This window comes from Phalacrocorax aristotelis, chromosome 5 (assembly GCF_949628215.1).
Source record: "Phalacrocorax aristotelis chromosome 5, bGulAri2.1, whole genome shotgun sequence".
In the NCBI taxonomy this organism is placed as follows: Eukaryota; Metazoa; Chordata; class Aves; order Suliformes; family Phalacrocoracidae; genus Phalacrocorax; species Phalacrocorax aristotelis.
This window is the reverse complement of record NC_134280.1, coordinates 57,177,013-57,294,031: the sequence shown is the minus strand read 5'-3', so window position 1 is coordinate 57,294,031 and position 117,019 is coordinate 57,177,013. Positions and strand designations below refer to the sequence as shown.

Sequence of the window (117,019 nt, the reverse complement as noted above, 5' to 3'; positions counted from 1 at the left end):
GAAATCTAAGCCTGTCCTGACAAATGTGAGCGCTTCTGGCAGTGTTTGTCCATTGTCTGCAATCGCTCTGACAGATCACTGAGCTCAGACAGTGCATCATACATGCTTAAATTATGAACAAATTCCATTGATGTAAGGATAATTTTAAATCCAGGGTATTTGGCGCAACCCTTGGCTTCTAAGCCTGGTCCATGGAAGGATTTACTGATGGGCCTGAAGGGCTCTAAATTAATTCCAGACCACCTCCATATAACCCTGCCTTGGAACTAGCTAGTGAGTATCTAAAAATCTCTGCAGTAGTTGTTAGCATATCACTATATAGTCGACACATCTGCTTTTGATTTTAACAAGTATATATCAAATAAATTTGTGACTACAGATGTCTCATTCACAACAGATTCTGTGGCACCGAAGTATTTCTAAGCTGTGTTTATCACATCATTACATGAAACAGAATAATAATTCTTCAGACAAAGGTATTATCAAATGGAAGATTTCACACTTGGAATAGGGAAATAAAAAAAAAAAGCAAGCCTGAAATCAGAAGACTATCTTTGCATTTGTGTAGATCTTTTCAACTGTGTTGTAATAATTAATAAAACCAGGAAGATATTTTGCAGGTTGGAAACTGAATACATACCTCAGAGTTTTGAAAAGTGACCCGTGATAGACCCCATCAATTTTTTGTTATGCAACTCGAAAAGCATTAAGGCAATACAATTACCAGAAAGCCCTGGGTACCTCCTTGCTTCATAGAGAGCAGTGATTATGAATGTTTTTGTATTTCTTTTTAATATCATGCAAAATCACCTAGTGAAAGTTACAATACAAGCTACTCTCAAACAGAATGCTCTTTTTATCAAATTCTGTATTCTCTCTATTAATTTTATACAACACTCAGCACGTTATTTAGATCAACTTCAGATAAAAATAGTCTTCTTACCACATTACCACAAAACATTAATTTGTTTAGGATCCAGTCCCAAAAACTACTTATACAATGTAAACTGAGGTATGCCTTGATACAGCTTCCTTATCAATAACTGCCAATCTTCACCCAGGGACACGGCTCACCCTTTCATAACGTAGCTTTCTACTGAAATTATATCAATATATATTTCTAATGCAAATCAGACTTCTTAAACATTTCTTCAGAATATATTCAACCTCAGTTTAAAATCCAGTTTCTGAGTTAAAATCTTTACATCATAATCACTGATTTTTTTTCACTGAATTCAGTTTAGCCACAGTTTCACTTAGATCTTGAACACGTTATTGGTACTGTCAAATTTAAATCAAATTAAGAAAGTATATAGAGTTCATTTCTGCTTTTGTGGAAAACTGGTGGGTATCTGTGTGTATCTCCAAATTTTGTATCATAGCATTTGCTTTGTGAATTTAAAGGATTATTCTAGAGAGGGGCTATCACCCTGCAGCAACATATTTCTGAACAGTCTTCTGGGTTTTGGCCCAAATCTGATTAGCCACAAAGAAGGAAAGAAATTCAGAAACATAACAGGAATTGACAGAATAACAACTTTATTATGCACATTTGTATTTTTACAAAAGGTTTTAATAATAATACAGCATTGTGCAACTGTAGCACACAAGTAAAATTACAGTACTTCACTGCTTAGGAGTGGTTTACCTCTCCTTTAAGAGACTTTTGGGCCTTGCTACCAAATTGACCAACTTTCTCTGGTTTGTAGCCAAGGATGACCTCATTATACAATCACTTCTACAAAGTGAAGTAAATGAATTTCATAGAATGTTTCCCAGCTCAGGAAATGCCATTTCTTAAGTTGCACTGCTGCATGTATGCGTATCACCATTTTAAGGTCTTTTCTTTAAATAGCTGATAACAGTTTTAATATATATCTAGCTTTGTACGTGTTGTTCTTACATACTTCTTTCTGAATGCATACCTCTTTCCAAGATTAGCATAAGTTAGAAAGGACCTGTGATGAATATACACAAGCACTTCAAAACTCAAGTACCATTTCTGGCCACTCAAAAAGTGTTCAGAAACAGAGGAAATAATCGTGCTATTCAGATCCTACTTGAAAACTAGTACAAAACGTAGAAAAAAATATTAACACTTCAAGATACAATTACTATAGTATCAACAGAAACAAAGAAGCCACCAGCCTGCAAGTGCAGTGCTGAAACAGCTGTCAAATAGATTGAACTGATAGAGGACTCCAGTGCCATCCAGGAAATGGAGCAAAATTCCAGGCAATGAGGCCAAGGAAAGGAAAATTGGCTTTTCTGTGTATCATATAGCAAATTAAGTCTACTTGGCCAAATAAATTTGCCTTTTATTTGTTCTATTAGTTAGGGTGTTTCTCTGAAGGGAAAAAAAAATTTTCTGGGCATTAAAAATAATTTAAAAAGGACTTAAATAATTAAGTTGAATAGAGAAGTTCACAGAAAAATTGAAATTATATCAGATCTGCCTTATGTTCGTCCTTAGCTATCAGAATGATCATCATTATCCTATTTTATCTTTCAAAACAACTCTGAAGATTAGAAAACATATATGGTTGACATGAATGCATCTGTCTCCTTTAACAGTTGATGACAAAAGAGTCTAGAAGACACTGTGGAGTAAAAACGATGGCATTTCCTATTCACATTCATAGGAAGAATAGGTCTTGGTTAACCACATTATTGTAGAAGAGTCTCCAAAACATTGTCATGGACTTCCTGCTTGTGATATGGATGCTTGAAATAACCTAATCTGTTTTCCAACTCATTCAAGAACCCAGACAGGTTGCTAGCAGAAGCGTCTGACACCTGATATACTATACTCCTGGGGAGGACAGCATACCTCCTTCCGATCTCAAGTCACCCAAGGACAATTTCTAGTCAAGAAAGCAAGCATCTGTTACAAAGACCTGGAAAAACGGGTAACTAGAAGAACATTCTAATAACGTTGCTCAGACTCAGCCATAGAAAGTCTATACTTCAAAAAAAAGGCAAAACTAAAAAAAAACAGTAGAAGAGTAAGCTATTTTCTACTGCTTCTGGTAGTGTTCCAGCTCACAGCCCTTTGTGGTCCGTAATGCTCCTCTGGAATGGATGCTAAAGAATCTCTTCCTTTATAATTGTTGTATTCTCCCTGGAAACACAGAAGCCAAGAAAATTGCCTAAGAAATAAGGAGGGGGTGAAAGCACAGACTGCTGTCCCTGCTGCGTCAAGTGAGGCTTGCAAGATTGTTTTAGATGACATATGACCCTCAATAATTGGAGTGTCAAACTTCTGGCAAAAATCTTTGGGCAGTAATCTGATAAAGGTCACCAGATGGTCAAAGAACTTGTGGATATAGTTGGAGAAGCACACAAGGTAGTTCCAAATGTGGAACTGAAGCGAGGCTGAAGAGTCCAGTCTTTTATGAAGCACAAGTAACTCAGGAGTTTAGAAAAGTAGCCTTGGAAAGTACTTCTGAAGCACTGAGGGGAGGTGAAGATCTAGACCACAGGGAGATCTTTTCCTTATGAACATGATAATATGGCAATAGCCTGTGTTAGGGTGCTCTGGAAAACAGGTTGTGTGATGCTGCAGGTCTGACAGGCTTCTCCAATTGCCACAACGGGAATGGAGCTGACCCACTGCTAAGGTCTTGCTCAGGAATCAGAGGGTCCCAAGTATGGGTTTTGTCTTTGTACAGCTCTCTCCCATCCTGGCTGAAACAGGGTGTTCGACAGGTGTGTTGATCATAAGCTATTTTGATGCTACTTGGTCCTGAAGAACCCACAAACCTAATTAGCAAATACTCCTGAAGTTGGTGCTAATTATCTCTCTCAGTGGGCAAAAAGACAAAGTTGCCCAGGAATATGGGCTAGCAAAGCAATGGGAATGATTATCTGGTATTAAGAAACAATTGCCAAGATCAATGCACCTCTCAAAACCCCAAGCAGAACCTAAATAAAATAAAAACTTTAGCAGTAGCTAAAACTCTCTTAGTTGTAAAAAAACCTGAAGAAGTTTCAAAGTTGGGTGTCAGCTTTCCACACACCACAGGTACTGTAGGAAATTAATCATTTTGATTCAGTAGACATTCAAGAGCAATTGAGTAGAAAGAGCTTGTGCTTATTGTCACATTGACATTATGCTGGGGGTGGATACTTTTTCATACTCCTGCTGCTATCAATAAGATTATCTGACCTATAGTGCTAGGTACAGAGACGCTCTCAGTGTGAACATAAACATAGATCAGCTGATAAACAGAATATTGAATCCTTGCCTAATTCAAACAAAGTATGATTAGCTTACTATTAATCATCAAAGATGCTTTTAAAGAAAGCTAGCCCTTAAGAGAGTCCCATAGCATATCTATATAGGAAAACAGAGAGGGAAAAAGAAGTAAAAAGGTGGGGAAGGAGGAAAAACAGAGGACAAATTTCTTATCAGAAGAATTGGCTTTCAACTCTTGGAACACGTTGTTTGCATTCCGTGTCTAAAGAATTTACATTTGCATTTGTGAACTACATTCAGTGATTAAGTAATTAACAATACATGGAAAGTACCTGATTCTATTCGCTAAGGTTCATGTAAGTTAAATTTCTGCAAATCATGTTGCCATTTAAGATTAACTCTCCAAGTAACTGGGAAAGCACAGCCTGACTTCACAAACATTTTCTAAAACGTCACGTCCATTTATAAAGAATTTATGTATGTTTCAGAGAAAACAAACATACAAAGAGAAAACAAACATACTTGTGCATACTGCTCTGGCAACTGGAACCTTGTTACCTTACACAGAGTAAAATAAACTGTTACATACTCATTTTATGTATGACCTAAGTCAATATATGCCTGTATCTGCTATAAAAACAAAGGCTTTTAGCTAGACCTCTCAAAAGGATGATCCTGTTCATAGATCATTATTGCCTAAAGCCTCAGTATAAAAAAATAGATTCTAAAGCAGCATTCCTGCCTATCATCCCTAAGGCCCTTTTGTTTTGTGAGGCAGTGTACAGAATCAGGCCTCTCAACTCAAGACCTGAAAACTCCTTAGTTATTTTAATTTACATGCCAGATTAATATCTTTTACAGCAATTCAATGTTTTTCTATTCAGAAACATGGTAATTGCACCATTAGATTTGGTACGGAACTATTTGTGTAGGAGACCTGGCTGGGGAGGTAACTAAATAGGATACATCCTAGGATATCAGTTAACGCCATAACTGAGTCTGGAGAATTGTTAACTTTTTTTTCCCTAACATATCAGAAAGCACTGAAAGGTTAACTAAACATTTCCTTAAAACTGGAATGCTGTTCTCCCTCCACCCCTTTCAGAACTTGCATGAAAAATGCATCACGCGTGGGAAGAGGACATGTTAATAATAAAAGCAAAACTAAATTTGTATGTAAAGGATAGGTTCCTCACTTTCAGCATTAAAGAAAGCAAACATGCCAAGTATGTAATATTTTAACAAATAGGGTTATTCGAATAACTTCACAGTAAGCAATCAAGGCCAAAACTGAAGAACATAAAATCTTGTTTAAATCCAAACTTTAACAATACTACTTGACATCTGATGTTCACTTTTTAATATAAAAGTGCCTTGGAATTAACACCAGCAATTTGAATACATGATGTAAGCAACTTCAGTTAAAGTATGTCACTCAGCCTCTTTGGTATTTGGCTAATGGCCTGGTACACAGCTTTTCTGTAATTTTTATATATCAGCTAATGAAAGCAGTGTGTAGTGTTTTAAATCCCAAAGGCTGCATGCATCTAGGAGACCTACATTTGGGAAACTACTACTCTGCAATAAGCCTTACAATAATTAAGTACTAAAACCCAAAGTGGCTAGGAGTCACAAACTTTCAAACCATTATCAAGCACACATTGGTACGAAACAATAATTATTATGAATTTTAGAGTCTTTGCAATTAGCAGCAGTCACAGAGAAACAGATTACAAATCAGCAGATTTTACAAATCAGCAAGTAAGTAAACAATAATAAAGGGTAATACAGGTACATGTTCACTTCATTTACTAATTGTACTGTTTGTTCACTATGCTTTTTTCTCTAGCAATATATTGGCATAATATTCACGTTTAATAAACATTCTAATTCTAGCAAAGAAGACATTTTGAATATAGCAATACAAGTAATGTAGTAAACAGTACTGCAGTTTGTTGTAGGTCAGTGCTAGTGAATACAGTGAAATTTATTATGTGATATCTATTCCTCTTGAAAAAATTAGTTGAATGCTAAGTAAATAAAAACTTCTGTAACTCAGTTCATGGTCAATGTTATGCTAATAGTTATAATAAAATAAGATACACATGCTTCATATAACTTGCAGTTGACATAATATTTTTTCCAAATGTAAATAAAGCCCCATCAAGGTTGAACTAGACAGATTTTCAGGTCTCAAAAAAAATATCAAGATTTTTTTCCGTGCTTCCATAAATGCTCACATAATTTAAACATGCACCACAGGAATCATTATGGAATGGTATAAATGATATTGCAACTACATGATAAATTAGAAATCAGTTAATGATGTAAAATTAAACATAGTTCTTCACTGATACAGTGTTTCAGTTGGTTATATTAAGCATCAGTCACTGCTTACCTAGTTATTACTAATTGAGCATAAGTGCAAAGATATAATGTAAACTTCTGGGCTTCACTTATCAGCTCTGGTAAAATCTATTGCTGCATCCAGTTCGCTCTCTCTCAAGTTTCCTCTCAGGTGTTGTTAGTTCAAACACAAAAACTCCAAAACAACAAAAGAATTCTGTAAAATGTGTGGCTTTTGTTATTGCAGGTCAATTATTATTCTTTCATTGCATGAAAGATCCAACAGGTGCACACGGCTGATTGCTTCTACATCATTAGCCTGTACCCCAGTAAGCTGGACACATTTTAGCTATAAATAAGCACATAAAATTTAATCAACTGAAGTTAATAGACTTCCATTATCTAGATTCAGAATTTGTAAAATTTCCATAGTATACCCTCATTTTTGCTTACGCAGTCAATTCAGACACATTGTTAACAACAGGGGACAGAGGCTTTTTATGACGGACTAGTCTCTGCTGCTCGGGTACGGCCACCAGAGATTAACAGTGTTTTCTAAAAGAACCTATTTATTCTTACATATAAAGAATATCACCTGACAAAAATTAACATCTCGGAAATGTGTAAACATATTTTCACATCCAACTGTTCTTCCTCCTCTTATTGTAACATTGTGCCTAAAGGTAATAAGCACTAGTTTTGAGCACAAAAAATAGCTGAGTTAAATGATCAAGCCACTTATCTGGTACTTGATCTTGTGAAACTGCTGCCTGCTTTACCTACATCGGTTTGCCTTTGACAACTAAATACAATCCCCCAATGTTTGTAAATAACCATGATGTATCATTATATGATACAGAGGAGATAAAAGCAGCAAACCCATAAAGAGTTACAAAAACATTTCAAGTCTAGTTGGTGTGCAGTTTCTGATGTGGTAGAATCAGGCTCTGAGTTGTCTTAAGCCCTAAGTATGCAAAGGGCACTGCTTTCGATAAACTGTGAATTATGAAAGGGAGCAGGAGCTTCAGTGAAGAGGCTAGGAACACGCTGATAAATTACTGCAATTGTATGCAGTATTGATTATGAATGCTGAACGGTCCTATTGCATTGTATGAGGAAGAAAAGTAACTCTAGCTAAATAAGTGGACTTAAATAGGGAAGATTACAGAGACAAATTGTTTGAAATTGGAACACTCTCACTGCATGTCATGACTTCCTGGGCAACACAGAAGGCTCAGGTTATGTATGATGAACAACTTGGTCTTGACAATTGATAAAAATAAAATTAACCTAAGAAATGTTGGTGCCGTGCTTAGGTTTTAGAGGACAGACATAAAACACATACATTTATCATTTTAAAACCAGACAATTTCTGTCTCCTACCACAATTTATTCCTGGCTGCTTTTTTACTCCAATGAATCCTTCTGTGGTTAGAATGACAACATACTTCCACATTAATGAGCTAATTATCTTAATTGCATAATTTTGCTATTTTTTTAATCTCATGTTGAATCTCCAGAATAAATAGTTACTAAGTCACAATTACAGGATTATGTTACATTTATCCTTCTTTTGGGGAGGTGGGGGAACTTACATATCTTGTTCCGGTGATTGACTGTTTTATTAAACCATCATTACTTGGAATGCTAAAACCAAATTAATCTCCAAATATTTTAGAAGTCAAGATAATGATATATAATACTTTATGATAATCTGTGAATGCTTAATATTCCAGATAATATTTTTTTTATTCAAGAGGTAAGACATTGTACATATTTCAACATATTTTCTGTCAAAGCACTATTATTCACAGACTCACAGAATGGTAGGGGTTGGACTGCAGCCTGATACTTTAAGTCAAAGGTTTCAGTTTTATTTAATTATGACCAAAACAAATAGTGACTATGTTAATACTATTAATACTATTTTCTTCTAGGTCCAAGCTTTTACAATACTTCCTAAAAGAAAGCATTAAGTATGATGAACTTAATACATTAAGGCCTATAAGGGTTTCATACACATAACTGAATGAAATAATACAGCCAAACAAAATAGTGGCGATTATACTCAAGCATGTGCTGAAACACAGACCAGACCATGAAGAGGTATAACTCAGCACAATTTCTTTACTGGGTTGTTTTATGCCTGCTGACAATATAATGTAATTTTAGCAATTTAACAGAATTTAAATGAATGGTAATTAACAAGGACCTGTCTTAATGATTTAGGGGCAATAAACTGGGTATCTGAAAGATGTGGAAATGGGAGAAACTGACTGAATGATTCAGCTAACTCCCTCCCCCTGCAATAAATGACCTGACTTGGTCCGATTTTCATCTTTTTCAGAACATATTTCTACATCTGATGCTCATGTGTTAAGACAGACTTCTCTGAAAAACCAAACCAGCTCCCTAGTTACATATAATCTTTAGCACTATTAATGAGCAGAGTCCATAAAATGCCTCCATTTCAATTCAAGGCAGAAATTTCAATTAGCAAGTTAAGGACTGATTTGCCACCAAAATATTAATTAGTATGTATTCTTAAGTTTAATGCTATTTCACTGAAAGTGTAGATTTTATAATAAAACATGATTCAGCATAAAGTAAACTTTTTATAGAGAGATGCTACATACAAAGTCAGTCATCGGTTTTGTGTTTTCTTATTAATCTTCGGTTTTGCTTATACCATAGTATGACAAATTGTACTTGAATAACCAGCTTTGAAAAAGTAAAATCTGGCAAAAATTTCTCATTTGACAATCCCTGTACTTTTAATGTCAAAAAATTAAACTACCCCACTATTCTCCAAATAAGCTCATGTAAAAAAATCCTTACCAGATATAATTATACAGTTCTATAATACCTCAAAGCCAGAATTTTGACAGCTATTTGTTGAAATTCATAGCCCATTATCTTTATTTTTATTAGGAAATAAGCATCTGAATTCATGGTACCTGGGGGAAAAATTCAGCCAAAGACATCCTCATCTGTTTAAACGGGTAATTTCTGAATGACTTATCTTTTTTTTAAATTTATCCATTTATATATTGCATAAAAATGATGTTTCAAAAAGTTCATTCAAAAAGAACACAATTCCATTAAAACTTTCCATAAAGCTAACATGAAGTGTTAGACTATCAATGTTATTTGAAAGAATACGCAGATTATATGTGGCCTGACTTGAAATCACGTCAACATCAATAAATTCTGCTTGTAAAACATTACAAATCATTGTCTATTGACAATTTCACCTTGAAAGTGAGTGCTAGGGTATAATCAAACTATATTTCAGCTGTAGAGGTGCACATCATTATATGCTTATCTGCAGATGCACATGTTGGTCCATTTCAGAAGAGTCCAAATCTGTTCATACGAGGAGGCTGATCACTTAGATCTAAAAAATACAGTAGTAGAAGCATCGGGATATAGTACCAGAAGTCAGCATGCTGCTGCTTCTCTTCATAAAAACAAAATACAGGCACCAGAAAAAACCTGAGAGATCAGATAAGGATTTGTGTCCTAGTTTCTAAAGAGTTAGTGTTTAATTAGGTTGATAAAATATTTCAGCTACTCACTGATTGTTCCTCAAAGTTTGTTGCTGCTGAGCTACAGCTTGGATCATTGCACCGGTATCTTCCTTCACCAGAAACGGGAAATCTTGTCTAACAAAGGCATATCATAGCAGCTCCATCCTTCTAGTTCTATCACCTGAACTTTTTAAACTGACAAGCGCTATATCCACTAGAGTCATCTTATCATACAAGGAACAACTATTTTTCCACTAGTCCTTTCCCATTTTCTTTGCCATGTGCCTGTTTTTGACAAATTAAACTAAAAGGATGTAATTTGTAGTAACTTGGTCTTTGCTGCCACATGATGAACACCAAAATGTTGTGACTTACTTTTGAAACTGTCTGCTTTGTTTAATGTGGAATGCAACTGGATCTCTCTTTCCCACCCTTAGACATCACAAATACATTAACAACACCTTATTGCAAGTATACTGACATCATGCACAGGGAACACACTTGCACAAGCTTCTTTTACCTGTATTTAATTCCCTTAGTAACAACATCCCGGTAACCTTCAGTTGCTTGTTTCCGTTACGTCTGGTTGCCTATGAACCACTGCAGATGTCTCTAGGCCTTTAGCGTGGAAGACATACAAACATCTTGGCAGTTGATATCATAGCCTGCTTTTAAAGGGTAGTACATTACACACAGATAAATATTCTCCAAACATTCATTCATGTCTGGTTAAGACTTGATTTCCCTAAGTGAGCCACACTTGCATGGGTTTTCTGGAGGTGTAATATTTCTTTTGTTGGTTTTTGTTTTTTTTTTTTTTTAATTTCTCCTAACTGATTATGGCTGTAATAATGCCATTTCTTTATTCAAGTATCTGATGTAAAGCTGATAACAAAGCTGAGGTACACACAGTTACTGCCTGCATCATCTTAACTGTCTTTATATTAATTTACAAACTAATTTCTCAAACTGTAGTATTCAAAGAAAAAATAATGAAAATCATGGTATTTGGACATCAACTTCCTCATGGATATGAATAAAAGAAAAGCAGCAAATGCAGTAACTTATTAACTCAGAGCTCCAACACACATCCTCTGCTCCCACCTTTTTTTTTTTTTTAATTATGCTCTACACGATACCTGCAGTCAGGTAATAGAATATTTTTTCCCTGAACAAGGCATCAATTTACCCATTCTTCAGTTCTACACAAGATTTTCTACAAAGTGATCCCAGATTATGATTAGAAAGCCAAGCTATTTAAACAACATAGTCGGTTTAAATTTCTTGTTTCCAATTTCAAATGATACTTTGTTTAAAGAACGTGATTACATCAAAGTCCATTATTAAAAATGAATCTCAAATAGAACAGATGCATTTTAGCCAGTTGAGAAAGCTGTTAGCCATATCTGAGACAATTTTGTCACAGAAATATACAAGAAGGAGAATCTAGAAAGCACTGATGTGTCTCATAATTTCCTGAAATATTACCCTGTGAAAGTTTCCAAGTTAGGCACCATATTGTTAATCTCTTTCCCCATGTAAAAAGGGAAAGGATTACAGCAGGGCACAATTACATACAATAATAATTAGATCTGATTATTATTACTTTAATGAATACAGAATGGAAGGCTTGAAGAGAAACTTTAATTAGAATTTGATTAACCCTTCTGTGCTGATACAAGAGAAAGCACAAAATGGTTTTCTGAAGCTAAGAGCTGGGCAACTGTGTCCAAAGTTATTAAACAGATGCAAAAGTTGTCCACATGGTGAGAAATGGATTGAACTGCGGAACTAAATTAGGAGGGAATAATCAAATGTTTGTATTTGATATGTCTGAAGAAAAGGAGACAACAAAGCTACTTTGAGGTGAAAACCACAGCAATTTTGAACAGAGCTGATCCCTGTGCATACCAAGATCATAGGGCACACAATAGCCAGAGCACTGGCAAAAAAAACCCACACACAAAAAAAACCAAACAAAAAAACACTGGGCAGCACAAACAGAAGGGAATGATGAAGACTTAGAAATATTTAAGTGGATGTGGTAAGATTTAGACATGTTCTGGATGTGTGGGTCAAAGGAGAGAAACAGGCCAAAGAAGATGCCAAGATTACAGCCTTGAGTGAAGAGAGTCACGGTTATATTCTCTGTTCTTTCTAATTATTCTTTTTGGAACAGAGAAGAGACAACGGAAACAATAACTCAGTATTTTGATATACTATAGCCCAATTTTTATATAGAAACTTACCAAATAGCAACTGAAGACATTTGTTTGTATGTCGAGGCCACAGTATCAATAGCCACTGTTAAATAGGGGTGTTCTATCATACGGTACCTTAAGAATCAACCGTAATCACAAAACTACCTATCTTCTTTTGTTAGTAAAACTGGAAGAAGATAAAAAAATTACATTACCCTGAAATTAATTTCTTCATTCCAATTTAAATGAAACACTTCATATGTTTCTCCATTTAAGGAATAGTAAATGAAAAGGTATTTCTTTATTCTAAAAATTATTCTGTCACAAGAAGAAATTTAGTTAACACTATTCTAATTTATGATAGATGCTAAACTACTCAAACCAAGTTTTCTTTATACTGAAATTGTTCATGATTAGAGTGTAAACTCCTCAGGACAAGGGCCTGGAATATGCTGGGGCGAGTACTGTTAGGCAACAGAGATGCTACTATTAGAGAACAACTATATTCCCATTACACGTTTGAATGAATTGTGTATACATTCCTTCAGGGTGTTTTTGCACAGACATGCCACTGGAATAAAAGCTAATTAGTACATGATAAACGATCTGAAAACAAATAAATAGTAAGGTGGTGAAGTATGTTGTTGATACGAAGTTACCAAGGGTAGTAAAAATATTGTTGGCTGAGAGAATCTGCAAACAGCCTCACAATCCTGAGTGCACAGACAGGTGAAATTTAATATAGATAACCATAATGTAAGCACAGAAAAAAATCCTGTCCTTACCTATAAAACTATCTAGTGGATCTAGATGTTAACAGTCAGAAAATAGTTCCTGGGATCTACATAGTTAATGCTATGAAAATGTTTGTTCAATGTTCAACAAAACAACATTCAACAATGCTCAGTTTATCTGCTTCTACTTCCCTAACAAAGCAAAACAAATAGGTGACAAGAAATTTAAGGAAAGAAGTGGATAATCACATGAAAACCATTATTCTGACTGCTCTTGTGTCTTGTATACTGTGTGTAACTCCTGGCCTCCTCATCTCCAAAAGCATAGTGCTCAAAAAAAAAAAAAAGATATTAATAGTAACGTGAAAAAAAATCGAATAGACTAAAACTCTTCAGCTTGGAAAATACAAGACTGAGGAAAAATATAAAATCATGAGGTGAAGAGAGAAGGTGACTAGAGAGCAACTGGTCATTGTTTCTACCAAAATGAGAAGAATATCAACTAAGATAGGAAACTCTATAAAAAACCAAAACCACAATGCATAGTCAAATTGTTTTGAGCAGGACTTCTTCCTGTAGTACACTGCGGATGCCAAAAGCCAACGTGGACTTAAAAAAAATGACTGGGCAAATTTGTGGAATAAAAATCTACTAAGAACTATTAAAAATAAGACACCACTTCCGATTCAGAAAGTGCTAAAGCCACAGATGGCTGCATTCAGGGTATTAAGGGATCATATGATGTCCCACCTCTCTGTACTCTTCCTCAGGCACTTTCTAGTATCCACTGCTACAGACATATATAGTCAAATATGATGTTTTAATGAAGACTACAATATCTAATTATTTCTAGAATGCATTTATTTATAGCTGAATCCAAGGGAATAAAAAAATAAAAGCTATGCATAATAGCAAGATACATCTCAGCCTTGAAAACATTTACATATACACTTGATTGTGGTCCAAATTCTAGCATTAACATATGAATAGAAGTAAATGTAACAATATAATCTCCAAAGGAACTTCAGATTTTCTCTTTTGCAAACTTTTTAACATGGTTTCTGTACCATTGTACTGGTACTAAGCGTACCAAGTCAGGACAGAACTTCCACTTCTTTTTTGGGAAAGAGTGTAGGAGTACTTCTAACAGAGGAAGGTGTATGATGCTATTAAAATTCCATCAGTTTGATCTGCTTTTCGAAAACCAAATCATTACGTATTTCCATCTTCTTATATAGAGAAGTTACTTTATCACTGTATATTGTATTTTCTGTCAGTAATCATGCTGGACAACTTCTGCGTATTGTTAATTTTTAGGCCGCTATCCTGCAGCAGCACTTCCTACTACACCACAGCTTCCCCAAAGCAACTGCTACTCGAGTGCTGTTCAAATGCAGCAAATCACAAAGGCACCAAGTCATTTTACGAATTCCTTGTTTCAATAAGCAAGCAAAAAGTGCAGTCACCGACTTACCCGATCTGATTTCTAAGCCAATTTAAGTAAGGCAGTATAACATTACATGGAAAGATGTCTCAAGGGGCATCTGCAGAGTTATAATTTCAGAAGCACTAAGCAGTTAACTCTTCCAGAAACAAACAAACAGAATGAATGAGCAGACATTACTCGAAATTCCTTTAACTGCCTATTTTCACTTACAGCAGTCTAAACACTTGTAACAGTCAGATCCAAAATGATTATTTTGATCCATTCCAAAGGGATTAGCTGTGCAAATAAACAAACCTCGTCGAGCAATGGAGTCTAATCTGTAACTCAGTTAAAGACTGGGAAAAAAGTGTAGAAAATTCTCTAATCCATACTTACTTTTCAGGTGTTAGAAAAAAAAAAGGAAAAAGAGAGGGACAGTCCTTAAAGGGAAAAAACTTCGATACTCTTTCTGTGCTCTAAAGGCCGTACGAGCAACTTTTCCGTGGTATCTCAAACCAAAAGGACATGATAAAAAAGCAAGTTAGAGCAGCCGAGCGTTTCTGTCCCTAAATCGCCGGACCGGACGTCCCTCCCCGCCGCCGCGGCGCGGTACCGAGGGCGGTGCGCGGCCGCCGGGGCTGGCTGGGCCGGGCCCGCTCCGTTCCCCCGTGGGCAGCCGGCCACCCCGCGGGACACGCACACCTTTGTAGGAAGATCTGTTTAACACAGACGGAAGGCGCGTTCTCCTGCGGGCCGGGCGCCGCGGGATTCCTCCGCTGACCTGCGGCGGGAGCCGCTGCGGGGCCGGAGTCCTGCCGGCCGCCACAGGGCAGGGCGAGGCGAGGCGAGGCGAGGCGGGGCGGGGCAGGGCGGCCGCCGAGCGCGGAGCGGCGGGAAGGAACTGGCGGCTCGCGCCGGCCGCGGAGCAGGAGCGCGCCTCCCGCCCCCGCTACCGTGCTGGCCGTTAGCGCGTGGCAGTTATCGCGCAACCGCTCCCGGGGCGCGTGCCGCCGCAGGGGCTTCCGCGCGCGCCGTGTGCAGCGGCGTGAGGGAAGGCGGGCGGAAAGGCGGGCGGGGGCTGCTCCTCGCCGCACTCCCACCCCCGCCGGGGCCTCGCCAGCCGCCGCCGCTGCTGCCGGCGGGCGCTGGGAGGCGACAGCGAGCCCCTGCCGCTGGATCCGTTCGGGGAAAGCGAACGAGCGAGCGAGACTTTTACCTTTTCTCTCTTTTCCCACCATGCTGCGGACGCCGCTGCCCGCGGAGGAGAAGCGGCGGCTCAGCCCGGCGCCGTTCTCCTGAGGACATGAGGGAGGCGCGGCCGAGCCCGAACTAGCGCGACCCGCGCCTCTTCTCTGTCCTCCCCCTCCTGCGTCCCCGACCACCATGAGGGAAGAGAGAGAAGCCACCGCCGCGGCCGCCTCCCACCTCGGACCCAGCAAAGCCCCGCAGCACTTCCAGCAGCCGGACGGCGGCGGGGCGGCCGCCCCCCTGGCGCTCCCCGGCGGCGGCAGCAGCAGCCCGGAGAGCCTACGGAACGGCTACGTGAAGAGCTGCGCGACCACCCTGCGGCAGGACCCGCCGAAGAGCTTCCTCTCTCTGCTGCTGTTCCCTACCGCCGCCGCCGCCTCCCGGGCTCTGCTCAGCCTGGGCGCCTTGGCTGCCGCCGTCCTCTCGCTCCTGGCCTTGCACGGCCCGGGCAGCGCCGGGGACCAGCAGGACGGGAGCAGCTGGCGGAGCCCTCGGCCGCAGCACGCCTTGCTGTGCTTGTCCCACTGCCTCAGCCCTCTCTTCAGCATCGCCTGTGCCTTCTTCTTCCTCACCTGCTACCTGGCCGGCGGCAGGCGCGGGGAGCACGGCGGCGGCACGACCCGCTGGTGGCTGCTGGCGCTTCCCGTGTGCTGCTACTTGGGGGACTTCGTGGCGCTGCAGTGGCTGCTGCCCGCGGAGGGGCACGAAGAGGAGCCTGGGCCCCTCGCCGAGCCGCAGATGGTCCTAGGCAGACTCCTGACAGTGCTGGGATCGGTGGCCACGCTGACTCTGCTACAGAGCTCCCTGAAGTTGCGCCGGAGCGTCCTCGTCTTGGTCTTCTCCAGCCTGTTGTGGCTGATGTCGCTCACCAGCCTTCACTCGCTCCCCCCAGCCCTCAGACCGCTGTTGGCCGGCTCGGTCGGGGTGGCAGGCTGCCTCTTGGCACTCTGTGGTGGCGAGCGCGGCTTCTTCTCGGCTCAGAGCCGAGGAGCACACCACCAGCATCATCACCACCCACGGCTCCCCAGCGTGGAGGAAAAAGTGCCTGTGATCAGACCCAGGAGGAGATCTAGCTGCGTATCCTTAGGGGAAACTTCGGCCAGCTACTATGGGAGCTGCAAAATGTTTAGGAGACCCTCGTTGCCTTGCATTTCCAGAGAGCAGGTAGGTTTCTCCGAAACTGGAGGGAGAAACTTTCTGAGGAATGAGCGCCGCTCGCTTTTCCTAACCGCTGTGTATGTCTGTGCTGGATGTCTGCTGTCAAACTCCGGATAGAGGAATGGAGGAAAATGTTAGTCCCTTAGCGGGTTTCTCAACTCGGTCCTACAGAATCGATATAATCCTTTGTGTCTGTATAGAAGCTAAACCATAATAATATATTTGCTATAGGACCGAAGGCTCGCTCGCTTTTCATACGATCTTAAAACGTAGTTCTTACTGATTAAAACAACCCCAAACCAAACATCTTCAGCTACCGGCTACCTTGTTGTTTTGATTGTTTCTTTTCCAAAGCCCACCACCTCCTTCGCTTCTGGCAGACTTCACGAGAGAGAGAAATCACAGCTTTCTAGCTGCCTGGCACTTCTGGTTCTTCCCGCTTTCTGTCGACAAAATGATTGCCAAGTGCTAAAGGAATATCAGGTTTTGAGGGATATTATTTATCAAATGTTAGCGTTGTTTGAGTGGCAGCTGTCCTTCTGCCTTGCAGATTACTGTCTCTTCTTTCTCCCTCTCACCCTGTCTTCCTCGCTCCACGTAAGTTAACATTAAGTTTGGGTTGATGGGATTTAAGAAACTTCTTTTTACTGAAGAGAGAGCTGTTCAGTAGAGTCTGGAGAGATGCCCGAAACGCTCAGCTTTCTTGAATGGAACTCTGTTGGTTTCTACCTCCCGGAAAACTTTTCAATGAGTCTTGTTTTTTGTAGCGCAAACCCCCGTGGTGGTGGTGAGCTTGTTTTTATTTGGGAACTTGCACGTGAACTGCAGGAACATCGAGTTGTGTTGCCGGTGCAACTGGCCCGAGGCTGCTGCAAGCGGATTATCAGCCCGTTATAGGAGGGAGAGTAAGGGGAGTGTATTTAACAAACGTGCAGGTGAACAGTTTCTGGGACGTGATTGTTACTGCAGAATTCCCCATCTACCACTGTTGTGGCTGAAATTCATGGATACTAAAGGAAATTTTGCTTTGACGTGTATTCCGTAATGCGCTTCTTGTGATTGACTGTGAAATAGGTCTGAGGAAATACGAGGTCAACCTGAAAAGGTGGAGTAGTTTTCGAACATTTCTTTCCCTGCATTTGCACAATAGAATAATACAGCGGTAATTGTTTTTGCATGAAAGGTTAAAATGCAAGTGTGCTGTAACGAGCTTCAGAAATAACTCATTCAGTAAGTTTCAAATTATCTAATGCATATTATGAAAGAAACATTAAAATATTATACTAGCAGTTAAGATATGTAGGGACTATTGTATGCTACTTTACTTTCTCTGCTCCCTTCTGGAGAGTAAGGAACTCACTCTCTGTCACATTTGTCTGCAGTACAAAAACTTCAGAAAATGTGGTTTCATTAACCTTTCTGGACGATAGAAGATATTTGTTCTTGTGCAAGTTACTAAATGCTTCCTTTGATATTCAGCTCACTTTCTACGGGCATGTGTATATTTCAAGTTAAGGCACTTATTATTCTTTAACATCATAAATGTCAACCATAACTAAATACATAGAATTTATTGGCAGTACTTAAATCATACGTGTTCATAATAAAATGTTACTGTTTGGTAGACTTCCAGAATTTGATATCTTTATCACTAGAAGCGAACAGAAACAACAGAGAGATCTGAAGTTCTTTATTTTGCTAATAGTCTATTATGCTTTACAATAAATAGTTGTGCTTTATTAAGCACAGTCTAAATGGGATTTGTAGATATATGTTCTGTGCAATATTTTATATGTAATTTTTTAAGCATAACACAGGTTAAATCCTCTGATCTGTCTGACTTGAGAGAGATCAGACATCGAGAGCTGATAAAACGTGAATTGTTTGGGGGGGGGGAGAAGTAAGCCCATAATGTGTTATTTTATTTGAATAAACACTACAGGGTTTTTACGTTGCTTCCTTGAAACAGAAGGAATGCGTGCACTTAATGCTTTTCAGAGAACATTTATTATGTGAATTTTCTTTAAGGACTGATTGCATGTTTTGCAGATCTTTATAAAATACTACAATGATTCTTTTCCAATATTAATATTTTAAGAGTGAGTTTAATGAGCATTGTTAGGAAGATCAGTGGAGTACAAGGAATGTGCTGCAAGTCCACCATGACAGGAATACTTTGATGAATGAGAGCTGAGTTGCTCTTATGATTCTGTTAGATCTATTTTGTATGATTGTTACGAACTTCTTGTACGTAGAGGTCTGTACGAACCTCTGCAAGCAGGGCCACGTAAGAACAAAAAAGGCTGATGTTCTGAATCATAGAATAGCAGCTTAGAAGGGACCTCAAGGGTCATCTGGTCCAACCTGTCTTGGCAAAAGGATGGTCTAGCCAAGATGGCCCAGCAACCTGTCCAGCTCAGTCTTAAGTGTCCAGTGTTGGGCAATCCACCACTTCCCAGGTGAGATTATTCCAATGGCTGATAGTTCTCATTGTGAAAAATTTTCATTTTGTGTAGATTTTAGTTACTCTTTGAGGAAAATAGGGAATGCTAGTATTGACCTTAAGTTTTCAGTTACTTGTTGATTTGAAATTATGCCCGACTCTAGTTAAATACATGAGAAAATAATTATCATGAGTGACTGTTTTTTTATTAAGCCAACAATTTTAAGGGGTCTGTGTGCGGGGGGGGACAGGTATGTGGAATCAGTAGTGTGCGCACACTGGAATTGGATGGAGCTATCGCTGTTTTCTAGGGTAGAAGTGGAAAGAGGCCCTGTGAGCACAATCTTGTAAATGCTTTCTAATGTGAGCAATCCTTATGACAAATATTCAGATTATTGCATTCTGTACTTGAACAGGTATGGCAACTCTAACGCTGCAAGGATGATAAAATTAGATCACCTTTATTCTTACCTTGTATATGAGTATCTATGCTTCCTTTAGCTATCAAAGTCTACAAATCCATTCTGTGTGTGGCTTTTCTCCAGTACATACAGCTAGCAATGTAGTTTGAGGTGGGAGAAGAGTCTTGAATAAATTATATCTTAAGATTTTTATGTGAGTGTAGTTAAATGCCATTATCAAAATATATAAATATGCCTAGAAGGAAGCAATATGACTAAAATTAAGGCTAAAAATTATCCAAATACAGTGTCTTTTCTGAGGTCTACTATATTAACACTTCTGCTCACAGAAATTTGTATGATTTTAGCAGTAAACAGGCTTTTTGTTTTCTTACGTCAGAATTCATCTTGGACCTAGAGATGAATTGCTTATTAGCAGTATGACTGCAGTATTGATTTGTATTACAAATTTTATGTAGATGATGTTTTGATTGCATGTATTAATCAGCTGCTAATCTGTTAGCTGTACCTACTGCTGCTGGTGTCAAAGGGTTTGTCTTCATTGACTGTTGCATGCTTTGCACTTAAATTTTTTGTGTGTGTGTGTGAAAGCCAAATCAGAATTGGAAGTATAAAAGGTGCTTGTCAGTATTTCAGGTCTTGTAAACACCCTGTGTCCTGAAAAATATTGTAGTAAAACACTTCTTTTCTTTAACATGTTGGTGAACATGTATATGAGAGTAAATAACTGTGTGTAGGAACTCATACATAGGAACTTCTCAGAATCCAGAAAGAATGTGATTTCTAAAATTCATATTTTTCCTGGAGTAAAGAATAGGCCTTCCTAATTGAATGTACAGGATATGTGGCCAAAACAGTCTGCAAACAGAGCTGATACTTTTCCTGGTTACCTGACTAGGTTCAAACATGTAGGAAGGCTGGGATATTTCCTGGATAAAGACTGCTTTCATGTTTCATTCTGTTAATTACAGGAAGAACTGTCTTGTGGTTAGGTTGTTGGGTTGACTGCCACCTCTCCCCAGTTTCTCTTCCAAACTATCTCATACCTTTGATGCATTACCTTAGGAAGATCAGGACTCAATTTCAAGAGTCTAAAATATTTATGAAACCTGAAATTAATGCAGTTCTGTATTTGCTTAGACAATTTATATCTGTGTATGTTACCTATATAAGAAATTATATTTTGTGCTCAGAGTATAAACTTTCTAGTGCAGATGCTCTCTTACTATGTATTTTACAGTGTCTTAAAACTGCTAAATTCAGGTATTGTTTGCAGCCTAGAAACAGGTGAGCTTTTACCTGTTGATTGCAGCCAATAGCATAAAAGGTAACTCCTCTTGCTATCTATGTAATGAACTAGCTCTTTGTAATGTTAAGTTTTCCCCTAACGATTACAATGACTGTTACCACAAGTGTACCTACAGGTCAAGATTTGTTTCTGTTGTTAACAGAATCTTCGTACCTCTTGGATTTTTATTGTTTGTCTTGTTGGGGAAAATCAAGGTAGAAATGTGGGTGTGTTGAGCTGTGAATGTAATCAGTTATAATGGGATGCGACTGAGTGTAGGGAATATGCAAAGAGGAGGATTACATGGTGAAAGCAACAGTCTTGGAAAACTGTTTTTGCAACAGTATTTTGGATGAGTAGGGCTCTTGTTTCTGTCTGGTTCTCTCTGACCTTGACAAGATGTTTTGTGCTGGATGAAATGTAAAATGAGAAGACTCTTGGTAAAAATTGCATCCTTTTTTCTCTTTCTCTTTTTTTTTTTCATCCTGAAGTTAAATTCTTGAAGTATGGTACTGCAAAGAAAGGATGATTTGAGCATTGTCTGCCCATAAAGACCTGTAGAGAGGTCAGAATTTAAGACGGTATCTGCTGGCAAAGTGACCACCAGGACCGTACAGTGGTTCCCAGAGAATGACAAAGAATGCTATTAGGGAGACTGAGTGCCCTTAAGAACTCTGTTAGCTAAGTTTACCTGAGCTGGTTTTTAGATATCCAAGACTTGGTGGCAGTTCATGTTCTGGGCAGGAAAAGTATGCTAAAAGCAGGGAAACATATCTTCAAGTTGTCAGTGTAGCGAAGGGGGTTGACTGTTTCTGCAGGTGTGGTTTCCCAGAAAGAAAACGTAAATGGAGAAGGGAAGGAGATCAAAGACAACTGCTGTGGAAATGCTGGAGAAATTTGGAGGAAGGTGAAGATGGCATATTACAGGAGTGACCAGAGCACCAGTAGAAAAGAAATGGAGGAAGCTGGGAGAGAATGTTCCAAGAACTGTGTGGTTGTGTCAAAGAAAACTGACAGAATAAATTGGGTAAGATACTAAGTTTCAGCTTTGTGTAGGAATACATTTTAAACTTAAAATGAAAGTTGTAGAGATGAGGAACAAAAGGTTCGCAGGAGAGTCTCTAGGATGGCAAAGAGGACACACTGTGGTTTGTGAACAGGATATTCTGTGAGATTAAATATGAAAGGGAAGAGAATTACAAGGAGTCAGGTATATTTTCCTGAGGAAAAGACTCATCTTTTGACATAGTGAGTGTATGTGTATGCCTGACAGTGCCATCCTAATAGTTGACCTTGACCAGCTGAACTGATTTAATACTATGGCCTTAGGAGTTTCAAAGATATCAAATTCCAGCAAGTTTTATGAAAAAACGTGAGTGGGAAGTGAAGAGACCCTGTGGAATATGCCCTGACACAGGGCAAGTCTGCAGTGTGAGCTGAACTCTAAGAATCCACGTGAGTGTGTCTCATGTCATGAGTGAATGCCAGAACTGGGGGCCAGGAATTCTGTTCTAACCTGGGCCTTATTTGACTTTTGATAGGAAAGTGGTATTTTAAAAAAAGCTTTTTTCCTCAAGTTTTGTTTTTTTCAGATACCTAAAAATGAAAACTTCACGCAGCCTTACCATTATTGAAACAAACCACTGAACAAAGCCAACTGTAACTATCAGGTCAGGCGTTCAGAAACGAGTTCCTGAAGATGGAAAAGAGTAAATCTTGTACTTTTGTACAAAGATAAGGATTACAGGCAGGGAAACTGGGAGATGTAATCTGTTCTATCATTGATGCAAAAACTTGTGGTGGAAAACAGATGAGAATCTTCTTTCTGCCAAATGAGAAGGGAGGGCAGACCACAGGAGGCTATGGCCGTAGAATATTTTGTTGGAATCTCACCCATTTTTCCAGGACAAAACTATGTGGAGAAAGAGCTGAAAGAATAGTTTAAGATGAGTAAAGGGGAGTAAAAGGAAATGTTGAATTTCAACATGACTTCAGTGGGTGAAAACAATGCTTAGCAAGATGGAATGACACAACAGAATAAACTGCGGGAAAAAAATAATGGGACTTTGCAACTCAACAGCAGGAATTAAAATTTAAGGTAAAAGTGAGGACTTGGATTGATCAGGGCAGACTGTGTAGTATATGAGTGAATGTTAGTGAAGTGTGAAAAGGATCAATAACTTTAAGGAGCCAGTGGAAGTAAAAGAGTACTAGAGCCTTCCAAACAGACAGGAACCATGGATGCTGATAAATGGATGCTGAAAAAAGTTCACAGGGTAGCAAGTGAACTGACAGATGATGGTATTTGAGAAGGGGAAGTGTGGCAGAAACAGATTGGAGAGATCTGTCTTTAAGGAAGACCAGTTAAGTGAATGGCCTTATCTGTGTTTGACAAAATGAAGTGTTCTAGGAACTTGAGAAGGCATAACAATGAATGATGGCTGAAATAAAATCTTAGTTTCTGGAGCAGTTTTATATTTGAAAATGGATCATACAGCTTTGGGAAAGGACATAAGTCATATGAATACAGGCAGCTGGTGACCAGAAGTAAGTTTTGATGTGTTGGGCCATCCCTACTTTTTCATAGCTTTTATGTATAGTATTTTCCTTTGAAACAATTGCTAGTTTACTGGGAGAGGGACAGAATAGGGCATGGATATCCAAGTAATTTTATTATAGCCCTCTATCTGTTTGATAGCAGCACTGGTTTTCGTAAGTATTGAACTATCCAGAACTACTCATAACTACCAGTGCTAACCTCACTTTGTACAGGAGGTGTGGAAGCAACTGACGCATTTCCAATAAAAGGACTGATTGAATAGTAATCCTGACAAGTTTTGTTACCCAGTACTGAGCTGCCAGCCTTATTGTTCCTTTATGCAAGCCCAAATACCTTTACTAAGTTAGAGGCATACTTGCAGCAAATGTTCCATTGTTGTTCATGTGATAAATAAAAGTTTGTTTTATGGAATGTTAAAATTATCTTTTTCCTATCTAATTTACTATTTTTAAACTAATCAAGATACTATAGAAAATGTACCATGTGAAGCTGTATTTGGGTACTTTGGATTTGGTTTTGGGAGATCTTCCCTCTTTTATGAGGAACATTCCAGGCTTTTTGGTATGAATTAGCAATATAGGTACATTGGTTTAGCTATATCCATGCTGGTAATAGTAGTTGAGAAATATACATGGGGTTTAATTTGGGGTGAGTCCTTTCAATATGCCCAGAGCAGCCAGTGCTGCTCCCCTGCCCCAGAAGAACCGTACCACTGTTAGATGGTGATACAGCAAGCCTGTGTCACACCTGCCTGTTTATATCTATTGTTAGTACAATTTTATCAGCAAAGTTCATAAAACAGAACCAAATCTTCTGAAAGTGTGTGAAACTTAAGGTTTGCAGAGGGAATTTTTATCAGTTTTATTCAAATAACAGCTTAACTATGACTCCTGTATAGGCACTACAGTAAGTGTCTCTTTTAACCTTCATTATTGGTCATGTTACATTTTCTTTTTGATTAGATTAAACCCCTTTAACAGGATAGGAGCTAAACTAAAGGCTAAAAAAGGCACTCTTACAGAAGGATCACCACATTTTTAGCATGATTTTTGTTCCAGTGTAACCTAAAATTAAAGGCCTGTATTTACATTTAGCGTCTTTTTTTTTTCCCCTCTCCTTAGAGCCAGTTTAATATTACAGATTCAATCATCATTTATTTATGTTCTTTTTGTAAATTTTTAAATTTTATTTTCTCTTAAGCACTCTTGTGTGATACCTGTTTGCCACTTCAGGAGTGTTGTTTTGTTCCTTCTGTCTGGCAGATTCTCTCAAAGGAACTCTAAATTTCTGGGTACCCTAAGTTACTAATATAGGACAAGTAGGTTTTTTGTTTTCTTTAAGAGCAGGTGTCAGTGAGTTTTTCTAGTACTTCTGGCTCTCCAGAACAGTTTCTTTTGTTTCACGCAAATTGCGATACACCTGCTGTTTTTCAACATTTGATGACTGATAAACACTAATCCTCAGATATCAAATTATTCTTCTGTGTGTGAGATGTATGGTAGCCAAAGAACCATAACTCTGTGTGTGCTTTACAGAAGTGGATGGCCTCTTAGCTGGGCTTGTGACTTTGGAAAGGATAGATATAAACAGACTTTTTGTGAGTTTTCTCTGAGGCAGGGATTGATCTCTGTATAGGATGTCATTAGTAGTTAATAAAATTCAGTATCATGCATGTAGTTTAATGTTGCTAACTTTAAAAAGAAAGGAATGTCTTTGAGAGAAGTCTTAAATGATTGCTGTCTTGATTAATGTCCACGCTAGTCTTCATTTCATTTGGTTTGCCACCAAGACAGTGGTGTAATGTGTAAATGCATGCACAGGCTCTTTGATACCCACTCTTGCAATTCCATAGTGTCCTACACATTCTCAGTCCCTTAGAATTATCCTCATTACATAGTATGAGATTAAATTTCAGTTAATTTAAACTGCATTTGTATAGATACAAGCAGTTATAGTCTTATGTGTGGGTAGTAAGGGAGGGAAATTTATGTTGAAACCTGAAGGTATGATTAGCAGACTGAAAAAGTTTAGGTCCTGCTGTGCCTGTGAAATGCCATCTGCTCTGGCACTGCCCTGAAGGAATTGGCTCAGACTGGAAGAAGTAAAAGTACATTAGCACAGTTTTCCTCTTGACTAGACGCATCTGTGAGAAGTAGGCTTAATTTTGCTCAGGGGAGGATGAAGGTTGATCTGGGTTATGCTGTTTCCATTGAGACTGTCCATACAAGTGCACTGAAATGCAGATGTACCTACTGTGTATTGCTGCTTATAGATGGAGTAAACACACACATACATTAATGATGACAGGGGCTTGGTTCTTCTTAACATGTTGGTATAGGATAAAGCAGTATATTTCATATCTTAACTAGCAAATGCAAACAAGCTTGTGTTGTCATGTTTAACTAGGCATCCTCTAGTCTCTTTTTAATAGTAAAAAGCTGCGGAATGTTATGTAGCATCTTTCCAATGATTAAAGAAATGTAGTATGTCTATCTGAAGTTAAAATGAGTGCTTACCATGATGTAAATAACAGCTTTGTGCTGTTATGGCAAAGTGCAGTTGAAGGTATTTTGATTATCTGTAGTATTCTGAGTATCTGTTAGCTTTTTTTAATGTAGTTATAGAAATACATTTATTAGAATCTGTATCAGAGCCTCTTGCTACCTCTTATTCACCATCGCAGAATGTTTCCATACCATGGTAATACTGAAAATCTTTTTTTTAATTTCTGTTTGAAGTTTCTGGTTGAGCAAGTCTGATTAAGAAAGGCGTGTTTGGAATAGCTTTTGTGTTAATAACCAGTCTTTTTTGTCATTGCTTTTAATTAATTTATTTTTCATAACTGGAAACCTGCTTGGTAGATGCCAAAGAATTTTTAGAGAATCTTGAAAATAATAGGTTTGCAAGTGATTTTCTATGATGTCAAGATGAAAATAAGAAAGCGGGAGTAGATGAGCAGAGGCAGATGCTGGCTATTGCTTTTAAGGGTGGCCTGTTTTCAACCCCTCTGAGACAGTGGCTGTCTCATCAGAGACATCTGCAGAATGTTCTGAAGAAAAAAACCAGTACTTCAGTCTGTGTTTGGAGGATAACAATTTTTTTATGAAGAGTAAAAATCAAAACTAGTTAAAAGACCTTAAGCTGCAAACAGTCTTGTTGAAACTGAGTAGAACCCTGTGCTTACATGTGAAATTTATGTAACCCATTATTAAGATTGTTAAGGATAAAATTTCAGGACAACTTCATTTAGAAACTGCTGTTATATCCGTAAATATGAAATTGATACCTTGTTCAGGAAAGCATCTTACAACTTTAGAAAAGAATCAAACTGTGTTTCATATAATAGAGATGTCATTTCAGGGTCAACTGCAGAATTCAATACAGCTTTAATAAAGGACCTGTAAAGGTATATAGTTAGTCTTATGTAATTTTTTCTTGTATGAGGCTAGTTGCCTTAACACTTATTCTAGTAAGAAGCTCCCTAGAGATAGCAGAGCACTTAAGCTTTGAAGTGGAAAAGAACATGTGTTTTACAGCATGTAAGGATTCAGACTATAGTCCTTATTTGTTTAAAAATTCACTGGGTTTAATGTCATTTATAACTTTAGCTCTCTAGTAGCAAGTGTTAACAATCTTGAATACATTCTTAAAGCTATGTTCCTTTCACCTATCTGGTGTTGGACAGGATTGGTGTGCTGTTAGAAGGCACATCTTTAATTATTTGGGCCTTGAAAATACAAGAAAAATAATATCCCAGGAGATTAATATTCAATAGTAAATTGCTTACTTGTTTTGTCTTTTTTGAAATGTAATTTTTCTTTCTCCTTCCCTGTCCTTACCTGTTCTTATTTTTACAATAATTTTAACACCCCTTCCTACCAGTGTGTTCTTTGTCTTTCTACACGTTACAAGATCAGTAATGTAATTTAGTCCAAAATTACAAGTATCTTTCAGCAAAGACATAAAAATGTTCTGACTGAAAACATTTTACTTCTTTAGAAACCTAGCAATCAAATTGTTGTTTAGAAAAATGTGTGGAACATTTGGTAACATGTAGTTTATAAGATAGAAGAATTAAACATTTCTTTGCATTACAGCATAAAAATATTTCTAGAATCCCTTACTTCAGTGCCATGTAAAAGTCCATTATTGAAAAATTATACATAGGTAGACGGCATGTGCAAAGGTGTGTACATTTATTTTTGACATACAGACCGTATCCTTTACCTTGATACTATACAATATTGTGAAGTTCTTTGTTTTCTTCATTTTGTGCTTTTAGTTCTGCAAGTTAGATGTAGGGTGCTTACTCACCTGCTTCATCCTCCATAAGTGTAACTGCAAATTTATTTGTAAGATTTGAGCTCTTAATAGGTAGGCTTTTATAGTTAGGAACTTACTCTTTGCTGCCCAAAGAGAATCTGTACGTCTTTGATAGTTTCAAAGCTGAAAACAATCCTCTGTTTATTTCCTGGACAGAGGGGACAAAGGTTTTCTAGGTGTTGGGTGTTTTGTGGTTTGTGGTTTTTTGGGTTTTTTTGGGGAAGACTGAGCCTTTAGCCATTTTGTTCATGTTTTGCCTAACTCTCTCCTATTGTAAGCAAGTGAGGAGGGAGAAGTAGGAGTAGTATTGGCTCAAGTGCTGTAGTTGTAGCAAGAGTAGCTGGCTGACTAATGACAATAGGGAATGAACCGTACCTCAAAAAAACCCCAAACACTAAACATCTTACCCCCTTCATTTCTCATCCAAAATGGAGGAAGAATTAGAGGATTTGTATTTGTCAATGTACCTTCCTGCAATGTTTGAGAGCTATAAGAAAGCTTTGCCTGATCTTTAGAATACTGACATTCATATACAAATTTAATGGAGGTATTTCATTCTGATTACAGCTTGGGTTGTAACAGGGTCAGTAAGAGAAGAGGAGTATTTTATGTCCTGATGTCTTGATCTTTATTTGCCTCCACAGGGCAAACAAATTTAACTGGACTTTTGCAGAACTTTTTTTTTTAAGGAAATTTTGGACTTTATTTCCAATTTCTGAGTAATAGTTTGGCTCAGTGTGTCTGTTAGATTCCCAGCTGTGTCCCAGGTCTGTCTTTTCCCATTAGCTCTGCTTCACTTTTTGAGATGTTCTGCAGTGGTACCCCTGCAGATTTCAGGAAAAGGGGTGAGCCAAGAAAAGCCATAGTCAAAAAGAACAGTGGGTTTCCTGCATCTGCCTTGTCATGAGCGTCATTTGGGAGGTTATCTAGCTTGGTGGACAGAACTGTATTTTTCCTTCTTGTGTCCTAGTCAGTGTATAGCAGGAGACAGAGCTGGAAAAACACTGTATATTGTGATGGTGGATTCTGTAGTTGGTCAGTTGTTATAAAGCACATAATTATTCTGAGTATTGCAAAAGGACTAAATCATTAGTATTTGGATAGACTTGCAAGCCTCTATGCAAAATGGTTTTATTATATACCAATTACATAACCAAAATGGTTATGTCATTTGGTGCCTATGTTCATAGTTAGATATGAGTACTTTTTAGTGTACCCGGCAGAACTTTTGTATGTGGTTCTAATCCAGGCATTTAAAAACTCATTTTATCAAAGACGTCCTCAGCAACCATTTTAAGCTTTAGTTTTGGAGAACCTGTCTGAACCTTGAATCCCATAACCTAAAGCTGTCACGTGGCTCATGATTTTTCTCATGACTCCCTGAGTTGCAGTGAGAATCTTTTGTATCCCAGCATAACCCTGCCACAATAGTTTTGCTAGTCGTGCTAGTTTGCTTCCCTCCTCTACAGGGATATTTGGGTTCCTCAACATGCCTTGTGTTATCACAGGTTTTCTGCCTATCGTTGCCTCTTCATCCCTGAAAATTCTTGGTCTCTTTCTGGAATTTCCATAATCGCATACCAGACTACTTCCTTTATTTTTTTTTCTCAGCCAGCTTTCCATTTAACTGAGGAAAATTGTCCATTGGTGAAGAAAACATTTCTTTCTTTTTTATTCTGCCTTCATACCTACTATGTGGGTACCGCAACATCAGAACAGAGGAATGCAGGTGTATGGGAAGAAGCTAAGTGATGCAGAGGAACACTATGCTAATAGAGTAAAAAGCCTGCTGATGGAAACTCCTGCATTTAGAGAAAAACATCACTGAGATGCTAACAAGCAGCTAACTGCTGGCTGATCCAGAACATGGATCATATTTTGTAAACATGGTAGCCCTTTTTTCTTTATTTTCTAGATAAGTATAGTTGCCAGTGTATACCTGCATACTGTTCTTCAGAGTTTCATTTCAGGCTGCTTCTTTTCTCTGGGCTTTTTGGCCTAACCATTCTTTTTTTGTGTTTTCTGATATGGATAAGTTATGATACAAGATTTGAGTAAGAAGGCCTCCCAAGGAACTGGAGAATCCATGGTGTATTTGAAAGCATGAGACTTCCAGTTCCTGGAAAATCAGGACTAGTTCAGATCTCCTTTTCAAGCAGTTCTAGCTTGATATGAACCTGGTGTCCTGAGCGAGTAAGCTTTTGTGAAAGAAATAGTGAAAAGTCCCTAACATCTCCTCTTTCCCTGCACCTTCATGTTTTCGATACCTAGTTCTCTTTAGTGGTCAGGAAGCTGCTGTGACAGGTTGTTCTGGCTGGCTGTCATCTGTCTATTTCAGAATGCTTTAGGGGATTTCCCACTTAAAATTGCACTGAGTAGATGAGTCAGTGAAGGTGGGAGATTTTTTTCACCAGTAAATTTCATGTGCACTTTGCTTTTGCTGAAGCACTGCCCAGAATTTTTAACCAAAAAATATTACTTTTATCTCTTTGCTTTCTTTGTGCCCCACAACTATCCTATAGTACAGAAAAACAGTTGTGTTTTACACCGGATAAGCACCGATGCCAGCACATAAAAGCTCTGTGCTGGGAATAGTTTGTTTCATGTTTGTTCATGTCCTGAAATGACCAAATTCACATTTGAAAATACACCCTAAAATTATCCAATTTTTTTCGGTGCAATATATTGTCAGAAAGGCCAATCTTTGCATTTCTTTGATTAATGTGTTTGATTTTATTTAATTTGCTCTAGAAACACAGTTCCCCTGAAAGATAGCTCACTGATGAGATCCATGCTCTTTACATTTTTTTTTTTTACATCAAAATGTGATTTTTGTTTTTCTTGGTATATACAGTAACTATTTTGTGGTATACTTTTAAAACATGTTTCCTCCTTTTATATGAATACACATCTATTTGAAGTGAATGACAAGTAGTTTGATAGATCCTCTTGATGTATCTGATTTACTTTGGGTGTAGTATAAAATCAGGAAAATTCTGGACCTATAAAGTTAAAATCAGGTACAGATAATTTGATGTTTTATGTGAAATCTGCAGGTGACTAATTTTTTTAAAACTTAATTTGTGGCAGAAACTTTCAGTGGTGAAAATACAAATTAAGAGATATCCATTACATGTTGGGTGTTTTATTTTAGCTTTCTTTCTCATTATTTGCTTCTCAATTAAAAAAATGCAGTGTAGACAGCTACTGCAAAGGTGTGAGAATATTAAAAATGCATTGCTGTAAGAGCTAATCTATAGGTACGATAGGCTAACTGTAAATACGTTAGTCAAGGGTTAAGCTCACTGTGTTTCACTGGCTTCTGAGTGAAACAGGATGCAGTGACTACATTGTCAGACTGCTGGTGTGAGTGCAAACAGATGAGGAAATGCTGGATCAGGCACTTCAGCAACTTGGGCTGTTACCTAGGAAACTGTTTGCGTCATACTTGCCAGCAGTTAGCTTACAGTTCTTTTATTTTTGATAATGTTGCAAGCTGAACTTGACTGTTACAAAGGAAAAGACCAGCCTCATCTCAAACTGTTTGGTTGTGACTGAGACTATGGCACTCATGAGAATTTGCAAAGTGCTATTTGAGATAAATTGAAAAATTATTTAAACTCTCCAGCCTACTTCTCCAAAGAACATTGTAGCTGTGCTTGATTCTGAAAGATGGACAATCAAATTTTTGTGATCTCTATGAAACTGATCTTTCCTAGTTACCAAAATTAAGTATTGTGCAAGTTTCACCAGTGTTCCGGATATCACCAGCTTTTCTATCAATTATACTGAAGTATTCTTGTGTTACATACGAAAACATAGTTTTGAAAATTATTATTACCTGAAGTTTAACCTCTAAAGCAAGGGATTCTTTTTCTAAATACTTTTTTCCTGTGTTGACTGAATTCACTAACTTCCAGTGGTTACCTGGCCACTAATATAAACCAGTTAGTGTTGAAAGCAGGGTGTGTTTTATCTCAGAAAACCATCATGTCCTCTGCATTCTACTTAAAAACAGTAAACAAATTCACAGTAAATTATTTAATATGGATGTATGTTAGTAGTATGGGTATTGCCTTATGGCAAGCTATGGCTAGTTTTTTTTTTTTTTTAGGGAAAAATCATGCAGTGACCAACAGATTAAAGTGTTTGTTACTGTGTTTTTACTTTTTTTTTTTACATAGGCAAACACACAAATAAACCTAGATTTTAACAAACTAGTATTATAGTACATAGTTAAAGGCTAAACTTTTTAAAATGTTGAGGTTAATATAGAATATACTTGTGTTCCTGTGTTTGTGTGAAGCTTAAAGAGTTAATATATTTTAAGTGTTTGAATACTAGGATTTTCAAATTATTTTGGAAGAATTCTTCCATATAAACCCCCTGCATTTTCTTCCTTCTTAAAAGGATAACTTTGACAGATCATCAGTTAGAGCTGTGTTAGTATCTGAAGTCTATGCTCGAAGCTCTTCGCAGAAAAAAACCCACCCAACCAAACCTCCCTAACTCCCTCCAAGAAACACCCCAAACAAAACCCCACCCAACAACAACAACAAAAAAACCAAACCCCAACTCCAGACGTGACCTTCCCCCCCACCCCACCCTGAACCCTTGAATGCAAGGTTTAGAAAGATTGAGTATCTCTGTTTCTGCACATTTACGACAGGTTAACTTGGCTTTAAGAGTCTGGCAGACCATATTTTAGGGCAGTTTTCACACTGTAGGAAAGTGTTACCTGTGGTCAGCTGATCACCGGGGTTGCATTCCAAACAGTGATCGCTGTCTACCTGGCCTGGGTTCTGCATATGGGATTGTCTTTATTTTATTGAAAAACAAACAAACAAAAAACGTGCTTGGGTGGAGGTGGCTAAAGCACTGAGATGCCATTCTAAAGGAAGAGCAACTGTTTTGCTGCTAGTTGAAAATTGTTTGACTGACTTGTCCAACCTCACTAACACATGTTGTTGTATGTGGCCTCTGCTTGGTGTGTGCTTTATTTGGTATGTATTCATATTAGCTCAACTGCAAGTTATGAAGTCAATGAGTTTTGGGATTTAAATCTGTATGATTAATAAACAGCTAATATAAATGTTAACAAAGCAAGATCTGGAAATCTCAATTTTTGAATTGTGAATCCTTAGTCATCTGTATCCCTTCAATCCCGGAGAGCAAAATGGAGGTTATGGTGTCATTAGATCATCATTGGGTTCCATGAGTGTGTGTCCAGTAACTTTGCCATTTATTTAGGGCAATGCCTGGAGGTTATGCAGTACATCAAACATATTGAATATTTTGTTTTATCCTCATTTAGTATTTTAGCCCTGTAAGCCTTCAATGAAGGAGCTAGGAGTTACATGATCACATACTTATTTTTCTGCATAACTTTTAATATTGTTCAATTATCTGAATTAATGTTCATTCAGCGCTTGTTAGCTATTTTTCAAAGTGCTTTTATGAACTGACAACATTCAGTTGTTGTTTCTGGAATATCATATTCTCAGCCAGACCATTTGGTATACACGCATGTTTCAAAAGATAAGTCTGTAATAACAGATGAAACTGCAGCTTAGTAGGATGCTACTTGGCTATTTAATCTTCCAGGCATTACAGTAAGGGACTGCATTTTTTTTCAGCAAAGTCTGTGAAGTTTTTTACGGTTCCTGGGGAAACATTTGGTATATATCTGCCGTAGTCTCCCGACGTAAGTCAGCTTGTCTAATACTGTATGTTCTGTAGGTGCTATGAAAGAGAAAAAGGATTAAGGTCTCTTCCATCTTCTTCTGATTGTGATTCTTACTGAGGAAAATAAATCAGTAAAATGCTATTTGAAATTTATGCTATGAAGTATTTTATAGAAAATTCCACTGAAAACATCAAGAAAGTGATTGACAGTCCATTGTTTCTTTATGGCTGTTGCTAAAATGGCTAGCAGTCAGATCACCTTGCATGGGTGGTTTTGTGCATCAAGAATATGTTCATGCTTTTCTGAGCAACGCAAAGGGTTTTCTCTTTATTTTGTTTTCTCATCGTATGGTTATGTTCCTAAATGATCATTAGGATCACCCAAGATGGGCAGGGTTTTAAAAAACATTATTAGTAATATTATTATTCCCATTGTCTAATATGAATAACATTTTTCCAGGTCTTTTTGTTTTCAAACCATCTATGCCAGTAATGCTTTTTTTGTTTCCATGTAATCATTGAGAGCAAAAGAGGAAATGATGTAGGCTTACTTCTGTTTACTAGCCCCTTTCTCTCTGATAGTAAGATCTCCCTCTTTCCTCTGAATAGGAAGTTTCTCTACAGCTCCACCCTAGGACATCACAACTTCAGCCCGCAGTAAACCTGTCATTTGGCTTGTTTGTAATTCCCCCTAGCACTTATCCTCTGCAAATCCAAAACAGAGGCATGCTTTAGCTGTCTCTGAATTTTCCTGGAATATCACAAGTTTTCCTTTACTGTTTTGTGATTTTTCACTGTTCATTTATTTTCTGTGTCCAAGTAACTTGTTTCCAGTTTCTTTGGTGTCGGCTTTCAATGTGTTTGGTATCCACATAGTATCTGATCCTTAACTAATCAATAGAATGTAACAGTTCCTTAAAATCTTGTGGAGAGCTTGTTTCTCCTTTTCATTGCCTTAGATGACAGTTGCAGGTGATTCTTCTCAGTCTTCATATCTCACTACAGTTTTCTTCTGGAATTAGTAATTTCATAAACATTTCTGACCTAAAATATTGTACTCTCTATACTGTAGCTATTTAGAGGAAATGTTTTTGCTAAGATGCACATTAGAGGCTGAGACTTCAATGGCTTTTAAGGTCAAATGATACAGTGATGCTTTTCTATACCTTTTTTATTTTTTTTTTTTAATTTTGGAATGCTGAACTTCTGTATTTGTCTCTGATATCTTCTATTATTTTTCTTTTCCCAGCCTTCCTCATTGTTCCTTCACATTTTGTTGGGGTTTGGTTTGGGGTTTTTTTTGCCTCTTTTTTTTTTCTTGCTGATAATACCAGCAGCAGAACTAACTAAAATGTGTGATGCAGCAGCAGCTTTTGTTGGCTGGGAGGTACAATTGCAATGCAAGTCTTAAAATTTTGAGTTCTGGAGTCAGAGCATGATAATTTTCTGATGCTATGAACTATGTCCAATTTAGATTAATTTTTATGTAATCGCAAAAAAATGATTTTTTTTTTTTTGCCCTTTGGACATATACTTTTTAATCTGAACACGTACTCAAATGTTCCAATTCCTTGATGCTTTGTGGCGCTTCCACTGAAAGGAGTCATCCTTCCTAGCACTGTCTGCTCGTTCGTGCCCTGGCACCATCCCCCTTTGTGCTGACACAAGCATTCATGAGACTACACAGTGAACTAAATTGGGGAACTAATCTATGTTAAAACTAATCAGTTCTTTTTGTAGTTCCTTGCCACGTGTCTGCATGAATGCTGTTGCTGCATGAGAGGGAGTGACAGAGGGATGGGAATGAGCAGCTGAGGGAGGGCAGGACTGCTCCTTTATTGTGGCAAATGCCAAGTTGTGCTGATTTAACAGAACTAATGGCACTGCAATGTAAAGAATGGATGTGTTAGAACTTCCCAGTAAATCAGTCAAAATAGCATCCCATCACATGCAAAAGCCTCTATGTTTCTCCATGTCTTGAGTGAACTTTATATTCTGCATTTGTCTACTTGAAGTAAAAGGAACAGAATGCTTCAACATTGGATAGCTGAAATATGGCAAACAGGTACTTAAAATCTGAGATATTAAGCAATTGCCATCAGGTGTGATACCACACTTGCAACATGTAACATTATACACAAAATTTTAACAAACACCTTGAACGGAAAGGTGCAATTTAGATATTTAAGTTAGACTTGTATGGTAAATGGGGCAGAAAGTTCTTTTGAAAAAACAATTTAAGATTGTGTGGTAACAGACAGAATTGTACCGCATTCATATATGAGAACAGAATGAACTGGTAAAGGACACATGTGAATCAGATTCTTCCTAATTCCTGAGTGTTTGGCAGTCATTGAAAACAGTGCTTTAATAATGTTGTGATCATGTGAAAATTCTTCATTATTTTCAGAGTGAAATAAGACAAGCACATAAAACTGTAGCAACACTTTCATGAGTCAACCTATGAGTCTTGGATTCTCGTCAATCCATCATGCTTCTATCTACAGGACTAAATATGTAATATAGTAGTGGAGAAAAGCTATTACCTTAGAATGTAGAAGTGGAAGTCCTCTCATGCTGAGTCAGGAAGTATGTCTGTCCCTCGTTGATGCTTCTAGTTATTTTGATGATTTTTCTGCCCACTTTTGTGGGTACCTGAATTTTCTGATAAAAAAAGTTGGTAAAGTAAGGAAGCTTCAGTCCAGCTCTTTGCAGTAGCCCTGCTTGGCTCTTAATTTCCATGTTGCCAAAAAGTCACACATGTGACAAAAAAAAGTTATAAAAATGAGTTTCTTATTATTAATTCAAACCCAGACTGAACTTCATCGGACAAATAGGTCCAATGACTTTGCTTCTGCCATCTTCAGAGTTCTGTCAGGTTTACAGTTTTCTATAATATGGAATTGTGCAATCCAATCATGTATCACTTCTTTCTTTAATAATAACTCTTAGTCTGTGGTTTGTTCATTTTATAGAGGTCTTTGCTTATATATGCTGTCCATCATCCCAGTAGAATCACAGGTGTAAAAGGCATTAGCCACAATAATTTTTTTGTGGAATGGGTTGGGAGTGGAGAAATGGAAGCAGGTGCACCACATACCTCGTTTCAGCTTTTGAATAAATTCATCTGTTCAGGAGTATGCACAAATGACTTCAGGTGTCTGTTTCTGTTGTGTACTTTTTGAGTTGTCTTCTACTGTATGCTGGAGGTTTGTGATCAAAGAGGAAATCTTGTGAAAACACCTACAGTCCTGCTGTTTTGAGTTTTAAGCTCTACTCCTTTATGAAATCTGAAATATTAGATCTTGCATTGTGCAACTAATATTGCTTTCCTAATACGTGGACATTTTCTCACCACCCAGTAAGTTTGTTTGTTTTAAATGATGTTCAGGAAGATAAAGCAGAAATTGGTCCGTGATTAAGCTCACACTTTTTACACCAAAGCATTAACAAAAATGTTGATTATATAGATGCTTGACAAAGATCAAACTCAAACTCAGGAGAAGTGAGAGGGAAGTGAAAGGAATGATAAACTGGAGAGGAACCTTTAATCACATAAAGAAGAAACAAGACTTATAGAAGTATAAAGCTTGTAAGTAAGGCCTGTTGTCAAGCTGAATTCACTCAATAATTTGTTTGATCTTCCATAGCAATTATTCCTAGCCAGAAGATGGAGTTAGAACACTTTTTCTTTTTTTGATTGCATCAGAATAAGAATTTAGCAATTCCTAGGGCTTTATCTATTTGCTAGTGATTGTACAAGTTAATCTGTTCTAGACAATGCTGTGTGAAATATGAAGGACATGCAGGGTCCTCTGTTACTGGAATTCCCAGAATATGGTCTGTAAGATCTTTAATAAGAATAGCTAGTTGGCAGAAACACTGAAGAGCTAAAACAGTACAAAGACTTTTCAACTGAAAACACTATTAGAACTATATTGTAAGAAATGATTGAGGGGAATTATTCATTGACTGAGACAGTTTGGCAAGCACTTTTGAAGAGCGTAAGAGTGGCCCTTAGCAGTCATCCACTACAATGACTGCAGAAAGGTATAATGACCCTACATCTTAAGAGAAGGGGTACAGTGACTACTGTTTGTAATGGCTTGAAAACAGCTATATCTAATGCTGGTAATGGTACAGCTGAGACAATTTGCAGCATACTGTGAAACCTACTCAGGGAATTGGGTGAACATGTGTGGGTATTTTGTGTTGAATTCCATTCTGCCATTAATCTTTTTGATTAATGGAATATTTGGAAAAGTAGCCCACAAGGCTTAAATATTTTGCCAAAACTCCTTGTTGCGGCTGATGAACTGTCAAAACTTGAATGTTCTGTGAAATTTAGCCAATGTTTTCTGTAAATGGTCAATGCTGACAGGGATATAACAAAGGCCAGACTAGGCAATTCTAATCCTATTTCCCTGCCTTATTTTCTATGCTACACTATGTGGGGACCTCCAGTCAAAAAGTTATCTTTCTTATATGTTAAAGGCTTTGTTCTCGATGCAAATGTACTGTGTGCTGTTTTAATTCATCAGTTAGCTTGGTCACAGTCCTGTATGGGTTGAGGAAAATTAAAGGTTACCCTTTCATCTATTGGTCAGAAACATGCATCAAACAAATTATTTCAGAACCTCTTAAGTGTTTGATTGTATTGGTATTTAATATAGCTTGACCCACAATAAGATTACAGGTTTTGTTGCTGTGTTAAAATGCTAAAAAAACTGTAATACATTTGCTTTTATTAGATTTCATTATATAAAATAGAGCTTTATTCTCTCTTTTCTTGGAATACTTACAAAGCAAAGGATTCTTATTTTGCCAAAATGCTTAAAGATAGTTCTTTTGGAAGATAATATTTTTTCAGAAAATTTCAACAAAGTATTCAAAATATTTCAAATGTTCAGTATGAAAACTAGGAATATTGAGATTAGCATGAATAGTGTTTAGTAATCTGTGGATTTTTTGTTGTTCGTTCCATAACTTCTTGTGTTTTGTGTAGCTTTGGTTTTATTTGATTCAAGGATTGCTGCATTCTGCTGTGCTGGTTACTTAGTAATGATTGTTAGAACATTTACTTCAAAGTTGTTTTTTTTTTTAAAAAAAAGACAAAAAACCAAATCCATGTACCCCCAAATTCTAAAATTTTGTAAAAATAAAAGTATAATTCTTAATATTAGCAAAATGATTGTTTTTCCCACCCCATTTTGAGATCTGTGTATTCAATGATTGACTTGTTACGATGCGTCTAAACATTGTAAAGCGCCCTGTACGTTCACACTGAAATCTCATAACTTCAAAGCAGCTATACAACGTCTTTTTATTAGCAAAATTATTGTCAATGTCAAAATATAATCTAAAACCATTGAAATTTAATTATAGCTTTTGCATTTTGTCATTTAAAACATGTTGCTTAGTATTCTGACTAGTTTCATAACCTATATGAACTGTACAGTATGCTTTTGTTTAAGCAGTTGTAGTCATTTTTAGTAACCATTTATACACACTGAGAAACTGCATTTTCTAGTTTGCAAAGTAGTAACTCATTTTCTGTGTCCTGAGGCAATTAATTAAAACTGTTTAAGTGTGATAGTGAGAGTTAACATTGTTTAAACATAAGTGTGAGTCAGTCTTCTGGTGTTCGTAAGAACAAGTTTCCACATCACTTTTTTTTAAGCACCAGTGTGATTTTTTTTTTCATTGAAGAGTAAATCAATTGATTTGTTCCATTCTGCAAATGAATCAGCATTTCTTAACCAATTCAGTTTTGTGAACTCCAAGTTTCCTTTAAACAACATTTTTCATCATTAAAGCTGTAGTCCTGAACTTGCACTACTTGAAATCATAGCCCTTACAAGAAGATAAAGCATCTTTTAGCTATGTAAATGTATCCCTCAAGTTTGTTATGAGACAAAAAGTGTTTAAGAAATAATCTCCTGTATTCTATTTTATCTTGCTGTTAAATACTAATAAAAGACACTGTCCTGTACTGTCAAATGCCTGGACTTCATGAGGAAATTTTTTTCCCTTACCACAGATATTTGTTTTCTAGGTCATCTCTGAAGTGGCTATTCTGACCTTCTTTTTGGGTGTATTAAGTTAATTTATTGGCAATATAACCCTCTATTACATGATGACTTTAAGATCTTGTAAATGTGTACAAATTGTATATGCATGTGCATGTACATGTGATGTGTGCACACATCAGAGAGTTTAATTCAAGTACCTTTTTGTCATGTGATCATCCATCCCTAGTATCTCTGAATTCATTGCTTATTTCAGTTAAATCTGACAGAGGATAATCATCTTGAATAATAAATTTTCTTTAAATTTAATGAAAATCAGTAGCCAGCAAGAGAAGAGAGCCTATTAGCACCCTCGCTACAAAAAAGACTCAAGAAGCCACAAAAGACAGGTGGAATGAGTACTCTAAATACGGGAAAATGGGGCATTTAGAGCTTGCCGGGTAATCTAGTCATAAGACAGAAGTTCCAAGGATTTCATTATTTGTGCTCTTCACAGAGCTACTTACCCCTTTTCCTGAAAAAGTGTGTTTGCTGTTCTGATGTTGAGGTTTTTATTCAAGTTTTGGGAAGATGGTCTTCTATGTAGTGAAACGTGACAGTGTATTTTCTGTCATGTTATGGGACTTAATTTACTGTTCCTCAGTCTTTACCAGTTATAGAAACAAGCTGTCCAGTGATGACAGCTCCAAGATAAATGAAATGCTGTCTCATTTATTGGCTGATTTCGTGCCGTTGTTGCAGTAGACTATAACTCTCTTGTTTGTAACAGACTACTAGATGGGAATGGCAATGGCCATTCTTTGAAGTAGGCACTCGAACAGGTTTTGACTTAGCATGAACCATGCTTCACTGCCACTGCTGGGATGTGAAAGCAAGTTGCCTTGCTGGTATTTTATTTCGTGTTGTAGATATTCAGAAGAATAGGTCACAGTCTATTCTTGTGGAGACCTAAATAGCAAAAGGGACAGCAGATAAAAGGATGTAGCAAAGCAGCTTGCTTTTCAGGGAAAAGATGAATGTTCATAGAATTTCTTTGCTCAGAATGACCAGAAAGCCTGAAGTTTTATTACCTTTGATTCCCACTCATTTTCCTCACAGTCTTTTCTCCAAGTTATTTATTCCCCTCTAAGAAAAGTAACTTATGTGTGATGAAGTATGTTTCTCATTGTATCTCCAAGTTCACGTTTTGTTCGCAGATAAGATGGTTTGTATGTTTATAATTTATTATATTGTTTATATGCATGTGTTGTCTATTTCAGCAGTGAGGTGATTGTTTTGGGTTGGTTTTTTTTTGGGGGGTGAGGGTTGGTTTGTTTGGCTTTTTTTTAATATTGACAAGCTAACATTTATGAAGGAGAGGGTGAAGAAGGAAAAAAGACCCTTAAAATGTGGCTGTTTCCAAGACCAGTTATTAGAACAACATCAAAATTGATCTCCCAGTAAGTCTTACGTCTTTATGGGATACAAAGCCTGGCATTGTAGGAGCATAATTCTAATTAGAATTCTGCAAGTGTGTGCTTAATGCATTGGCAGCATTTTTGGTAACAACTGGACATTTGCTCCTGGGTCTTTGCCTTCTATCACAAGTTATATTTAAAACATTATCCAGGTGGCTTCTGAATGTCTCTGTATGGGAGGTTTACCAGCAGTAAGCCTTGGACAACAGTGTCTCCTGTTGTTGGTGCTGTTCATTGAAGCATGGCTGAACTGTGTTCTAGCCCCTCAAAAATTCTCAAAGTATGGTGGTTTGAACAGCTAGTTGTTCCCTTTGGCACCTTGATTGTTTCCAGATACAGCAGCAGAAAAATGCTTTGTTTCCCAAGGGTATTAGAAAACTGTCAACTCAGTTCTCAGCTGTCATGGTGGGAGGTGTGATGGGAAGTAAATTCAGAATCCTGGAAAAGTTGACTTAAAGTCCATATACAGGAATATAAATCAGAAAGCAAGCTGAAGCAATTTCTGAACTATAACAGAATCGACAAGGAAGGCTTTGCTGAGTTTAGTAGAGCCCATTTTTTCTTCAGATCTCTCTGCTTGACTTCCAGATAAACTACTTAGACCTTTGGCTGGTGTTGGAATGTTTCAGTTTGGGATCAAATAGCTATTCTTGGCCCAGATTACTTCTGGACATTGTCCAGAGACAATATTCTTTAGGGATGCATTGAAATAACAGAAACAGCTTTCTCCCACTCTCAGTAGCAGACCAAAAATATACTATGAGATGAATGAAACAATGCATTATCTGCTTCAGATAAAATTGATGTTACCTGTTCCTTTTCCTTGTCTTGGTTTTAGAGAATTTGGGGGTGAATTGTGTAAAACTGTTTGCATGTCAGGAAGCTAATATTTTTAAAAAGATGGTTATCCCTGTTTCTGTCTTTTATATAGTTTTTCCACTTTGCATATGGATGGTGGGTTTCTTTTGGTGAGGCGAAGGGGGAATGTTCCTGATTTCGATCACTTCCATCTGATATAGCATATGTTCCAGTTAGCTTTCCCAAATTTATAGTGATTCTTATGTTAGCTTAAAAAGAGAGGCAGATTATGTTCTCTTTCCATGCAGGTTTTTGATTGGAGATGTGTACAGCAAAAAACTGATAAATGTGTGCACAGCTTCTTGTGTCTGAGTAACTCATTAAAGTTCAGGGATTGAGAGTGGCTGCTGAACGTCAGGTTTTGTATTGGAAATATATCAAAAGAATATGAAAATAAGTGTTCTCATTTTTGTAATATTGACTCATATTATTCAGTTTTCTTCTCTGCAGTGTCCTTTATTTGGCCATTCTAGTTTTAGCTTCTTCCTTTGTGTTTCCTCTGAGCCAGCAGGAGGAATGTGAGCACACGACGTACAGAGTCTCTCTGTTACGATGTCTAACATTACAGTGCATTCCTGTTAGGCACAGCTCTGATGAGAAAACTGCTTAATTTCCATAGCCTGAAGCTGAAGAATGCCTACTAGAGCTGTAATACATAAATCTAGCACTTAACATTTTTTGAACTTGTGCAAACTACGCATTTTTTTAATTCTTCAACAGATTTCCAAAAAGTGTAACAAGTGGTTAGAAGCTTTGTTATATGTTGTCATAGAAAGGAAAGCATCAGACTGCTCAAAATTTGAGGTTTATTTGTAAATTACTCTGGACCAATAAATAAACCAATAAATAAATACATACAGTTTTCACACCCATTCTTTCTAAATTAGAATTCTGTAACTGTAAAATTAAGTTTGTTTGGGAAACTGTCACAAACACCTTTGCAGCTGTATAGTTTTGAGTTTTTTATTCTTGAGAGTCTTCAGAAAAACTTTTGTATTGAGTGATTTAAAGTATAGCACTTCTAAGTTATTTAAATCCTAGACTTTCCAAACATTTGACTATTTAGATAGAAAATAGTGTTGGGATGATTATTTCTACTGGTGCAGGTTGCTTTGTGAGTTCTTTTGTTTTCCTGCTGTGAGAACAACAGGGCTTTGTCCCTGTAAACAGTTACCCAATGAAGTTGTTACTGGATTTGAATTTTTGTTTACAGATTAAACAGAAGTGAAAGAAGCTCAAAGCTTGCATTCCAAAACTGATGACTTTTTTGGTGGTGGTTTGTTTTGGTTTTGTTTTTTTTTTGGGGGGGGGGGGAGAGGGGGCGGCGGCGGGAAGGGAAGGGGGAGAGGAAATCGTACAATTTCAAATATAGAAAAATAAATCTATTACTCTTGGTATTCACTGCAAGATACTTAAGCAGATAAACATTCTTTGAAAACCCCATAAAGTTTTAGAAAAGATCTTTTTTATAGTTTTTGTTTATAAACTTGTATCTCTTTTCCTAAAGCTATGGTAAGCCCTGCATACTGTCATTCTTTTTCAGTTGTAAACATAGTTTCGGTACTACCACTTTTGCACCAAACGCTGTTCCTAAGCGACTGCTGACGTCAGTTGGTGCAGCACAAGAAGGTTTGTGTGTTTATCTGCTGTGGGCAGACTCTTAGAAAAGACGAAAGTATGTAACTAGATTAGGCCAAAGAGATTGCTGCTTTAAGTAAGCATACATACTGTTTGCAATGTCATACTTCATTTTTTTCTGTATTTTATTTTGATTAGCAGTTGTATCTTCTGTTGCATATGCCACAGTATCTAGCTTGCAGGAGATGATATGGAGGGGTATATATTCTCTTTGCTCTTGCTTTAAAGGGATAGCCTTTTTTTCTTCTTTTCTATAGCATGGTTAGAATAAGAATTTAAAAGGACTATGTGTTGTAGCATAAAACTTCCACATACCTGATCTCAAGGTTAGAAATAGGACTGTTAGAAATGAAAACAGGCGTGCAATTTCCAGTTTAAGGGAAACATATTTACTTCGAGATTTTTGGCCAGAGACTATACATTTGGAAAAACTGGAATGATACTCTTGGAATATTTTACTGCTGCATGCCTTTGTGTCAGAGTTGGAGTGGAGCTGGCTTAATGACCTTTGTGATTTTTTTTTTTTTGTGTCCATGGTTATACTTGCAGTACACACACGCATAATAAAAATTACCTGTAGCAAAAACATGTATTTGCTTGAAAATCTTTTTATGAAAGTAAAGGAAGTGGTAGCAGGACTGCAGTCATGGTAGGCCAAAGAGTGAAGCTAAAATATAAATAAGCATAAATAAAAGCTGACAACAATTGCTCCAAATTAACTTAGATTAAAATTACAGAATATGCCTGCGGGACGTAAGGAGACATTAGCAAGCATAAAGGTGAAAAGGTCAACCTAAATAAGGTCCACTATGAATGTGGCTGTTGTGATCGCCTTACTGGTCTTGAAGTCCACATCAATCCTTTTATGTTCCCTGTACTGTTACACTGTGCTATCTAGTCTGTCCCTGAAAACTTACGCGGATGGAGACTGCACAGCCTCTCTGGGCATGCTGGTTCACCTTGTCCCGCTGCTTCACCTTGTCCCGCTGCTTCACCTTGTCCCGCTGCTTCACCTTGTCCCGCTGCTTCACCTTGTCCCGCTGCTTCACCTTGTCCCGCTGCTTCACCTTGTCCCGCTGCTTCACCTTGTCCCGCTGCTTACATGTCCTCATAGTGAGAATTTTTTCCTTATGTCTAGTCTGAACTTCTCTTGTTTCAATGTTGCCTCTCATCTTCCCATTATGCACTGCTGGGTATAGCCTGTCTTTGTTGTCTTGATGGCCTCTTATGAGACAGTTGCAGGCTGCTGTTAGGTCCCCCCAAAAGCCATTGCTTCTCCAGACTGGACGAGCCCAGCTCCCCCAGCTTCTCCTCACAGTGTAGGTTCTCCAGACCTGTAGTCTGTCATCTTGGTGGTCCTCTGCTGAACTTGCTCCATTTTATTGATGTCTTTTTTTGTACTGGGGAGCCCAAAACTGGATGTACTGTTCTAGATATGGTCTCACGAGAGTTGAGCAGAGGGCGCAATCATTTGTCTTGGTCTAATGGCTGTGTTCTGTGAATACAGACCAGCATACTGTTGGCCGCCTTTGCCGCATGGGCACACTGCAGGCTCATGTTTAGCCCTTCATCCTTTTCAGAAGAGCAGCGCTCAGCCTGTATTGTTGCAGGGGACTCTTCCTTCCCAGGTGCAGATCTTCATGTATGTTGCTGTTGAATTTCACTCATTTCTCCAGCTTGTCTGAGTCCCTCTGGATGGGAGCCCTGCCCCTGCACATATTGCCTGGTTCCCCCAGTTTGGTATCACCTGTAAGCATGTATTATAAACTTACAATTTTCAGAAGAACATAGTGGGGTTTAGTTCAGGTTAATAAAAGTTAGCAGCTGCAGGTGCTATTACTCATTTGCCCTTACTGCTTCTTCGTCTAGGTGTTTAGTGAATTTTCATTGCCTTTATCCATATTTTCTTGTTATAAGACTCTTCACCAGCTTTCAATAGCAAAGGTAGAGTTAGGAAATGGCATTTAATTCAGTAAACTGTTCTTAAACAAGTGGTGAAGTTACTAATGAGTTTCATTAGTATAAAAGCATAAAAATGTCTCAGATTAAAAGTTCATTTAGCTTAATATTCTGTCTCTAATCTCTGATCTTTGTCTAAGGTCAAGTTTAACATCTGTTCTTATCAGTTAAATATCTTTTACATCCTTGACTTGAAGATGTCATATTAAACAGATTTCTGGGACTAGAAGATGGGTTAGAACTTTTTCTATCCTGTGCATCTGCCTGTTATTGCAGTGTCTCCAGAAGCAGCACACCAAGGGAAAAATCAATAAAACCAGTAATTGTAAGTTGCTGCTTATCATTTTCCTGTCCATTACAAGGGCTAATGTACAATTAAATGCATTAAAGATCATGGGGGGGGCGGCGGGGGGAAGAAAGTAGCCATAATCAGAGGCTGATGGAAGGATAAAAATACAACATATGATACTTCTCCCACCCCTCGCCCCCCAAATTCCACCTGTTTCCAGCTCAGGGGACTTCCTAACATGGTTTAGCTATTTAGTTACAAGTGCCTGTTCAGTCTCCCCTTCAACTTATGGGCACTTCCTCCTTTGCCCAGTTTTCCCTTGACCTTACTTCTTGCATCCTAAACTTCCTTTGATAAGGCAGGTTACTTACTACCTGTTAGAGAAGAACTGCCTCTTTCTGTTTTGGACCTGGCTTGCCCTAGCTCTTTCTAATGGCTTCTGGTTCTTGTGCTGAAAAAAGTAGTCTGCTGAGTTTAACTTTCTACTGACCAGTTCCTCGAGCAAAATTTGCAACAATCATGAGTTCAGTGTAGCAATATATATGACATCTAGCAGTGACAGTAACTAATTTGTTTGAAAATTATTTTAAGGTGGTTTTAGAAACCAGCTTGGTATGTCAAAGTTTGTGACTTTGTCGTGGTTTAACCCCAGCCACCAAGCACTGTGCAGCTGCTTGCTCACTCCCTGCCTGGTGGGATGGGGAGGAGAATTGGAAAAGTGGGAAAACTTGTGGGTTGAGATAAGAAGAGTTTAATAATGGAAATAAAGTAGAATAGTAGTAGTAGTAGCAGCAATAATAATAATATACAAAGCAAGTGATACATGATACAATTGCTCACCACCCATCAACCAATGCCCAGCCTGTCCCGAAGCAGTGATCAGTGCCCCCCAGCCAACTCCCCTCAGCTTATATACTGAGCATGTCATCACATGGTATGGAATATTGCTTTGGCCAGTTTGGATCAGCTGTCCTGGCTGTGCTTCCTCCCAGCTCGCTGTGCACCTGGCAGAGCATGGGAAGCTGGAAAGTCCTTGACTAGTGTAAGCACTACATAGCAACAACTAAAACATCAGTGTGTTACCAACATTATTCTCATACTAAATCCAAAACACAGGACTATAGCAGCTACTAGGAGGAAAATTAACTTCATCCCAGCTGAAACCAGGGCACTTTGTATATCATTGGACTGAATATATTGCAGCAAAATATATAGTTCTGCTGTTTCCTGGAGGCTGATAACTATTTGCTGTTAGGATTTTTTTGTCGCAGGATGATGCTACTCAAAGTCCTGCCCAATGATAGCAGCTGTTCCTGTGCAAAACATCAGGAGACAAATGAATAGCAGAAAAATCTGCTCACTGAGAAATGATACCATACTATTACATTAATTTCCTTTTACAGGTGAAAGTTGTTGGTTCTGTATTGTGTGAGATCAGTTGGAATTACTATGACTGTCTTTACATACTTGCAGAGACATGGCCGCACCTTGGACATATGGTTTGGGTTTTTACAAGTGTTTTTCTGCAGGTTCCGCTCTTGTTCACAGAGAGCAAACTTTGTATTTTTTTGTAAATAAATGGATTATTCACAAAATTATCCTTTCAGTATTGCTGATTTCAGAAGGCAGCCACAGCAGAGATCCCAAAATACAGTTTTATAGAAGGAAAAAAGGTCACTCTTTCCTTGTTAGGTCATATGTTAACAGTAAAAATAATAATAGTAAAATATTTTTATTAAAAATAACTCATTCTTCATGACTTATGATCTTGTAACAATCCTATTTCAAATTTTAAAAGCTGTTGCTCTGGGATACTATACAAAATACATTGAATTTCTATAATGATTTTTTTTTAAAAGGAGCCTGTTTAATTTGTTAAACAGTTTAATTCAAGGAGAGATAGTAATTGTTTAAGGGTATAAAATATTAAAATGACATTTTCAAGAACACCTGTGGGTTAACCATAATTATCTTAAATTGAGACAAAGCAACAGGCTTTTATTGTATTTCCTAATTGCAGCAAATCTATAGGAACCATTCTAGTCTCAGGTTTCTTAGTTACCATCCTGTATGTTCTGTCAGTTTGTGTAACTGTAACTGTGCTCTGATCCAAAATCTTTTCTCTGTAAATTTATAATAGACAAACTGAGAAGCTTTCCTCTCTAGACTTGTAAGAAATGCCCATGCTGGTTCTTTATAACCTTATAACTTTATAAGTTATTTGCGGGATTATTTTTAGTAGTCTAGGGTTACTTTTCAGCAAGTTACATTTTCAGTGCAGTATCGTAATATAGTAAAGCTACATTATTTTATTGTCTAGCCTTTCTTTGTAGGTTTTCAATATATCTTAAACTGGCAAACACAATTATAATATTCTGAAACAGTGTAGAGTCAACAGAACTTTTCAGAACTCTTTTGCTCATTTACATAGGAAAATTAAGTTTTAATAAGGAAACGGAATAAATTGGGAAGATGTGTGATGTTAGTATGAGATGCTGGAAATGCAATAATCTTTCACTGATGATTGGCTAACAGTAAAAATTTGTTGGTTTACTCACTGTTTATACAAAGATTATGAAAATATAAATTTGATCTTACTTTGATCCTGTAAATTTCTTCTTCCTACTTTTCACTTGACTTTTGCTTTTATTCCAGATACAAAGTTAAACAAGTATAAAGCTCACATCTCCAGAAATATCCTGGAAGGCTAGGAGATTTCAACAGATATAACTTGTTTTTTGTTAGCATGTGTTTTACAGCAATTAATAGGTTGGCTGATAAGGTGCATTTATGAAATTATAAATCAAATGTATTTGTACAGAAGTGGTGAAGATGCTTTTTGCCTCTGTAGCCCAGAATAAGCACTTCTTTGACGGATAGTTCATATATGGCTGCCAAAAAAAGGAAAGGTTTGTAGATAACTAGGCATGATGTCTGACAGAATTAGTTTCAACTTAAATATACTAATGCCTAATGTAGTCTTTGGGGGCAATTTGGACACATAGGCTTTATTTTGTGGGTTCGTTTAGATTTGTTCTTTTTTGGAGACAACCACTTTAATGCATTGTTCCTAGAGTGGATTCACAGCTTATTTTGTGAAATATTAGTTGTTATCCTTCTGCTCTTGGTGGCTTTGCCTCATTGCCTTATTCCAGAAACTGACCATTCTTTTTGGGCAAATAATTGGCTCTCTTACATGTTGTAAAGCAATGGTCCCCAAACTACTTGGGATGGCTGATGGTTACCATTCCACTTGGGGTTACAGCAGTTGCAAGGGGAATTCCATCCCTGATGTAAAAACTTAGCTGCTTCTTAATATTTGGAGTTCTAACCCTAGCAGAAATGAGTCTTGAAATGGAAATTATCACAACAAGGGAAATAAAACTGGCAACTACTCCTTTTGGTGTAAAGGTAATATGGGGATACAGGATGACATTCTTTCATAGAAAACCTCTACTGTTGACATATTATGACTCTATGACCTCTTAAGGTTCCTTTCAAACAGAATTATCCTAGAAGACTATGTACCTGTTGGTGTGAAATTTTATGTAGACATAGCTAACTAGGTACTGCTGAGGGCATGTTTGCAGTAGCACATAATTCTTCTCAGGCTGTGAATCCTGGGAAGGGAGCTGAGCAAATATTTAAGTACTGAGTCAATGTCGAACTCCAGCCACTGTGGTTACTGAGCTAGTACTACCCAAGTTTTATAGCGTGTCATTCTCTAGGAGTTTTCTAACATGCTCCTTGCTAGCTTGTATGAATCAGCTAGAAACATCTCAGCACCTTTGACTACTACTCATAACTCTTCTGTCATTGTAGAAATAGGCTATACAACTTTATATGTCCTATCTTTCTTTTCTTGGGATTTAAACTTGCAAAAAACTAGACATCCTCATGACTTCAACCAGTACCTCAAACAGTCTGTTAGGTTACTCTGTTAATGTAAACTTATCAACATATATTAAATCTATGTTTCAAAAGGTGGTGGGAGTCCAGACTAAATGTTTAGTGTCCTGAAGCATTCATTTTAGATGACTGTAATATGTTCTCACTGTATAGCACAGCAGTCATAGCAAGTGTGTTCAAATCGTATTATGCCTTTAAATATCATTGAAACCTGAAAAATCCTGCTAATGTAAGTCTTAAGTTGCACAGATGTTTAACTTAACATTTTGGTTAAATCTTGTGAATTTGGGGGGAAAATGTTCATAATCTTTAACAGTATGTTGCAATGCTGTCTGGCTGCAGCATTATTTGGCTTCAGTGACAGTGACTGAGCTCTTCAAAAATTAAAACCTCTTGTTGATATTTTTAATTTAGTTTGCTTGTTCCCACACTGGTATGAAAACTTTGCTGATTTTGGATGCTGCTGTTTAATGCTGCTGAAGTAATTCAAGGTAGAATGAGCTTTGAAGTACATTTTGCTTAAAAGCATAAGTCTGTCTCTTCCTTTAAAGAAGCGTGTTCTGTATGGGAAAATTATCAGAAATTTGCACCTCTTAAACTGGAGAAAGAAGTGATACCATACCATTCTTGTCCTTCATTAGATTACATCAGCAAAGTATGTAATGTATAATGAATGAATTACATACATGATTCACATTAGAAATTTTAAACTGTTTTACTCTAAGCACAAAATCTATTTTAAAATTCTCGGTTTGTAAAGCATATCAAATTTTGTTGTCTTTCATAAACAGATTACAGGTAGGTCTTGAACACACTGATCTTTCGTTTAACTGCTAGTATTTGAGCTAAAGTAATAATTCTGAAATCTCTCTGTAGACCTGTTCCTGAAGAAGGATTTGATGCATGTTTACCCAATTAATTAGAGACCCTTGGGTTCTTTTGTGAGTGAAGGACCATGCAGCAGAGGAACCTTAGAATAGGAAAGGTGCTGGATCACTCGACAAGCTAAGATTTCAGTACTTACAGGTTAGCATCTGGTAAGGCCCTGCTAGATGTTACTCTCCTCCATTAGACTGGTGTGCTACAGTGTCTTTTGAGACTGATTTTGAAGCTTGTTAATGGCTTCATTAACTATTATAAGGGTTGAAGCAGCTGTTTGATGGACTAGACCACTAAGAAAAAGAAATCATTACTAAACATTCTGTAACAGAAATATGTGCTTCTAAGGTCTGAGAGAATTCCTTGTTGCATCAGTGGTATACTGGATTTACATTACAGGAGTTTAAAAATAAGCTAGTCCCTTACACCAGGCTTTATCAAGAAAGTTAGAAATTAATAGTGGTATTATGGGTAGAAATAACACAGCAGAAAAGTTTGCAAAAACACTCTTACCAGTCTGAACAAAAGAAAGAACAATATTGCTGTTTTTTACAAGTTGCCATCTGTGTTTAAGATTAGTGAAAAATCTCACAAGTCTAATCTAGATAACTGTAAATTGTTGGATACTGAGTGAGTTGGAGTTGATATTTATTTTAACTGCTAGTTAAAGAATGAGTTATGTATCATGACAGTAAAAAAAAAGATCTTGGAAGCTAGAATTAATATCTTTTCATGAAGCTTACTGTGCAGTGTCAATACTGTCAAGAGTTATTACCGAATATTGAAGTAGATGGCTTATGTGAGTTAAAACAATAAAAGTTTTGTGCAGATAATGTGAATTTGTCTTCAGCTGAGTGTACATACGACTAATTATGGAAACTCTTGCAGGCACTTGTCAGATCCTCTGCTGTCAGCTAAGAAATCAGATAAATACCTAAGAATTTTTTTTTAGTTTCAACAAGAATTTTTTTCTCCCTTTAGAGATCTTGCCTTTTGTGACACCTTAAGAAATGTAAAACTGCATTAGTGAAATAAATCTTTGTGTAGGTAACTTAGATTTTGCATGAGGGTGGGGTGCTCAGATTAAATCTTTAGATACCATCCATGATTGTTTATTGAAGCGGCCAATCAGAGAAACCAGAAAAAGAAAAGCAACCGTTAACTTCTTCCTGAGGAATATTTAGGATCTGCTTCAAAACAGCAGAGTGCATCTTTGTAATGGCGATTGCAATGTCAGCGATCATTCAGAATTCATATTGGGGCAATGGAAACCAAAAGATCCATTACACTTGTGCTCAGAAAAGTTATTAAAATAAACAGGTGAAGTAAATAAAGTAGAATCCCTGCAGGTGGCATAGAGACTATCTAAAGACCTCATACTGGAAACTTGAGGCAAATGCATGCCATTTATTGAAACAAGATATAAAAAGAAAGATGCCATGATTAAACAGGATGGTAAAAAAGTCTCATAGGAAAAAGTAAGCGTTCTTGAAAAAAGTTGACCTTGTATCTAGAACAGACAGGTTAAATATAATAGTCCAAGGCGTATAAAAAATAATCTGAAGAGCAACTTGTAGAAAATATTAACAAATATTAATAATATTTGTACAAATGCATGAAAACCTTGACGCCTCCCAGAATGCCTGTAGGATAGGTAGTTTCTCAGAAATAGCAGGAGGGTCCATATAAGATGAGGCCACAGCAGGAAAAAAAAGATTCTTTTTGATAACGTTTGCTGTGGGAGACCCTGGAGAAAATTCCTATGATGGAAGTTTATAGGCAACGGTTCAGAGGGTTTAAGTCAAATTTAAGTGTTGTAAAAGGAAAACCAGCAAAATATCAGGACCAGATAATGCATACCCAAGGTCTTCAAGAAACTTGAGGATGAAACAACCAAATTGCTGAATGTAATGTGCGGCTTTTTACTTAACATTACTTAGGTCCCAGCTGACTGCAAGTGGGCTGATGTCATGTCATTTTATGAAAGTTCCCAGGAGAGCTCTAAAGAACTGTTGGCCAATAATCATGACTTTCATAGCAGGCAAGTCAGTAGAAATCATAACAAACATTAACATGACTCATTTCAGAGAAAGATGATGTTTTGGGAAAGAGTCAACGCTACCTTTGTTAGTGAGTCTTGCATCAAACATAATTACGAGAATTTTTTTAAGGAACCAGCAAGTTTGTAGATAATAAAGATCCATCTGATACAGTCTGCTTGGATTTATAAAAGGCAAGATTGGAAAAGGGAAGAGAAAGAGGTAACAGGACTAATCAAAGCTGTTGGAAATCCTTTCATACAAGACACTATGAGGGCTGCTGTGGGGAAAGTTAACTCCATCCCAGCCAGACTCAATACAATGGGCTGTGACTGCAGCATGGAAGAAGATAGCTATAGGGAGGATATGACTGTGGACTGTGATATGAATGGCAGGGAAAGCCATAAGAGGCTAGGGGTATCAGATGTTTGACCCTGCTTGACATGGTGTGTATTTTAAGTGATGAAATTTCTTTAGGTAAGATGTTGCAGATGCCAGAAGTTTAAGGAAGAAACTTGTTGAGAGCTTTTAAATGCAGTGACTTTGAGGAAGCACATGAGCTGCAGAATGCTGGATACTGGGAAGGTTCAGTAGAACAGATTTTTTATATCTCTGTAGGAATCTTCTGTTGACTTGTCGAAGACAGGATACTATGATAGTGTTAGGTCTGATCCAGTGCAGCTAGTTTATATTCATGTTTAAACCAGTAGGGCAATGTTTGTTACTTCTTTTGTAATTTAAGTGGGCATTCTTGATTGCAGTTGCATACAGAAGAGGAGAGAAGAAAGCACAGGTAAATTAACAGTTTTAAAGTCATAATCTGTTGGTTTAGGGTTTTTTAATTTAATCAGAGATTTTGATGTTAATAAACATAATTATGGTTTTTGAATATGCATGAATGAAAATACCAGTAGCCAAATTCCCAGTGTCAACCTACCTTATTTTAACATAATTATAAAGAATCTTTTGGTTTGTATCCCTAACGATTAATAACTAACTTTTGTCTCAGAGAAAACTTGAATACAAAAGTAGCCTATGCAGTTATCTGTTATTGTAAAATTGCTTTAGAATTCCATTAATACTTTTACAAAATATTATTCTGTAGATCCAAATTCTAGGTCTAATGTTTAATCTTGCCAAATGTTCCCCCCTCAATAGTTAGTCATGTTTTTTCCTTTGTCTTCATTGGTTTACAATCTCTGCATTACCTGAACCATGAAGAACTTTTAGGGAAAAATGAGTTACCTTCTTCCAGTTAAGAGTTCTCCAAAATTTATTCTGAATATTTATACTGTTTGTGCACTTTCCATTTTGTCACCTGAATTACCAGTTATTAGGAGTTTGAGGAACTGGAAGAATCTGATTGACTGGAATGCCAAAGGCAGGGGAAACCGGTATATGGGACAGCAAGTGTTGATGCAAAAGAGTTGCTTTTATCTGGTTTATTTTGTTAACATGAATTCATGGGGCCCCTCTTGAGGAACTCAAATTACAAGTACGTAGAGCTTATTTTTTTATAATGCTATAGGTCATGAAAATGTAAAACCTGGACTGGATATAGAAATATTTGAGTAGAAATTTGTATGGTTTAATTTTTAGCTCTGCACATAGGAGGAAAACGTATGTTACGTTAGATATAGGGTTCTGAAGTGAAGTCAAACTTTTGTTAAGCCTGTCTAGCCAAAACTGATTAGTAAATTGATTTCTGAAATATAATCTAACTTGTCTTTGCCTCCCTTTTCTGAAATGAAAATTATTAACTTGGCACATAGGCTAAACTTCCCTTATTTGTTCTTTCCTTTTTCTTTCATTGGTTTAAGACCAATGTTGTCTCAAACTCCTCTGTTGTAGGACAAGACTGGAAATTGAAGAGAAATTACTTTTATGGCAAGGATGTGTGTATTGTTATCTTTGTGAAAATCTGCTCTCAGATCAGCTATATTTTTTATAATTGTATTTTGCATATGCTCAGTAAAACTTCTTGTATCTTTATAGTATAATACCTGAAGATTCCACCATAATGTGTATGATCCTGTCTGAAGCGGGCTTGGCCCATAGATTTAGCTCTGAGCTTGGGCTATTCGCCAGAACTGAACAGGAGGATGGCTTCTTCTGTGCTTTGTCTCCCTCTTGCCTTGTCTTGCCTGATTTGATTGCAGTACAGATAAGAACTGGATGTGGATGTGGAGAAGAAAATAAGTTAAAATGTTTTGGTAAGCAGAAGGGAGAAGTTAGGGCTGAAGGAGAGGACGTGCAAATGGTGGTTTAAACTTGAATGAGAATAGGAAAATTTTACGTCTGCTGTAATGACATTGACATGCTAGTCAAGGAGGTTATGATGAGAAGCTTGATTGAGAAGGAGGTTATGATGAGAAGTAACATAGCTGGAGATACCTGAAGAATGAAACTAGAATGAGGAGGTAAGGGATGGGTCTGTAAATCTTGTATTCCAGAGAACAAATAGAAGTTTGTGCCTGCTGAGGAACATTGCAATCAGGAGTCTGAATGACACCATCTCCCTCTGGTGCAAGCGAGCACCTGAGAAAGGCTCTTAGTGCTTTTTAATACTCATCTGAATAAAAGACACTAACCTGACTTCTACCATTGCTTTCTCCAATGGGACAAATCTTCTGGTGGCTTGTCACTCCATCAGTGTGATGACATATGATGGAATCTGGGAGTTTTGGTTTGCCTCCTTGCAGAACAATTAGGCAGTAGCAATAAAAAAAGCTAAAATGGGCTGTGTTTCTGAAGGAATTTAAAAAATAAATAAATCTGGAAATAAAAGTGCCTATGATTTTGCAAGTTCCATACACCTCTCCTGTCCTCTCCATCCCACAAATCCTGAGATTTGTGGTGCATCGCAGTGAATAATGAGAGATTTTTTTTTTGTTTCTTGCTGTGATTCACAGTTCTCCATGTCCCAAATAAGTGAGAATGAGTCAGAGGTCAGAAGAAAAGAAGAGGTGGACTTAGGCTTGAGGCAGTTGAACATTACATTGGAGAACTGAGGTTTATTCTGACTTTGTCATTGAAATTTATTTGTGTATGTGAGGTCCTTGGTTGGTCACTACAATCTAAATTCTCCCAAATGGTTACAAATTGTTTGTGTGTTCTTTGGTTTGTTCTTCCCTACCCCCACTCCCCACTCCTGAGACTACAGATTGGATTTGCAGTAATGGTAACCACTCTTTGCTGTAGCCAAAGACTATCAACCATACTTCGAACGCCTAAAATCTATGTAAGTGGTGAAATAAACTAAACATTGTTAGACATCCACAATTAGCAAGATACTTTTCAATTTTTTCATCTGAGTTACTAATCAGTAAAGTACTCCAATATTTTTACAAGCATTTCATAACTAATTTTGTAAGAATGTTTGTGAATATTTAGATGTTATCGTGGTAAGCACTATACCAAAGCCAAAGGAAGTAAAAGAAAAACGTTGAGTGGTTTTCAACTGCATTCAGCAAGTATGGGGCCATACACTGAACAAGAAAGAAGCAGAGTACTGTGCTCTTTCTGTGGACCTGATCTGTTGTCTTTCAAGTGTGGCAGCTCACACTTGCTATATTCCTTGTTAACAGACAAAATTTCTGTCTCTTTTAGCCATCTGTAAGTCCCTTAAAACTAAGTAGTCTTATAATTTTGACGAGTGTGTTTGCTTCTTTTTCTATTTATATACACATTAGCATTATATTTTCTAAACAAAATTATTGCATCAAACTTGAAGCTACCTCATGAGTGAGAATTTCAGAGATACATTTTCTGTGTTGAATTTTGAAAAAAGCTTTCCATTCGCTTGAATAAGTGATGATGAAGTACTCACATGCATCAACAAAAGGAATTTCACAGCTAATTAATTGCTCTACTGCAATAGAACAAGTTCTGTCAGTCATGAATTGAAATTTTTGTTTATAATACATCAGCACGTGGCAGTGGTACTGTGATCCTAAAACATTAACCACAGTATTTTTAATATCTAGAACACTGTGAGTGCCACTTATACACTATACAACTCTATTACAAATATATATGTAATTATAAATTACTGATGGCGGATTTTTATATATTTCAATTCAAATATTGGAGTTTCATGCACAATAAAGCACTGTGATGCTTTTAAGAAACTTGCATTTATGCTTTGCAGTTTTGCTTAAAATGTTACAATGCTAATAGCCCTCAATTCACTTCCATTGTAGGTGATTATGATGAAGGCTTTCCTTTTCCCGCAATCATTTATCTTTTCTCCGGGTACAGGCTGGATGTGTGCAGAGAAAATAATCAGTGTAGATAATTAGAGGTATGCCATAAAATCTATAGTTGATAAGACTTTTTAAGAGTTATGCCTTGTTTTGTTTCAGGGTTGAAAGTATGATGAGAAAGGATCATTTTGTGGTTGTAATAGCTGAGTGACAAAGAATCTTTGTCTGATACAGTGTTGTTATGCTGATAACTGGTCTATTTCAATTGTCTTTCTGTCTTGGTCTGTCTTTAAAATATTTATCATAATGCTCTCATCTGTCTTGGAAAAGAGGGAGAAGGTGTTTTTTAACAATGTTATAGAAAGCTCATTGGAAAATTAGGGTTCACAGTTTGGAGGGTTTACAGTAAAGAACGTATGAGGTCACAATAAATGCATGGAATAGAAAGAAACACTGAATTGTTTCCTTACTTGAAATGGTCTAAGTTAACCTTTTATCCCATAATCATTTAGACATGGGGGTGGTATGTTACTATGGCTTGGCTAGTTTATGATACATCAGCTGTTCTGCAGTAATTGCCAATGGATTTGCTTTTATTTCCAGTGAAGTAATACATGCCCAGTGTGTTTTCTCTGAGGGGTGATAACTTGAAGTATTTTGTTTTTTAAAAACAGTAACAGGCTTCAGATGGAGTAGCTGAAAAGTAGCAGCTTGCACCACACTAATTGCCTAATGGATGGGTCTGAGAGGGCCTAATGGTTAGAAAAACATCCCACTTCACTGGGGTAGATTCAACTCTATGTGAAACTGCAGCAATTCTCATATCTTGAGTAATGCATTATCAACCTATTTTTAACAGTTGAGAAACCAGGTAATTCACATTTCCTGGAATTAAGAGGCATATATATTGAGAGCTTTGGATTTATCATATTTCTTCAAAAGATTATAATAATTTTAGTGCCTTTATTACTTTATTAATAAATTCCAAGTGTTTACTTTCTTTACAATACTACAAAGAAATTTGGGCTACCACTTGCACAGCACGTGTAAGAATGTTAAATGGGTTGATGTAATTTATTACAATATTAATATTAGGAATCTTGGCATTCATCTTCGGTTGAGTACAGGTTCAGTTGACATAATTTCTATCCCCTTGATTTGACCCAATAGTTTCCTGCTGACTGACAGTTTTAAACTGATGATAAAAGTCTCTTGAGCTGTTTTTTTCTTCTGAATATTTCACCATTTTACATATATTCTGAAGATTGAGGTTAAAATTGCTGAAGCGTAACAAATATCTAGTTGGAGAGTGGTCTACAGTGCTGTGGCAGGCAATTTCTGTCCTTTACTCCAGTGGCAACCAAGTTTTTCTAAATTGTGAGTGAAAAACAGTCTCCCAGCCTTTTACTGCCTACATTGGTGTAAAGGTGCTGTTCAGAGTGATAGATTTTTATCTGTTCACTGTGCACTATGCTGATTTCTCAGCAGTTTAACTTCTTTTCCTTTCCCACCAGCTTGCAGCAATTTGGTTTAAGCATTTGCATGTTAGTAGTATAAAAAAAGTCAAATTTGCATCTTTTACCACTAGTAATCGTTTTCTATACAGACTGATGCTGCAGTAATGAACCAGTTATGAGAGGGCAAGTCATAAATATAAATAGTCCCATTTTACAAGTATTTTGCCAAGGTCAGTGGGAGAGAGGAGGCAGGTCAGAAGTTAGCTCCTTAGTCACAATCACATCTGGAGCTGAAACAAACTCTGTCTTTGTCTGTAGAAATTTGGCAGTGTTTTAGCATTGCCAGAGTTTAGATGCTAAAATCTGGGACAATGACAGAGAACTAAACTGTGCATACATAGATTAACTGTGCATGGAAATTACAATTTATCTGCATAATAACCGCTTTTTCTGGATGCCCGTAGCCTTGATTTCTGCATGTTTGGAAAAACAACTGTTACAACAGAAAGACAGGAAAAGCCATACTCTATATGCTTTTCATAAGGCATTGGATTTGACCACTAGAACATAACATCTTAATTAAACAGGACATCTGGCAATCCTATGAGATTCAGTCTGCATTTTTCCCTCATCACAGAAGAAATATTACTGCATCAGCAGAAGAATTCTTTGGATACAGTGATTATTGTTCAAGATAGCACTACTGGCACTAGGTTTTGACCTCTAAACTTGTTTCTGCTTGGCAGCAGCTTTTGGTATTGTTCAAGTGCAGACTGGTGTCTTCTCAAAGAAAAAATATTTTTGTTTTCTCTTATCTGTCAATCTGTCCACTTAAGTAGTCTCTGTCATCATAATATTATAAAATGTGACTCACAAATTGCCTGAGTGGAGGAAAAAAAGAACGTCTGCAAGTTCCAGAAAAGGGTGGTGCTTATGTGATTCTTTTTGCAGTTTTTCAGTTTAATACTGGATTTTAAGGAAACTGTCTGGGGAACATAAGCTCTTCAGCGGAAGAAGGCATTAGTAGTGCTTTCTTAGAATTAGTAACTCAAGAGGACAAAAAGTTTACATTATTGCCACAAAGAACACCACAGCCAAGGGACATGGTGGTGGGCACTTTCTAGAAAGCATTTTCCAGCCAAAATAGTCTCTTTTTTTTAAGGTATACAGCGGTTCTTTTTTTTCCATATTCAACATGTCAAACTGATGGAGAACATAGACTTTTCCTATAATTACTGACCAATCTTGTTGCTTCACTGAACAAATATTTTATATAATGACTGACAAATATATAATCAGTCTAGAATAATGCCGTAAAGAGGAATCCCTGAATATGTGCTTGAGGAGTGAGATCATTGGCCCTTAGCTATCAGCTGATGAATAAACCATGTGTCCTCATGCCCCCTGAAACATTCCCACAGGTTTGAAGCACTGTTTGGATATGAGACTTACCACTTTCCAAATTCAAGGCCTTCTATGTTACAGTTCAGCATAAAGCTGTGGTGCTGTATAGATTTGGGAAACTTCAAGTACTTTTAAATTACCTAATGGCCGTGGTGATATAAGTCTGAAATGACAGAGTTGTAAAAGGTTTTAAATGTGTTTAGTTTTTTTCTGCTGCAACAGATGAGGAGTGGTTCATAATCTGCTGTTATCTGAGCTGGAGTGAAGGCAGGAGCAGCACTAGCTTCCTGTGGTCTTCATCTGCCCAGTGCTGTGGCCTTAGCACATTACTGATCAGTCCAGAGAGAGCATTAAGCTACTTGAGTTATTTGATTTCTGGTATCTCAGGTAGCTTGTCAGAATGATAGCTTGAAAATAGGATGCATCCTTAGACCTTTAGAAGTTTCAAATGATAATGCTATTTGAATTTAGTGTTCAATAGTTGCATATAAGGTTATGACCAGCATGGATGTTGCAGCATGGCACTAGCCTCAGTGATATCAGATGCTCTGACGGTTTTGAAGCAGGAAAGCTTTTCAGGAACTTCTTTGGGAAGGGCATTATGAGCCTGCTTCCAAAAAGGTTCATTCAATGATGAGAAAGCCATAGTGTGATCCATGTGGACCTAATAACTATAAGCTGTCAAGTGATTTTTTTAAAGAACTGTTTTGGATCAATGCAACAAATAGTGGAAGAGGACTGGTGGAAGGAGGTATTGGAATTTTTAATTAAAATTTAAAAAATGATGACGGAGAAATCAGCCTGTAGGCTTCTTCTGTATATTTTCATACCGCTGGAAATTTCTATTAGTTGCATGCTTTGTGTTTTAAAAGTGAGTATTTATACTCCCTTTTTTTATTTCAAAATGTAATGCTTGGTATAGAAAAGCAAACAAGGCAAAAAGCTACTATTCAAGCAATATGTGTGTCCATAAATACACACGCACACGCACACACCCCCCACACCCCCCAGTGGTGTGACCTCTTAAGTGGTGTGTCACTATCCTCCCCAGAAGATCATAAATAAGAAATCAATTTCTATCCTAATTCTAAAGTTATTCAACATGATTGGGTATGGATATACAAGCAAATTATTATAACTTTTCCACAAAATATGATGAAGGGAAAAAATATTGGAACTTGCTCAAAATTTTAAAAATCTGTTTGATCTCATCTGGGATTACAGACTTGTCTGCACCAATCTCAGTTGTGCAATTCATAGAAGCACATAGTGTTTTGAGGTTGGGAAGGACCTCTGGGGGTTGCTTGCTACAACTCCGCTGCTCAGGCAAGGCCACCTAGCACCAGCTGCCTGGGACCGTGTTGAGATAGCAAAGGATGGCCTGAATCGAATGTAGCTTTTTGTCTGGGAAAAATAATAATAGGAAAGCTATTCTTGTTGTGGATTTTTCTGTAATAGGCTAAAGATTTTATTCTGTTCATTATTTCATACGAAGCTCAAACATAATATAGCTAGAAAAACTAGCAGAATTACTAAATATTTTCAATCTTCATTTTAAGTATTAATAATTTGTTGGTGGTGGTCTATTCTAGGAAGGTTGTGCAATTCAAAATGTACAAAAGAGATGTAGATTTATAAAAATATATTGGCTTTTACATTGGAAAACTAACTGATAAAATTTATTCAACAGGTTTTTATTGAAATGTGGTAGCGAGGCTTAAAATGTGTCATTGTAGAATAAAGTTCATTTCTGTTGCAATACTTTTGACCTTCCTCAGTTTGTAGCACTTTGATTTTCCTGCAGATATCTTTGCCATTGTTTTAACGTCTTTAAACACACAAGTTCTCATCAGGTGGGAGGGGGGTAAAATATAAAAATAAAAAAAAGGAGCTTGGCATTATAGATATTGGAAACATTGGAACAAAATATTGGAAAATAATTCTTTAGTCATTTTATAGACTGAAGTTGTAATATTACATGTGACTTGTAACTCTCTTCACTTTTCAAGTTAAACTTGATCCTTGCTCAAATGGACTTTGTAACAAACTGAAATCCTACTCTTTTTACAAATTATACAAACCACATTTATACTGTATAAAAATACATTTTCTTTCCTTATTATACAAAATGATTATTTATGGGTTTAAACTGCTCATAAAAATCAGAAGTACTGTGAAGTGGAATGGAAAATTTCATAGCTGTGCCCTGGCATAGCTGACCAAAAATGCTTATATGGCCCTTCAAGCACTTGTAGTATGTTAGTGTCTGACAAATGGCTTCTTGTTCATTAGACAGTCTAGAATGGTCACTCCTCAGCTTATACTTTACGATTGTATTACTGCCGTTACTTAGTTAAGTAAATGGCAGGCCTCACTATATGCATTTCTGTCCTGTCAGGTTCACTTGCCTTTCCTGTATAAACATGTGTTTAGGAGGTTTTTCTAAAGTCAGTTATTAGCTGGGTAAACCTTGTGTCATAAAAGTTTGTAAACTTATTGTCAGTGTAAATATTTTTTAAAGGTTTTGATTGGTTTTGTTTCATTACTTAAAGGTGGCAAATGTATTTGTAAGTATAGACAGTGCACCTTGTATCAAAACATATTAAGGCTTACAAAGCTAAATTTAGGATGGTACAAGTAACAAAACTGTACTATGGCTGAGGTCAGAGATTGTCCCTATCTGAATCTGAGGGGTAACTGCAGGGCCTCAGCATTTCTGTGGGATATGGGAATAGAAAGATAGTGCAGTGGCAGGAGAGAGACTGCAGCTCCTCCACATCCCTTAAATATTCCTGGGGAGGTTGCGTGACACTTTATCATGTCATTCACAGTTTTGACATTCCAGGTTCATGCAATAGATAGACTGAAGTGGTTATATTTCATTTTCTAGAAATTAATGGAGCAGAAAGAACAATTCCTGTAAGAAACTGTAAGAACGAATTCTGTAGAGGAAGAGATATGTTTAGTCAGTAAATAATACTGGAGGTATAGTACGTATTTTAGCTCAGTTTTCAAAGGGAGTGAAGCTTATTTGATGCAGGACAGTGTTTTTGCTGTCTGTATTTGCCTGTACATCTGTCCCCTCTTGCCTGCTAGTTTTTGAACCTTGTTGCATAATTAAAAAAAAAATTGATAGAGGTGTAGTTACTTTACTGATGACCCAGTTCCTGTAAGCTTGGGGATTGTAGGTATTAAGGATTGCATTGTAAGTTGCTGTGTGAGCTCTACTACTTGATAGAGATTACCTGTGGGAGAAAGACCTCACAAACATTTTAAGTGCATGGCAATTTCTATTTCAATTTTTGGTGTATTTTTTGACCGTTCCCTTTTGCTTTTTTACCATACAATATTTCATTAAATGAATTTTGGGGTATTCGTATTGAATTTTTGGTTTTAGCTTTCTCACTTTAATAGTGAGCCCTTTCCGAAAATTTGCTTAAATTATGAGGAGCAGAGTTCCTTTCTGTAAATCTTTAACTACGTCGCAGGTAATCAAGTGGGAGTTTCCCCTCTGCCACGTTCTCCTGAGGTCTCTAAAGATGTGGAGTTCTTTATGGTTCTGTCTTTCTCCAGCTGCTCTGTGTCTGTTCTAACCGTGTCTTGTTGAACCAGGTAGCTTGTTTGAGTAGGTGTATGACTCTTATGTACCTCTTTGAAGTTGTTTACGTTGTTGGAATTAAAGTTTACCAAACTAATTTTGATCTTATGATTTCTAATACACTACTTTATTAAATGTAGTTATAATGAGTATTTTTTAAATTTTGCTACAATTGCAAAAAAATTACTAGGCTTTGTGAATAATTTCATCCGTTTTGGGGGAGGAGGGAAAAAGTAAGAAGGTAGAGAGATGACTGATTTAGGCATGTCCTCAGTTTTTCTAGTTTTGAAACCAGGATGTAACTTTCATACGCTTATTTGGGGAAGTAATGTTGGGGTAGAGCTTGTAACAGGTCTTCATTTTACAATATCTTCTACTGTAATGATGGCTTCCAAGCAGTGATACTGTAGTAATATTTCGATAAACAACTATTCCTGCTATGTTAGTAAACAAAACAGAAAACCACCACCAAATATGGCATATTTACATGTTTAATAATGCTTCTGGTTTAATTTTTCTATTATGCATGTGGATTAGTGTGTGTTCTCTTTATAAACCTGGAGGTAGTCTTCTAAAACACATCTTCCAGTTAATCTGTCAAAATAACGTGGACAAATGTTTTTAGCTCTAACATAGTCTGACTTTTTCCTGGTGAAGAGAAGGCGCCCCAGAGATTGAAACATGTGCAGACCTTTATTTTAATGTATTTTGACAATTAGTGAAAACTTGCTGTGAACAAAAGAGCATTGGAAAAACTGTTTTGATATGATACAACTGTCAAAACTTACTCAAATTTGCTTAGCTTGAATCTTGCTTGCAACATGCCAAAAAAATAACCCTGGCTGCTTTTCAGTTCATGGCTGGAGAGGATTTCTTTTATGTTCTTAAATGATTAGTTTTTCTAACAACAAAATATATGGAACTCAGGTGGTAGTATCCGAAAGAAGACAACAGAAATAATGTTTGTCTGAACTCCCTCACATATCACATAGTAGGGAAAATAGCATCACTTGCGTAAATAATTATTGACTCCCTTTTCTTGAATAAGCACCTTCTGCTTTTGAATGAAAGGTAGTGTTGCGTAAGTCTTGGGACTTAAGCAGTTATTTAAGATATCTTCCTGCAATTTAAATATTGTCATTTGGTTTCATATTTTTAAAAAAGCTTGCTAGCTTTTAGGTGAAATTTAATCTCCCACTTTATCTTGTGTAAAAGCTGCTAAGAAGGAAAGATCAGGTGGTGCTGCAGCATCCATACACTGTAGTTGAATGCTGCAAGTTCCTTCAGGCTCTCTCAGCCCTGTCTGAGCCCCAAGATTCAAAAATGCTTGCATAATTGGGTACTGTTTTGTGACTTATTAATTGCTCTCTTGGGTATATAGTTGCATGTGAGCCAGATTGGCTATTTTCCCAGCTTGCATCACTGGCAGCTGTTTTGCTTGAGGCAGATGGCTTGTAAGAGAAGCACCCATAAATTAGGGCATTGCTACTTTTTTCAAACGGTTCTATGGGAGAGAACCTGATGAGATGATGTTTTAAAGTGGGTTTTGTACACCCTGCTAAACTTTCTAAGTGTCTGAATAGCAGATTTTAGTTATCTCTATTTTTAAAAAAATTTTAGACACTACATTGCAGTCAGCATGAAAATGTTAAGTTGTATTAAAAACCATTGGTGATGTTTTCTATATGAAAGAAGTTCCTGAAAAAAAGAATTCCTATCAGAAAGAGCCATAATACCCTTTATATAATGAGAGTAAGAGCATTTTTAAGGGCAGCGGCTAGAGAGGAAATGAAATAACATATGATAGGAAAACTTCAATGGTCCACTCAAGTGTTTTAGACATATTTGTGTGTAACATTTTTCTTCTGGACTTCGTGCTCACAGTTCCCATGTAGAAGTGTAATAGCTAGACTTCTAGAAATCTAATTCTAAAGAGTAATGTGAGACTTGTGCAATTTCCTTCTCGGTAAGAAATCTATTATCATGCTTCTCCATCCCTGTGTTCATTCTGTAGGTGTACACGTACTGCGGCTTTGGAGACTGGAAAATTTCTTGCATCAACAGGATTCATGGACACACATGAACAGAAACCTTGCCTTTCTATGTGTCTCCACACCAGCATAAACAAAAAAATCTCATCCTAGAATTGTCATTTCTTAAAACTACATAGCAATTTTAAGCCAGAGCAGGTTACTACTTCTGTTGGCTGTTTATGCTTTTGTTCTTCTACTGCTGCATTTTGTTGCAGCAGATTTCTTTTGGTCTTTTCTAGTTTGTGCCTCAAAGATTCTTCTTTACTGTTGACCATGCCTGCCATCCTCCAGTGGGTTTTAAGAACCACCTTTACTATAGAGACTGCTTCTGAAATTAATGTCTCTGTGTACATCTTTGCAATAAGGCATGCGTTTGAGCAATGTGATATTGATATTTGATTTCGACTCATACTCTAGGAAATAAAGGATTATTAGAGGAAACATCAATACTTCCTTCCAGTGAATTGCTAAGCTTTCTTGCTCTGGTGGAAAGTTGGGAAGGTTTCTAAATCTAACTCAGGCCTGATTAGGACATGCTATAAAGGAGGGAAAAATAGGCTTTGAAAAAGAATTAGTCTCTGACCAAATTTAGCTCAGAGAAAATAGTTTTTCATTCTTCCCTAGGAAAACAGTCCCCTTGAGTTGAGCTGTGTCATAGCTTTGGATCTGCAATATTGGTCCAAGCTGCCTTTGTAGGTGGACTACTGTTAAATCTGTGTTTCATTGCTGCCTTGTCTTACTGTGAAGAAGTACCTGGGAGCAGCCCTGCTTACAAACTGGCCACAGAACCACAGTCTGTCTGTCTTTATCATGCTGTTATTTATAAATCACTTTTTAATTGTTAAAACATTTAAATAGTTTAGCTTCTGTGGTTATGACAGATGTCTGTTGATTCTCTCCCACCCCCAATATTTTTAATTTTCTTGAAATACCAGATTTGTTAATTTTACTGCTGAGAGGAAATGCAACAGTGGTCTTCCTGCTCTGTTAAACTTGCTATATAATTCCTCTTTGTATGTGCAAAAGATACTGTAGGTATGTGCATGTCCTTTTCAAGGAGAGAAGGAAGTTGGAATCTGAAGATAGGTATGAACTATCTCTTGCTGTAAGTGTTCAAATCAGAATTATTTTTTAAAATAACATTAATTTTGGGAGGATGCGTTTTCTGTGCTCCCGCATAGTCCTTAGAGGTGAGGTGATTTAGACCGCTCCTAGTTAGGCTGCATATAGCATAATCTAGAGCAAATCCTTCAAACATTTATTCACACATACTCTAAACTAAAATTAGCTTCTGTGAAAAGACCCAGACATTCTCATAAAAAACAGGTTCTAGAGTAAACCACTTAGTAGTTATGGGATGGGTGCAGATATTACTACAGTCTGTTCTGTCCTGTGTAAGAAAAGAATAAAAATAGTCCTTTGGGCCTAATACTTTGTAACTTTGTGTGTATCCTGTTTTATCTTCTGCTGTTAGAGCTTAACTTGGCTGCTCTTACTTCTTCAGTGTTAAAAGATACTTTCAGCAGCCAGTGGCATAACTGAAGCAGAGGAAACACAGGCAACTGCCATCACAGAGCTCCAAAGAAAGAAGAGTGTTCTCCCTGTTTGTGTTAACCTGGAGTTAGTAATAGGTCTTTAACGAGTGCTACCATTTCTGACTGATACCTGCATAGCTGTCTTCACTGACCAAGAAAGCATCACTGCACAGGTAGACCTAGAAAGATTCAAATCATAATGCTTTGAAGGAGAGAGGGGGTTGAAATAAAGACAAACTCTTGTGTGGATATTTTTTTCCCTTGTAAAAATGTGAAAGGAAAAAAAGGAACAGCAAAGGCTGTTGGCAGTTATCAGGTGAGTTGGGTTTGTTTATTGTTTTCTTGGTTTTGGTTTGTTGGTTTTTGTGTGTGTTGTGTGTGTGTTTTGTTTGTTTGTTTTTGTTTTAAGTCTGTCTTCCTCAAAATTTGAGAAATTTTTGGTTGGTTGGCTTGTTTGGTTTCCCTGCTACCTACTTCCTGCTGACTGATCTCGGTCAGAATCCCTCGTAATATGTATGGCAATTAGCCTATGTCTTGCTGATCTAATTGCCCTTATAGGCCAGCTGGCTGTCCTTGGCAAAAACAAATTCAAAAAAGGTAGGCAGTTGAACAGACAGATTGAAAAGGGAGGATTTTAAAAAAAAAAAAAGGCAAAAAAGGTAAGACAGAAGAAATCGTTCCTTCTTTCCATATATTTCAGACAAGGTTCTGTCAAACTTTTTTGCATTTCTGAGTTTGTGGCTGCATGACTTTAATCTTTTGTTTTGAAACATTTGATCTGTAAAGTATCTTTATTTTCAATAGCATCAATGACATTAACTTACATGTCAGTGATTTTCTTTCCAATTCCATTAGCATAAATAGAACATTTTCTATATAAAATTTGTTTATCTCTGTCTTAAATACAGATTATTTGCTATAATATAGTTGAAGAGACAAATATTCTGTATCTACTTACCACTACTTTTCAGAGCATATTGGTTATTTTGGTTATCCTTACTTCAAAACATTCCAACTTGAATATGAGAATTGAAGTAGTTTAATCTGCTATTTGCAGCTGGGCAAAGAAAATGCTGTAGTGATAGACATGAAGAAATCTAGCATGGTTCAAAAGAATAAATACCCTTCACTTGAAGATTTGCTATTCTCCACTTTCCTGATCATAAGACCATCTTTATTTAAGAGGACATGTAAACTTATGTTTAAAAGCTGTTCTTTCAGGTTATTTGATGCTGTACAGTGCAGTGTGCTCAGATGATCATCAGCCATCACCATCCAATTAAAAAATAAGCAATTATGCAGATAGAGGAGATCATGAACCTTTGTATGACAAGCTGAGCAGACTGGAAAATGCATATAAAGTATTAAATAATCCTTTTGAAAGAAAATAGGAAGTTAAGAAATGGTAATTTAGAATCACACCAGAATATTAGTCCGTCTGTATTTCAATTTTCCCCTCCCTCAAGCTGCTGCTCATCTAGTTTCTCTCCAAGCAGTTATAGTTAAATTATTGGAGGATAGAGAATGGGGAAGGAACTGAACTTGTTTACATTTAGGACTGTATTTAGTAATAAACACCTTTTACTTTAACATTTCAAATACAGCTTCTGAAGGTCACTAGCTAGTTTTAAGGAAAGTGCTAATCTCCTCAAGAATTCTTACACATCTTTTCTGAATTTGGGTTGCTTTAAGCTATTTGGTGATAAAATGTTCAGTTTAGAGGCATATACCTTTTGCTTTTTAAAGCAGCTACAGTTACGGTTGTGACAGTGCCTGTCATCTTCAAATTAGGCTTACAATTCACTCTGATCTTCAAAAAGTAGGTTCTAGTTGGATGTGCTGATAATAGATTAATCAGTGTTAAGTATAATTGTAAGCAAGTTCTCAGCTTTATTGGCTTGCTATCTGCAGCTTGGTCAATTTTGTGTTTATTTTAGTATTTGATGTTGCCTTCTGTTACTTGCAGATCTGTGCTGCTGGAAGTGTTCCTTACTTGTCAGTATGGAACCTTCCCAGTTGTTTTTAGTTACCAGCCTGGTAGTCACATTTTGAAAGTGTAAAAAGAAACAAAGTTGAGATACATTAAATGAAAATGCAAAAGTTCTGTAGCTTACGTTTTCAGCAGTTTTTCTGAGTATTATGCAAGATGATGTTTTAGTGTGTTTATTAATTTATTTTGTTGTGTTACTTAGTTTGCCGATGCTCTAGTATGACAGAGGTGATGGTACTGTTAGTGCAATATGTTTTAAGAAACTTTCATGATGCGATTAGATATGTTACCCATTTCTGTAGAGCTTGTGTGTATATACATATATATGTATAAACATGTATATACACATACATACATATATATGTATATAAAAATATAAAAACTCTGAAAAGGAAGTGTAATAGAGGTTTTCCAAGCTCTTTGGTCCATCTTGTATTTTAAGTTTTGAAGAAGGTACATACTGAGTTATTGGTGGAGGAGGGCTAGATCATTAGTGTCAATTATGCTGCGAAATGAACAAAAGGATTAAGTCATATTTGAGCTGTAATATAAACAATTCTGATGGACAGTATATTTTATTAACTATATTTCTTTTAAAGGGAACAACTGGGTCATGTGGAACTCTCTGGAGGGAGTAGAGTAGGGGACTGCTGCTGCCCTTGGGAACATGTTGGGTGTGGGGAAGAGGAAAAACTTCCACACTACAAGAGTGGAGGAAGAATGAGGTTTACAGAAAGGAGCTGAAGACCTGTAGTTCAAAGACAGAGATGGATGAGAGGAGCAACTCTGTAACCAGGCCTCAGAGGGAAACTTTACAAGGATACAAAAGGATAGTACAGCTTGCTGCAACTAGGAAAATTGCTAAAAAGGGTGCCTTTTCTTAATTACTCATTTTACATTAATTGGAGATTATATCAAATGGGTCCACCCAGCCTATGTTTTTTATCTTTAATAACAGCCAGTAGTAGCATTTGTTTCAGAAGTGGGTTTTTTCCCCTCTGGCGTTTTGTCAAATTGCAGTTTGGGCCATCTTTAGCTAGAGACTATGTCTGGGCTGTGGTGGGTAGCCATGGACTGAGCAGTCTCTGTGAACTTTTTTTAACATCTTTGGTTACATTTTGTTTCTACAAAAACCTGCAGCAATGATTGCAATAATTTAATTATGTAGTGTGTGAGAAATACCTCCTTTGGCTTGTTTTAAGCCTACTGCCAGATGATCTAATTACATGGTCCTCATTCATGTGCCTGTGGACAGTACTGACTAACCATTCTGTATTTAGTGTCTTCATAACATTGATAACTATAAAACATTGTTACAGCCCTCTGTTTTCCTCACACTTGAGGGATCCCAGTCTGTATAGTTCCTCACAGTAGAAGCTGCTCCATATCTTTGATTTCTCCTATTAGCCTGTCTTTTTTTTTTTTTATTATTTCTTCTATACTTCTATATCCACATGCAGCACTTAGACTGGGGGTGTAGCATGGATTTATGCAGTGACACTGTTTTTTCTCTATTGTTTGATGTGCCTTTTCTAATATTTCTTTTAACATCATTGAGAATTGAACTGATGCAAATGACTTCAAGATCTATTTTCTGGTGGCTATTGATGTAATATGAGCCCAGCTTTCTACATAAATAGTTTAAAAATTTTTTGTTGTTGTTCTCAGCATTAACTCATTAGTTAGTACTGAATCTCAGCAATATCTTACTGCCTATTTGCTTACTATATTAAGATCTTTTCATGCTTTTTCACAGTCAACTCTATTTCTGACTATCCTCAGGAATTTTGTCTCATCAGTGCATGTTGACACTTCAGACTTCTGTTGCCTTTTCAGTTCATTTTGAGTGGGTTGATTAAGATAGATCCCAGCTTGATTCTTTGAGGAAGTCGCTATCGGCATTTTTTTCTTTTTGTGAACTTTCTACTCTTACTCTTTACTTTGTGTTTTAACAAATCGCTAATGCAGAGGAGAGCCATCCCTTTCTTCCCATGTTAATGTGATTTCTTCAGGAGTATTAAGGGGAGAGTGGGTCAAACTTTTTTGTGGTTTTGGGGTTGGTTTTTTTTTTTTTTTGCTTTAAATCAAAGTCCACAGATTTGCTTTTACTGGTGTGTGAAGTCTTTTTCAAAGAGTACAGTAGATTCGTTGGGCATGGTATCTGTGTATGAAAATCCTACTGATTTTTCTCAATGTTTCGTTTAAATGGTGCATCTATACATTGATTTTGTGGGGCTTCTCCCCCCCCCTCCCCCCCAATTTTTGTCCACTTCCTCTGACAGTTTCCCCATATTATTCTGAATCCCTTTAAAAGCTGATGTTATAGCTGCCAGTTTCTAGTTCTGTGGTACAAGACACAACTTGTGATTGGCTATACCACATTGTACAGATTTTACTCCTTTGAAGGTTACTGTAATAAAATCTTATCTTTCATGTGCTGGATCAGGCATGATTAAATATTTGATTATTTATTTTGGCTAGTCTTTGTCCTAGTTTAGTTTGTATGTGCTTTACAAGGTTATTTGATTAATATATACATTTTGAATGTCATAAGTTAACTGATACATTAAAAATACTCAGAGAAAAAAATTCTAATTGCTACCTTTCAGTGCAGTGTTTGTAATTAAATGCTGTAGAAGATATTTGTTATATGTATACATTTTAGAATGAAACTTATAATTCCTGTAATGGAAACACCTTTTGCATTTCAAGCATAAGGTATATAGTGGAACAGGCTGCCCAGGGAGGCTGTGGAGTCTCCTTCCCTGCAGACTTTCAAAACCTGCCTGGATGCGTTCCTGTGCCCCCTGCTCCGGGTGTGCCTGCTCAAGCACAAGATGATGGACAAGATGATCTCTAGAGGTCCCTTCCAACCCCTACCATTCTGTGATTCTGGATAGCTTTCAGGTTAAAAAAAACAACAACAAAAAAAAACCAACGATACAACTCTTTGCCTTTTTCATAAAGATTATGAGGGGTTGTTTTTTTTGATGGAATAGCCAATTGCAGTAGTCTGATAGGTGATGTAAAAGCTTTTCTGCTTGCCTTCTTGGGACAGTATTTTTCTAGTCAGATATTGCGAGGAACCTTAGCACCCCATAGTTTATCTGTGGCTAGTGTTCATTTTAAATTCTAGGTATTCTCCCCTTTTCTGCTTTTAAAAAAAATCAAAATGTATGCAAGTTCTGGGAGATGCTAGCTGAGAGTTGAATTTGTGGATAAGAACATAGAACTAGTCACAGATCAGTGTGTACTACTTTTTGTTAGGTTCATGTCTTTAAGAACTATTTTGAAAACATAGTCTGAAAGAGACCTCATAGCAAGCACATTAAAGGCTATTAGCAAAAGGCTGAGAAATGAAAAAATTAGTGGCGTTCCCCAAGGATAAGTTACTTTGCATGCATTTATAATACTTGATAGATTTATTAGGCATGCTACACTGCAATTTTATTGTAAATAATACTTGTCCCAAATGGCAAATGATATTTGAACTGCCAATGTTGTTCTGTGTAGGCATTTATGTAACTTTCACTATTGTCCTAGTTTGGCTAAAAATGTCTTGCAGTTTAAAAGAACATCCCAATACTTTTCTGCTTGTATAGAAAAGGCTGGCAAGCCATTTTTGCTATCTTACAATCACTGGAAGATAGTTGACCCTTCTTGACCTCCTTTTTTCATATTAGTTTCTCCATCTGAGTCATGCTACTAAAATGAAGAAAAAAGTCTGGGTTAAGTCTGGGTATTCTTAAGATCCTCAACCTGATATATCACAAGATTTTATTTTATTTTTTTGGGGGTGGTGGGTGGTATATCGATTTCATTCATCAAAATCGTAGGAAAACCTATCATAGAAACAAAAGTCAGTAGGTTACTTAGAATAAGGAACAAATCAACTTCACTATTTTTCACAATTCTCTTATGTGCTAGAATTTCCTGTGCCTGTAATCAGAAGCCTTTGCTGTTGTACGTAACTGTAACTTGTGCTCTATGAACAGGGTAGCAATGTCGCTTAGAGAGTAAGTCAAAACACTGGAATGAAAACAGGCTTTTGGATATGATTTTCCATTACCTTTGTGTGTAGTAGGTTATATTGTTATGCCTTTAAGTGTGGGAGACTTCTGGTAGTCTGAACAGCAGAATTTGTGAAAAGGCCAATGAAGAAAAGAACTTTAGTTTTGGAGATGTTGATGGTGATGATTTTCCTTCCCTGGAAGCATACCTCTAGTTACCATATTAGCAGAGTGTGAAATTTAGCTTTACACCTACATAAAGTGAATCAATTTCAGGAGGAAGTGCTATTAAATATTCTAAAAAACATAGCGTTTCACAACAACTTCTAGAGTTCTAGGGTGTTGGGGATTCTTTTTCCCTCTTTTAACTGAAATCTGAGCTTGTTCATCCCTCAATCTTTTCATAGAGAACTTTTTCACAACAAGATTAGTAACTGGTAACAACTACCAGAGGTGTCTGACTACGTACTCTCTTCCCAGATGGATGAGTTTACCATGAGGCGAGGCAGACCGGTGTATGTGGCCCTCCTGGTACTGCTAGCGGTGATTGCTTTGTTCACTTTGCATATGCAAGATAAGCACAACATAACCAGCTATCTACGCAAGAGTTGCCATTTGGGGGACAAAGTGGATCTCCCCAAGTAGTTTTATTTAATCTAGTCATCATCTAATGTTACAACAAGTAGGAAGGCATCATTGATCTTTCTTTCTCATTTAGAACTGTGTCACAACATTACTACATGGAAAAAAATTTTCTGTGTTCTTCCAAATCTGCTGCTGTTTGAGTTTTTTCTCAGCTGCTTACAAAGTTGCCAACTAAAGTACTACTTAACATGAATACATTAGAGAAAAGTAAATTGGCACTTTCTGTAGAGTGGGGTAATTTGAATTCCCTTCTCCTTTTCTGTTCTGACAGCAATCTGTATTGCATTCTTCAGATTTTCAATATTTTTCCCCCAAGAGATCTAATCTTGCATTTCCTAGCACTTCAACCAGAAACTTGTCCATTAAGGTTTTTTTTTTAATACAGATTTAACTTTTGCTAACACGATTGCTCTTGTAATCAGACATAATTATACTCTCTCATCTGTTTTTTAAATTATTGCTTTTAATACTTTAGCTTGAGCAACTGAGAATTTAGTTAGTTCAATACCTGTGTATAACTTCCAGCCCCGGCACTGCAGCAATATTTACTTTCCCTTATGGCATAATATCTGCTTTGGCTTCTTGACCATTTTCTTTCAGCTTACTCCCCTAACTTCAGTCCCTGTAATGTTTCTTTTTTGGGTCATCATCAACTTATTGAAAGAAAACAACACTGATTTGTGTAAAGCTTGTACCTGGTGGCAATTTTGTAAATAAAAATCCTGAAGACAACAATTAATGCAATAAAAAAGTGATGGTGTTTAGTGAATTAGAGGTTTTGTCACTCTGCAGGTGCTGTGTCTCTGAATGAACTAGCCTGGGGGATCTGCAAATACAGCCTCATAGTCTGAAAAAAATTGTCTCTTGTGCCTGAGGTTAGCTAGAGAACAACCATGCTTTTACAAATAACGAGTAGTTTAGTGGGTAGACTGCATGAAAATGTTGCTGATTGTTTGCTCCCTCACTGTATGAATTCAGCGTTGACAGATTCAGAATGAAAGGGAACTTTGCATAATCGGTATTTAACTTGTGAAATGCCTTTGTGTATGATGTTGGATCTGTCAGAAGTTTACGTGGATTCTGAAAAGATCGAAGAAATGCAAAGGTGAAAGATCTATCGACCTTTGTAATATACAAAGGTATACAACATATGGCTCCTTGAGCTGTCTTGCTGAGGCTGAAAGAATATTCTGAGAATTAGCACTGCTTACTTAAGAATATTCTATCTTGAGGTGGCTGCTGTTGTCAGTGGCAAGATACTTGACTACATGTCCATTTGGTCTAATCACATTTGACGTGAACCGTTCTCACATTCATGTTAGCTTTTGGCTGAGGGAGTTGTCCAGCTTAATTTTATGCTGCTTATTTTAGAGGGCAGAGAGGAGAAATGTAAGTATTTTTATGAGCTTTTAAAGAGAAAGTTGTGACAAAACCCTTTGTGAAAAAATCAGTATCTCCTTTTTTCATCTCAGTGCTGGGAAAAAAACTTGTGGGAATATGAAATAGTTTCTCTTTGTTTGCTGAAAACAAAAAGATCTGAGATTCATTCTTATATCTCTAGTGTAATAGGTAGAAAAAAGCCACTTGATTAAAAAAATTAAGTCAACAGAGTGGGAAATCAGTTCATCTCTAATAAGTGTTTTTAGTGCGTTAAGAATATATCAGCATACAGTAAAATGCTTCAGCGTAAGATTTGTGCACATCCTTCTATTGCAGAAAGATAAAATGTAAGATTGCTCTCTCTGTTCCAACGCAATGCATTCACAGTGTGTCAACACTGCAGTAAAGGCTTTTACTATGCATAATTGTAAAATAATGCCAATAGGTAATTGTGAAAAGCATGTTTTGAGAGCAGTTTCCAATTTTGCTTGTTGTAAAATAAACATGACACTAAAAAAATGTTTTTAGGTTTTGAATGACAGAAAAAGAAGTACAGAATGCCAGAGCACCGAAGCAACTGTATAGGATCAGAGCAGTAATCCACCTAGCTCTATTTCTTTTCTTTGATGGTGATCAGAACCACATGCTCTAAAGAAAAATGCTTATAATGGGCAATTAAAGGATTTGCACATAGCAGTCTTTTTTCCTCTGCTCTCCCTCCCCCAGTTGCCATAAATTACTGGTTGGCCTTTACTCTGACGTGCAAGTCTGACAAAACCTAGAAGGAACAGGAAATGACCTAAGTGTGGTTTTAGCTGTTTTTTTCATTACCTATGTAAGAAGAGGGAAAAAAAAACCCACCTACTTTCCCTTGATAGACAAAACACCTTTTAGAACCTTTTTGAAACATCTGAAGATCTTAAATATTAAAAGGAACATTGGAGTAAATGTACCAAGTGGTAAGAAAACTGAAAACTTTCTACAGCAGACGAAGTAGAAGCTGACCTGCTACTCCTGGTTACAAAAGCAGAAGTAGCATGTCTTTCAAAAAACAAAACAAACAAATGAAACAAACATATAGAGAAGATACAAAAACCCAACCAAACAAAAAATATTCTTCCGCTTGCAGGGAGTAAGAATAAGCCTGCTGAAGGCTTACTTGAAACTTCAGCATAAGAGTGGAGCATTTTTGCTCTGGTTTTCTATCTGTGCTGAGGGCAAAGTTACTGAAAACAGTAACTAAACATGTGAAGGCTCTATAGTGACTTGTTGAAGTTTACTTAGGTGCAGCTCTTGTCAAAGATTTACGTTTACAGGGCAGATCAGAACACTGTGGAGTCTGGTGAAAACATTAGAGTGGCCGAACATGTGTATGTTCCAGTGTTGTTCTTATGTGTCCAGGCAAATATGTTGCAGGTATTACTTAATGTATAGAATAGTATTTATTAAAGCAATTAAGTAGAAAGAAGCCTCTTTCCATTGAAGGAATATTTTGGACTTCTTAAAAAGTGAAGATAATGCCTTTATGAAAGAGTTCAGCGGAGTCAATGACAGAGTCTTGGATAGGGGATGTGACTGTTTCCTTCAGTACATGTATTCAAACCTCAGAACCATGAAAGCACACTCTGTTGAAAGATTGTGGCTATCTGCAGACTTCACAACCTATTAGCTATTTTACAACCTTGGATAAATAAATTTTGTAGAGTCAGGAGTGGTAAGTATTAGGATTCCAAAAGTATCCTAGGTTTTTTCCTGACCCGTTTATTTTCCTGGGAAGGTTTAGTGGGTGGAGAAGTATCATCATGACTGTAAATGCCTGAAGTATCATACTGAATGCTTTTCCAAGTGCTGTATTTTGTCTTGATCATAATAATCTACTGAAGTGGCTGTTGGTTCGGCCTGCAAGATTTCACAACAGAACATTGTCTGTATTATCTAAATGATGCTACCTCTAGTTTGACAGAGTCTTTCTTTGGTTGCATCACCTTTAGTGTCATACTGAATACAGGTTAACTACTTAATAACATACCATTTTTCAAAATCTACCTTTTCTACACAGAGAGGGAAAAAGTCCTAATAAATAATTAAATAAAACCCTCAAGACTTCTAGGTTGTATACTGCTGTGTTTGTTTTTGTACCATTAAATTACATGGGTTTAAAAAGCTAATTGATTGTAAGTGGTTACAAAAGACTAATTTAGAAATAAAAGCAATGAACCTAGCATCAGTCTTGTTTGAAAGGCAGTCATGAAAAGAAATGGATATGTAATGTAACCTTTTTCATATTTTACAATAAATTAGTTCCTCATCTGGTTGTAGAATTTTGCTTTTGAATGAGGTGATTTTTTACAGCGCTGATTTCTGAATCAAGTTGCTATGGTGTTGGTTTCATTGTTTAGTTAATTCTATGCTTGGTTGCTATGGAAATACTTATTTACGGAGCTAATGCCTAATGGTGTCAAACAGATGCTACTAGCAACTAGGAATCTTTTATATTTGATCAATGAAAGACTCAGTCAGAAGTAGAAACTCATTTTTGTACTCACTTTTACTCCATTAAAATTTTGGAGTATGGAATGTGAATGGGTGGTGTCAAATAGGACAAGTTTTCTTTTCTTAATAAGCATTAAAGCACATGCTGAATCTCCTGAATAGTTTCATCATTGAAAGTAAAACTTCCCACTTACCTAGTTTAGGCAATCAAACAATCATAACATTGGGCATGGCCTTAGATGGTGTGCACATTTCAGCTTAGGGTATGGAGCATACGTATTAGTTATATGTTAGTTTTAAAATTGATTTTTAGATATCTAAACTCTGAAACTTCTTTTTTTGTGTAGCTGTGTATTAAATCTCTCTGTAAGTATGAATATTGTCCTTACTATAACTGCACAAACAAGCAATTCTTGAGTAGCTAAGATGATACGATTTTGTATTTTGTAAGTTAAATTGTTCTGAAAATGTCATTACACAGTTATCGATCCAAATATAGTTTGAGTTGAGTATTAGAGTTTTGTTTTGTTTTCAAGTTTAGAAATGCTTAGTGTACTGTTATAGTAATTTTAGTGGTTTATGACTTGAGAAAAGTAAACCTGTAGGCTTTTATTGTGCTTAAGCCTTTAGAAGTTTAAAATACTCCTCAAACATGGCTTTAGCCAATGGAGCTGTAGCACTCGTGCAAAGATTCAAAAGAACTCCACCCTCCATGGCATCAGCTTGTTTCTGAAAGGCATCTGTTACAGGCCCTGGAAACACTGGCTGCCCCATGATAGGAAAGATAGCTTTTTATATAGAAAAATCATTAAAAACAAAACACAAGTCCCTGAAGGTCTGATGGTTTTCATTGTCTGTCTCCTACTTCTCATCTGTTTTTAGTTTATTTAGACTATAAGCTTCTCAGAGGAGCACTTTTTTCCTTTTTTGTTGTGAAAATTAATACTGCTTCTTCCTGCTGCTGTATTAGGGAAGGTCTTTATTACTGATACCTTGTGACTTTTGTAACAAATGTTTCTGATGTTGCTAACAATGTGTGCTTTACAAAAGTGCCGTCCTTAAATTTTGGTAATTCTTGGTTTGATATTCTGTTGAATCAGGGCCTCTTTGCCCCCTCCTCCCCCTCCCCCCCAAGTGAACAGGTGGATTAAAAATAGTGTCAGATAAGTTGATTCTCAAATTCTTGTGTTCAAATTGCATGGAAATTCCTCTGGAGTATATGGAAATACTGTTTTCATTGTTTGAGAAAATATAAATAAAGGATAACATCTCATGCCTACTGTCAATTTTCTTGCATATTTCCAGTAAGTGATATGTATTTAAAATCTCCTTAGATTTGACTAAGCATCCATAGAACTGAACATAATATTCATTCTTCAGAGTAGCAACTCTGTGGAGAATTTGTTGAGCTTTAACAACTTTTTTAGCCTTTTAAAAAAAAATTTATCTCCAGTGCTGTAAATTTCCTGTGTTGACACCCGTAGCCTGTTCTGGGCAACATGTTTCAGTTTGACTTAAACCCATCACTGGCTGATGGCAGCTAAATCAGAAAAGGTCACTTGTACTCAGAGGGTTTTGTAAGCTGGCTTGTCGTCTTTTAAGTGTGTTGAAATTTATTTCCTAGGCTAAATAGATTCAATTATTATAGTTAAACAGAATACAGTTCCTGACTGTTAAAGAACAAGGCATAGTTCTGTTTTATGCATGGGGTTTGCTTTTTTTTTTTATTAACTGTCCTTCAAAACCCTGATCAGCTTGACAGGCAGCTATATAAAACCAGGGAAGTGTGGTCATTGCTCTTTGGATGGACTGGGAGACTCTGAGGTTAGAGTCAGGCTGGTATGAGAACTTCTCTGCAAGCTGATGGGTAATTTGGTATACATGGTTATGGGGGGAGGGCTATGCATTTCTCACCTTTCAGAAGTTCATCTGCAATATCAGAGCCCACTTGTAGTTTTATTTTCAGAGGACCTCTCAGATGTGCGATTGCTGTGATGTTGACACTGACAACAGATGCACAAAAGCCAAAGTGTGTGAGTTGCTACGCAGGAGTTTAAGTTGTAGCTTGGAACTTTTGTGACTCAAGTCCCTCCTAGATCAGGTGTTTCTTGTTGGAGGTGAGGAAGAATGTTATGTGCAATGGATTACAAAATCTTAGTATTACAGAGTACAGATCTTTCTGCAACAAGTCTTATGGTTGCAAAATCAAAAATTGCTGAGGCTCTGCCTAAGCCTATTTTGAGGTCTCTTGATCTGTTCCCATTGTCAAAATAAACTGTATCCTTTTTACTCCTGTTGTAATGTTAATCCAACTCTGGGAATACTTTGTAACTTTTGTTGATACCCACAGTAAATAATTAACTCTCTGCCAAACTCTCAACAAAAATAATGACAAAAATCCTGCTTTTTTAGTATTCCAGATTTTACTTGCAAGACCTGGGGTTAGGCTAATTAAACTAAGTCTGGTAGGTAGTGAGAAACAAGGTACAGTTTCCTTTCGGTTAGTTTCTGAACAGAATGGTAAAGAGTAAATTCTTCTTTAAACAGAGAAGTGTTTGTGAAGAAGCAGCATTTTTCAGCTGTTAACCTTCAAAACTGTCACCCCCCCTTGTCCCTCAAACCATTTCAATTCTGCTGAAGATCTGTTTAAGGAGTATGCTGCTGGTTTCTGATCCTTTCTCCCGAAATCGTTTTTGTGGGGTAGGCTTTCTGGATTTGAGTGCCATCTTGTGGTGTGTTGTAAGCATCTAAGAAAAGGTAATAACCCCCCTTTCGCTATTAACCTGTAAGCATTTGATTACTATGGAGATGTACCAAGATGTATTTACCATGGAAAAAATATTCATTGTATAGTGGTCTACATTTTTTCCATTGTGCTTAGTAGAAGAGATTGCTACTTTGTGCCTAAAATTTCCATCAGCTCCTTTTAATTACTTCAATGTGTGGCACATGGAATGAGCCCTGAAAATTTTACAGCTAATGTAGTCTGTGATAGCCTGCTAGTGTGTTAATATACTACACCTGTCTTCTCTCAGGAGATATGACTTCTAATTAATGGTGATATATAGTGAATGAAAAAAAAAAAACAAACCCAACCCTGTTGGCAACGTACAGGTAAACTTAAGTTCTGTTTGTTTCAAAAGTGGTTTAGTTTCTTTGCTGTAAAATTGGTGTCAGTGGAGAAGCTTAGATCTTCTGGTTTCAATGACAACAGAAAATTTTCCATCATAGAATCCAAGCTATGAAATTTTTCATTTAATTAAAATTGTGTATAAAGTGGTACGCTGCCATTTAAAATATCAGACCTTTATTTGCATTAGAATTAAATTTTGCCTGAGCTGTGCACATTATTTTGCCTTGAGTATACTGGGTATTGGACGCAAGATATAACAGTAATACTTTCCATTGAATATTATCTGCCTCTGCAACTTTGAGCCTATTTCTTTACTGTAGCAGAGATAAAGCGAAAAGAGGAAGGTTTTGAACTTTTTTAGTCATATAGTTTGAACCCGCAAGTTATAACAGTACATCTATGTGAGCATGCACGTGTGTACATACATGTATGCAAAAGCTCCCAAAGGCTTAAAGGATGAATAAACGAGGTTGCATCAGTAAAAGTAGTTGTGCAGTTAAAGGTTTGGTACAGGAATGTTTTGGAGTTAGCAAGAGCATAGGTATTTTGTTAAGATCTCATTTACAACAAATAAATAAAACTAGCTAACATACCACATATTTAAAAGAAAAATAAAATGTGTAGAAGAGCTGGGGGAAGGGAAATCTCTTTTGTGTCCCCTAATGGAGGCTGCAAGATTGCAAGCAAGCTGATGCAACTTCGTGGACCATTAGTATCAAAGGTTGCTAATACAACTAACAAAATCCATGTGGACATCTGACCTTTGTTGCTGGTTGAGTCAAAAGTCAATGAAGCAGATTAATGCAGTCTCTGTCCGAGCTTAGGAGGACAGAATGAAACCAAAAGATTTACTTGTGTTTGATGCAGTAAATAAATGTCCATCTGGAAGGAGAAACCTGAGAATGAAGGAAAAAACCAAAGCCCCAACCTCTCCAGATGGACAATTTATTCTAGTTTGTTATGGAAGAAAACCCCTTCATCTTTACAATGATAGTGCTAAAACCAAATGTATCATGCAAAATGGGTATGGCCAGATAACAATGAGGAGATGGTAGCTAGACTAATAACTTAAAAAAAAAAAAAAATTCAAACTCTTCAATTCTTACATCTTGATTTAGATCTGCTTGCTTTACACGGTATGACTTTCTGATATAGCATAACTTACTCCCAGTTGAATTGCATACTTAATGATAGATCTCTTCACTTTTCATAGCAAGTGGATGTCATAATTCCTAATTTTAAATATGGTTTAATTGTATCTCTGTAAAGATAACACAAGAGAAAAAGAGCCTTTAAGTGCTGCCCCAGCCTGGGTACTGCTGACATGTCTGTGTTTCTTTATCGACACTTTCTGCACCTTCTGCTGGACAATTGCCAGCCTGGAACATTGTATTTTCTTCCTGAAAGAGCGGTTAGTCTTAGAGGAACAAACCTATAAAAATAAGTAGAAAAACTTACAGGACTGCAGGATATGACCTACCAAGTGGGGTATTGGCACTTTATTTGTGCTCTGTAGCTACGGAAAAGAAGAAAAAAATGGTTATCTTTATATTTGTTTACTTTGTGAATGCATGTTGTGCAAATGAATTAATTTATTAGAGAATAATTAGAACCTGTCAAGAAGTCACGAGGACTGAACACTTTCGAAGCAAAACAGACATCTGAATTTCATTTCTTGTGTGTTGTTTTTATTTTTTTGTCAGTATAGAAGAAAAATTAAGTGAGTGCCATTGACGTACTTGAAGCTGATGGTATCTTCAGATTATGTTGCTGACGTTCTTCTGTGGGTTTGGTGGGTTTTGTGAAGTTATTCAGAACACGTAGATTTGTAACCATATTCAAGCAAAACCTAACAAAACCTCCTGAAGAAAATGCCTTTAAAATTACAGATTTTTTTAACCTGAGATATTGGGGAGCTTTTTGTCTTTTTTAAAAGAAATTATGTTAATGTGGTGCTTTCTGCGCTGTAGTTACAAAATTGCTACTGTTTGAATGCTTCCAGAAAGAAAAAAGTTATATATTGGAGGTTTTAGGATAGATTTGCTTTTATAAGTTGAGGTGAATAGAAGCAGGAAAGCACTGTCACCACCTAATCCAGTGTACATGTTAAATGATTTATAAACAATCTAGAAATATTGAAATAAGACCATGTAATTATTCTGTCATTAAGATATCTCTGTTCCATGCAATTTCTTCAAACTTTTCTTTTACTGGGGTAGCATTAACTGAGAAAATGGTCTAAGTTACGTATAAAAACACAAAGGGAGAAGCATTTTATATTACATCACATCATCAGGATTTAATCCATTGTTGTTTTTCAGCATTATTGTATCACCTATTACTCTTCTTTTTCTCTACAGATGATACTTTGGGATTGGGATTTAAAGCAATGGTACAAGCCCTATTACCAGGTCAGTGTATTATGAATCTAATTATTCTTTTGGGATATGCGATTGAGTACTCAGTTCATTGTAAACTGACAGATTTCAATTTTTCAGTGGATGTTTTATTTACCTAAGTTGCCCTAGTACATTCTAACTCCGTGTAGCAGAGGCTTGATATTTAGCAGTTCGGAGCAAATGGGCAGGGATCTCCTTTCTGTGGTGTAAATGAGAACAGTCCCAAACCTAAGATGGGAGCAGTTTTTTTGAAATTTCCATTAGCATAAGGTTAGGGAGTGATTCCCCAGCCATGTCACCAAACCCAGGTGTACCAGGTTCTCACCTTTTTTTCTTGACTGCTTGTTTCTCCCCCCCTCTCTCATATCACCAGCTAGTGCTGTTCCTGTTCAGAGAATTATGCCAAATAAAAACTAATCACTTTTTTGACCAAATTGTTAGGATTTGTTTCAGTAGAATCACGGTTAATGAAAGTAATGAAACTGTGGAAATTGCACCTCTGTAAGGGGCTTATAACAGTTTGGCCGTGAAAATTTCTGTTGATATTATTGGAAGAGAGAGAATCACAGAATGGTAGGGGTTGGAAAGGACCTCTGGAGACCATCTTGTCCAACCCCCCTGCTTGAGCAGGCACACCTAGAGCAGGGGGCACAGGAACATGTCGACATGGGTTTTGAATGATTCTGAGACAGAGTAATGAAAAATTGAGATAAAAAATTGGCACCAGACCTTTATTTTTCAACACATAAAAATAAACTGAAAGCTAATGTTGAATTCTGAAGTATTTTTTATTATGTGAAAAAAACCTGCAAAAAATGGAGTCTGAATATGTCTATATGTGTATATTTTCTTTAAAAGAAAAATCCATTGCATTGATTTTTTATTTATTTTTTAAATATGCAATGGATAAGATGCTTGTTTAAAACATAGAATACTGTGAAATGTTTTCACATGTTAATAGTTTGCAACATTTTCATCTATTCTAGAATGCTGGCAGTGGAAACGGAGTTGATCTTCCAGTACTAAATGAGGCTCGGAGCATGCTCACAGAACTCCTGACTGACCCATCCCTTCCACCACACGTGATTTCTTCCCTTCGAAGCATTAATAGTTTGATTGGTGCATTCTCAGGCACGTGCAGGCCAAAGGCTAGTCCATTCACACCATTTCCTGGTTTCTTCCCGTGTCCAGAAATAGAGGATCCTGCTGAAAAAGGAGATCGAAAGCTGCTCAAGGTCATCTGACTTTAATTTTCATTCATGTGTGTTGCAATTTTTGAAGAAATTATCAAGGAAAATTCAACTGGAAAGTGTTCCTGTGTGAATCGTAGCTTCTTTACTGAGTGCATGTGAACTACATTTAAGGTTAAAAGAGAGCAGCTGTGAAAACACATTGAATGAAATGTAGATAGGTACCAAAATGCAAATTGAAGTGGTTGATGTATAGACAGGTAAAAGCGCTGGTCTGCACTCTGAACACATGACTCCTTGAAATAAACACAGGATTAAAAAAAACCAAAACCTAAAAGCAAATCTAAATTGAAGATGTTATATTCTCATGATATGGTACGAACAGGGCTGTTCTTGATTCTCCCACGTTCTTGATCTAACAGTTGCTGTCATTGTGGCTTTTTCATTGGCAATTTTTTTTTCCAAAAAATTTACTCTTCTGATCATCAAACTAGCTATCAGACAGCAGCAAATCAGCTATTTAAAAGCAAAAATATCTCTTCTTTCTGTGCAGCACATAACGCTATTGGACCAGTGTGTAAATCTATTGGCACTTCTCCATTATCTAGGGTAAATAATGAAAGCGAGAGTGTAGTTGCTATATGACATGTTAAGGAATGTGGTAGAAAAACATTCAAATACAGAAACTCAGCTGCAGTGCACCAGAGCTAATAATTCTAGGGTAGCACGGTACTGGCAGCTTGAGGCTGTTTATTGTAGAGGCTGGTCTGGGACATCCCTGCCTTGTAGTTGCTTCCATTTCCAGGCAGTGGGCAGCTTGGCCCAAACTGATCAACTTGTTGGCTTAGTATTTTGGAGCCAGATAAGCTCCCTCAAGCCAGATTCAGCCTGTGAAATGTCCGTAGGGAACCATTGTCAAGACAAATGCTTTTGGGGGAAAGCTCAGTGTCTACAGATTACTCTGTTGAACATCCTGCAGAATCATCACAGTATGAAATTCCTTGGAATGTCACATGGATATCTGCAGAAATCAGTTGGGTAGGGATCATAGTCATTCAGCACGTTTTTCTTTGTGGATTTTTTATTTTAAATGGCTGAGGATTGTTATACCAATGTGAAAAACATAATCTATGTGAATGTGAAAATGTAACTCATTATTTTTAAAATTTCTATATAGCTAGTCAGAATTGTTTGAAATGAAAAATAAGTCATTGTTCAACACTGGTTATAAAGATTATGTGAGATTGAAACATTATGGTTCTTCACAGCTATTATCTTTTCCTCCATCCTAAGAGTAACTCTTCCTTTAAGTTGGCATATTAATTTACCTGGTGGATAAAATAGTGCTTGTCACTATCATTCACTGAAGGTTTGACTTTGGTATATGTTTAGGGGTAAGCCAAAAAGATCTACCCCTATGTATGTTACTGTAAGAAATGAAAAGGTTTCTCTTTGTTTCAAAAGTGAGGCAAGTCAGCACAAACTCCAGATTATGACACACCAAAGAAAATAATAAGAAAGTATTTTTTTAAAAATGGGACCTTCCAGATTATATTGAAAGGTTCCCATTCTCTCTTTCCCTGACTTGGAATATGAAAGGTCTCCTCCATATTTCAAACAAATTGTTTTCTTTGCTGGGATTATGTACATCTCTATTCCTCTTCCCTGACTGGCTTCCAAAGTGCTTTCAGTTATTTTTTTGATTTCTGATGGGGAACTGCCTGTTCTTTTTGGTAGGAAAAAAAGAGAAAACAAGGAAAAGAAAGAAACTGAAACTGGCCTTAGGATAGCAATAACTGGTTATTTACTACTATTACTCTGAATTTCTCGGTAGTCACCATCTTAGAAAGCATAAACTGCCCAGTTGGTGCTATTCACTGATCAGTCTCTTTAAGTTCCTAAGAAAGAAAAAGGAAATCTTAGTTAGACAAAAAACATCTTAGTGCCACTAAGAAACAGAAAGAATTTTCACTTCCATCATGACAGAACTGTCCCCAGGTTTCCTAGTGTATGACACTAAACTGCTTGCCAGGTTGGTTGATTTCTGGTGTTCTCAACAGTCATGATTTTAACAGTTTGCACACTTCAGGCAAGTAAAAGTTGTCTAGGCATGCACTTGAGTATCCACATCCCTTGTCACCTGGCCTTGTCATTGCTTTTAACTGGAAGTCTTTTCATAATAACTTGATGCCTGGCACAGTCTAAATTTTGTTTCCAGAACAGCTTTTCCCCTTTGTATAGTGATTACCAGTGACTTTGCTAGCATACAGTGATCAGAAGCTCCTTAGTCCTTTGCCCATGTTTTGTTTATTCTCTGCTTCTTTATCTAGTAGGGAAAAGTTCTGGAGATTTGTCCTATTCCCAGTATTCCTTTTTTCTTAGAGTAGCCAGGAAGAAGTAATTCAGTGCAGGTGCTGGGGCCTTTTTTCCATATTGTGCTAACATGCACTTGTTTCAGGGAGTGGACCTTTCTCCTCCAATGTTGGGGATTTTTCAGCTGTGCTCCCCATGTAGTAGAGAGCATGAAGGTTAGATCGATGTGGTCCACTGACAGAGAAGTCCACCCTAGCCTGAGAGCGCTACCACTCTATGATAGCACACAGAATACACTCCTCTGGTTCTCTTTCTGGTAGGGCTGGTTAAGGACTGTGGCATGCTACTGTGGTCCATAAGGTGGTCTTATTCTGCCTGTCCAGTTCCACCTTTCTGGCTATGACCACAGCTTTGCAGCAAAGCAGAGTCAGGGTACATTCTATGTCAATGACTCAAAGCAGCCTGATTTTTCAGGGTAAGAGGCTGTATTCTTTTGTGTCAACACTGTTTCATTTTTTTTAAAAATATGTAGTAGCTTTTTTAATTAAGTATGACCTTTGACCACCTGATGAAGCTTCAAATTGCAAAGTCATTATTTGTGCCAGACTTTTGAAGTGGTAGTATCCAAGGGTCACCTGTCCTCACACATAACCCTGCAGACCTTACTCAATACTGCAAATATTGCTATGGATTTTTTGTGTTAAACATTTTTTCCTGGCATTCTTTTTGCTTTGCAAGGTCTGATTACACACAACTGTATTATGCAGAAGAATCATCTCCCTGACACCCCCACCCCCATTGAATGGCCAAATCTAGGGTTGAATTAACAAGTAGATTGTGGACTGAATGCAGTCAGAGAGTAGTTGTTGTTGTTGTTATTTTTTATTATTATTATTATTCCTTTAACATACAACGTATAGGTTATCTATGCAATGGATGCAGATATGCCAGAGCTGGCTTTGCAGTTTCAGTTCAGTGATCCTATCTGTTCTATTGGTTGCTATTTAAACATTAATATAATTTTCCAAGGGTGTTTCAGTTAGGCAGAGCTAATAAATCCTGAGTTATTTCCATACAGGACTGTTTGAGTGCCATTGCCCTGTTTTGCAGAGGGTTTTATGCTCAAGTACAACAGTGATTGCCAGTGTTAGGCCTGCAGTGTGCCTAAACTAACACAGCTTCCAGGCTGGGAGTGGTAGAGGTGCCCAGGAAGCTTGCTGGATTCTGTGGGGCTGGTATGGAAGCAGAGACGGAGCCTTGATGGACCAGAACTGAGCCTGTGCATTGTGCATCACCCTTCCCAAAAGTTCCACAGTGCTCACGCTGTCAATATTTAGCATCTGAATTATCGAAACCTCAGGCTACCCTGAGAGCTGGAGAGCTGACTGCGTAGTTGTATGATTGGGCTGTGTAGAAAAAGAATATGTGATCCTACAGCAACTGACTATCTTTAGATCTCAATTTTTAAAGTTCTGAAGAGTAATTGTTGGACCACATGGATTGCAGAGTACAAGTGTCTTGCCATGTTTTAGTTTGGGGAAAGAAAAAAAGATACACAAAAAAAAATATTCCTAGAATGCAAAGTAATTTGATTGCATCTTTTTTATTTTCTTGAGTGATAAGTCTGAATGTAAGATACCATGCTTACTGTTTGACTATAAAAATTAACAATAAAGATTCTTCACAAACAATAAATAGATTTTTAATGTCTGTTTTTAATTATATATACTTTAACCATGGTTAAATTACTCAACAGGGATTAAATAGCAGGAATAGCTTGCCAACACCACAGCTGAGACGAACTTCAGGAGTTCCTGGCATTCAGTCTATAGAATCAACATCTTCAAGATGGGAACGGAGTAACAGCAAGAGATCTCATCAGGAATGTAACACATTAAGGTAAGCACTTAACCACATTTCAAGGGCAATAATAAATGTAGCCTTTCTAAAGTGTTCATGTCTGTAACGTTGGAACTTGGCAGTGGAAGTATTTAATGTAAAATCTTGTGAATTAAGTCTCCAAATTCTGCCAGCATAAACTGGAAAAATGTTTCAAGTTAATTGTACACTATACCTTGTAACTGATCTCAAGTAGAAATCAGGTCATTCTGAGGTGGAATGGCATGCGCTGTCATAATAAGTAGGTCTGCGTATCAGTTTTAGTAGGAAATGAAAAAAAAGTCAAACATACACGATTGCAAAACAAAAGTTAGGTTAACCTCTAAACCTTTACTGACTTCCTCCTTCTCCTATTTACTTAAAAGATGTATCACTTTCCAACTTCCACATAACCCCAAATTTGTTTTCTAATTAAAAAGATTATATAACTTTCTTGTATTTGGTAGCCACTGTTGTGTATATTGCAACTTTTATTATTCCTGCAGTCATAAAGCAAGCAGTAACGTAGATGAAGAAAGTCACCTCTTCTCTACTTGTTAGCCAGTATGGTGCAAACAAAGGTTTTATTTCCAGAATTAAGATTACACTTTGAGGATTTTTTTCTTTCTGTTTAATGTTGTATCTAAGTGAAACTTCACACATTTAGTTTTATTTAAATGTGTAAACGTGTATGGCTTTGCTCAATATCTTGTAAGAAAAGTACAACAGATGTTTGAAATTGTGTTGCAGCTTAAATCCATAAAAATGTGTCTGGTTTTACTTTCTCTCCCCCCCCCAATATTTGGTGTCTCTTAAGACATTAATAGGTCATAAGGAAAGTATAACAGATGCAGTTTTTTAAAGTTAATATGAGTTATGCTGATAACTCTGATAACTGATAATTACTAGTAGTGGGTAAAAGTTTATATACACGTCCAAGAATTTATTTATCAATATTATACTTAATTTTAAAGTGAACTATTTAAATAATTTGGCCCTTGTCAGGGGCTTTTCCCCCTTGAATAAAATGTGCTTTTCAAGTTTTTCCATAGTAAAACTTAATTGTGGTTTGTGTATAAAATATAATTGAAGATGCCAGTAGTAGCAGCAGCAGTTTAAATCATCATGAAAATACTATCTTTAGTTATCAGTATTTGAAAGAATCTCCCCAGTTATATCCACTGGAAATAACCGGAGACCAGAGAAATGGCTTTAAACTTACAAACTATGGGACTTCCGTTTGAGGCCCAGCAATTCTGGTGCAGACACAGTTTATGTTTACAGAGGCTTTCCTTACACTCCTACTGACCAAAGAACCTACTCAAGCTCACCCAATTAAACATAGCAATACAGAAAACATCCTCACCCATACTCCATCACTTTTAAATTCTCTCTTGTCCCTGATGACTAGCACTTCTGGTTACTTACGTTCCCCTGCCCTACTCCTGTCCACCCCCATACAGCCCTAGAATATGTGTTCCATTTGTGTGGTTTTGTTTCCTGCCCTCCAGAGTTCTTCCTAACACTTGCACTGTCCTTGTCTCCTTGCATCTACCAGTGATCATTCTTACCAAGCCTTTAACCTCTAACAAACACATAATCATCTCAAAATCCCCTATGGGTGTCTACCTTACGGACAAGGTTAGATGAAATAGATGAACTGGCATAGCTGTTCCTACAGCCAAAAGAGGCAGTCCTGCATTCCTAGAGCACTTTGTGCCATTGGCTGTGGATCTCGAGTTGGCCCCTTGAGTGAACAACTGAATGAACAGCAATACAAAGGCAGTTTTTCTTGCTCTGGGGAGCTGATTCAGCCCAATGAATGTTAGACTAGAAGCAAGGAGGAGCAAGCTAAGAGTAAAAAGGGAGAGCAGCAAACTGTTCACTAGAAGGAAAGCTTATTAAGAATAATTATTTTTTTTTACATACAATGACTGCTGTCAACGGAATTCTGGCTCAGTTGAGAAAGATATTACATAGTGGTACAATAAATTAATATTGCTAAAATACTGGATTCAATGTCTTAGAATTTTTTTCTATCCATCTGGACAGTGTTCAAAAACAACCCTTGAGAGCTGCTGTTTTATTTGCATGCAAATTCTTGATTTGATTTCTCATTCAAAAACAAGTTTATGATGAACTGACCTTGCTTAATATATAGTCTTCCTACACTAAATACTCTTGCAGCATTTTTATGTGCTTTAAAAGAATACATGTAAGCTGTGATAGCTAAACAGTGTACAAATAGTGAATAGTTCAATCTATCCCAGTTGTTAACCCAAACACGTTTTAAAGTTGACTAATGTGTCAGCATCAGACTTCAGAAGAGTAAATCTTTGTTTATACTTTAACTCATTTTTTATATTTATAGTTATATATTTAAACAAATGATGGGAGATCAAATGTTATTTCTGTATTTTACTTTTGTTTAAAATCTGATTAAACACGATTAAATCTGGTCTGGTAAATACTGTGTTTTCCCATATTGAAATGAAAGAATTAGTTTTAGATAAACTGCTTTCACTTTACAATACATGTATACAGTTATTTTTAATTGCATATCACGTTTTTGTTTGCTAAAGGGTATACACAATTGGAATTTGGGTGCAATTTCAAGCCTAGAACAGCAGATGGCAGAATTCAACAATCGAGTTTAACAATTTAGCTACTGACATACAATAAGACTGTCAGAAACACCTTTAGGTTTAAGATTATAATAAATTATTAATTAATAAATATGCAGAGTTAATTTTAAAAGCAAGCTGTGTAAGATTGTCGTGTTATTTCCAGAGTAACCAATCTTTTAAATGTTCTCAGATATATTAGAAAATAGCCTGCTTTGTTAAAACATTTAAGAAAAGTAAATACCATGTTAGAAAGTAAAAACCTATGGCATGTGGTCTGAATATACTTATTGTGTCATTTCAGGACTGCATAAAGTTTTCTGTTGCTTTCACCCAGTACCCAGCAGTTTTTATTCCGTATAATTGACATATATTGTCTAGCTGATCTTGAATTTGACTTCTTTCTGGTAGTCTCTTTTTGTTGAATGGTAGTGGACCTGTATCAGAACAGCCTGGCCATTTCATAAGCATTTTATTTAATGAAAATGAAAGACAAGGTAGGAAAGAAAGAAAAAACCATTCTTACCGTTTTATTTTCAGCCAAGGATCTCATTCAAACGGGTCTTTTGGTGTGAACTTGCTGACAATACCAAAACAAAGATCATCATCTGTGACATTGACTCATCATGTAGGTCCCCGACGAGCAGGTAAGATCATACAATTTATATGGCTTAGTGACAGGATGTCAAGGTAATAGTTAGTACATCATGTATTATGATTGGGTTTTTTTCATGTAAATGTAGTACTAAAATAACATCAGCATGTTGCATATATTGAAAAAATATTTTATTCTTATCCTGCTCCTAAGAATACGTAAAATTACAGTCAATATCAACTTTGTAGAAATCTCAGCTATTCATGTACTGCTATGTTGCTGCAAAATGTTACACTGTTTGGTATGGTTGGTACCCGTTGAAAATGGCAATGTTTGCATACATTAATAAGGGACTTTTCTTAGTAATCATGCTTTTTGTAACGGAACAGTGTCACTTAGATGTTTCTAAACACCTGATAGCCATCTGAGATGAATATTTAAACAAACTTTGGAAGGAGTTGGAGTAGATTTTATTCTAATGTTGTCAGTGTAATAATCTAGCAGATACTGTAGCAGTGCTGAAATAATGTGTATATCAGTATTTCAGAGATCATAACTGGTCTGATTGCCCATATTAAGTGAAAACTTCTTTTGACATTTCTGCTTATCGGTTTTAGCATAATTTAAAAATAACAACCTGTGTAATAATTTTGTTTTATAAAGGTTTAAATATGCATGTTGGATTGAGAGAGATTAAGTCACTTTCTTTAAAAAAAAAAAACAAAAAACCAAAATAAAACCCAAAACTCACTGGTTTTTTCTGTATTAGTTACTGATAGTTTTGTTGTTTCCCTTGCACACAAAGAAACATGCAAACTCAGGCCAGATCTGCATGTAAACACATTGTTATACATTCTCAATGGTTCTGTCTTCATAAAAAGCTGAGTGCCTTCTGCACTTTTCTACTCTGAATCTTGTGGAAAATACGGAGAACAATGATATGCAATAAAACCTGCTGAATGTGTACATGTAAAAAGGATGAAATTGAGTAACCAACATTAGAGTATTAATCTGGTTTAGTTCTGGAAGGGAGTTTACAAATTGCTTCTCAGCTTTCCAGATCTTTCTTTGCACAGCAGTGAAGTGACATTTGCTTTCTAAAACTTCTGTCTCTGCACCTAGCAATGTGGACTTTGAAAAATCTTGTCTTTTACTGCAACAAAAAGTAATTATATACTACTATTAGGGTGTGTGAGTCAGGTCAGTGTAGTCTATGACACTGTTGGAAGGTATATAATCTATGCATTCCTTATTTAAGGGCAATACTGTATATTCCCTTAGTAATTTGTTATCAGGCACTGTAGAGTCATAAAACTTATGATGGAGTTTTTGCTTCATAGTTTGCGGCAGAATAAGTGATTCAGCTTCAGGAAAGTCCACAGAATTTTGCTCATGGGCGCTTTATTCTTATTGTTAAATGTATGGCTTTTACAATGGCTGTAGCTTACCGTGGGCACTTGTAGATAACCTGTCTTTTGTATATTTTCACAAGGGAAAGAAATTATGTTTTGGCTTAATGCAAAATTTTATTGTAAATTCACGTTAGGCACTGAGTAGACAAAGTCCAGACTTACCAGCTTGCTTTCCTAGATTTCACAGACAGAAGCAGGAAGTAAACCCTAGCGTACTGTTTGAACAGGAACAGGGACTTTCATGGACCTAAGGAAAATGGAGTTGTTTGCTGTGTGTTTGTTTTTTATCTCTACCCATGAGCAAATTTTAGATATTTTTTTTTTTTCCTTCCAATGGCTTATTAGGCAGATTTAGATAGGTTATCATACCAATTAAGAAAAGGTACATCTTTGTCAAAAAAGGCCAGTGTCTGCCCACTTTAATGCCTTGCTTCAAAAATACAATTACAACGTTTTTGATTTTCACTTTGTTTTTTAAAAAGTCTCAAGCATATTTTTTCTTTATTGGAAAATAAAGAAATATTGTCTAGGTAAGTTATCAATACTAAATTATTTCATCTGGAAAGTTTAAAAAAGCAATCCTGAATCAGAAGGGAATATGAAAAGTTCCAGCTTCTAATGAAATTTTGCCAATGCGAAAAACAAAACCAAGCCTTTGAAAGCCAGATGTTAGGAAACATCACATGGTTTGCCCACTCAGATGTGTGGCAGAGACTGCTGCAAGGTTGTGGATCTCAAAACTTGTAATAGATCTAGCTACTTTATGTGTGTTTAACAGGTGAAATACACACTTTGTTTTGAAAACTTGCACATTCTTTACAATTTATAAAGGTTCTTGTGGTTTGATTTCAGTTTTTCTAAACAGTAATGTTTTTATTATAATCTGAACTGCATGTAATGTTTGTTTTGGAAGGTGCTTCTCCTGGCCTGAGTCCTCTGGGTTCACCTAGTCATGGATCTGTCTCCAGTGGGGCTTTCAGCAGCTGGTCACCTGTAGAATTTCCTGATACTGCTGATTTTCTTACAAAACCAAGCATCAATATACATAAGCCTCCAGGATACACATTTAGTTCTCCAGATTTTCAGCAGCCAGTTAAAACGCCTGTAGGTTATATGTGTAGCAGGTACTGTAAACTCTGTTACATTTTCAGTAACTTCATGTGTGTTGAAAAGAATACCATTAAAATGAAAAAATATAACAAGACATATATATCTACTAGTACTGAAAAAAAGGCATGTGATCTCATAATAATCTGTAACTATATTATCCAGGGGAGACTAAAGAATGCTGTATGTATGCCATCAATTTGAAATGGCTCATCCTTGAAGGCAGGAGTTATTGTACAGTGAAAATATTTTACAGATTTTTAGGAAAGGAAGACTTCCTACCTGGGAATTTAATTCTGTATTTCCGAATACTTTCTAAATAATTAGCTCTACTTTATTAATTCACGAAGGTGAGTCCAGGCGAGCTGATGTTTGATTATTTTCTAAGTACAGACTAAATCTCTATGTGCCAAATTTAGGAGAAAATACTAAGGTCACTTGGTGGGGGAACCTTCAAAAGCATGCCTTATTAAGAAAAGTAGTTTGCAGATATTTTTCAGTACAACACACAGTAGCAAAAGAAGAAAATTACTGAATGTTGTAAATATTTTTCATGTATTCTGTAAGCTGTGGACGTCAGATACTCAAGCCTGTTCCAACACCAGAACCAGAATTTGCGGATTGTAAAGAGAGAAAATCAGGTGGGATTTCCAAATCAACAAATATTTTATATCGACTTGCTTTTTTTAAAAACCAATTAAATTAATTTTTTAATATTTCTAAATGAAAATTTTCCTATACTTTAAGTAACTCGTATGCATATATTTTATTCTAGCTTGTGACTTAGGATAATCAAGATAACCTGAAATACTGCCTGCTTCAGAGTAAGGACTTTATAATAGGCTTCTGCTCTATAGCTTTATAGTTCTGTGCTCCATTTATCACAGAATCACAGGTTGGAAGGGACCTCAGGGATCATCTAGTCCAACCTTTCTAGGAAGAGCACAGTCTAGACAAGATGGCCCAGCACCCTGTCCAGACGACTCTGGAAGACGACCAACGTGGCCGAGTCAACCACAGAATCACAGAATGGTAGGGGTTGGAAGGGACCTCTGGAGACCATCTCATCCAACCCCCCTGCTTGAGCAGGCACACCCAGAGCAGGGGGCACAGGAACGCATCCAGGCGGGTTTTGAATGTCTCCAGGGATGGAGACTCCACAACCTCCCTGGGCAGCCTGTTCCACTGCTCTGGCACCCGCACAGGAAAGGAGTTTTTTCTCATATTGAGATGGAACTTCCTGTGTTCCAGCTTGAGCCCATTGGCCCTTGTCCTGTCGTTGGGCACTATTGAAAAGAGCCTAGTCCCATCATCCTGACACCCACCCTTTAGATATTTATAGGTATTTATGAAATCCCCCCTCAGTCTTCTCCAGGCTAAACAAACCCAAGTGTCTCAGCCTTTCCTCATATGGGAGATGCTCCAGTCCCCTGATCATCTTTATAGCTCTCTGGTGGACTTGCTCAAGGAGTTCCACATCCCTCTTAAACTATGGGGTGCACAACTGGACACAGTACTCCAAATGTGGTCTCACCAGGGCAGAGTAGAGAGGGAGGATAACCCCTCTTGATCTGCTGGCCACATTCCTTTTAATGCATCCCAGGATACTGTTGGCCTTCTTGGCCACAAGGGCACATTGTTGGCTCATGGTCAGCTTGCTGTCCACCAGCACTCCCAGGTCCTTCTCAACAGAGCCGCTTTCCAGTAGATCAGCCCCCAGCCTGTACTGGTGCATGGGGTTGTTCCTCCCCAGGTGCAGGACCTTGCACTTGCTCTTGTTGAATTTCATCAGGTTCCCCTCAGCCCAGCTCTCCAGCTTTCCAGCCTGTCGAGGTCTCGTTGGATGGCAGCACAGCCTTCTGGTGTATCAGCCCCTCCTCCCAGCTTGGTATCATCAGCGAACTTGCTGAGGTTACACTCTGTCCCATCATCATGGTCATTGATGGATATGTTGAACAGGACTGGACCCAGCACAGACCCCTGGGGAACACCACTAGTGACAGGCCTCCACCCAGACTCTGCTTCATTGATCACAACCCTCTGAGTTCTGTGGTTGAGCCAGTTCTCTGTCCACCTCGCTGTCCACTCATCCAGCCCACACTTCCTTAGCTTGCCTGTGATGATGTTATGGGAGACAGTGTTGAATGCCTTACTGAAGTCAAGATAGACAACATGCACTGCCCTCCCTTTATCGACCCAGCCAGTCACGCATCGTAGAACACTATCAGGTTGGTCAAGCATCATCTCCCCTTGGTGAATCCATATTGACTGCTTCTGATGACCACCTTTTCCTCGACATGCGTGGAGATGACCTCCAGGATGTATTGCTCCATCACCTTTCCAGCGATGGAGCTGAGGCTGACTGGCCTATAGTTCCCCAGGTCCTCTTTCTTGCCCTTTTTCAAGATTGGGGTGACATTTGCTGTCCTGCAGTCCTCGGGCATCTCTCCTGTCCTCCACGACCTTTCAAAGATGATGGAGAGTGGCTTAGCAAGAACATCCGCAGGCTTCCTCGGCACTTGCGGGTGCATCTCATCGGGGCCCATGGATTTGCGAGGATCCAGTTTGCCTAGGTGATCTCTGACCCTGTCTTTCTCAACCGATGGCAAGTCTTCCTTTTTCCCAATTTGTCCTCTCTTCTCTGGGGGCTGAGATGCCTGAGGGCCAGCCTTAGCAGTAAAGACCGAGGCAAAGAAGGCATTCAGTAACTCCGCCTTCTCTGCATCCTGCGTTACCAGGGCCCCTTCCTTGTTCAGCAGTGGGCCCACTGTATCCCCAGTCTTCCTTTTACTGCTGATGTATTTAAAGAAGCCCTTGTTATCTTTGACATGCCTTGCCAGATTTAATTCCAGGTGGGCCTTGGCCTTCCTCGTCGCATTTCTGCACACCCTGACAACATTCCTATATTCCTTCCAAATGGCCAGTCCCTTTTTCACATACTGTGAACCTCCTTTTTCCATTTGAGTTTCTCTAGGAGCTCTTTGGTCATCCATGCAGGTCTGCTGGCTCCTCTGCCTGGCTTCTTCTTCCTGGGGATGCACCGATCTTGAGCTCAGAGGAAGTGGTCCTTGAATACTCTCCAGCTCTCTTGGACCCTCCTGCCTTCCAGAACCCTAGCCCATGGGATTCCTCCTAGCAGGTCTTTGAAGAGGCCAAAGTTGGCCCTCTTGAAGTCCAAGGTTGTAACCCAACTCATAGCCCTGCTTCTGCCTCGCAGTATCCTAAACCATCTCCTGGTCACTGCAGCCAAGGCTACCCCCACCTCTCACATCCTCAACCAGCCTTTTCTTGTTTGTTAGGATAAGGTTGAGCAGCACATCTTGCCTCCTTGGCTCCTCCACCACTTGCATCAAAAAGTTGTCCTTGATGCTCTGCAAAAACCTTCTGAATTGTGCATGGCTCGCCGTGTTGCTTTTCCAGCAAATATCAGGGTGGTTGAAGTCCCCCATGAGGACCAGGGCCTGTAATTGTGAAGCTGCTTCCAGCTGTCTGTAGAAGGCTTCATCATCTTCCTCTTCTTGATTACGTTGCCTCTAGCAAACGCCCACAACAGTGTCACCGATATTTGGCTGTCCGTTAATTTTTACCCACAAGCTCTCAACTTGTTCTCCTTCCGGTCCAAGGCAGAGCTCGATACATTCCAGTTGCTCCCTCACATAAAGAGCAACTCCTCCACCTTGCCTTGCTGGTCTGTCTTTCCTGAAAAGCCTGTAGCCATCCATGACCACATTCTAGCCATACAAGCTATCCCACCATGTCTCTGTGATTGCAATGAGATCATGGCCCTGTGACCGCACACAGACCTCTAGTTCCTCCTGTTTATTCCCCATGCTGTGTGCATTGGTGTACAGGCATTTCAAGAAGGTGCTTGAGTACACAAGTTTCCCCGGAGGGGTGTACAAGGACCCACTACAGCTATGCAAATGTTTGAGGTGGTTGGTCTCCTGGGGTGTCCCACTTCCCTGGGGAGATTATTCCAATGGTTGACTGTCCTCACTGTGAAAGATTTTCCTCTTGTGTCCAATTGGAATCTCCCCAAGAGCAACTTGTTTCCATTCCCCCTTGTCCTCTCCATGTGACTCCTTGTAAAAAGGGAGTCTCCATCTTCTTTGTAGCTACTCCTTAAGTACTGGCACATTGTAATGAGATCTCCTCTAAGCCTCCTTTTCTCAAGGCTGAACAAACCCAGTTCTCCCAGCCTATCCTCATATGGCAGGCTTCACAATCCTTTGATCATCTTGGTGGCTCTTCTCTGGACCCTTCCAGCCTGTCCACATCCTTTTCGTATAGTGAGGTCCAGAACTGTACACAGTACTCCAGGTGTGGCCTGACAAGTGCTGAGTAGAGTGGGATAATGATTTCTTTATCTCTGCTGGCGATGCCGTTTTTGATGCAACCCAGCATCCTGTTGGCCTTCTTGGCTGCAGCAGCACACTGTTAGCTCATATCGAGCTTTCTGTCCACCAGGACCCCCAGGTCCCTTTCCACAGAGCTGCTCTCCAGCCAGGTGGATCCCAGTCTCTGCTGCGCTCCCAGATTATGTTTTCCCATGTGCAAGACCTTACACTTGTCCTTGTTGAACTTCATAAGGTTCTTGTTGGCCCACTCTTCCAGCCTATCCAGATCTCCCTGCAGAGCAGCTCTCCCTTCTGGAGTGCCTACTTCCCCACTCAACTTGGTGTCATCAGCGAGCTTCATCAGGTAACACTTGATCCCATTATCCAGATCCCTTATAAAGACGTTGGGCCCAGTGTTGATCCCTGGGGGATTCCACTTGTGACAGGTTGCCACTTGGAAAAGGAGCTATTTACCACCACCCTTTGGGTGCGGCCTGTCAGCCAGTTCCCCACCCACTGCACAGACCACTTGTCTAGGTCATAACGCATTAATTTCTCCAGGAGGAGGCCGTGGGGAACCGTATCAAAGGCCTTGGAGAAGTCCAGGTAGACAATGTCCACTGCCCACCCCATGTCAACCAGGCAAGTCACTTTGTCGTAGAAGGCCACCAGGTTTGTCAAGCACGATCTGCCTTTAGGGAAGCCATGTTGGCTTTTCCCAATCACGTGCTTCATTTGACTTGTGATGGCCCCCAGGAGGATTCATTCCATAACTTTCCCAGGGATTGAATTAAGGCTGATGGGCCTATAATGACCTGGATCCTCCCTCAAGCCTTTCTTGTAGACAGGGGTAATATTTGCCTTCCTCCAGTCCTCTGGGACATCCCCTGTTCTCCATGACTTCTCAAAGTTTATGGAGAGTGGCCTTGCAATGATGTCAGCCAGCTCTCTCAACACCCTCGCGTGGATGGCGTCAGGGCCCATTGCTTTGTAGGGGTCAAGCTCCTGTAGTAATTCATGTACTAACTCTTCCTTCACTGATGGTGGGTCGGTGTTAGGATCAACCGGCAATTTTGTTCCCAAAGCCTGGAACCCAACAGTGTTGGTAAAGACAGAGGTGAAGAAAGTGTTGAGGACCTCTGCCTTTTCAGTGTCATTGGTGATTGACTCTCTTTTTCTGTTTAACAGTGGGCCTGTGTTTTCCTTCTTTTTCTGCTTACCTGAAGAAACCTTTCTTGTTACTTTTGACATCTACAGCCAGTTTCAATTCGAGCTGGGCTTATGCTTTTCTAACTTCATCTCTGCACACTCTGGCAGTGCTCTTGTAGCTCTCAGCGGATAATCCTCCACTTCTCCATCTCTGGTATGTTTCCCTTTTGGATTTGAGTAGACCCAGGAGGTCATGGTTGAGCCAAGGGGGCCTCTTGCTCCGCTTACTTCCCTTTCCTTTGTAGGGGATAAACTGGCTTTGTGCTTCCAGTAGAGAGTTCTTTAAGAACTCCCAGCACTCACTGGCTCCTTTGTCTTCCATGGAAGCTTCCAATCGAACCCCTCCCAACTGAGCCCTGAGTGAGCTGAAGTTTGCTCTTCTAAAATCCAGAACCCTTGCGTTAGAGCTGACCTTCAGCACACTCAGCAGGATCCCGAACTCCACAGTATTGTGGTCACTGCAGCCAAGGCTATCACTAACCGAGATATTACAAAGCAGGCTTTCTCAGTTTGTGAATAGCAAGTCCAGCAGTGCCTCATTCCTGGTTGGCGCATCTAACATTTGTATTGGAAAGCAGTCCTCTGTGCATTCCAGGAACTTGGTGGATGACATGCAAGCTGCTGTGTTGTTCTTCCAGCAGGAGTCTGGGTAGTTGAAGTCACCCATAAAGACCAGGTTCTGTTGGCCAGAAGCTTGCTTTAGTGCCCCAAATATTGCTTCAGTGGTTTCATCATCATGGTTAGGAGGTTGACAGCAGATGCCCACTGTGAGGTCCTGCTTGGAGATGACCCCTTTGACTTTAACCCAGAGGCATTTGATAGAGCAGTTGCAATCACCATAGTTGACTTCAATACATTCAAGGTTTTCCTTAATGTAGAGTGCAACTCCTCCACCTCTTCTACCCTGCCTGTCCTTACGAAAGAGCCTGTAACCGTCCGTTGCAATCCCCCAGTCATTTGAGTTGTCCCACCATGTTTCAGTTACTCCTATGGTGTCATACCCTTCTGAGTGGGCACGGAGCTCCAGTTCCTCCTGTTCGTTACCTAGACTGCGTGCGTTTGTATACATACACTTGAGGTGATTACTCTTCTGTTTCACTACTTGGGACACAGCTAAGGATCAAACAGGTTCTCTGCTAAACTAATCACTGAACCAATTTTTTCAAGTAAAAAGTTATGCTTCTAGCTTTTCTCAATCTTCACATAGGTTTTGTCTAATAAATTTTGTTCTTAACTTTTTTGTTGTTAGTCTTAAAAATGGTTTTGAAACAAGCTGTTACTTATATTTCTGTGAAGAATCTATATGATCAGTTCAAGAATTATTAGACAGTAGTAATTTGCAAATGAATTATTGATATAGTATTTATGTATGTATTTTCTTTAAGGTGAAATTGGAAGTGCTAGTGTTTCAAAAGAATCTTTCCACTGTACAGAGAAGACAAACGATGAAAGGAAGGGAATGGTCGATCAAACACAAAATAATCTGCTTGTAAGCATGTAACTGCAAAAAAACTTGCAATAACTTTTATTAGTACAGTATTCCTTTATCATTTCTAACATGCGGTAAAGAGGTCTTTGCATTGCTAAGAATTGCAATTTCTGAAGGTGCATCACTGGAATTTAAATTTTCATTTAACAATTGTGTATTTCCAGCTTGCATAAATTTCAGTAGCAAATGACAAGAAAGATGGTGATTGTATTAATTTCATGTTGATAAAAATTAATCTGTGTAGATTTAATATTGATAGTATGCTCAAACATTGACTAGTATTTTCTCTCGGAAGTTTATGAAAGATTTGGCAGTTTCAGTGAGACGAATGTTCATACAGTGCAGTATATTGGAAGTGCAGGAAGACAACTAGTTTAAGCTTTACTAACGTTTTGGGTTTACATATCAATTTTTTTAAAGCTCATTCGATTAATGAACTGTTGAAGCTTAGTAAATGTTTTGTTAGCCTATGCATATTTTTTGCTTTGTTTTATTAATCTCGTTTAAAAAGAAACAAGAACGAAAATTTAGCTCCATCTCAGAAAGCCCTAGAATCTGCTGCCCCAAAACATGAAAAGTCAAACCTTTCACTGTGCTATTTGTACTATTGATTTATGATTTTCTCATAGCTGTAGTTACAGCACCATTCAATAAGTTCAATAATGATTTATCATTTTCTTGGCTTTTTTTCCAATACAACTGACAAATTAGTTTTCGTTGTTATGTAAAGAGATGATAAAGTATCTTACTCTCATACAGGTGGAACAGAGTCCTACATTAGAAACAATGTTATTAGACCATGATTCACTAATGGAGAAGATGAACAATTGGAACTTCCCAATTTTTGACCTTGTACAAGAAATGGGAGACCAGTCTGGGAGGATCCTTAGCCAGGTTTGTTGTATTTTATTATATGAGGGAGGGTGTGGAAAGCTGTCACACTTACCTGTTTTATTTAAACCATGAAGAAGTTTTGCATTCAACATATAAATGAATGCTAACTTTAAAAGTAGAAATATCGTTTCTTGTGTGCTCCATCTCATTGTAAAAATAAAAAGTGATTTATTTATAGACAACTTGCTCCAAATGTTCTGAATTTTATTCTCAATATAAAAATAGGTTAGATTCACACTTACTAGGTTTTGTAGTTATTTGCCATTTCCAATGAAAGATTGTCTCCTGCTTTCAGAATTACTACCTTGTTTGTCAACCATTTCTTTTTTCTTTATTTCAGTAAAATATTTCTGCCAGAGCTACACCTGTGGGGGAAGAGAAGTGATCTTTTAGGCAGTCTTTTGCCTCTTGATCCTACAAACAATGGGATTTTTTTTCCATGCTGCTTTCTGCATGTAGTATCTCTTTTATCTCTTTCTGACTTATTAGTAAGCTCTTTCGTGCAGTTTCATGTTGTGCTGAAGCCAGCCTACTGGCAGGTGCAAAAGTATGATCCTGTTTCCTCTTCCCCAGCTTCTCCCATTCATCAGTGTCATCTGGAAGCTTCTGTCTCTTTCTTTGTACTGGATTTAGCAATCATGGAGCTATAGTATGAGCTGGATTTGCTTCTGTTCTGACCACAAAATATTTGTATTGCCAGTATCTTAATTTCCTTCCTTGGAGTAGAATGCATGTCCCTCTTGTTCGAGGGTGGTGTTACGAACAATCATGTGAAGGAAAGGAAATGGGTTAGAAGCACTCAGGTGCAGTTGGAACTGTAGGACTACACCTATACTGAAGACAGGAAAAAACAATGGGGATAATTTCATTTTTGTCATGAAACGCTGTCTTTTCTTTCATAATACTCAATATTCTGGGTATTGTTTTAAATCATCAATTAGACTTGTTTAATCAAATGTTTTCAGGTCTTTTGTCACCTCAGTTAGCAACAACTGTTAATGTACAAACTAGAATGCCACAATCCACTTTTGAGTGGTGTTTTTACTGTAGTATAGTAGTACTCTGTGATCCAGATTAGCTTGCATTTCATTTGTGTGCAATCTAGGGGATAGTTCAAACCTGTAAGTACTTAAGTGTGCAGGTTTCTACTTTACCAAAATTTCTGTTTCAGTTCTTCCTGATGCTGTATGTATGTGTACTACTTGTCCTTCTCCTCCTCCTACCCCAGTCCTTTTGTCTGTTGTGCTGTAAGCATCTGATACATATCTCACTTAAGAGCTAATTAAAAACTGTATTTCACCATCATCAGTTGTAACGTTATCAGACTGGGTATGTGTAGGGGAATGGTTGGGACAGGTGTAAGGAGGGATGGCCCCTCATTTTGCTGTCATATTCTTCTGAGTACCTCCCACACTTCAGAACTTTTTCTCTCAAGTGTCTGGGAAGGAAGTGATGAAAATAAGTAGTACTGACTTGTTTTGAAAAGCTTTCTTAACATTTGCAGTTTGGGGGGGGTGGGCGGGTTAGGTCTTTGTAGTCACTACTTTCTACTTGTAAACCATACTATATTTGTACAGTGTATATATATATGAGTGGGTGTTCTGAGTACATTTTTGAAATATTTCTTCATTTATCAGCTAGCTTTGTTAAAAATACCCAAGATAAGTCATAATGATTAAAAAAAAATAGGATTTATTTGCCAAAGTCTCAAAAAGAAAGACAGTGTTGGGTTTTTTTTAATATTAATGGCTCTGCTATTATGGTTAAGTAATTTGGATTTTTGAATAATAAGTAAGAATATAGATTTCTTCTTTTTAGGTCACTAATGGAATAAAGCATGAATTCCTTAATATTATGAAAATTTTGGAGAATATTATTACAAATAATCAATTGTGCATAGAACTCATAGTAAAGAAATAAAAGCTTTTAATACTCTGTATTTGAAAGAATAATAAAAATCCACATTTTTGTGCTAAAAAAATCATGAAACGTATCTCTATGACAATAGCTTTCAGATAATCTTTAATGGAATTTCAGTAATTTCCATCTCTATCAGCAAGGAAAATTTTAAAATCAGGAATATTTTAAAAGTTAAAAAAGCAGAATATGCTTAGGTATTTTTTTCAGACTAAAATTCATTTTAATATGTATTTAGGTAACTTATACCTTGTTTCGAGACACTGGTTTGTTTGAAATTTTCAAAATTCCAACTCAAGAATTCATGAATTACTTCCGTGCACTGGAAAATGGCTACCGAGATATTCCCTGTAAGTACTAATCAATTACATATGGTTTTCTTTCATATTACTGTATCTCCTTCAGTGCCTGTATTAGTTTAATGTTTAATACAGAGGTAGACAATGTCTGAACTTAGTATATTTTTAATTAATATATTTGTCAGAATTTAGAACTGATTTAATGAATAGCAGCAAAAAATTGGTGGACTCCAAAACTGAATTTGTTAATATGTAGGTTGAATATAAAATTAAAGAATTTGAATGAGTAGTTGAATCAAACATAATGAAGTCAATGGGAGAATAATTGCTGATTTAACAGAAATTTGGTTTAGGCCTCTAATAGAATAATAAGACTAATAAGAATAATAAGAAAATACAGAATTTTGACAGTAATTATTCATCTTGCTGTTTAGGGCAGACAAATTTATTGGAAAACCAAATAAAATGAAAAACAGCCCCCACACGCACACAAACCCTTCCCCCTGTCACTGACGTTTCCACCAGCCCAAGTGCTTGTAGGTATCAGATTGGAAGCAATGCTAGTGGCTCACCATCACTGATTTAAAAGGCTACTTAATCCCCTCCTGACTCTCAGGTAGGATGAAGCATGCTTAGAAGCATGCTTAGATGTTTGATGTTTATCTAACTTGTTTCTTAAAAATGTTTGGTGATATAGTCTCTACTAACAATTTAAATTCAAATTTTCCTTTATATTTAATCAAAATCTCCCTTATAGTAAATTTGGTATGTTACATTTATTTTTTCTTTTTCTTCCTTTTGATTGTATTTCAGACAATATTTTAATTATATTTTGATAATTTTCAGATCACAATCGTATACATGCCACAGATGTTCTTCATGCAGTGTGGTATCTGACAACACGGCCCATTCCTGGATTTCAGGAAATCCATAATGACCATATAATGGAAAGTGATATGGGTATGTAGTCACATAGGTTCTTTTTTTCTTTTGCTGTAAGAATGTTTTACTAAAACTACAATAGATAAAACAAATTACTCTGGAGAAAAGTATCTAATTATTCTTATCACTCAAATATTTTTTGTATTTTAATATAAAGCAGTAGAAATATCACCATGTTAGTATGCACCATTCAGAAATATAATGCAGTAGAGTATTAAAAACATTATTAGATGAGTAGTGGTTAGCTGGTTGGCCGAGAATACAGGTTCACTTAATAAATTTTCTATGCTGAATGATAGATCTGTATACTGCTACAGTGAGCATATTTTTAGCATTTAAAATACGTTAGACTAATATTTCTTAACTTTATTGGGAGATTAAAAAGACTAAAAAAAACCACAAACCCAAAGTCAAAGTATTTAACTTAATTGAAGCTCTCCTTAATGGTTTTAGTGTAAAAATCAGTATTTCAGAATTCTGTATTGTATATCACATGTAGACGTTCAGCCATCGAAGTGACTACCCTAACAATAACTGTATAAGAGCATCCCTGAAAGAGAAATAGGGACTTCAAATTAAAATGTTGTATATTAGTTCTAATGAAGCTTGCTTTTGTGTTGTCTGTGACTTCATGGAATTAACTTTTAAATTTAGATTTGTAGTTTTTACTAAAATCTATACTGTAAGGAAAGAGTATTTTAAACACATACTTTTATACTAAAAATAATTATTTAAGAAAAATGGGGAAATCAAGCACTGTCTATGAACTCTGTTTTATATGTGCAGTAAAAAAAAAGACAACGTGCAAGAGGTGGCTTTTAAAGGGCTGTAATTTTAAGCAGTGATTTGTGAACCATACAGAACATCATACAGTATACGTTATTTCTTCCTTACCAATTAGCCCCTCTGCTGTCACCTTTCTCTTTTTTCCAGCTTTGTCCCTATCTACTGAATGCACCCCAGTGCATATTTTTTCTCTCAATATTAAAAAGTTTGGGACTGGAGACTAGACTGGAGAAAAGTGACAAAAATCCTTTTGTTTCCCTTTACGAAAAAGTAAAATAAGAAATTATAGGTTTTTTGCTTCGGAACTCTTACAGTATAAAAGTTAGTAGGATTTCCAATCCTTACTTATTCTATTAAGGCAAAAGAGCCCCTTTTTATTATGCAGTGACGGAACAAGTACTATAGGGGGTTTTTTTGGATTAGTTCCCCACCCCTCCAAGTAGTGACTTTGTCCAGGGGAAAGAGGAGAATAATACTGTGAATCTCCTTATCATGCAAATATTTCCAAGTTATCAGGTAGTTCATTTTGTGATTGTTTCCATTGTCCCCCAGCTTTTCTTGTAGGTCTGCAAGTTCAAGAAATAGGCATATTATAGAAATACTAAGGGAAATGCTGGTTGATCCTTTTTTGGCCTTACTGAGGTTGGAAAGAAACTGTAGAATGCTCTTTTATGGCTGTACTTGTAAGAAGGGAACAAAATTCCAGGTCTGCATAACAGCAGGAGGTCTTTGCCTTTCCCCTACTGTCATGCTGCTAAAGTGACAGAGGCCTTAACAGTAATGTGTAACCATTGGTATCCATGTGGATTTTCCAAGATCTGCAGCTTGGACTCTGAGATGTACATTTTTGCTAGTTTTTCTCCTTCTCTTCATTCCTTGCCATGAAACAAATACTTACAAATACATTTTAATAATTAAAAGCTTAGATTGTTATGGTTGCTTTCTAATTTAAAAGACAACTCCACTGCCATCAGAAGACATGGACTAGATGGCCAGAGTCCCTTGTTCTATTAGATTGCCTCTGTGCTTGCTGAAACATTCCTCTGAACCAGCCTTCTGCTTCACAAGTGAACTGTAGCTGTTAGAGAGTTACTTCCTCTGTTTTGTGTCTTCTGTGGCATCAATTTCAAGGACCAAGGCAAATCTTTTCTTTCTTCCTCTCCTCTTCTGATGAGGGCAGTAGGTGTGGATACGTGCCCCACACCTATTGCCAAAAGTGTAAAGTCTACATTTCTTTTTCTAAAACTGTGTGGCAAGAGTGAACTCTAACTGTGCATTAAAAATATTTATTTTTCCTGATTATGACTGTTCAAAGCTCTTCTGAAAGTCTCCTTTTTTTGTGTGAATTATAGTTATCCCTCAGCATTGTAATGGGAAACCTTGTCTGAGAAAGCAGATCCTGAGGTATATCTGTATGTAGTATGAAGTAAAGAATTGGTTTTAGGACAGGAACATTCCACTCTACAGTTTTGGGAGACTTCTTAAAGCCCCCACAATGTCCTGTAGGATTTTGCCCTCCTTCTGTAATGTCATGAAACAGCTGAAGCTTTTTATGTACTTGTAAGGCTGCATCTACCCTTTTGGACAACCCATGGGGCCATGACAAATTTGTGACTTATATGCATTTCAACTTTTCTTCAAAATTGCTGTTTATCTATAAACAATAGTATAATTTTTTTTTAAGCATAAGTCTTTCTTTGCCAATAATTCAGCTCCACAACTACAAGGATAACTGTATGAAGATCGTGTTCGCAATACTATCTGGCTGAGTCATTTAAAATGTATTACAAATATGAATGAAATAATGTCTAAAAATATTTTATTTTTGCATTCTGAATTTTCTTAGATGAAGCTAGTGAAATTGGCCCTGTTCAAGTCAGCTATATTTCTTCAAAAAGTTGTTCAATTGCTGATGACAGTTATGGTTGTCTGGCATCAAACATTCCTGCTTTGGAATTGATGGCTTTATATGTAGCAGCTGCCATGCATGATTATGATCATCCTGGTCGGACAAATGCTTTTCTAGTGGCTACAAATGCACCTCAGGTAAGAAATTCTTTAACCAGAAAATTATTTGTCTGTAGCTGAAAACAGAATAATGAAAATTTTCCTCTTCTATATCCCTACTGTAGCCTGTTTAGGATCATTTGTCCAATTTAAGAAACGGGGAAATTAATTTGTACTTAACATCTGTAATATTTTTTTTCTCCCTGATAAATTCCAGTGTGTTTTGTACGTATTGGTTGTGTATAAGTGTAAAAATAATTTTCGATGTACAGAATTGAAAATAATAACATAAATCAATGCAGGTTAAAGTAAAATATTATTTCATAAAGAGCTGGCCCTAGGACTGTCTAAGCAGCTAATTCATGGACATCTTATATTTTGGGAGTCCTCTGAAATTATAGTGGTGTCTGCAATTACTGTAAAAACACAGGTTCCTCTAATAGTCCAATTAACTGCATCGTCTAATCTCTGTATTTCAAATCAGCCCTGTATGGTAAATAGCCATTACCTTTAAGGGAGGGTGAGTAAAATAAGAAGAAATCAGCAAGGCACCCTTGCTTTTATCTTCCATTTTCAACTTTGTTGTTAGAACAGAGAATATGAAGAAAGGAGGTGCTATGCTCTTCAGGGTCTGAAAGACTGAGATGAAAGAGGTAAAGGAGAGTGAGTGAAGCTAAACAAAATAGTAGATAAGAAAAAAAAAAAAAGGTGGGCCAGGGAAGAATTGGAAGGAAAAGCACTGAAGAAAAGATGCCTAAACTGCATGGTGAGATATTTTTATCTAAAGAGTGGAATATTATCTGGGAAAGAATATTTACGATGGCTACTTGGATCTCTCAATAAATTAGGGACAAGAAACTGAAATAATAATAATATCACCAGCAACAACAATAATAATAGTAAATCAGAAACCAATACAACTTGTCAGGAGATGGAGCCTTAAAAAGTGAACTTCACAGTCAGTTTTCAACAATTCCTTAGTGCAAAAAAAAGTTTAGGATGTAGGCAGTTATTTCTTTCTGCTAAAAGCAGTATACAAGGAAGAACAAAAACAGACAATCTCCAATTTTCAAAAATATACACATTCATTTTGTTAGTGATCTCTTCCTTTCCTCAAAACATAAAGATTATTTTTGCAGTTTTCCAAAGAATTTTTTTTCAGGTCCTATTTAATCTATATTCAATTAATTATTTTCTAGGATGTTTTTATAAACACAGGAGTTGTGAGTAAAATCTACTACTGTTTTCATATTTTACTTAACTCATTTTCAGTTAAAATGTATTCATCATTGTAGCACGCTGAAAAGTAGCGATACTCCACACCATTTTGCATTTAACCACAGTTCTGATATGCTTTGGAGTTCTTTTCTTTTTTTTTTTGTTGTTTTGTTTTTAAAGAATACTGGAATTAAGACAAATTAAAACCATATAATTAGATCTGGTTTTCGGCTTGGTTTTTTTGTTAGTTCTTTTAAACATCAGTGTGTGTGCTCTACACATACTGCCAAGAGTGCAAGGTCTACATTTTAAGTGGTTTGTGTATGTATGCCTACAGTGTGAATGTAGATGTCACTAAGACATCATTAAGGACTTGTAAGAAAAGAAAAAACTTTGCTAATTTTTTGGGTGTTTTTCTCATCTGCCGTTTTTGTTTCACTTTAACCCTCAAAACTAGAAGGCAAAACATCATTTCCAATAGTTGGGGTTTTTTTAATTAAACCATGTTTCTGACTAGCCCTTAAGCTTCAGAATATTTAAATATAATTTTACATCTTTACTCTGTCATTTATGATTCTCCCCCCCTTTTTTGTTCTTTTTGTAGGCTGTTCTCTACAATGACAGATCAGTCTTAGAAAATCACCATGCTGCTTCTGCCTGGAATCTTTTCTTATCACGACCAGAATACAACTTTTTATCAAATCTTGATCATGTAGAATTCAAGCGTTTTCGTTTCTTAGTGATTGAAGCAATCCTTGCCACAGATCTCAAGAAGCATTTTGATTTTCTTGCAGAATTTAATGCCAAGGTTTGTTGCATTTTAGTGTCTGCACTGAGCTGGTCATGATGCACTGGTGTCAGTGTTGCTACTCAGTACTTGTTATTATGAAAAGCCTGCAAGTTATTAATCTTTAAATTTAAGTTACTAACAAAATGGAAATAGAATATTTCCTTTGTACAAACCAATTGTAGATTGTTTTGTAGATTGCCTAATAAGCCTAGCAGATGTGACATAGGGACTCACAGGAGACCTCGATCATATCTCACATTTCCATCTTCTGAGAGATAGCAAATGACTTTTTTTTACTATATAAGACAAAAAAATATCTAGAAAAATTAATTAAGTGTCTTTTGTGCAAAGCATGAAAAAAGAAAACCATTGATGAATAGTTTTAAGTTAATTTTTAAAAATGTATGTGCTCAACCCAGGTCAATGATATCAACAGTCATGGCATAGAATGGAGCAGTGAAAATGATCGCCTACTGGCCTGTCAAATATGCATCAAACTGGCAGATATTAATGGCCCAGCAAAAGCTAGAGAGCTGCATCTGAAATGGACAGAAGGCATTGTTAATGAATTTTATGAACAGGTGGGTATGGAAAGTGTAATGTACTCTTTTTTAAAGACAGGCAGATGATCAGTTCTTTGCATTACCAAATGTATAACTAAATTAAACATTATTCCTTGTGTTAAGTCTTCAGGTAAGCTATTTCCATCTTCTCTTCCTGAATACTGAAAATTTCTTTTTATAGGTAGCATACCAGTATAAGCTCTGACTTTCCATGTTAGGAGCTTGAAAGCAAGCTCCCTGCCAATGTTGTTGATTTTCCAGATATTAGTTTATTTTCTTTTGGCTTTTTTTCTTAGGATGATACTGATAAAGCAAAATAACTTCTTCCACTTTGGGAAGTTAAGTTCACTGGTATGTTTCCAGGCCAAAGAGTATGTATAGAATCCACAAGACTGGAGAAGTATATTCAGCTAACTCTTAGTGCAAAGACGGAAGATATTTTAAAACTTTCAAAATTAAATATTAAAAACACACATTAGTAACTAACAATATTAAAATGTAAGTAAGATTTTTACAGTGGAATTTTGATAAATAGTTCTATCAAGATTAACCAGGAAAAAGTCTGAAAATCTGTTGCCTATTTTCACATTTAAAAGTTCTGTAAGCCCCCCAAAATATATCCTACATTTCTACTCTGTTATTTTTCTGTAGTCAATTTTCTGAGGAGTTAACTATTTATGAGGCAACAAGCAAGGATTGAAACATATTTTTTAAACTGGGAAGATACAGGTAAACAACAAAATCACTTGGGTGATTCAAGCAATAGCATTAATAATCTGAAGTGCTTACACTTACTGCAAGACCTTAGAATACCAAGTTGCTCCTTTAGGAAAAACTGTTTCACAAAACTATCAGGTCCACAGAAGCACTGAGATAAGTGATTGTAACTCAGTTGTGTCTGAGCAACTGTTGAATTTTTTCTTCTCCAATTTATAAAATGGGGAAAAACCCAAACCCAAGCCACTTTATTGTGGATGTTATAGTTCATTTCATTCTTCTGTGACTTTTGGGGGAAGTTATTTACCAGAATGCCTTGCTCTAGCTGATTACATTCCTGTTTTCCCTGTTCACCAGCTCAGGAGTTGAAGTCAAATCTCTGCCTACTCTGAAGCTGTCCTGTAAAGGCAGAGGAATAGCAGCTGCAGTAGGACTAGGTCTCCACCCATGCATTAAGGGTATCTTGCAGCAAAGCTGAAGGGAGAATTATGGGCTATGCAAGCCTGAGCCATAATGTGTCTTTATTTTAAATTGGCCTAATTAAATTTTCATTTACTTAGTCTATACTATTATTGCCTCTAGTAAAAAGATACAATCCATGTGATGTTTACTTGGCTCCTTAAATGTAACCTTTAAAATAAATTTTGAGGTTAATTTTGTGCGAAGAATTTTTCTTCATTTCCTTTTCAGGGTGATGAAGAAGCAAGCCTTGGATTACCTATAAGCCCCTTCATGGATCGTTCTTCTCCACAGCTTGCAAAACTGCAGGAATCTTTCATCACTCACATAGTTGGCCCTCTTTGTAATTCCTATAATGCAGCTGGGTTGCTTCCAGGGCAATGGGTTGATGAAGAGGAGGAGGATGCAGAAAGTACTGAAGATGATGATGGAGCACAGTTAGAGAGTGATGATGAAGAAATGGAAGATGACCTTATTTTAAGTAAGTTTCCATATTTCAATTGGCACATATGGTTGTCATTTAATAGAATCAGACATAGCAATGATGGTTGAAATCGTATAGTGCAAATATTGTAGATTTTGTATGTGTGATTATGCTGCTTCATAAATTTTTTCTTAATACCAGGAGACTTGCAATTTGAAACAGAATCTCATTGTTTTCCTTTGCCATGTCACTAAGTATTCTGAATAAGCAATTCACGTTCTTTGCTCAAATTTACATCTCTCTTACAACGTGCCATTGGTTTTGTATGCATAGAATACAATTACTTTGAGTCTCAAACAGCCAAATATGCTTATAATTTTACAGAAGCTCAGAGAAAAAAAGGTAGACGAATATTTTGCCAGCTAATACACCATCTCAGTGAAAATCACAAAATATGGAAGAAAGTGATTGAAGACGAAGAAAAAAATAAAGCTGAAGGAGCTAAACTGCTGACTGAGATCTCATCGTTACCTCAAGCAGATGAAATTCAGGTTATTGAGGAAGCTGATGAAGAAGATGAGCGACAACTTGGAGAGGACAAGACATGCTGAGGAAGCTTCAGTGGTATCCAGCATGATGGCAGCCTATTTTTTTTCCACTGTGCTGACTTTAGCCTGACACAGTTCACATAAAAATGAAAGAAGGCCTTAATACTGTGAGAGGATTCTTTCTACTCTAGTGGAATCCCACTCCTATGCACTTTCGCCACACCTAATATGAAACTGTATTCAAAGATTGAGTATTGTATACCCTAATGCAAAGTTCTTTATGCCTTAGTTGGTATAAAATATCCTGATATAATGCTGCCTTGCTGAATATGGAACTCTTCTTTTCTTTGAGGTACCTGCAATTTTTAAAAACATTCAGTGACTTCAATTACCAAAGTGGCAAGGACTTTTTGCTAACATGCTAACATCCTTTTGCTAAGGAAATGTGGGATGAATCCTAATATTGTCTTGAGTTGTTTATTTCATGTTGTTTTTGAACATGAATAAGAAAAAGTCTGTGCCTATACGAAAATTATGTTACTGTTGCAGTGCAAGCCTGTTGTGGGGTGTCTACTTAGTGCAGTAGAGTGCTCAATGTAGTCATCTCTGAGCAACTGTTCAAGGACTGTGACATATATGCTGAATTCTGATATTTGTGGTTTAAAAAAGAAAAAAAATCCAGGTGCATCTATTTCTGATGCTTTTTATTATTGTGCATAATCTGATGTTTTATTTTTGCAGAAAATATTCAGGTTTGCAGTGGGTGTTCATGATAATTCATGGAATACAGGGCCATTATCATCTGTTGCCTTGCTGTTTTGTGGTAGTACATTAAAAATCTGTTCAGCTACTTAAATTATTAAGGAATTTTATTCTTTTAGTCAGAATGCTATATTTCCTGCCCTTACTCAGGTTCCTGTTTAAAAACAAGTCAACCACATCATAGATTTTTATCTTGCACCGATTTCCGGAATTAAATTTTAAGGATATAAGATCGTATTTCATTTATTCTTTGTATGTAAAACTTTAGGAGAATTAAAGATTTTTTTTTAAAAAAAAAAAAGGCACAAACTACTGTTTCAAAATGGCTAGTGTATTTTAATGTGCCCCGCATCTTTTCTCCCATCACAGACATAGCTTATATTGCCTTCAAGTTTGATGTACACCCTGAAATATACATATGGAAAGCAGAATGTGAAAACCTTGTGTAAAGCCTAACAGTAAGATAAACATCACTGTACTATATTACATTTTTAGATTGTTGAGTTTTTGGATAAGGAACTTAGACATTCCACACAAATGTATTTTTAGGAACACTACCATTTTAGGTCTACTTTAAAAAAAAGGAAAAAAAAAAAGAGCATAAATTAGGCTACAAGTATGTAAGCAAGCCATAAATAAAGCTAGTTTTTAAAAGTGCACCTTTTAGTATTAAACATTTATGCGCTGTGCAGTTGAATTGAATAAAAACAAATGCACACATGTGCAAGTGGTTAAAAGTATCTTAGCATTTTTGTGTTTACATTTACATCAGTTGACTTGAAAAAAGGTAACATTCCTAAGACAACCTTGTGTAAATGGTATTGCACTAATTTACACAAACACGTTTTTATTCTGCTCTTTGATTGGCAAGTTTAAATAACCGAGAGGAATTATTTTTTTATTTTCCACTAATAAGCTTTTTGTTGATCCATTTAGAAGACCACTGAGACATGCTTTTGCTATTTTATACATTCAGTGCCAAATCCCCTTTTGCTGCCATTATTACTATCACTGCATTTTTTGTAACATGAGCAGTGTTAAAAACAGATTTCTGTCATTAATAAAATGTTGCACTATTGAAGCTGGCACTTATTGATCAGTCACATATATTTTATATTTGTTGTTCATATATTTTCCTAACAGATAATCTGAAGACTACAGAAATTATGCTTGTTTCAGTATGCTGTATTCTCAGCATTTTGTGTTTAGACCGTGTATATAAAAAAATCACTTTAATACTGTTAGTTTCATTATGCTTTGACTGAAAAAAGATGCAAATGAGCTTGTCTCAGGTTACTGTTATATTATTTTACACAACTGTTGTCCCTTTAGTTTCCTTTTAAAAATATATTATTAAAAAACTAATATAAAGAAGGAAAGTGAAGGTAAAAATATTTTACCTTTACCTTAAATAAATCTTTTACAAAAGAATTGGCAACATTTATATCCGGTGACAACTTTGCCAGCAACTTTCTTATCTCAGGTTTCCCTTAAACTCTAGAAGCATTTTTTAAATTCAGAAACAAGTAGCAAACCTCAGTGTTTAATAAACTATAATGCTAATATGTATTTCCAGTTAGATATTTTGAAGTTACAATAGCTTGCTTCAAAGATATGTTTAATTATGAATGTATTCAAAATCCATCTTAAAATGTCTGGTATTTATATATACATAATATGTGATTAAAGGTTACTCTAAGAGCAAGGAGAAAAGAATCAACAAATATCACCAAAGGTTGGTTCAAGGCATGTTTGCAGAAGTGGATGTAACTGTAACTGAAGGTGTCCAAATCTTTTAAAAACAGTAATGAAAGATCATTTAAATGTCGACTGAGCTGTTGTCAACAATAATATATCTCCATATAAGGCATATCACTCTTATTCTGGTAACAACCCCCTGAGAAATTACAACCAATTTAAATCTGTGATCACACTTCAGTTCACAGCTACTAAGGGATGCTAAGGAGCACGGAAAAGCACACAAAAGAACACACTTAAAATACTTTCTAAAGCAACACTCCCCACTTTTCTTCATCAAGAAGTAGGCCAAATTAGCCTACACTGAAGTTTACGTTGCTACAGTAGATATACCTTTTATGGATAATATTCTCAGATTTAAGTAAAGTCTTTAGCTCCTTTCCTATCAAGGGTCTCCCATCTCCTTATTGCCTCCTCTTACAAAGTACGTTGGATTACTTGTGGCTATGCATACAGAACTAAACTACAAAGTTTTCTGTAAGGACCTAATTCCCTCCATGCCTCTGAAGACCTCTGAATGTTATGGTGGTGCTAAACTGGTCAAAATGAACTACTTGGATCCTCTTCCAGTGAGTTCTTCCTCCATGACAAAGTTAGGCGGTGAGTCCAAGATTCAAAATGAAAGGACTGGTGTAACATTACTTAATGTAAGCCCAAATTAACAAAGTTTGCCCAAGATCTGATTTGGTCTGGTTCATAGACCCATTTCTTCTCTGTATTTCTTGTATTCAATTTTAACCACAACCATTGGCAGGTGATTCAACAGAAGGAGATAACAGAATTCAAGAGCTCACTTTTAGCTTTGGTGCTTCCTCCTGGGCTTTCTGGTTCTTCTAAAAGTGGACGCAGAATCTGAGGTAATGTGTGTGGCACTAACATTTGCGGGGCAGTACTTTCCCTTTTGTCCAAAAAACATTTGAGAAGGTGTGAGAGGTGCAGAATTGGAAGTGTCTCATATGCTGGCGAGTGTGAGATCAGGAATCCCAGTCTGTGAGACATGTTTTGGAGTAAAAGGTTGGAATTAGCTTAGGTGATAAGAATTAGAAAGGAGACATGAGGATGGCATACAGGTACACATAAAAGAGATATTCAGAAGAGAGACGCTGTTTATTGTTTCAAGCCAGTTCATTGTGCTCAGAAGAATAGAGAGCAGGATATCTTTGGTAAGTCAGAGTATTTGGATTGTTAGAAATGAAATTAAAATAGAAATGAAAATTAAATTTTACTACTAATAGCGATACAATTATAACTGAAGCTGTGATGCAAGGTTAAGAAAATTTATTTTGTGGCCAATAGAGATTAGAGGAGAGAAAATAAATATATGAAGTTGATTAAATGAGGTACAAAAAGTATGATCAAGGCAGTGTTTTATTCTGCTTTTTTTCCTCCAGCTTTCTTCAGAATTGTGTTTTTGGACAACATGCTGCTTCATGTCTCTGTTAAGGCAAATGAGGTAATGAATTGCTTTCCTTTTTGCAATGAAGAATTTTCCGTTCGATATCTTCTGAAGTAAGCCTTTAACTTCCTATAAGAATCATAATGTGATGCTCAGAGATGAAGCTGGTAAAATAACACAGCTGTTAACTGGTCCCTATCTCAATTTAATAGGGCCATAAGCAATTAGAACTTTTGTCCTCTGCAAAATGTGAAAGAATAACACCTTGTACTTCAGAAGAAAGAGAAAAGAAAGCTTATGGACGAAACTGCTATAGGATAAACATTCCAGCGCACTTGAGTTTCTAGTTGGTGGTGACCCTCCTGGCATAGTGCACATCCCCCACATCCTTATGACTCCAGCTAATAGATACATAACTCTTAACTGAGCAATTTGTCTCAATAGTTTTGTTGTCCATTTGTTACTCTAATTTCTTCAAGACATT

At 37.2% G+C, this 117,019-nt stretch overlaps 2 protein-coding genes and 1 non-coding gene across 3 annotated transcripts; 2 read left to right on the top strand and 1 right to left on the bottom strand.

Annotated features, from left to right (window-relative positions):
- Positions 1-13,856: 13,856 nt before the first annotated feature.
- On the bottom strand, positions 13,857-15,820 carry LOC142057868 (uncharacterized). Its single transcript, XM_075094726.1, has 2 exons — positions 15,138-15,820; positions 13,857-14,944 (listed from the first exon to the last, which is right to left on the bottom strand). The coding sequence occupies exons 1-2, from the start codon at positions 15,818-15,820 to the stop codon at positions 14,842-14,844; spliced, it is 786 nt and encodes a 261-aa protein (XP_074950827.1). The 3' UTR covers positions 13,857-14,841.
- Positions 15,819-114,035, top strand: PDE3B (phosphodiesterase 3B). Its single transcript, XM_075094717.1, has 16 exons — positions 15,819-16,847; positions 82,863-82,913; positions 83,888-84,136; positions 88,161-88,303; positions 91,447-91,553; positions 93,827-94,037; positions 94,588-94,661; positions 100,952-101,055; positions 101,815-101,949; positions 104,105-104,216; positions 105,012-105,125; positions 107,740-107,939; positions 109,723-109,926; positions 110,328-110,489; positions 111,879-112,128; positions 112,456-114,035. The coding sequence occupies exons 1-16, from the start codon at positions 15,819-15,821 to the stop codon at positions 112,680-112,682; spliced, it is 3,372 nt and encodes a 1,123-aa protein (XP_074950818.1). The 3' UTR covers positions 112,683-114,035.
- On the top strand, positions 45,619-45,801 carry LOC142058179 (U2 spliceosomal RNA). Its single transcript, XR_012660871.1, has one exon. It is a non-coding gene; the product is annotated as a U2 spliceosomal RNA (small nuclear RNA).
- Positions 114,036-117,019: the final 2,984 nt, after the last annotated feature.

Bases quoted from the DNA above. Each gene is read 5' to 3' on its own strand.
- LOC142057868 (XM_075094726.1), bottom strand. From the start codon at position 15,820: ATGGTGGTCGGGGACGCAGGAGGGGGAGGACAGAGAAGAGGCGCGGGT. The intron at 14,945-15,137 runs GTGTGCGTGTCC...TTTTGGTTTGAG, and splicing joins AAACAGATCTTCCTACAAAG to ATACCACGGAAAAGTTGCTC.
- PDE3B (XM_075094717.1), top strand. From the start codon at position 15,819: ATGAGGGAAGAGAGAGAAGCCACCGCCGCGGCCGCCTCCCACCTCGGA. The intron at 82,914-83,887 runs GTCAGTGTATTA...CATCTATTCTAG, and splicing joins GGTACAAGCCCTATTACCAG to AATGCTGGCAGTGGAAACGG. The intron at 88,304-91,446 runs GTAAGCACTTAA...TTTTATTTTCAG, and splicing joins CAGGAATGTAACACATTAAG to CCAAGGATCTCATTCAAACG.